Below are 144,179 nucleotides of genomic sequence, written 5' to 3'. Positions count from 1 at the left end.
CCCGAATTGGGAATCTGTGTCAAAAGTTTGTTAGAAATTATGTGATCCCTACTAGCTGGAAGTAAGGGAGATGGGGCATGAAATTATTTCTAGGAGTTGGAGACATACCCACTTTTTCTCAGTTCTGGGATCTTGGAAAGTCCGATACAAACTTGTTCCTACATAGTAACTTGCTACTTTGAATGAGAAATTGCTTGCTTAAAGCAACGTGGTATATGTTCTGAATGCCAGAATTGGGAATCTGTTTCAAAATTTTGTTAGGAATTGTGTGATCCTTACTAGCTGATGTAAGGGAGATGGGAAATGGAGTTATTTCTAGTAGTTGGAGACATATCCACTTTAGCTCAGTTAGGGGATCTTTGAAAGTCCTATAAAAACTTGTACCTACATAGTAACTTGCCACTTGGAATGAGAAAGTGTTTGCTTAATCAACGTGCTATATGTTGCGAATGCCCGAATTGGGAATCTGTGTCAAAACTTTGTTAGGAATTATGTGATCCCTACTGACTGCAAGTAAGGGAGATGGGGCATGAAGTTATTTCTAGGAGTTGGAGACATCCCCACTTTAGCTCAGTTCTGGGGATCTTTGAAAGTCCTATACAAACTTGTTCCGATGTAGTAACTTGCTACTTGGAATGACAAAGGGTTTGCTTAAAGCAACGTGCCATATGTTCTGAATGCCCGAATTTGGAATCTGTGTCAAAACTTTGTTAGGAATTATGTGATCCTGACTAGCTGGAAGTAAGGGAGATGGGGCATCAAGTTATTTCTATGAGTTGGAGACATACCCACTTTAGCTCTGTTCTGGCGATCTTTGAAAGTCCTATACAAACTTGTTCCTAGATAGCAATTTGCAACTTTGAATGAGAAAGTGCTTGATTACAGCAACGTGCTATATGTTCTGAATGCCCGAAATGGGAATCTGTGTCAAAACTTTGTTAGGAATTATGTGATCCTGACTAGCTGCAAGTAAGGTAGATGGGTCATGAAGTTATTTCTAGGAGTTGGAGACATACACACTTTAGCTCAGTTCTGGGGATCTTTGAAAGTCCTATACTAACTTGTTCCTAGATAGTAACTTGCTACTTGGAATGAGAAAGACCTTGCTTAAAGAAACGTGCTACATGTTCTGAATGCCCGAATTGGTAATCGGTGTCAAAACTTTGTTAGGAATTTGTGATCCTGACTAGCTGGAAGTAAGGGAGATGGGTCATGAAGTTATTTCTAGGAGTTGGAGACATACCCACTTTAGCTCAGTTCTGAGGATCTTTGAAATACCTATACAAACTTGTTCCTACATAGTAATTTGCTACTTGAAATGAGAAAGTGCTTGCTTAAAGCAACGTTCTATATGTACTGAATCTCCCAATTGGGAATCTGTGTCAAAACTTTGTCAGGAATTATGTGATCCTTACTAGCTAGAAGTAAGGGAGATGGGGCATGAAGTTATTTCTAGGAGTTGGAAACATACCAAGTTTAGCTCAGTTCTGGGCATCTTTGAAATCCCTATACAAACTTGTTCCTACATAGTAACTTGCTACTTGGAATGAGTAAGTGCTTGCTTAAAGCGACGTGCTATATGTTCTGAATGCCCAAACTGGTATTCTGTGTCAAAACTTTGTTAGGAATTATGTGATCCTTACTAGCTGGAAGTAAGGGAGATGGGGCATGAAGTTATTTCTAGGAGTTGGAGACATACCCACCTTAGCTCAGTTCTGGGCATCTTTGAAATACCTCTGCAAACTTGTTCCTACATAGCAACTTGCTACTTGGATTGAGAAAGTGCATGCTTAAAGCAACGTGCTATATATTCTGAACGCCCGAATTGGGAATGTGTGTCAAAACTTTGTTAGGAATTATGTGATCCTTACTAGCTGAAAGTAAGATAGATGGGGCATGAAGGTATTTCTAGGAGTTGGAGACATACCCACTTTAGCTCAGCTCTGGAGATCTTTGAAAGTCCTATACAAACTTGTTCCTACATAGTAACTTGCAGCTGTGAATGAGAATGTGCTTGCTTGCAGCAACGTGCTATATTTTCTGAATGCCCGAATTGGAAATCTGTGTCAAAACTTTGTTAGGAATTATGTGATCCTTACTAGCTGGAAGTAAGGGAGATGGGGCATGAAGTTATTTCTAGGAGTTGGAGACATACACACTTTAGCTCACTTCTGGGGATCTTTGAAAGTCCTATACAAACTTGTTCCTTGATAGTAACTTGCTACGTGGAATGAGAAAGTGCTTGCTTAAAGCAACGTGCTATATGTTCTGAATGCCCGAATTGGGAATCTGTGTCAAATCGTTGTTAGGAATTATGTGATCCTGACTAGCTGCTAGTAAGGTAGATAGGGCATGAAGTTATTTCTAGGAGTTGAAGACATACCCACTTTAGCTCTGTTCTGACGATCTTTGAAAGTCCTATACAAACTTGTTCCTAGATAGTAACTTGCAACTTTTAATGAGAAAGAGCTTGCTGACAGCACTGTGCTATATGTTCTGAATGCCCGAAATGGGAATCTGTGTCAAACTTTGCTAGGAATTATGTGATCCTGACTAGCTGGAAGTAAGGAAGATGGGGCATGAAGTTATTTCTAGGAGTTGGAGACATACCCACATTAGCTTACTTCTGGGGATCTTTGAAAGTCCTAGAGAAACTAGGAATTATGTGATCCTTACTAGATGGAAGTAAGGGAGATGGGGCATGAAGTTATTTCTAAGAGTTTTAGACATACCCACTTTTGCTCAGTTTGGGCATCTTTGAAATACCTATACAAATTTATTCCTACATTGTTACTTGTTACTTGGAATGAGAAAGTGCTTGCTTAAAACAACGTGCTAAATGTTCTGAATGTCCGAATTCGGAATCTCTGTCAAAACTTTGTTAGGAATTATGTGATCCTTATTAGGTGGAAGTAAGGGAGATGAGGCATGAAGTTATTTCTAGGAGTTGGAGACATACCCACTTTAGCTCAGTTCTGGGGATCTTTGAAAGTCCTATACAAAGTTGTTCCTAGATTGTAACTTGCTACTTGGAATGAGAAAGTGCTTGCTTAAAGCAACGTGCTATATGTTCTGAATGCCCGAATTGGGAATCTGTGTCAAACTTTGTTAGGAATTATTTGATCCTTACTAGCTGGAAGTAAGGGAGATGGGGCATGAAGTTAATTCTAGGAGTTGGAGACATACAAAGTTTAGCTTAGCTCCGGGCATCTTTGAAAAACCTATACAAACTTGTTCCTACATAGTAACTTGATAGTTTGAATGAGAAAGTGCTTGCTTAAAGCAACGTGTTATATGTTCTGAATGCCCGAATTGGGAATCTGTGTCAAAACTTTGTTAGTAATTAGGTGATCCTTACTAGCTGGAAGTAAGGGAGATGGGGCATGAAGTTACTTCTAGGAGTTGGAGACATACCAAGTTTAGCTCAGTCCTTGGTATCTTTGAAAAAGCTATACAAACTTGTTCCTACATAGTAACTTGCTACTTGGAATGAGAAAGTGCTTGCTTAAAGCAACGTGGTATATGTTCTGAATGCCCAATTGGGAATCTGTGTCAAAACTTTGTTAGGAATTATGTGATCCTTACTAGCTGGAAGTAAGGGAGAAGGGGCATGAAGTTATTTCTAGGAGTTGGAGACATACCAAATTTAGCTCAGTTCTGGGCATCTTTGAAATACCTATACAAACTTGTTCCTACATAGTAACTTGCTAGTTGGAATGAGAAAGTGATTGCTTAAAGCAATGTGCTATATGTTCTGAATGCCCGAATTGGGAATCTGTGTCAAACTTTGTTAGGAATTATGTGATCCTTACTAGCTGGAAGTAAGGGAGATGGGGCATGAAATTGCTTCTAGGAGTTGGAGACATACCAAGTTTAGCTCAGTTCTGGGCATCTTTGAAAAAGCTATACAAACTTGTTCCTACATAGCAACTTCCTACTTGGAATGAGAAAATATTTGCTTAAAGCAACGTGCTATATGTTCTGAATGCCCCAATTGGGAATCTGTGTCAAAACTTTGTTAGGAATTATGTGATCCTTACTAGCTGGAAGTGAGGGAGATGGGGCCTGATGTTATTTCTAGGAGTTGGAGACATACCAAGATTAGCTCAGTTCTGGGGATCTTTGAAATTCCTATGCAAACTTGTTCCTATATAGTATCTTGCACTTTGAATGAGAATGAGCTTGCTTACAGCAACGTGCTATATGTTCTGAATGCCCTAATTTGCAATCTGTGTCAAATATTTGTTAGGAATTATGTGATCCTTACTAGCTGGAAGTAAGGGAGATGGGGCATGAAGTGATTTCTAGGAGTTGGAGACATACCAAGATTAGCTCAGTTCTGGGCATCTTTGAAATACCTATACAAACTTGTTTCTACATATGAAATTGCAACTTTGAATGAGAAAGTGCTTGCTTACAGCAACGTACTACATGTTCTGAATGCCCGAAATGGGAATTTGTGTCAAAACATTGTTAGGAATTATGTGATCCTTACTAGCTGGAAGTAAGGGAGTTGGGGCATGAAGTTATTTCTAGGAGTTGGAGACATCCAAGTTTAGCTCAGTTTTGGGCATCTTTGAAATACCTATACAAACTTGTTCCTACATAGTAACTTGCTACTTGGAATGAGAAAGTGCTTGCTTAAGCAACGTGCTATATGATCTGAATGCCCGAATTGGGAATCTGTGTCAAAACTTTGTTAGTAATCATGCGATCCTTACTAGCTGGAAGTAAGGGAGATGGGGCATGAAGTTATTTCTAGGAGTTGGAGACATACCAACTTTAGCTCAATTATGGGCATCTTTGAAATACCTATACAAACTGGTTCCTACATAGTAACTTGCTACTTGGAATGAGAAAGTGCTTGCTTAAAGCAACGTGCTATATGTTCTGAATGCCCGAATTGGGAATCTGTGTCAAAACTTTGTTAGGAATTATGTGATCCTTACTAGCTGGAAGTAAGTGAGATGGGGCATGAAGTTATTTCTAGGAGTTGGAGACATACCAAGTTTAGCTCAGTTCTGGGCATCTTTGAAATACCTATACAAACTTGTTCCTACATAGTAACTTGCTACTTGGAATGAGATAGTGATTGCTTAAAGCAACGTGCTATATGTTCTGAATGCCCGAATTGGGATTCTGTGTCAAAGCTTTGTTAGGAAATATGTGATCCTTACTAGCTGGAAGTAAGGGATATGGGGCATGAAGTTACTTCATGGAGTTGGAGACATACCAAGTTTAGCTCAGTTCTGGGCATCGTTGATATAGCTATACAAACTTGTTTCAACATAGTAACTTGCTACTTGGAATGAGAAAATGTTTGCTTAAAGCAACTTGCTCTATGTTCTGAATGCCCGAATTGGGAATCTGTGTCCAATCTTTGTTAGGAATTATGTGATCCTTACTAGCTGGATGTGAGGGAGATGGGGCCTTTAGTTATTTCTAGGAGTTGGAGACATAGCAAGTTTAGTTCAGTTCTCGGCATCTTTGAAATACCTATACAAACTTGTTCCGATATAGTAATTTGCTACTTGGAATGAGAAAGTGCTAGCTTAAAGCAAAGTGCTATATGTTTTGAATGCCCGAATTGGGAATCTGTGTCAAAATTTTGTTAGGAAATATGTGATCCTTACTAGATGGAAGTGAGGGAGATGGGGCATGAAGTTATTTCTAGGAGTTCGAGACATTCCAAGTTTAGCTCAGTTCTGGGCATCTTTGAATTACCTATACAAACATGTTCCTACATAGTAACTTGCTACTTGGAATGAGAACGTGCTTGCTTAAAGCAACGTGCTATATGTTCTGAATGCACAAATTGGGAATCTGTTTCAAAACTTTGTTAGGAATTATGTGATCCTTACTAGCTGGAAGTGAGGGAGATGTGGCATGAAGTTTTTTCTAGGAGTTTGAGACATACCAAGTTTAGCTCAGTTCTGGGCATCTTTGAAATACCTATACAAACTTGTTCCTACATATGAACTCGCAACTTTGAATGAGAAAGTGCTTGCTTAAAGCAACGTGCTATATGTTCTGAATGCCCGAATTGGGAATCTGTGTCAAAACTTTGTTAGGAATTTTGTGATCCTTACTAGATGGAAGTAAGGGAGAGGGGGCATGAAGTTATTTCTAGGAGTTTTAGACATACCAAATTTAGCTCAGTTCTGGGCATCTTTGAAATACCTATACAAACTTATTCCTTCATAGAAACTTGCTACTCGGAATGAGAAACTGCTTGCTTAAAGCAACGTGCTCTATGATCTGAATCCCCGAATTGGGAATCTGTGTCAAAACTTTGTTAGGAATGATGTGATCCTTACTAGCTGGAAGTAAGGGATATGGGGCATGAAGTTACTTCATGGAGTTGGAGACATACCAAGATTATCTCAGTTCTGGGCATCTTTGAAATAGCTATACAAACTTGTTCCTACATAGTAACTTGGTACTTGGAATGAGAAAGTGATTGCTTAAAGCAACGTGCTATATGGTCTGAATGCTCGAATTGGGAATCTTTGTCAAATCTTTGTTAGGAAATATGTGATCCTTACTAGCTTGAAGTGAGGGAGATGGGGCCTGAAGTTATTTCTAGGAGTTGGAGACATACTAAGTTTAGCTCAGTTCTGGGCATCTTTGAAATACGTATACAAACTTGTTCCTACATAGTAACTTGCTAGTTGGAATGAGAAAATGCTTGCTTAAAGCAACGTGCTATATGTTCTGAATACCCGAATTGGGAATCTGAGTCAAATCCTTGTTGGGAATTATGTGATCCTTACTAGCTGGAAGTGAGGGAGATGGGGCCTGAAGTTATTTCTTGGAGTTGGAGAAATACCAAGTTTAGCTCGGTTCTGTGGATCTTTGAAATACCTAAACAAACTTGTTCCTACATTGTAACTTGCAACTTTGAATGAGAATGTGCTTGCTTAGAGCAACGTGCTATATGTTCTGAATGCCCGAATTGGGAATCTGTGTCAAAACTTTCTTAGGAATTATGTGATCCTTACTAGCTGTAAGTAAGGAAGATGGGGCATGAAGTTATTTCTAGGAGTTGGAGACATACCCACTTTAGCTCAATTCTTGGCATCTTTGAAAAACCTATACAAACTTGTTCCTACATAGTAACTTTCTACTTGGAATAAGAAAGTGCTTGCTTAAAGCAACGTGCTACAAGTTCTGAATGCCCGAATTGGGAATCTGTGTCAAAACTTTGTTTGGAATTATGTGATCCTTACTAGCTGGAAGTAAGGGAGATGGGGCATGAAGTTATTTCTAGGAGTTGGAGACATACCAAGTTTAGCTCAGTTATGGGCTTCTTTCAAATACCTATACAAACTTGTTCCTACATAGTAACTTGCTACTTGGAATGAGAAAGTGCTTGCTTAAAGCAACGTGCTATATGATCTGAATGCCCGAATTGGGAATCTGTGTCAAAACTTTGTTAGGAATTATGTGATCCTTACTAGCTGGAAGTAAGGGAGATGGGGCATGAAGTTACTTCTAGGAGTTGGAGACATACCAAGTTAAGCTCAGTCCTTGGTATCTTTGAAAAAGCTATACAAACTTGTTCCTACATAGTAACTTGCTACTTGGAATGAGAAAGTGCTTGCTTAAAGAAACGTGGTATATGTTCTGAATGCCCAATTGGGAATCTGTGTCAAAACTTTGTTAGGAATTATGTGATCCTTACTAGCTAAGTAAGGGAGATGGGGCATGAAGTTATTTCCAGGAGTTGGAGACATACCAAGTTTAGCTCAGTTCTGGGCATCTTTGAAATACCTATACAAACTTGTTCCTACATAGTAAGTTGCTACTTGGAATGAGAAAGTGATTGCTTAAAGCAACGTGCTCTATGTTCTGAATGCCCGAATTGGGAATCTGTGTCAAACTTTGTTAGGAATTATGTGATCCTTACTAGCTGGATGTGAGGGAGATGGGGCCTTTAGTTATTTCTAGGAGTTGGAGACATAGCAAGTTTAGTTCAGTTCTCGGCATCTTTGAAATACCTATACAAACTTGTTCCTACATAGTAATTTGCTACTTGGAATGAGAAACTGCTATCTTAAAGCAAAGTGCTATATGTTTTGAATGCCCGAATTGGGAATCTGTGTCCAAACTTTGTTAGGAAATATGTGATCCTTACTAGCTGGAAGTAAGGGAGATGGGGCCTGAAGTTATTTCTAGGAGTTGGAGACATACCGAGTTTAACTCAGTTCTGGGGATCTTTGAAAGTCCTATATGAACTTGTTCCTACATAGTAACTTGCAACTTTGAATGAGAATGTGCTTGCTTACAGCAACGTGCTATATGTTCTGAATGCCCGAATTGGGAATCTGTGTCAAAACTTTCTTAGGAATTATGTGATCCTCACTAGCTGGAAGTAAGGGAGATGGGGCATGAAGTTATTTCTAGGAGTTGGAGACATACCAAGTTTAGCTCAGTTCTGGGCATCTTGAAATACCTATACCAACTTGTTCCTTCATAGAAACTTGCTACTTGGAATGAGAAAGTGCTTGCTTAAAGCAACGTGCTCTATGATCTGAATGCCCGAATTGGGAATCTGTGTCAAAACTTTTTTAGGAATTATGTGATCCTTACTAGATGGAAGTAAGGGAGATGGGGCATGATGTTATTTCTAGGAGTTGGAGACACACCCACTTTCGCTCAGTACTGGGCATCTTTGAAATACCTATACAAACTTGTTCCTACATAGTAACTTGCTACTTGGTATGAGAAACTGCTTGCTTAAAGCAACGTGCTATAGGTTCTGAATGCCCGAATTGGGAATGTGAGTCAAATCTTTGTTGGGAATTATGTGATCCTTACTAGACGGAAGTGAGGGAGATGGGGCCTGAAGTTATTTCTTGGAGTTGGAGAAATACCAAGTTTAGCTCGGTTCTCTGGATCTTTGAAATACCTATACAAACTTGTTCCTACATTGTAACTTGCAACTTTGAATGAGAATGTGCTTGCTTACAGCAACGTGCTATATGTTCTGAATGCCCGAATTGGGAATCTGTGTCAAAACTTTCTTAGGAATTATGTGATCCTTACTAGCTGGAAGTAAGGAAGATGGGGCATAAGTTATTTCTAGGAGTTGGAGACATACCCACTTTAGCTCAATTCTTGGCATCTTTGAAACACCTATACAAACTTGTTCCTACGTAGTAACTTTCTACTTGGAATAAGAAAGTGCTTGCTTAAAGCAACGTGCTACAAGTTCTGAATGCCCGAATTGGGAATCTGTGTCAAAATTTTGTTTGGAATTATGTGATCCTTACTAGCTGGAAGTAAGGGAGATGGGGCATGAAGTTATTTCTAGGAGTTGGAGACATACCAAGTTTAGCTCAGTTATGGGCTTCATTCAAATACCTATACAAACTTGTTCCTACATAGTAACTTGCTACTTGGAATGAAAAAGTGCTTGCTTAAAGCAACGTACTCTATGTTCTGAATGCCCGAATTGGGAATCTGTGTCAAAACTTTGTTAGGAATTATGTGATCCTTACTAGCTGGAAGTAAGTGAGATGGGGCAAGAAGTTATTTCTAGGAGTTGGAGACATACGAAGTTTAGCTCAGTTCTGGGCTTCTTTGAAATACCTATACAAACTTGTTCCTACATTGTAACTTGCTACTTGGAATGAGAAAATGCTTGCTTAAAGCAACGTGCTCTATGTTCTGAATGCTCGAATTGGGAATCTGTGTCAAAACTTTGTTAGGAATTATGTGATCCTTACTTACTGGAAGTAAGGGAGATGGGTCATGAAGTTATTTCTAGGAGTTGGAGGCATAACTAGTTTAGCTCAGTTCTGGGCATCTTTGAAAGTCCTATACAAACTTGTTCCTACATAGTAACTTGCAACTTTGAATGAGAATGTGCTTGCTTAAAGCAACGTGCTATATTTTCTGAATGCCCGAATTGGGAATCTGAGTCAAAACTTTGTTAGGAATTATGTGATCCTTACTAGCTGGAAGTGGCGGAGATGGGGCACCAAGTTATTTCTAGGAGTCGGAGACATACCCACTTTAGTTCAGTTCTGGGCATCTTTGATATACCTATACAAACTTTTTCCTACATAGTAACTTGCTACTTGGAATGAGAAAGTGCTTGCTTAAAGCAACGTGCTTTATGTTCTGAATGCCCGAATTGGGAATCTGTGTCAAAACTTTGTTAGGAGATATGTGATCCTTACTACCTGGAAGTAAGGGAGATGGGGCATGAAGTTATTTCTAGAAGTTGGAGACATACCAGGTTTAGCTCAGTTCTGGGCATCTTTGAAGAAACTATACAAACTTGTTCGTACATAGTAACTTGCTACTTGGAATGAGAAAGTGCTTGCTTAAAGCAACGTGCTCTATGATCTGAATGCCCGAATTGGGAATCTGTGTCAAAACTTTGTTAGGAATTATGTGATCCTTACTAGCTGGAAGAAAGGGAGATGTGGCATGAAGTTATTTCTAGGAGTTGGAGACATACCATGTTTAGCTCTGTTCTGGGCATCTTTGAAATACCTATACAAACTTGTTCCTACATAGTAACTTGCTACTTGGAATGAGACAGTGCTTGCCTACAGCAACGTGCTATATGTTCTGAATGCCCGAATTGGGAATCTGTGTCAAAACTTTGTTAGGAATTATGTGATGCTTACTAGATGGAAGTAAGAGAGGTGGGGCATGAAGTTATTTCTAAGAGTTGGAGACATACCCACTTTCGCTCAGTTCTGGGCATCTTTGAAATACCTATACAAACTTGTTCCTACATAGTAACTTGTTACTTGGAATGAGAAAGTGCTTGCTTAAAACAACGTGCTTATTGTACTGAATGCCCGAATTGGGAATCTGTGTCAAAACTTTGTTGGAATTATGTGATTCTTACTAGCTGGAAGTAAGGGAGATGTGGCATGAAGTTATTTCTAGGAGTTGGAGACACACCAAGTTTAGCTCAGTTCTGGGCTTCTTTCAAGTACCTATACAAACTTGTTCCTACATAGTAACTTGCTACTTGAAATGAGAAAGTGCTTGTTTAAAGCAACGTGCTATATGTTCTGAATGCCCGAATTGGGAATCTGTGTCAAAATTTTGTTAGGAATCATGTGATCCTTACTAGCTGGAAGTAAGGGAGATGGGGCATGAAGTTATTTCTAGGTGTTGGAGACATACCAAGTTTTGCTCAGTTGTGGGGATCTTTGAAAGTCCTATAGAAACTTGCTCCTACATAGTAACTTGCAATTTTGAATCAGAATGTGCTTGCTTAAAGCAACGTGCTATATGTTCTGAATGCCCGAATTGGGAATCTGTCAAAACTTTGTTAGGAATTATGTGATCCTTACTAGCTGGAAGTAAGGGAGATGGGGCATGAAGTTATTTCTAGGAGTTGGAGACATACCACGTTTAGCTCAGTTCTGGGCTTCCTTGAAATACCTATACAAACTTGTTCCTACATAGTAACTTGCTACTTGGAATGAGAAAGTGATTGCTTAAAGCAACGTGCTATATGGTCTGAATGCTCGAATTGGGAATCTTTGTCAAATCTTTGTTAGGAAATATGTGATCCTTACTAGCTTGAAGTGAGGGAGATGGGGCCTGAAGTTATTTCTAGGAGTTGGAGACATACTAAGTTTAGCTCAGTTCTGGGCATCTTTGAAATACGTATACAAACTTGTTCCTACATAGTAACTTGCTAGTTGGAATGAGAAAATGCTTGCTTAAAGCAACGTGCTATATGTTCTGAATACCCGAATTGGGAATCTGAGTCAAATCCTTGTTGGGAATTATGTGATCCTTACTAGCTGGAAGTGAGGGAGATGGGGCCTGAAGTTATTTCTTGGAGTTGGAGAAATACCAAGTTTAGCTCGGTTCTGTGGATCTTTGAAATACCTAAACAAACTTGTTCCTACATTGTAACTTGCAACTTTGAATGAGAATGTGCTTGCTTAGAGCAACGTGCTATATGTTCTGAATGCCCGAATTGGGAATCTGTGTCAAAACTTTCTTAGGAATTATGTGATCCTTACTAGCTGTAAGTAAGGAAGATGGGGCATGAAGTTATTTCTAGGAGTTGGAGACATACCCACTTTAGCTCAATTCTTGGCATCTTTGAAAAACCTATACAAACTTGTTCCTACATAGTAACTTTCTACTTGGAATAAGAAAGTGCTTGCTTAAAGCAACGTGCTACAAGTTCTGAATGCCCGAATTGGGAATCTGTGTCAAAACTTTGTTTGGAATTATGTGATCCTTACTAGCTGGAAGTAAGGGAGATGGGGCATGAAGTTATTTCTAGGAGTTGGAGACATACCAAGTTTAGCTCAGTTATGGGCTTCTTTCAAATACCTATACAAACTTGTTCCTACATAGTAACTTGCTACTTGGAATGAGAAAGTGCTTGCTTAAAGCAACGTGCTATATGATCTGAATGCCCGAATTGGGAATCTGTGTCAAAACTTTGTTAGGAATTATGTGATCCTTACTAGCTGGAAGTAAGGGAGATGGGGCATGAAGTTACTTCTAGGAGTTGGAGACATACCAAGTTAAGCTCAGTCCTTGGTATCTTTGAAAAAGCTATACAAACTTGTTCCTACATAGTAACTTGCTACTTGGAATGAGAAAGTGCTTGCTTAAAGAAACGTGGTATATGTTCTGAATGCCCAATTGGGAATCTGTGTCAAAACTTTGTTAGGAATTATGTGATCCTTACTAGCTGGAAGTAAGGGAGATGGGGCATGAAGTTATTTCCAGGAGTTGGAGACATACCAAGTTTAGCTCAGTTCTGGGCATCTTTGAAATACCTATACAAACTTGTTCCTACATAGTAAGTTGCTACTTGGAATGAGAAAGTGATTGCTTAAAGCAACGTGCTCTATGTTCTGAATGCCCGAATTGGGAATCTGTGTCAAACTTTGTTAGGAATTATGTGATCCTTACTAGCTGGATGTGAGGGAGATGGGGCCTTTAGTTATTTCTAGGAGTTGGAGACATAGCAAGTTTAGTTCAGTTCTCGGCATCTTTGAAATACCTATACAAACTTGTTCCTACATAGTAATTTGCTACTTGGAATGAGAAACTGCTATCTTAAAGCAAAGTGCTATATGTTTTGAATGCCCGAATTGGGAATCTGTGTCCAAACTTTGTTAGGAAATATGTGATCCTTACTAGCTGGAAGTAAGGGAGATGGGGCCTGAAGTTATTTCTAGGAGTTGGAGACATACCGAGTTTAACTCAGTTCTGGGGATCTTTGAAAGTCCTATATGAACTTGTTCCTACATAGTAACTTGCAACTTTGAATGAGAATGTGCTTGCTTACAGCAACGTGCTATATGTTCTGAATGCCCGAATTGGGAATCTGTGTCAAAACTTTCTTAGGAATTATGTGATCCTCACTAGCTGGAAGTAAGGGAGATGGGGCATGATGTTATTTCTAGGTGTTGGAGACATACCAAGTTTAGCTCAGTACTGGGCATCTTTGAAATAGCTATACAAACTTGTTCCTACATAGTAACTTGCTACTTGGAATGAGAAAATGTTTGCTTAAAGCAAAGTGCTATATGTTCTGAATGCCCGAATTGGGAATCTGTGTCAAAACTTTGTTAGGAATTATGTGATCCTTACTAGCTGTAAGCAGACGAGATGGGGCATGAAGTGATTTCTAGGAGTTGGAGACATAACAAGTTTAGCTCAGTTCTGGGGACCTTTGAAAGTCCTAAACAAAATTGCTCCTACATAGTAACTTGCAACTTTGAATGAGAAAGTTCTTGCTTACAGCAACGTGCTATATGTTCTGAATGCCCGAATCGGGAATCTGTGTCAAAACTTTGTTAGGAATTATGTGATCCTTACTAGCTGGAAGTAAGGAAGATGGGGCATGAAGTTATTTCTAGGAGTTGGAGACATACCAAGTTTAGCTCAGTTCTGGGGATCTTTGAAATACCTATACAAACTTGTTCCTACATAGCAACTTGCAACTTGAATGACAATGTGCTTACTTACAGTAACGTGCTATATGTTCTGAATGCCCGAATTTGGGATCTGTGTCAAAACTTTGTTAGGAATTATGTGATCCTTACTAGCTGGAAGTAAGGGAAATGGGGCATGAAGTTATTTCTAGGAGTTGGAGACATACTACGTTTAGCTCAGTTCTGGGCTTCCTTGAAATACCTATACAAACTTGATCCTACATAGTAACTTGCTACTTGGAATGAGAAAGTGCTTGCTTAAAGCAATGTGGTATATGTTCTGAATGCCCGAATTGGGAATCTGTGTCAAAACTTTGTTAGGAATTATGTGATCCTTACTAGCTGGAAGTAAGGGAGATGGGGCATGAAGTTATTTCTAGGAGTTGGAGACATACCAAGTTTAGCTCAGTACTGGGCATCTTTGAAATAGCTATAAAAACTTGTTCCTACATTGTAACTTGCTACTTGGAATGAGAAAATGTTTGCTTAAAGAAAAGTGCTATATGTTCTGAATGCTCGAATTGGGAATCTGTGTCAAATATTTGTTAGGAATTATGTGATCCTTACTAGCTGGAAGTGAGGGAGATGGGGCCTGAAGTTATTTCTATGAGCTGGAGACATAGCAAGTTTAGCTCAGTTCTCGGCATCTTTGAAGTACCTATACAAACTTGTTCCTACATAGTAACTTGCTACTTGGAATGAGAAAGTGCTTGCTTAAAGCAACGTGCTATAGGTTCTGAATGCCCGAATTGGGAATCTGTGTCAAAACTTTTTTACAAATTATGTGATCTTTACTAGCTGGACGTAAGGGAGATGGGGCCTGAAGTTATTTCTAGGAGTTGGAGACGCACCAAGTGTAGCTCAGTTCTGGGCATCTTTGAAATACCTATACAAACTTGTTCCTACATAGTAACTTGCTACTTGGAATGAGAAAGTGCTTGCTTAAAGCAACGTGGCATATGTTCTGAATGCCCGAATTGGGAATCTGTGTCAAAACTTTGTTAGGAATTATGTGATCCTTACTAGCTGAAAGTAAGGTGAGGCATGAAGTTATTTCTAGGAGTTGAGACATACCAAGTTTAGCTCAATTCTGGGCATCTTTGAAATACCTATACAAACTTGTTCCTACATAGTAACTTGCTACTTGGAATGAGAAAGTGCTTGTTTAAAGCAACGTGCTATATGTTCTGAATGCCCGAATTGGGAATCTGTGTCAAAAGTTTGTTAGGAATTATGTGATCCTTACTAGCTGTAAGCAGACGAGATGGGGCATGAAGTGATTTCTAGGAGTTGGAGACATAACAAGTTTAGCTCAGTTCTGGGGACCTTTGAAAGTCCTAAACAAACTTGCTCCTACATAGTAACTTGCAACTTTGAATGAGAAAGTTCTTGCTTACAGCAACGTGCTATATGTTCTGAATGCCCGAATCGGTAATCTGTGTCAAAACTTTGTTAGGAATTATGTGATCCTTACTAGCTGGAAGTAAGGAAGATGGGGCATGAAGTTATTTCTAGGAGTTGGAGACATACAAAGTTTAGCTCAGTTCTGGGGATCTTTGAAATACCTATACAAACTTGTTCCTACATAGTAACTTGCAACTTTGAATGACAATGTGCTTACTTACAGTAACGTGCTATATGTTCTGAATGCCCGAATTTGGAATCTGTGTCAAAACTTTGTTAGGAATTATGTGATCCTTACTAGCTGGAAGTAAGGGAAATGGGGCATGAAGTTATTTCTAGGAGTTGGAGACATACTACATTTAGCTCAGTTCTGGGCTTCCTTGAAATACCTATACAAACTTGATCCTACATAGTAACTTGCTACTTGGAATGAGAAAGTGCTTGCTTAAAGCAATGTGGTATATGTTCTGAATGCCCGAATTGGGAATCTGTGTCAAAACTTTGTTAGGAATTATGTGATCCTTACTAGCTAGAAGTAAGGGAGATGGGGCATGAAGTTATTTCTAGGAGTTGGAGACATACCAAGTTTAGCTCAGAACTGGGCATCTTTGAAATAGCTATAAAAACTTGTTCCTTCATTGTAACTTGCTACTTGGAATGAGAAAATGTTTGCTAAAAGAAAAGTGCTATATGTTCTGAATGCTCGAATTGGGAATCTGTGTCAAATATTTGTTAGGAATTATGTGATCCTTATTAGCTGGAAGTGAGGGAGATGGGGCCTGAAGTTATTTCTATGAGCTGGAGACATAGCAAGTTTAGCTCAGTTCTCGGCATCTTTGAAATACCTATACAAACTTGTTCCTACATAGTAACTTGCAACTTGGAATGAGAAAGTGCTTGCTTAAAGCAACGTGCTATAGGTTCTGAATGCCCGAATTGGGAATCTGTGTCAAAACTTTTTTACAAATTATGTGATCTTTACTAGCTGGACGTAAGGGAGATGGGGCCTGAAGTTATTTCTAGGAGTTGGAGACGCACCAAGTGTAGCTCAGTTCTGGGCATCTTTGAAATACCTATACAAACTTGTTCCTACATAATAACTTGCTACTTGGAATGAGAAAGTGCATGCTTAAAGCAACGTGTTATATGTTCTGAATGCACGAATTGGGAATCTGTGTCAAAACTTTGTTTGGAATTATGTGATCCTTACTAGCTGGAAGTAAGGGAGACGAGGCATGAAGTTATTTCTAGGAGATGGAGACTTACCAAGTTTATTTCAGTTCTGGGCATCTTTAAAATAGCTATACAAACTTGTTCCTACATAGTAACTTGCTACTTGGAATGAGAAAGTGCTTGCTTAAAGCAACGTGCTATATGTTCTGAATGCCCGAATTGCGAATCTGTGTCAAAACTTTGTAAGGAATTATGTGATCCTTACTAGCTGGAAGTAAGGGGGATGGGGCATGAAGTTATTTCTAGGTGTTGGAGACATACCAAGTTTAGCTCAGTACTGGGCATCTTTGAAATAGCTATACAAACTTGTTCCTACATATTAACGTGCTACTTGGAATGAGAAAATGTTCGCTTAAAACAACGTGCTATATTTTCTGAATGCCCGAATTGGGAATCTGTGTCAAAACTTTGTTAGGAATAATGTGATCCTTACTAGCTGGAAGTGAGGGAGATGGGGCCCGATGTTATTTCTAGGAGTTGGAGACATAGCAACTTTGGCTCAGTTCTCGGCATCTTTGAAATACCTATACAAACTTGTTCCTACATAGTAACTTGCTGCTTGGAATGAGAAAGTGCTTGCTTAAAGCAACGGGCTATATGTTCTGAATGCCCGAATTGGGAATCTGTGTCAAAATTTTGTTAGGAATTATGTGATCCGTACTAGCTGGAAGTAAGGGTGATGGGGCATGAAGGTATTTCTAGGAGTTGGAGACATACCAAGTTTAGCTCAGTTCTGGGCATCTTTGAAATACCTATACAAACTTGTTCCTACATCGTAACTTGCTAATTGGAATGAGAAAGTGCTTGCTTAAAGCAACGTGCTGTATGTTCTGAATGCCCGAATTGGCAATCTGTGTCAGAACTTTGTTAGGAATTATGTGATGATACTAGCTGGAAGTAAGGGAGATGGGGCATGAAGTTATTTCAGGGAGTTGGTGACATACCATGGTTGGCTCAGTTCTCGGAATCTTTGAAATACCTATACAAACTTCTTCCTACATAGTGACTTGCTCCTTGGAATGAGAAAGTGCTTGTTTAAAGCAACGTGCTATATGTTCTGAATGCCCGAATTGGGAATCTGTGTCAAAAATTTGTTAGGAATTATGAGATCCTTACTAGCTGGAAGTAGAGGAGATGGGGCATGAAGTTATTTCTAGGAGTTGGAGACATACCAAGTTTAGCTCAGTTCTGGGGATCTTTGAAAGTCCTATACAAACTTGCTCCTACATAGTAACCTGCAACACTGATTGAGAAAGTGCTTGCTTACAGCAACGTGCTATATGTTCTGAATGCCCGAATTGGGAATTTGTGTCAAAACATTGATAGGAGTTATGTGATCCTTACTAGTTGGAAGTGAGGGAGATGGGGCATGAAGTTATGTCTAGCAGTTGGAGACATACCAAGTTTAGCTCAGTTCTGGGCATCTTTGAAATACCTATACAAACTTGTTCCTACATAGTAACTTGCTACTTGGAACGAGAAAGTGCTTGCTTAAAGCAATGTGGTATATGTTCTGAATGCCCGAATTGGGAATCTGTGTCAAAACTTTGTTAGGAATTATGTGATCCTTTCTAGCTGGAAGTAAGGGAGATGGGGCATGATGTTATCTCTAAGAGTTGGAGACATACCAAGTTTAGCTCAGTTCTGGACATCTTTGAAATACCTATACACACTTGTTCCGACATAGTAACTTGCTACTAGGAATGAGAAAGTGCTTGCTTAAAGCAACGTGGTATATGTTCTGAATGCCCAAAATGGGAATCTGTGTCAAATCTTTGTTAGGAATTATGTGATCCTTACTAGCTGGAAGTAAGGGAGATGGGGCATGATGTTATCTCTAAGAGTTGGAGACATACCAAGTTTAGCTCAGTTCTGGGCATCTTTGAAATACCTATACAAACTTGTTCCTACATAGTAACCTGCTAGTTGGAATGAGAAAGTGCTTGCTTAAAGCAACGTGCTATATGTTCTGAATGCCCGATTTGGAAATCTGTGTCAAAACTTTGTTAGGAATTATTTGATCCTTAGTAGATGGAAGTAAGCGAGATAGGGCATGAAGTTACTTCTAGGAGTGGGAGACATACCCACTTTATCTCAGTGCTGGGCATCTTTGAAATACCTATACAAACTTGTTCCTACATAGTGACTTGCTCCTTGGAATGAGAAAGTGCTTGTTTAAAGCAACGTGCTATATGTTCTGAATGCCCGAATTGGGAATCTGTGTCAAAATTTTGTTAGGAATTATGTGATCCTTACTAGCTGGAAGTAAGTGAGATGGGGCATGAAGATATTTCTAGGAGTTGGAGACATACCAAGTTTAGCTCAGTTCTGGGGATCTTTGAAAGTCCTATAGAAACTTGCTCCTACATAGTAACTTGCAATTTTGAATCAGAATGTGCTTGCTTAAAGCAACGAGCTATATGTTCTGAATGCCCGAATTTGGAATCTGTGTCAAAACTTTGTTAGGAATTATGTGATCCTTACTAGCTGGAAGTAAGGGAGACGGGGCATGAAGTTATTTCTAGGAGTTGAGACATACCAAGTTTAGCTCAGTTCTGGGCATCTTTGAAATACCTATACAAACTTGTTCCTACATAGTAACTTGCTACTTGGAATGAGAAAGTGCTTGCTTAAAGCAACGTGGCATATGATCTGAATGCCCGAATTGGGAATCTGTGTCAAAACTTTGTTAGGAATTTTGTGATCCTTACTAGCTGGAAGTAAGGGAGATGAGGCATGAAGTTATTTCTAGGAGTTGAGACATACCAAGTTTAGCTCAGTTCTGGGCATCTTTGAAATACCTATACAAACTTGTTCCTACATAGTAACTTGCTCCTTGGAATGAGAAATTGCTTGTTTAAAGCAACGTGCTATATGTTCTGAATGCCCGAATTGGGAATCTGTGTCAAAAGTTTGTTAGGAATTATGTGATCCTTACTAGCTGTAAGCAGACGAGATGGGGCATGAAGTGATTTCTAGGAGTTGGAGACATAACAAGTTTAGCTCAGTTCTGGGGGCCTTTGAAAGTCCTAAACAAACTTGCTCCTATATAGTAACTTGCAACTTTGAATGAGAAAGTTCTTGCTTACAGCAACGTGCTATATGTTCTGAATGCCCGAATCGGGAATCTGTGTCAAAACTTTGTTAGGAATTATGTGATCCTTACTAGCTGGAAGTAAGGAAGATGGGGCATGAAGTTATTTCTAGGAGTTGGAGACATACCAAGTTTAGCTCAGTTCTGGGCATCTTTGAAAAACCTATACAAACTTGTTCCTACATAGTAACTTGCAACTTTGAATGACAATGTGCTTACTTACAGTAACGTGCTATATGTTCTGAATGCCCGAATTTGGAATCTGTGTCAAAACTTTGTTAGGAATTATGTGATCCTTACTAGCTGGAAGTAAGGGAAATGGGGCATGAAGTTATTTCTAGGAGTTGGAGACATACTACGTTTAGCTCAGTTCTGGGCTTCCTTGAAATACCTATACAAACTTGATCCTACATAGTAACTTGCTACTTGGAATGAGAAAGTGCTTGCTTAAAGCAATGTGGTATATGTTCTGAATGCCCGAATTGGGAATCTGTGTCAAATCTTTGTTAGGAATTATGTGATCCTTAGTAGCTGGAAGTAAGGGAGATGGGGCATGAAGATATTTCTAGGAGTTGGAGACATACCAAGTTTAGCTCAGTACTGGGCATCTTTGAAATAGCTATAAAAACTTGTTCCTACATTGTAACTTGCTACTTGCAATGAGAAAATGTTTGCTTAAAGAAAGGAGCTATATGTTCTGAATGCTCGAATTGGGAATCTGTGTCAAATATTTGTTAGGAATTATGTGATCCTTACTAGCTGGAAGTGAGGGAGATGGGGCCTGAAGTTATTTCTATGAGCTGGAGACATAGCAAGTTTAGCTCAGTTCTCGGCATCTTTGAAATACCTATACAAACTTGTTCCTACATAGTAACTTGCTACTTGGAATGAGAAAGTGCTTGCTTAAAGCAACGTGCTATAGGTTCTGAATGCCCGAATTGGGAATCTGTGTCAAAACTTTTTTACAAATTATGTGATCTTTACTAGCTGGACGTAAGGGAGATGGGGCCTGAAGTTATTTCTAGGAGTTGGAGACGCACCAAGTGTAGCTCAGTTCTGTGCATCTTTGAAATACCTATACAAACTTGTTCCTACATAATAACTTGCTACTTGGAATGAGAAAGTGCATGCTTAAAGCAACGTGTTATATGTTCTGAATGCACGAATTGGGAATCTGTGTCAAAACTTTGTTTGGAATTATGTGATCCTTACTAGCTGGAAGTAAGGGAGACGGGGCATGAAGTTATTTCTAGGAGTTGGAGACATACCAAGTTTACTTGAGTTCTGGGCATCTTTAAAATAGCTATACAAACTTGTTCCTACATAGTAACGTGCTACTTGGAATGAGAAAATGTTTTCTTAAAGCAACGTGGTATATGTTCTGAATGCCCGAATTGAGAATCTGTGTCAAAATTTTGTTAGGAATTATGTGATCCTTACTAGCTGGAAGTAAGGGAGATGGGGCATGAAGTTATTTCTAGGTGTTGGAGACATACCAAGTTTTGCTCAGTTCTGGGGATCTTTGAAAGTCCTATAGAAACTTGCTCCTACATAGTAACTTGCAATTTTGAATCAGAATGTGCTTGCTTAAAGCAACGTGCTATATGTTCTGAATGCCCGAATTGGGAATCTGTGTCAAAACTTTGTTAGGAATTATGTGATCCTTACAAGCTGGAAGTAAGGGAGATGGGGCATGAAGTTATTTCTAGGAGTTGGAGACATACCACGTTTATCTCAGTTTTGGGCTTCCTTGAAATACCTATACAAACTTGTTCCTACATAGTAACTTGCTACTTGGAATGAGAAAGTGCTTGCTTAAAGTAACGTGCTATATGTTCTGAATGCCCGAATTGGGAATCTGTGTCAAAACTTTGTAAGGAATTATGTGATCCTTACTAGCTGGAAGTAAGGGAGATGGGGCATGATGTTATTTCTAGGTGTTTGAGACATACCAAGTTTAGCTCAGTACTGAGCATCTTTGAAATAGCTATACAAACTTGTTCCTACATAGTAACTTGCTACTTGGAATGAGAAAATGTTTGCTTAAAGCAAAGTGCTATATGTTCTGAATGCCCGAATTGGGAATCTGTGTCAAAACTTTGTTAGGAATTATGTGATCCTTACTAGCTGGAAGTAAGGGAGATGGGGCATGAAGTTATTTCTAGGAGTTGAGACATACCAAGTTTAGCTCAGTTCTGGGCATCTTTGAAATACCTATACAAACTTGTTCCTACATAGTAACTTGCTACTTGGAATGAGATAGTGCTGGCTTAAAGCAACGTGCTATATGTTCTGAATGCCCGAATTGGGAATCTGTGTCGTAACTTTGTTAGGAATTATGTGATCCTTACTAGTTGAAAGTAAGGGAGATGGGGCATGAAGTTATTTCTAAGAGTTGGAGACATACCAAGTTTAGCTCAGTTATGGGCTTCTTTGAAATACCTATACCAACATTTTCCTACATAGTAACGTGCTCCTTGGAATGAGAAAGTGCTTGCTTAAAGCAACGTGCTATAATTTCTGAATGCCCGAACTGGGAATCTGTGTCAAAACTTTGTTAGGAATTATGTGATCCTTATTAGCTGGAAGTAAGGGAAATGGGGCATGAAGGTATTTCTAGGAGTTGGAGACATTCCAAGTTTAGCTCAGTTCTGGGCATCTTTGAAATATCTATACAAACTTGTTCCTACATAGTAACTTGCTACTTGGAATGAGAAAGTGCTTGTTTAAGGCAACGTGCTATATGTTCTGAATGCCCGAATTGGGAATCTGTGTCAAAATTTTGTTAGGAATTATGTGATCCTTACTAGCTGGAAGTAAGTGAGATGGGGCATGAAGTTATTTCTAGGAGTTGGAGACATACCAAGTTTAGCTCAGTTCTGGGGATCTTTGAAAGTCCTATAGAAACTTGCTCCTACATAGTAACTTGCAATTTTGAATCAGAATGTGCTTGCTTAAAGCAACGAGCTATATGTTCTGAATGCCCGAATTTGGAATCTGTGTCAAAACTTTGTTAGGATTTATGTGATCCTTACTAGCTGGAAGTAAGGGAGACGGGGCATGAAGTTATTTCTAGGAGTTGAGACATACCAAGTTTAGCTCAGTTCTGGGCATCTTTGAAATACCTATACAAACTTGTTCCTACATAGTAACTTGCTACTTGGAATGAGAAAGTGCTTGCTTAAAGCAACGTGGCATATGATCTGAATGCCCGAATTGGGAATCTGTGTCAAAACTTTGTTAGGAATTTTGTGATCCTTACTAGCTGGAAGTAAGGGAGATGAGGCATGAAGTTATTTCTAGGAGTTGAGACATACCAAGTTTAGCTCAGTTCTGGGCATCTTTGAAATACCTATACAAACTTGTTCCTACATAGTAACTTGCTACTTGGAATGAGAAAGTGCTTGTTTAAAGCAACGTGCTATATGTTCTGAATGCCCGAATTGGGAATCTGTGTCAAAAGTTTGTTAGGAATTATGTGATCCTTACCAGCTGTAAGCAGACGAGATGGGGTATGAAGTGATTTCTAGGAGTTGGAGACATAACAAGTTTAGCTCAGTTCTGGGGACCTTTGAAAGTCCTAAACAAACTTGCTCCTACATAGTAACTTGCAACTTTGAATGAGAAAGTTCTTGCTTACAGCAACGTGCTATATGTTCTGAATGCCCGAATCGGGAATCTGTGTCAAAACTTTGTTAGGAATTATGTGATCCTTACTAGCTGGAAGTAAGGAAGATGGGGCATGAAGTTATTTCTAGGAGTTGGAGACATACCAAGTTTAGCTCAGTTCTGGGCATCTTTGAAATACCTATACAAACTTGTTCCTACATAGTAACTTGCAACTTTGAATGACAATGTGCTTACTTACAGTAACGTGCTATATGTTCTGAATGCCCGAATTTGGAATCTGTGTCAAAACTTTGTTAGGAATTATGTGATCCTTACTAGCTGGAAGTAAGGGAAATGGGGCATGAAGTTATTTCTAGGAGTTGGAGACATACTACGTTTAGCTCAGTTCTGGGCTTCCTTGAAATACCTATACAAACTTGATCCTACATAGTAACTTGCTACTTGGAATGAGAAAGTGCTTGCTTAAAGCAATGTGGTATATGTTCTGAATGCCCGAATTGGGAATCTGTGTCAAAACTTTGTTAGGAATTATGTGATCCTTACTAGCTGGAAGTAAGGGAGATGGGGCATGAAGTTATTTCTATGAGTTGGAGACATACCAAGTTTAGCTCAGTACTGGGCATCTTTGAAATAGCTATAAAAACTTGTTCCTACATTGTAACTTGCTACTTGGAATGAGAAAATGTTTGCTTAAAGAAAAGTGCTATATGTTCTGAATGCTCGAATTGGGAATCTGTGTCAAATATTTGTTAGGAATTATGTGATCCTTACTAGCTGGAAGTGAGGGAGATGGGGCCTGAAGTTATTTCTATGAGCTGGAGACATAGCAAGTTTAGCTCAGTTCTCGGCATCTTTGAAATACCTATACAAACTTGTTCCTACATAGTAACTTGCTACTTGGAATGAGAAAGTGCTTGCTTAAAGCAACGTGCTATAGGTTCTGAATGCCCGAATTGGGAATCTGTGTCAAAACTTTTTTACAAATTATGTGATCTTTACTAGCTGGACGTAAGGGAGATGGGGCCTGAAGTTATTTCTAGGAGTTGGAGACGCACCAAGTGTAGCTCAGTTCTGTGCATCTTTGAAATACCTATACAAACTTGTTCCTACATAATAACTTGCTACTTGGAATGAGAAAGTGCATGCTTAAAGCAACGTGTTATATGTTCTGAATGCACGAATTGGGAATCTGTGTCAAAACTTTGTTTGGAATTATGTGATCCTTACTAGCTGGAAGTAAGGGAGATGGGGCATGAAGTTATTTCTAGGAGTTGGACACATACCACGTTTAGCTCAGTTCTGGGCTTCCTTGAAATACCTATACAAACTTGTTCCTACATAGTAACTTGCTACTTGGAATGAGAAAGTGCTTGCTTAAAGCAACGTGCTATATGTTATGAATGCCCGAATTGCGAATCTGTGTCAAAACTTTGTAAGGAATTATGTGATCCTTACTAGCTGGAAGTAAGGGAGATGGGGCATGAAGTTATTTCTAGGTGTTGGAGACATACCAAGTTTAGCTCAGTACTGGGCCTCTTTGAAATAGCTATACAAACTTGTTCCTACATATTAACGTGCTACATGGAATGAGAAAATGTTCGCTTAAAACAACGTGCTATATTTTCTGAATGCCCGAATTGGGAATCTGTGTCAAAACTTTGTTAGGAATAATGTGATCCTTACTAGCTGGAAGTGAGGGAGATGGGGCCCGATGTTATTTCTAGGAGTTGGAGACATAGCAACTTTGGCTCAGTTCTCGGCATCTTTGAAATACCTATACAAACTTGTTCCTACATAGTAACTTGCTGCTTGGAATGAGAAAGTGCTTGCTTAAAGCAACGTGCTATATTTTCTGAATGCCCGAATTGGGAATCTGTGTCAAAACTTTGTTAGGAATTATGTGATCCGTACTAGCTGGAAGTAAGGGTGATGTGGCATGAAGGTATTTCTAGGAGTTGGAGACATAGCAAGTTTAGCTCAGTTCAGGGCATCTTTGAAGTACCTATACAAACTTGTTCCTACATAGTAACTTGCTGCTTGGAATGAGAAAGTGCTTGCTTAAAGCAACGTGCTATATGTTCTGAATGCCCGAATTGGGAACTGTGTCAAAACTTTGTTAGGAATTATGTGATCCTTACTAGCTGGAAGTGAGGGATATGGGGCCTGAAGTTATTTCAAGAGTTGGAGACACACCAAGTTTAGCTCAGTTCTGGGCATCTTTGAAATACCTATACAAACTTGTTCCTACATAGTAACTTGCTAATTAGAATGAGAAAGTGCTTGCTTAAAGCAACCTGCTATATGTTCTGAATGCCCGAATTGGGAATCTGTGTCAGAACTTTGTTAGGAATTATGTGATGATACTAGCTGGAAGTAAGAGAGATGGGGCTTGAAGTTATTTCAGGGAGTTGGTGACATACCATGGTTGGCTCAGTTCTCGGCATCTTTGAAATACCTATACAAACTTGTTCCTACATAGTGACTTGCTCCTTGGAATGAGAAAGTGCTTGTATAAAGCAACGTGCTATATGTTCTGAATGCCCGAATTTGGAATCTGTGTCAAAACTTTGTTAGGAATTATGTGATCCTTACTAGCTGGAAGTAAGGGAAATGTGGCATGAAGTTATTTCTAGGAGTTGGAGACATACTACGTTTAGCTCAGTTCTGGGCTTCCTTGAAATACCTATACAAACTTGATCCTACATAGTAACTTGCTACTTGGAATGAGAAAGTGCTTGCTTAAAGCAATGTGGTATATGTTCTGAATGCCCGAATTGGGAATCTGTGTCAAAACTTTGTTAGGAATTATGTGATCCTTACAAGCTGGAAGTAAGGGAGATGGGGCATGAAGTTATTTCTAGGAGTTGGAGACATACCAAGTTTAGCTCAGTACTGGGCATCTTTGAAATAGCTATAAAAACTTGTTCCTACATTGTAACTTGCTACTTGCAATGAGAAAATGTTTGCTTAAAGAAAGGAGCTATATGTTCTGAATGCTCGAATTGGGAATCTGTGTCAAATATTTGTTAGGAATTATGTGATCCTTACTAGCTGGAAGTGAGGGAGATGGGGCCTGAAGTTATTTCTATGAGCTGGAGACATAGCAAGTTTAGCTCAGTTCTCGGCATCTTTGAAATACCTATACAAACTTGTTCCTACATAGTAACTTGCTACTTGGAATGAGAAAGTGCTTGCTTAAAGCAACGTGCTATAGGTTCTGAATGCCCGAATTGGGAATCTGTGTCAAAACTTTTTTATAAATTATGTGATCTTTACTAGCTGGACGTAAGGGAGATGGGGCCTGAAGTTATTTCTAGGAGTTGGAGACGCACCAAGTGTAGCTCAGTTCTGTGCATCTTTGAAATACCTATACAAACTTGTTCCTACATAATAACTTGCTACTTGGAATGAGAAAGTGCATGCTTAAAGCAACGTGTTATATGTTCTGAATGCACGAATTGGGAATCTGTGTCAAAACTTTGTTTGGAATTATGTGATCCTTACTAGCTGGAAGTAAGGGAGACGGGGCATGAAGTTATTTCTAGGAGTTGGAGACATACCAAGTTTACTTCAGTTCTGGGCATCTTTAAAATAGCTATACAAACTTGTTCCTACATAGTAACGTGCTACTTGGAATGAGAAAATGTTTTCTTAAAGCAACGTGGTATATGTTCTGAATGCCCGAATTGAGAATCTGTGTCAAAATTTTGTTAGGAATTATGTGATCCTTACTAGCTGGAAGTAAGGGAGATGGGGCATGAATTTATTTCTAGGTGTTGGAGACATACCAAGTTTTGCTCAGTTCTGGGGATCTTTGAAAGTCCTATAGAAACTTGCTCCTACATAGTAACTTGCAATTTTGAATCAGAATGTGCTTGCTTAAAGCAACGTGCTATATGTTCTGAATGCCCGAATTGGGAATCTGTGTCAAAACTTTGTTAGGAATTATGTGATCCTTACTAGCTGGAAGTAAGGGAGATGGGGCATGAAGTTATTTCTAGGAGTTGGAGACATACCACGTTTAGCTCAGTTTTGGGCTTCCTTGAAATACCTATACAAACTTGTTCCTACATAGTAACTTGCTACTTGGAATGAGAAAGTGCTTGCTTAAAGTAACGTGCTATATGTTCTGAATGCCCGAATTGGGAATCTGTGTCAAAACTTTGTAAGGAATTATGTGATCCTTACTAGCTGGAAGTAAGGGAGATGGGGCATGATGTTATTTCTAGGTGTTGGAGACATACCAAGTTTAGCTCAGTACTGGGCATCTTTGAAATAGCTATACAAACTTGTTCCTACATAGTAACTTGCTACTTGGAATGAGAAAATGTTTGCTTAAAGCAAAGTGCTATATGTTCTGAATGCCCGAATTGGGAATCTGTGTCAAAACTTTGTTAGGAATTATGTGATCCTTACTAGCTGGAAGTAAGGGAGATGGGGCATGAAGTTATTTCTAGGAGTTGAGACATACCAAGTTTAGCTCAGTTCTGGGCATCTTTGAAATACCTATACAAACTTGTTCCTACATAGTAACTTGCTACTTGGAATGAGATAGTGCTGGCTTAAAGCAACGTGCTATATGTTCTGAATGCCCGAATTGGGAATCTGTGTCGTAACTTTGTTAGGAATTATGTGATCCTTACTAGTTGAAAGTAAGGGAGATGGGGCATGAAGTTATTTCTAAGAGTTGGAGACATACCAAGTTTAGCTCAGTTATGGGCTTCTTTGAAATACCTCTACCAACATTTTCCTACATAGTAACGTGCTCCTTGGAATGAGAAAGTGCTTGCTTAAAGCAACGTGCTATAATTTCTGAATGCCCGAACTGGGAATCTGTGTCAAAACTTTGTTAGGAATTATGTGATCCTTATTAGCTGGAAGTAAGGGAGATGGGGCATGAAGGTATTTCTAGGAGTTGGAGACATACCAAGTTTAGCTCAGTTCTGGGCATCTTTGAAATACCTATACAAACTTGTTCCTACATAGTAACTTGCTACTTGGAATGAGAAAGTGCTTGTTTAAGGCAACGTGCTATATGTTCTGAATGCCCGAATTGGGAATCTGTGTCAAAATTTTGTTAGGAATTATGTGATCCTTACTAGCTGGAAGTAAGTGAGATGGGGCATGAAGTTATTTCTAGGAGTTGGAGACATACCAAGTTTAGCTCAGTTCTGGGGATCTTTGAAAGTCCTATAGAAACTTGCTCCTACATAGTAACTTGCAATATTGAATCAGAATGTGCTTGCTTAAAGCAACGAGCTATATGTTCTGTATGCCCGAATTTGGAATCTGTGTCAAAACTTTGTTAGGATTTATGTGATCCTTACTAGCTGGAAGTAAGGGAGACGGGGCATGAAGTTATTTCTAGGAGTTGAGACATACCAAGTTTAGCTCAGTTCTGGGCATCTTTGAAATACCTATACAAACTTGTTCCTACATAGTAACTTGCTACTTGGAATGAGAAAGTGCTTGCTTAAAGCAACGTGGCATATGATCTGAATGCCCGAATTGGGAATCTGTGTCAAAACTTTGTTAGGAATTTTGTGATCCTTACTAGCTGGAAGTAAGGGAGATGAGGCATGAAGTTATTTCTAGGAGTTGAGACATACCAAGTTTAGCTCAGTTCTGGGCATCTTTGAAATACCTATACAAACTTGTTCCTACATAGTAACTTGCTCCTTGGAATGAGAAAGTGCTTGTTTAAAGCAACGTGCTATATGTTCTGAATGCCCGAATTGGGAATCTGTGTCAAAAGTTTGTTAGGAATTATGTGATCCTTACTAGCTGTAAGCAGACGAGATGGGGTATGAAGTGATTTCTAGGATTTGGAGACATAACAAGTTTAGCTCAGTTCTGGGGACCTTTGAAAGTCCTAAACAAACTTGCTCCTACATAGTAACTTGCAACTTTGAATGAGAAAGTTCTTGCTTACAGCAACGTGCTATATGTTCTGAATGCCCGAATCGGGAATCTGTGTCAAAACTTTGTTAGGAATTATGTGATCCTTACTAGCTGGAAGTAAGGAAGATGGGGCATGAAGTTATTTCTAGGAGTTGGAGACATACCAAGTTTAGCTCAGTTCTGGGCATCTTTGAAATACCTATACAAACTTGTTCCTACATAGTAACTTGCAACTTTGAATGACAATGTGCTTACTTACAGTAACGTGCTATATGTTCTGAATGCCCGAATTTGGAATCTGTGTCAAAACTTTGTTAGGAATTATGTGATCCTTACTAGCTGGAAGTAAGGGAAATGGGGCATGAAGTTATTTCTAGGAGTTGGAGACATACTACGTTTAGCTCAGTTCTGGGCTTCCTTGAAATACCTATACAAACTTGATCCTACATAGTAACTTGCTACTTGGAATGAGAAAGTGCTTGCTTAAAGCAATGTGGTATATGTTCTGAATGCCCGAATTGGGAATCTGTGTCAAAACTTTGTTAGGAATTATGTGATCCTTACTAGCTGGAAGTAAGGGAGATGGGGCATGAAGTTATTTCTATGAGTTGGAGACATACCAAGTTTAGCTCAGTACTGGGCATCTTTGAAATAGCTATAAAAACTTGTTCCTACATTGTAACTTGCTACTTGGAATGAGAAAATGTTTGCTTAAAGAAAAGTGCTATATGTTCTGAATGCTCGAATTGGGAATCTGTGTCAAATATTTGTTAGGAATTATGTGATCCTTACTAGCTGGAAGTGAGGGAGATGGGGCCTGAAGTTATTTCTATGAGCTGGAGACATAGCAAGTTTAGCTCAGTTCTCGGCATCTTTGAAATACCTATACAAACTTGTTCCTACATAGTAACTTGCTACTTGGAATGAGAAAGTGCTTGCTTAAAGCAACGTGCTATAGGTTCTGAATGCCCGAATTGGGAATCTGTGTCAAAACTTTTTTACAAATTATGTGATCTTTACTAGCTGGACGTAAGGGAGATGGGGCCTGAAGTTATTTCTAGGAGTTGGAGACGCACCAAGTGTAGCTCAGTTCTGTGCATCTTTGAAATACCTATACAAACTTGTTCCTACATAATAACTTGCTACTTGGAATGAGAAAGTGCATGCTTAAAGCAACGTGTTATATGTTCTGAATGCACGAATTGGGAATCTGTGTCAAAACTTTGTTTGGAATTATGTGATCCTTACTAGCTGGAAGTAAGGGAGACGGGGCATGAAGTTATTTCTAGGAGTTGGAGACATACCAAGTTTACTTCAGTTCTGGGCATCTTTAAAATAGCTATACAAACTTGTTCCTACATAGTAACTTGCTACTTGGAATGAGAAAATGTTTTCTTAAAGCAACGTGGTATATGTTCTGAATGCCCGAATTGAGAATCTGTGTCAAAATTTTGTTAGGAATTATGTGATCCTTACTAGCTGGAAGTAAGGGAGATGGGGCATGAAGTTATTTCTAGGAGTTGGACACATACCACGTTTAGCTCAGTTCTGGGCTTCCTTGAAATACCTATACAAACTTGTTCCTACATAGTAACTTGCTACTTGGAATGAGAAAGTGCTTGCTTAAAGCAACGTGCTATATGTTATGAATGCCCGAATGGCGAATCTGTGTCAAAACTTTGTAAGGAATTATGTGATCCTTACTAGCTGGAAGTAAGGGAGATGGGGCATGAAGTTATTTCTAGGTGTTGGAGTCATACCAAGTTTAGCTCAGTACTGGGCATCTTTGAAATAGCTATACAAACTTGTTCCTACATATTAACGTGCTACTTGGAATGAGAAAATGTTCGCTTAAAACAACGTGCTATATTTTCTGAATGCCCGATTTGGAAATCTGTGTAAAAACTTTGTTAGGAATTATTGGATCCTTAGTAGATGGAAGTAAGCGAGATAGGGCATGAAGTTACTTCTAGGAGTTGGAGACATACCCACTTTAGCTCAGTGCTGGGCATCTTTGAAATACCTATACAAACTTGTTCCTACATAGTGACTTGCTCCTTGGAATGAGAAAGTGCTTGTTTAAAGCAACGTGCTATATGTTCTGAATGCCCGAATTGGGAATCTGTGTCAAAATTTTGTTAGGAATTATGTGATCCTTACTAGCTGGAAGTAAGGGAGATGGGGCATGAATTTATTTCTAGGTGTTGGAGACATACCAAGTTTTGCTCAGTTCTGGGGATCTTTGAAAGTCCTATAGAAACTTGCTCCTACATAGTAACTTGCAATTTTGAATCAGAATGTGCTTGCTTAAAGCAACGTGCTATATGTTCTGAATGCCCGAATTGGGAATCTGTGTCAAAACTTTGTTAGGAATTATGTGATCCTTACTAGCTGGAAGTAAGGGAGATGGGGCATGAAGTTATTTCTAGGAGTTGGAGACATACCACGTTTAGCTCAGTTTTGGGCTTCCTTGAAATACCTATACAAACTTGTTCCTACATAGTAACTTGCTACTTGGAATGAGAAAGTGCTTGCTTAAAGTAACGTGCTATATGTTCTGAATGCCCGAATTGGGAATCTGTGTCAAAACTTTGTAAGGAATTATGTGATCCTTACTAGCTGGAAGTAAGGGAGATGGGGCATGATGTTATTTCTAGGTGTTGGAGACATACCAAGTTTAGCTCAGTACTGGGCATCTTTGAAATAGCTATACAAACTTGTTCCTACATAGTAACTTGCTACTTGGAATGAGAAAATGTTTGCTTAAAGCAAAGTGCTATATGTTCTGAATGCCCGAATTGGGAATCTGTGTCAAAACTTTGTTAGGAATTATGTGATCCTTACTAGCTGGAAGTAAGGGAGATGGGGCATGAAGTTATTTCTAGGAGTTGAGACATACCAAGTTTAGCTCAGTTCTGGGCATCTTTGAAATACCTATACAAACTTGTTCCTACATAGTAACTTGCTACTTGGAATGAGATAGTGCTGGCTTAAAGCAACGTGCTATATGTTCTGAATGCCCGAATTGGGAATCTGTGTCGTAACTTTGTTAGGAATTATGTGATCCTTACTAGTTGAAAGTAAGGGAGATGGGGCATGAAGTTATTTCTAAGAGTTGGAGACATACCAAGTTTAGCTCAGTTATGGGCTTCTTTGAAATACCTCTACCAACATTTTCCTACATAGTAACGTGCTCCTTGGAATGAGAAAGTGCTTGCTTAAAGCAACGTGCTATAATTTCTGAATGCCCGAACTGGGAATCTGTGTCAAAACTTTGTTAGGAATTATGTGATCCTTATTAGCTGGAAGTAAGGGAGATGGGGCATGAAGGTATTTCTAGGAGTTGGAGACATACCAAGTTTAGCTCAGTTCTGGGCATCTTTGAAATACCTATACAAACTTGTTCCTACATAGTAACTTGCTACTTGGAATGAGAAAGTGCTTGTTTAAGGCAACGTGCTATATGTTCTGAATGCCCGAATTGGGAATCTGTGTCAAAATTTTGTTAGGAATTATGTGATCCTTACTAGCTGGAAGTAAGTGAGATGGGGCATGAAGTTATTTCTAGGAGTTGGAGACATACCAAGTTTAGCTCAGTTCTGGGGATCTTTGAAAGTCCTATAGAAACTTGCTCCTACATAGTAACTTGCAATATTGAATCAGAATGTGCTTGCTTAAAGCAACGAGCTATATGTTCTGTATGCCCGAATTTGGAATCTGTGTCAAAACTTTGTTAGGATTTATGTGATCCTTACTAGCTGGAAGTAAGGGAGACGGGGCATGAAGTTATTTCTAGGAGTTGAGACATACCAAGTTTAGCTCAGTTCTGGGCATCTTTGAAATACCTATACAAACTTGTTCCTACATAGTAACTTGCTACTTGGAATGAGAAAGTGCTTGCTTAAAGCAACGTGGCATATGATCTGAATGCCCGAATTGGGAATCTGTGTCAAAACTTTGTTAGGAATTTTGTGATCCTTACTAGCTGGAAGTAAGGGAGATGAGGCATGAAGTTATTTCTAGGAGTTGAGACATACCAAGTTTAGCTCAGTTCTGGGCATCTTTGAAATACCTATACAAACTTGTTCCTACATAGTAACTTGCTCCTTGGAATGAGAAAGTGCTTGTTTAAAGCAACGTGCTATATGTTCTGAATGCCCGAATTGGGAATCTGTGTCAAAAGTTTGTTAGGAATTATGTGATCCTTACTAGCTGTAAGCAGACGAGATGGGGTATGAAGTGATTTCTAGGATTTGGAGACATAACAAGTTTAGCTCAGTTCTGGGGACCTTTGAAAGTCCTAAACAAACTTGCTCCTACATAGTAACTTGCAACTTTGAATGAGAAAGTTCTTGCTTACAGCAACGTGCTATATGTTCTGAATGCCCGAATCGGGAATCTGTGTCAAAACTTTGTTAGGAATTATGTGATCCTTACTAGCTGGAAGTAAGGAAGATGGGGCATGAAGTTATTTCTAGGAGTTGGAGACATACCAAGTTTAGCTCAGTTCTGGGCATCTTTGAAATACCTATACAAACTTGTTCCTACATAGTAACTTGCAACTTTGAATGACAATGTGCTTACTTACAGTAACGTGCTATATGTTCTGAATGCCCGAATTTGGAATCTGTGTCAAAACTTTGTTAGGAATTATGTGATCCTTACTAGCTGGAAGTAAGGGAAATGGGGCATGAAGTTATTTCTAGGAGTTGGAGACATACTACGTTTAGCTCAGTTCTGGGCTTCCTTGAAATACCTATACAAACTTGATCCTACATAGTAACTTGCTACTTGGAATGAGAAAGTGCTTGCTTAAAGCAATGTGGTATATGTTCTGAATGCCCGAATTGGGAATCTGTGTCAAAACTTTGTTAGGAATTATGTGATCCTTACTAGCTGGAAGTAAGGGAGATGGGGCATGAAGTTATTTCTATGAGTTGGAGACATACCAAGTTTAGCTCAGTACTGGGCATCTTTGAAATAGCTATAAAAACTTGTTCCTACATTGTAACTTGCTACTTGGAATGAGAAAATGTTTGCTTAAAGAAAAGTGCTATATGTTCTGAATGCTCGAATTGGGAATCTGTGTCAAATATTTGTTAGGAATTATGTGATCCTTACTAGCTGGAAGTGAGGGAGATGGGGCCTGAAGTTATTTCTATGAGCTGGAGACATAGCAAGTTTAGCTCAGTTCTCGGCATCTTTGAAATACCTATACAAACTTGTTCCTACATAGTAACTTGCTACTTGGAATGAGAAAGTGCTTGCTTAAAGCAACGTGCTATAGGTTCTGAATGCCCGAATTGGGAATCTGTGTCAAAACTTTTTTACAAATTATGTGATCTTTACTAGCTGGACGTAAGGGAGATGGGGCCTGAAGTTATTTCTAGGAGTTGGAGACGCACCAAGTGTAGCTCAGTTCTGTGCATCTTTGAAATACCTATACAAACTTGTTCCTACATAATAACTTGCTACTTGGAATGAGAAAGTGCATGCTTAAAGCAACGTGTTATATGTTCTGAATGCACGAATTGGGAATCTGTGTCAAAACTTTGTTTGGAATTATGTGATCCTTACTAGCTGGAAGTAAGGGAGACGGGGCATGAAGTTATTTCTAGGAGTTGGAGACATACCAAGTTTACTTCAGTTCTGGGCATCTTTAAAATAGCTATACAAACTTGTTCCTACATAGTAACTTGCTACTTGGAATGAGAAAATGTTTTCTTAAAGCAACGTGGTATATGTTCTGAATGCCCGAATTGAGAATCTGTGTCAAAATTTTGTTAGGAATTATGTGATCCTTACTAGCTGGAAGTAAGGGAGATGGGGCATGAAGTTATTTCTAGGAGTTGGACACATACCACGTTTAGCTCAGTTCTGGGCTTCCTTGAAATACCTATACAAACTTGTTCCTACATAGTAACTTGCTACTTGGAATGAGAAAGTGCTTGCTTAAAGCAACGTGCTATATGTTATGAATGCCCGAATGGCGAATCTGTGTCAAAACTTTGTAAGGAATTATGTGATCCTTACTAGCTGGAAGTAAGGGAGATGGGGCATGAAGTTATTTCTAGGTGTTGGAGTCATACCAAGTTTAGCTCAGTACTGGGCATCTTTGAAATAGCTATACAAACTTGTTCCTACATATTAACGTGCTACTTGGAATGAGAAAATGTTCGCTTAAAACAACGTGCTATATTTTCTGAATGCCCGATTTGGAAATCTGTGTAAAAACTTTGTTAGGAATTATTGGATCCTTAGTAGATGGAAGTAAGCGAGATAGGGCATGAAGTTACTTCTAGGAGTTGGAGACATACCCACTTTAGCTCAGTGCTGGGCATCTTTGAAATACCTATACAAACTTGTTCCTACATAGTGACTTGCTCCTTGGAATGAGAAAGTGCTTGTTTAAAGCAACGTGCTATATGTTCTGAATGCCCGAATTGGGAATCTGTGTCAAAAGTTTGTTAGGAATTATGTGATCTTTACTAGCTGTAAGCAGGAGAGATGGGGCATGAAGTTATTAATAGGAGTTGGAGACATAACAAGTTTAGCTCAGTTCTGGGCATCTTTGAAATACCTATACAAACTTGTTCCTACATAGTAACTTGCTACTTGGAATGAGAAAATGTTTGCTTAAAGCAACGTGCTATATGTTCTGAATGCCCGAATTGGGAATCTGTGTCAAAACTTTGTTAGGAATTATGTGATCCTTGCTAGCTGGAAGTAAGGGAGATGGGGCATGAAGTTATTTCTAGGAGTTGGAGACATACCCACTTTATCGCAGTTCTGGGAATCTTTGAAATACCTATACTAACTTGTTCCTACATAGTAACTTTCTAGTTGAAATGAGAAAGTGCTTGCTTACAGCAACGTGCTATATGTTCTGAATGCCCGAATTGGGAATCTGCGTCAAAACTTTGTTAGGAATTATGTGATCCTTACCAGCTGGAAGTAAGGGAGATGGGTCATGAAGTTATTTCTAGGAGTTGGAGACATACCAAGTTTAGCTCAGTTCTGGGCATCTTTGAAATACCTATACAAACTTGTTCCTACATAGTAACTTGCTACTTGGAATGAGAAAGTGCTTGCTTAAAGCAATGTGCTATATGATCTGAATGCCCGAATTTGGAATCTGTGTCAAAACTTTGTTAGGAATTATGTGATCCTTACTAGCTGGAAGTAAGGCAGATGGGGCATGAAGTTATTTCTAGGAGTTGGAGACATTCCAAGTTTAGCTCAGTTCTGGGCGTCTTTGAAATAGCTATACAAACTTGTTCCTACATAGTAACTTGCTACTTGGAATGAGACAGTGTTTGCATACAGCAAGGTGCTATATGTTCTGAGTGCCCGAATTGGGAATCTGTGTCAAAACTTTGTTAGGAATTATGTGATCCTTACTAGCTGGAAGTAAGGGTGATGGGGCATGAAGTTATTTCTAGGAGTTGGAGACATATCAAGTATAGCTCAGTTCTGGGCATCTTTGGAATACCTATACCCCCTTGTTCCTACATGGTAACTTGTTACTTGGAATGAGAAAATGTTTGCTTAAAGCAACGTGCTATATGTTCTGAATGCCCGAATTCGGAATCTGTGTCAAAACATTGTTAGGAATTATGTGATCCTTACTAGCTGGATTGAGGGAGATGGAGCCTGAAGTTATTTCTAGGAGTTGGAGACATACCAAGTTTAGCTCAGTTCTGGGCATCTTTGAAAGTCCTATACAAACTTGTTCCTACATAGTCACTTGCAACTTGGAATGAGAAAGTGCTTGCTTACAGCAACGTGCTATATGTTCTGAATGCCCGAATTGGGAATCTGTGTCAAAACTTTCTTAGGAATTATGTGATCCTTACTAGCTGGAAGTAAGGGAGAAGGGGCATGAAGTTATTTCTAGGAGTTGGAGACATACCAAGTTTAACTCAGTTCTCTGCATCTTTGAAATACCTATACAAACTTGTTCCTACATAGTAACTTGCATCTTTGAATGAGAATGTGCTTGCTTACAGCAACGTGCTATGTGTTCTGAATGCCCCAATTGGGAATCTGTGTTCAAAACTTTGTTAGGAATTATGTGATCCTTAGTAGCTGGAAGTAAGGGAGATGGGGCTTCAAGTTATTTCTAGAGGTTGGACACATACAAGGTTTAGCTCAGTTCTGGGCATCTTTGAAATACCTATACAAACTTGTTCCTACATAGTAACTTGCAACTGTGAATGAGAATGTGCTTTCTTACAGCAACGTGCTATATGTTCTGAATGCCCGAATTGGGAATCTGTGTCAAAACTTTGTTAGAAATTATGTGATCCTTACTAAATGGAAGTAAGGGAGATGGGGCATGAAGTTATTTCTGGGAGTTGGAGACATACAATGTTAAGCTCAGTTCTGGGCATCTTTGAAATACCTATACAAACTTGTTCCTACATAGTAACTTGCAACTTTGAATGAGAATGTGCTTGCTTACAGCAACGTGCTATATGTTCTGAATGCCCGAATTGGGAATCTGTGTCAAAACTTTGTTAGGAATTATGTGATCCTTACTAGCTGGAAGTAAGGCAGTTGGGGCATGAAGTTATTTCTAGGAGTTGGAAACATACCAAGTTTAACTCAGTTCTGGGCATATTTGAAAAACCTATACAAACTTGTTCCTTCATAGTAACTTGCAACTTTGAATGAGAAAGTGCTTGCTTACAGCAACGCACTACATGTTCTGAATGCCCGAATTGGGAATCTGTGTCAAAACTTTGTTAGGAATTATGTGATCCTTACTAGCTGGAAGTATGGGAGATGGGGCATGAAGTTATTTCTAGAGGTTGGACACATACCAAGTTTAGCTCAGTTCTGGGCATCTTTGAAATACCTATACAAACTTGTTCCTACATAGTAACTTGCAACTTTGAATGAGAATGTGCTTGATTACAGCAACGTGCTATATGTTCTGAATGCCCGAATTGGGAATCTGTGTCAAATCTTTGTTAGGAATTATGTGATCCTTACAAGCTGGAAGTAAGGGAGTTGGGGCATAAAGTTATTTCTAGGAGTTGGAGACATACAACGTTTAGCTCAGTTCTGGGCACCTTTGAAATACCTATACATACTTGTTCCTACATAGTATCTTGCAACTTTGAATGAGAATGTGCTTGCTTACAGCAACGTGCTATATGTTCTGAATGCGCGAAGTGGGAATCTGTGTCAAAACTTTGTTAGGAATTATGTGATCCTTACAAGCTGGAAGTAAGGGAGATGGGACATGAAGTTATTTCTAGGAGTTGGAGACATACCAAGTTTAGCTCAGTTCTGGGCGTCTTTGAAATACCTATACAAACTTGTTCCTACATAGTAACTTGCAACTTTGAATGAGAATGTGCTTGCTTACAGCAACGTGCTATATGTTCTGAATGCCCGAATTGGGAATCTGTGTCAAAACTTTGTTAGGAATTATGTGATCCTTACTAGCTGGAAGTAAGGGAGATGGGGCATGAAGTTATTTCTAGGAGTTGGAGACATACCAAGTTTAGCTCAGTTCTAGGCATCTTTGAAATACCTATACAAACTTGTTCCTACATAGTAACTTGCATCTTTGAATGAGAATGTGCTTGCTTACAGCAACGTGCTATATGTTCTGAATGCCCGAATTGGGAATCTGTGTTCAAAACTTTGTTAGGAATTATGTGATCCTTACTAGCTGGAAGTAAGGGAGATGGGGCATGAAGTTATTTCTTGAGGTTGGACACATACAACGTTTAGATCAGTTCTGTGCATCTTTGAAATACCTATACAAACTTGTTCCTACATAGTAACTTGCAACTGTGAATGAGAATGTGCTTTCTTACAGCAACGTGCTATATGTTCTGAATGCCCGAATTCGGAATCTGTGTCAAAACTTTGTTAGGAATTATGTGATCCTTACTAGCTGGAAGTAAGGGAGTTGGGAAATGAAGTTATTTCTAGGAGTTGGAGACATACAGCATTTAGCTCAGTTCTGGGCATCTTTGAAATACCTATACAAACTTGTTCCTACATAGTAACTTGCAACTTTGAATTGAATGTGCTTGCTTACAGCAACGTGCTACATGTTCTGAATGCCCGAATTGGGAATCTGTGTCAAAACTTTGTTAGGAATTATGTGATCCTTACTAGCTGGAAGTAAGGGAGATGGGGCATGAAGTTATTTCTAGGAGTTGGAGACATACCAAGTTTAGCTCAGTCTGAGCATCTTTGAAATACCTATACATAATTGTTCCTACATAGTAACTTGCAACTTTGAATGAGAATGTTCTTGCTTACATCAACGTGCTAAATGTTCTGAATGCCCGAAATGGGAATCGTTGTGAAAACTTTGTTAGAAATTATGTGATCCTTACTAGCTGGATGTAAGGGAGATTGGGCATGAAGTTATTTCTAGGAGTTGGAGACATACAACATTTAGCTCAGTTCTGGGCATCATTGAAATACCTATACAAACTGGTTCCTACATAGTAACTTGCAACTTTGAATGAGAATGTGCTTGCTTACAGCAACTTGCTATATGTTCTGAATGCCCGAATTGGGAATCTGTGTCAAAACTTTGTTAGGAATTATGTGATCCCTACTAGCTGGAAGTAAGGGAGTTGGGGCATGAAGTTATTTCCAGGAGTTGGAGACATAAAACGTTTAGCTCAGTTCTGGGCATCTTTGAAATACCTATACAAACTTGTTCCTACATAGTAACTTGCAACTTTGAATGAGAATGTGCTTGCTTACAGCAACGTGCTATATGTTCTGAATGCCCGATTTGGGAATCTGTGTCAATCTTTGTTAGAAATTATGTGATCCTTACTAGCTGGAAGTAAGTGAGTTGGGGCATGAAGTTCTTTCTAGAGGTTGGACGCATACCAAGTTTAGCTCAGTTCTGGGCATCTTTGAAATACCTATACAAACTTGTTCCTACATAGTAACTTGCAACTTTGAATGAGAATGTGCTTGCTTACAGCAACGTGCTATATGTTCTGAATGCCCGAATTGGGAATCTGTGTCAAAACTTTGTTAGGAATTATGTGATCCTTACTAGCTGGAAGTAAGGGAGATGGGGCATGAAGTTATTTCTAGGACTTGGAGACATACAACGTTTAGCTCAGTTCTGGGCATCTTTGAAATACCTATACAAACTTGTTCCTACATAGTAACTTGCAACTTTGAATGAGAATATGCTTGCTTACACCAACTTGCTATATGTTCTGAATGCCCGAATTGGGAATCTGTGTCAAAACTTTGTTAGGAATTATGTGATACTTACTAGCTGGAAGTAAGGGAGTGGGGCGTGAAGTTATTTCTAGAGGTTGGACACATACCAAGTTTAGCTCAGTTCTGGGCATCTTTGAAATACCTATACAAACTTGTTCCTACATAGTAACTTGCAACTTTGAATGAGAATGTGCTTGCTTACAGCAACGTGCTATATGTTCTGAATGCCCGAATTGGGAATCTGTGTCAAAATTTTGTTAGTAATTATGTGATCCTTACTAGCTGGAAGTAAGGGTGATGGGGCATGAATTTATTCCTAGGAGTTGGAGACATACAACGTTTAGCTCAGTTCTGGGCTTCTTTGAAATACCTTTACAAACTTGTTCCTACATAGTAACTTGCAACTTTGAATGAGAATGTGCTTGCTTACAGCAACGTGCTATATGTTGTGAATGCCCGAATTGGGAATCTGTGTTAAAACTTTGTTAGAAATTATGTGATCCTTACCAGCTGGAAGTAAGTGTGATGGGGCATGAAGTTATTTCTAGGAGTTGGAGACATACCAAGTTTAGCTCAGTTCTGGGCATCTTTGAAATACCTATACAAACTTGTTCCTACATAATAACTTGCAACTTTGAATGAGAATGTGCTTGCTTACAGCAACGTGCTATATGTTCTGAATGCCCGAATTGGGAATCTGTGTCAAAACTTTGTTAGAAATTATGTGATCCTTACTAGATGGAAGTAAGGGAGATGGGGCATGAAGTTATTTCTAGGAGTTGGAAACATACAACGTTTAGCTCAGTTCTGGGCATCTTTGAAATACCTATACAAACTTGTTCCTACATAGTAACTTGCAACTTTGAATAGAATGTGCTTGCTTACAGCAACGTGCTATATGTTCTGAATGCCCGAATTGGGAATCTGTGTCAAAACTTTGTTAGGAATTATGTGATCCTTACTAGATGGAAGTAAGGGAGATGGGGCATGAAGTTATTTCTAGGAGTTGGAGACATACAACGTTTAGCTCAGTTCTGGGCATCTTTGAAATACCTATACAAACTTGTTCCTACATACTAACTTGCCACTTGGAATGAGAATGTGCTTGCTTACAGCAACGTGCTATATGTTCTGAATGCCCGAATTGGTAATCTGTGTCAAAACTTTGTTAGGAATTATGTGATCCTTACTAGCTGGAAGTAAGTGAGATGGGGCATGAAGTTATTTCTAGGAGTTGGACACATACCAAGTTTAGCTCAGTTCTGTGCATCTTTGAAATACCTATACAAACTTGTTCCTACATAGTAACATGCAACTTTGAATGAGAATGTGCTTGCTTACAGCAACGTGCTATATGTTCTGAATGCCCGAATTGGGAATCTGTGCCAAAACTTTGTTAGGAATTATGTGATCCTTACTAGCTGGAAGTAAGGGAGATGGGGCATGAAGTTATTACTAGGAGTCGGAGACATACCAAGATTAGCTCAATTCTGGGCATCTTTGAAATACCTATACAAACTTGTTCCTACATAGTAACTTGCAACTTTGAATGAGAATGTGCTTGCTTACAGCAACGTGCTATATGTTCTGAATGCCCGAATTGGGAATCTGTCAAAACTTTGTTAGGAAATATGTGATCCTTACTAGCTGAAAGTAAGTGTGATTGGGCATGAAGTCATTTCTAGGAGTTGGAGACATACCAAGCTTAGCTCAGTTCTGGGCATCTTTGAAATACCTTTACAAACTTGTTCCTACATCGTAACTTGCAACTTTGAATGAGAATGTGCTTGCTTACAGCAACATGCTATATGTTCTGAATGCCCGAATTGGGAATCTGTGTCAAAACTTTGTTAGAAATTATGTGATCCTTACTAGCTGGAAGTAAGGGAGTTGGGGCATGAAGTTATTTCTAAAGCTTGGACACGTACCAAGTTTAGCTCAGTTCTGGGCATCTTTGAAATACCTATACAAACTTGTTCCTACATAGTAACTTGCAACTTTGAATGAGAATGTGCTTGCTTACATCAACATGCTATATGTTCTGAATGCCCGAATTGGGAATCTGTGTCAAAACTTTGTTAGGAATTATGTGATCCTTATTAGCTGGAAGTAAGGGAGATTGGGCATGAAGTTATTTCTAGGAGTTGGAGACATATAACGTTTAGCTCAGTTCTGGGCATCTTTGAAATACCTATACAAACTTGTTCCTACATAGTAACTTGCAACTTTGAATGAGAATGTGCTTGCTTACAACAACATGCTATATGTTCTGAATGCCCGAATTGGAAATTTGTGTCAAAACTTTGTTAGGAATTATGTGATCCTTACTAGATGGAAGTAAGGGAGATGGGGCATGAAGTTATTTCTAGGAGTTGGAGACATACAACGTTTAGCTCAGTTCTGGGCATCTTTGAAATACCTATACAAACTTGTTCCTACATAGTAACATGCAACTTTGAATTGAATGTGCTTGCTTACATCAACGTGCTACATGTTCTGAATGCCCGAATTGGGAATCTGTGTCAAAACTTTGTTAGGAATTATGTGATCCTTACTAGCTGGAAGTAAGGGAGATGGGGCATGAAGTTATTTCTAGGAGTTTGAGACATACAACGTTTAGCTCAGTTCTGGGCATCTTTGAAATACCTATACAAACTTGTTCCTACATAGTAATTCGCAACTTTGAATGAGAATGTGCTTGCTTACAGCAACTTGCTATATGTTCTGAATGCCCGAATTGGGAATCTGTGTCAAAACTTTGTTAGGAATTATGTGATCCTTACTAGCTGGAAGTAAGGGAGTTGGGGCATGAAGTTATTTCTAGAGGTTGGACAGATACCAAGTTTATCTCATTTCACGGCATCTTTGAAATACCTATACAAACTTGTTCCTACATAGTAACTTGCAACTGTGAATGAGAATGTGCGTGCTTACAGCAACGTGCTATATGTTCTGAATGCCCGAATTGGGAAATTGTGTCAAAACTTTGTTAGGAATTATGTGATCCTTACTAGCTGGAAGTAAGGGAGATGGGGCATGAAGTTATTTCTCGGAGTTGAACACATACCAAGTTTAGCTCAGTTCTGGGCATCTTTGAAATACCTATACAAACTTGTTCCTACATAGTAACTATCAACTTTGAAATAGAATGTGCTTGCTTACAGCAACGTGCTATATGTTCTGAATGCCCGAATTGGGAATCTGTGTCAAAACTTTGTTAGGAATTATGTGATCCTTACTAGCTGGAAGTAAGGGTGATGGGGCATGAAGTTATTCCTAGGAGTTGGAAACATACAACGTTTAGCTCAGTTCTGGGCTTCTTTGAAATACCTTTACAAACTTGTTCCTACATAGTAACTTGCAACTTTGAATGAGAATGTACTTGCTTACAGCAACGTGCTATATGTTCTGAATGCCCGAATTTTGAATCTGTGTTAAAACTTTGTTAGAAATTATGTGATCCTTACCAGCTGGAAGTAAGTGTTATGGGGCATGAAGTTATTTCTAGGAGTTGAAGACATACCAAGTTTAGCTCAGTTCTGGGCATCTTTGAAATACCTATACAATCTTGCTCCTACATAGTAACATGCAACTTTGAATGAGAATGTGCTTGCTTACAGCAACGTGCTACATGCTCTGAATGCCCGAATTGGGAATCTGTGTCAAAACTTTGTTAGGAATTATGTGATCCTTACTAGCTGGAAGTAAGGGAGATGGGGCATGAAGTTATTTCTAGGAGTTGGAGACATACCAAGTTTAGCTCAGTTCTGGGCATCTTTGAAATACCTATACAAACTTGTTCCTACATAATAACTTGCAACTTTGAATGAGAATGTGCTTGCTTACAGCAACGTGCTATATGTTCTGAATGCCCGAATTGGGAATCTGTGTCAAAACTTTGTTAGAAATTATGTGATCCTTACTAGATGGAAGTAAGGGAGATGGGGCATGAAGTTATTTCTAGGAGTTTGAGACATACAACGTTTAGCTCAGTTCTGGGCATCTTTGAAATACCTATACAAACTTGTTCCTACATAGTAACTTGCAACTTTGAATAGAATGTGCTTGCTTACAGCAACGTGCTATATGTTCTGAATGCCCGAATTGGGAATCTGTGTCAAAATTTTGTTAGGAATTATGTGATCCTTACTAGATGGAAGTAAGGGAGATGGGGCATGAAGTTATTTCTAGGAGTTGTAGACATACAACGTTTAGCTCAGTTCTGGGCATCTTTGAAATACCTATACAAACTTGTTCCTACTAGTAACTTGCCACTTGGAATGAGAATGTGCTTGCTTACAGCAACGTGCTATATGTTCTGAATGCCCGAATTGGGAATCTGTGTCTAAACTTTGTTAGGAATTATGTGATCCTTACTAGCTGGAAGTAAGTGAGATGGGGCATGAAGTTATTTCTAGGAGTTGGAGACATACAACGTTTAGCTCAGTTCTGTGCATCTTTGAAATACCTATACAAACTTGTTCCTACATAGTAACATGCAACTTTGAATGAGAATGTGCTTGCTTACAGCAACGTGCTATATGTTCTGAATGCCCGAATTGGGAATCTGTGTCTAAACTTTGTTAGGAATTATGTGATCCTTACTAGCTGGAAGTAAGTGAGATGAGGCATGAAGTTATTACTAGGAGTTGGAGACATACCAAGATTAGCTCAATTCTGGGCATCTTTGAAATACCTATACAAACTTGTTCCTACATAGTAACTTGCAACTTTGAATGAGAATGTGCTTGCTTACAGCAACGTGCTATATTTCTGAATGCCCGAATTGGGAATCTGTGTCAAAACTTTGTTAGGAAATATGTGATCCTTACTAGATGGAAGTAAGTGTGATTGGGCATGAAGTCATTTCTAGGAGTTGGAGACATACCAAGCTTAGCTCAGTTCTGGGCATCTTTGAAATACCTTTACAAACTTGTTCCTACAGAGTAACTTGCAACTTTGAATGAGAATGTGCTTGCTTACAGCAACGTGCTATATGTTCTGAATGCCCGAATTGGGAATCTGTGTCAAAACTTTGTTAGAAATTATGTGATCCTTACTAGCTGGAAGTAAGGGAGTTGGGGCATGAAGTTATTTCTAGAGGTTGGACACATACCAAGTTTAGCTCAGTTCTGGGCATCTTTGAAATACCTATACAAACTTGTTCCTACATAGTAACTTGCAACTTTGAATGAGAATGTGCTTGCTTACATCAACGTGCTATATGTTCTGAATGCCCGAATTGTGAATCTGTGTCAAAACTTTGTTAGGAATTATGTGATCCTTATTAGCTGGAAGTAAGGGAGATTGGGCATGAAGTTATTTCTAGGAGTTGGAGACATATAACGTTTAGCTCAGTTCTGGGCATCTTTGAAATACCTATACAAACTTGTTCCTACATAATAACTTGCAACTTTGAATGAGAATGTGCTTGCTTACAGCAACGTGCTATATGTTCTGAATGCCCGAATTGGGAATCTGTGTCAAAACTTTGTTAGGAATTATGTGATCCTTACTAGCTGGAAGTAAGTGAGATGGGGCATGAAGTTATTTCTAGGAGTTGGAGACATACAACGTTTAGCTCAGTTCTGTGCATCTTTGAAATACCTATACAAACTTGTTCCTACATAGTAACTTGCCACTTGGAATGAGAATGTGCTTGCTTACAGCAACGTGCTATATGTTCTGAATGCCCGAATTGGGAATCTGTGCCAAAACTTTGTTAGGAATTATGTGATCCTTACTAGCTGGAAGTAAGTGAGATGAGGCATGAAGTTATTACTAGGAGTTGGAGACATACGAAGATTAGCTCAATTCTGGGCATCTTTGAAATACCTATACAAACTTGTTCCTACATAGTAACTTGCAACTTTGAATGAGAATGTGCTTGCTTACAGCAACGTGCTATATTTCTGAATGCCCGAATTGGGAATCTGTGTCAAAACTTTGTTAGGAAATATGTGATTCTTACTAGCTGGAAGTAAGTGTGATTGGGCATGAAGTCATTTCTAGGAGTTGGAGACATACCAAGCTTAGCTCAGTTCTGGGCATCTTTGAAATACCTTTACAAACTTGTTCCTACAGAGTAACTTGCAACTTTGAATGAGAATGTGCTTGCTTACAGCAACGTGCTATATGTTCTGAATGCCCGAATTGGGAATCTGTGTCAAAACTTTGTTAGAAATTATGTGATCCTTACTAGCTGGAAGTAAGGGAGTTGGGGCATGAAGTTATTTCTAGAGGTTGGACACATACCAAGTTTAGCTCAGTTCTGGGCATCTTAGAAATACCTATACAAACTTGTTCCTACATAGTAACTTGCATCTTTGAATGAGAATGTGCTTGCTTACATCAACGTGCTATATGTTGTGAATGCCCGAATTGTGAATCTGTGTCAAAACTTTGTTAGGAATTATGTGATCCTTATTAGCTGGAAGTAAGGGAGATTGGGCATGAAGTTATTTCTAGGAGTTGGAGACATATAACGTTTAGCTCAGTTCTGGGCATCTTTGAAATACCTATACAAACTTGTTCCTACATAATAACTTGCAACTTTGAATGAGAATGTGCTTGCTTACAGCAACGTGCTATATGTTCTGAATGCCCGAATTGGGAATCTGTGTCAAAACTTTGTTAGGAATTATGTGATCCTTACTAGCTGGAAGTAAGTGAGATGGGGCATGAAGTTATTTCTAGGAGTTGGAGACATACAACATTTAGCTCAGTTCTGTGCATCTTTGAAATACCTATACAAACTTGTTCCTACATAGTAACTTGCAACTTTGAATGAGAATGTGCTTGCTTACAGCAACGTGCTATATCTTCTGAATGCCTGAATTGGGAATCTGTGTCAAAACTTTGTTAGGAAAAATGTGATCCTTACTAGCTGGAAATAAGGGAGTTGGGGCATTAAGTTATTTCTAGAGGTTGGACACATACCAAGTTAGCTCAGTTCTGGGCATCTTTGAAATACCTATACAAACTTGTTGCTACATAGTAACTTGCAAATTTGAATGAGAATGTGCTTGCTTACAGCAACGTGCTATATGTTCTGAATGCCCGAATTGGGAATCTGTGTCAAAACTTTGTTAGGAATTATGTGATCCTTACTAGCTGGAAGTAAGGGAGATGGGGCATGAAGTTATTTCTAGGAGTTGGAGACATACCAAGTTTAGCTCAGTTCTGGGCATCTTTGAAATACCTATCCAAACTTGTTCCTACATAGTAACTTACAACTTTGAATGAGAATGTGCTTGCTTACATCAGCGTGCTATATTTTCTGAATGACCAAATTGGGAATCAGTGTCAAAACTTTGTTAGAAATTATGTGATCCTTATTAGCTGGAAGTAAGGGAGGTGGAGCATGAAGTTATTTCTAGGAGTTGGAGACATACCACGTTTAGCTCAGTTCTGGGCATCTTTGAAATACCTTTACAAACTTGTTCCTACATGGTAACTTGCAACTTTGAATGAGAATGTGCTTGCTTACAGCAACGTGCTATATGTTCTGAATGCCCGAATTGGGAATCTGTGTCAAAACTTTGTTAGAAATTATGTGATCCTTACTAGATGGAAGTAAGGGAGATGGGGCAAGAAGTTATTTCTAGGAGTTGGAGACATACAACGTTTAGCTCACTTCTGGGCATCTTTGAAACACCTATAGAAACTTGTTCCTACATAGTAACTTGCAACATTGAATGAGAATGTCCTTGCTTACAACAACGTGCTATATGTTCTGAATGCCCGAATTAGGAATCTGTGTCAAAACTTTGTTAGAAATTATGTGATCCTTACTAGCTGGAAGTAAGGGAGTTGGGGCATGAAGTTATTTCTAGAGGTTGGACACATACCAAGTTTAGCTCAGTTCTGGGCATCTTTGAAATACCTATACAAACTTGTTCCTACATAGTAACTTGCAACTTTGAATGAGAATGTGCTTGCTTACATCAACGTGCTATATGTTCTGAATGCCCGAATTGGGAATCTGTGTCAAAACTTTGTTAGGAATTATGTGATCCTTATTAGCTGGAAGTAAGGGAGATTGGGCATGAAGTTATTTCTAGGAGTTGGAGACATATAACGTTTAGCTCAGTTCTGGGCATCTTTGAAATACCTATACAAACTTGTTCCTACATAGTAATTCGCAACTTTGAATGAGAATGTGCTTGCTTACAGCAACTTGCTATATGTTCTGAATGCCCGAATTGGGAATCTGTGTCAAAACTTTGTTAGGAATTATGTGATCCTTACTAGCTGGAAGTAAGGGAGTTGGGGCATGAAGTTATTTCTAGAGGTTGGACAGATACCAAGTTTATCTCATTTCACGGCATCTTTGAAATACCTATACAAACTTGTTCCTACATAGTAACTTGCAACTGTGAATGAGAATGTGCGTGCTTACAGCAACGTGCTATATGTTCTGAATGCCCGAATTGGGAAATTGTGTCAAAACTTTGTTAGGAATTATGTGATCCTTACTAGCTGGAAGTAAGGGAGATGGGGCATGAAGTTATTTCTCGGAGTTGAACACATACCAAGTTTAGCTCTGTTCTGGGCATCTTTGAAATACCTATACAAACTTGTTCCTACATAGTAACTATCAACTTTGAAATAGAATGTGCTTGCTTACAGCAACGTGCTATATGTTCTGAATGCCCGAATTGGGAATCTGTGTCAAAACTTTGTTAGGAATTATGTGATCCTTACTAGCTGGAAGTAAGGGTGATGGGGCATGAAGTTATTCCTAGGAGTTGGAAACATACAACGTTTAGCTCAGTTCTGGGCTTCTTTGAAATACCTTTACAAACTTGTTCCTACATAGTAACTTGCAACTTTGAATGAGAATGTACTTGCTTACAGCAACGTGCTATATGTTCTGAAAGCCCGAATTTTGAATCTGTGTTAAAACTTTGTTAGAAATTATGTGATCCTTACCAGCTGGAAGTAAGTGTGATGGGGCATGAAGTTATTTCTAGGAGTTGAAGACATACCAAGTTTAGCTCAGTTCTGGGCATCTTTGAAATACCTATACAATCTTGCTCCTACATAGTAACATGCAACTTTGAATGAGAATGTGCTTGCTTACAGCAACGTGCTACATGCTCTGAATGCCCGAATTGGGAATCTGTGTCAAAACTTTGTTAGGAATTATGTGATCCTTACTAGCTGGAAGTAAGGGAGATGGGGCATGAAGTTATTTCTAGGAGTTGGAGACATACAAGTTTAGCTCAGTTCTGGGCATCTTTGAAATACCTATACAAACTTGTTCCTACATAATAACTTGCAACTTTGAATGAGAATGTGCTTGCTTACAGCAACGTGCTATATGTTCTGAATGCCCGAATTGGGAATCTGTGTCAAAAGTTTGTTAGAAATTATGTGATCCTTACTAGATGGAAGTAAGGGAGATGGGGCATGAAGTTATTTCTAGGAGTTTGAGACATACAACGTTTAGCTCAGTTCTGGGCATCTTTGAAATACCTATACAAACTTGTTCCTACATAGTAACTTGCAACTTTGAATAGAATGTGCTTGCTTACAGCAACGTGCTATATGTTCTGAATGCACGAATTGGGAATCTGTGTCAAAATTTTGTTAGGAATTATGTGATCCTTACTAGATGGAAGTAAGGGAGATGGGGCATGAAGTTATTTCTAGGAGTTGTAGACATACAACGTTTAGCTCAGTTCTGGGCATCTTTGAAATACCTATACAAACTTGTTCCTACTAGTAACTTGCCACTTGGAATGAGAATGTGCTTGCTTACAGCAACGTGCTATATGTTCTGAATGCCCGAATTGGGAATCTGTGTCTAAACTTTGTTAGGAATTATGTGATCCTTACTAGCTGGAAGTAAGTGAGATGGGGCATGAAGTTATTTCTAGGAGTTGGAGACATACAACGTTTAGCTCAGTTCTGTGCATCTTTGAAATACCTATACAAACTTGTTCCTACATAGTAACATGCAACTTTGAATGAGAATGTGCTTGCTTACAGCAACGTGCTATATGTTCTGAATGCCCGAATTGGGAATCTGTGTCTAAACTTTGTTAGGAATTATGTGATCCTTACTAGCTGGAAGTAAGTGAGATGAGGCATGAAGTTATTACTAGGAGTTGGAGACATACAAAGATTAGCTCAATTCTGGGCATCTTTGAAATACCTATACAAACTTGTTCCTACATAGTAACTTGCAACTTTGAATGAGAATGTGCTTGCTTACAGCAACGTGCTATATTTCTGAATGCCCGAATTGGGAATCTGTGTCAAAACTTTGTTAGGAAATATGTGATCCTTACTAGCTGGAAGTAAGTGTGATTGGGCATGAAGTCATTTCTAGGAGTTGGAGACATACCAAGCTTAGCTCAGTTCTGGGCATCTTTGAAATACCTTTACAAACTTGTTCCTACAGAGTAACTTGCAACTTTGAATGAGAATGTGCTTGCTTACAGCAACGTGCTATATGTTCTGAATGCCCGAATTGGGAATCTGTGTCAAAACTTTGTTAGAAATTATGTGATCCTTACTAGCTGGAAGTAAGGGAGTTGGGGCATGAAGTTATTTCTAGAGGTTGGACACATACAAAGTTTAGCTCAGTTCTGGGCATCTTTGAAATACCTATACAAAATTGTTCCTACATAGTAACTTGCAACTTTGAATGAGAATGTGCTTGCTTACATCAACGTGCTATATGTTCTGAATGCCCGAATTGTGAATCTGTGTCAAAACTTTGTTAGGAATTATGTGATCCTTATTAGCTGGAAGTAAGGGAGATTGGGCATGAAGTTATTTCTAGGAGTTGGAGACATATAACGTTTAGCTCAGTTCTGGGCATCTTTGAAATACCTATACAAACTTGTTCCTACATAATAACTTGCAACTTTGAATGAGAATGTGCTTGCTTACAGCAACGTGCTATATGTTCTGAATGCCCGAATTGGGAATCTGTGTCAAAACTTTGTTAGGAATTATGTGATCCTTACTAGCTGGAAGTAAGTGAGATGGGGCATGAAGTTATTTCTAGGAGTTGGAGACATACAACGTTTAGCTCAGTTCTGTGCATCTTTGAAATACCTATACAAACTTGTTCCTACATAGTAACTTGCCACTTGGAATGAGAATGTGCTTGCTTACAGCAACGTGCTATATGTTCTGAATGCCCGAATTGGGAATCTGTGCCAAAACTTTGTTAGGAATTATGTGATCCTTACTAGCTGGAAGTAAGTGAGATGAGGCATGAAGTTATTACTAGGAGTTGGAGACATACGAAGATTAGCTCAATTCTGGGCATCTTTGAAATACCTATACAAACTTGTTCCTACATAGTAACTTGCAACTTTGAATGAGAATGTGCTTGCTTACAGCAACGTGCTATATTTCTGAATGCCCGAATTGGGAATCTGTGTCAAAACTTTGTTAGGAAATATGTGATTCTTACTAGCTGGAAGTAAGTGTGATTGGGCATGAAGTCATTTATAGGAGTTGGAGACATACCAAGCTTAGCTCAGTTCTGGGCATCTTTGAAATACCTTTACAAACTTGTTCCTACAGAGTAACTTGCAACTTTGAATGAGAATGTGCTTGCTTACAGCAACGTGCTATATGTTCTGAATGCCCGAATTGGGAATCTGTGTCAAAACTTTGTTAGAAATTATGTGATCCTTACTAGCTGGAAGTAAGGGAGTTGGGGCATGAAGATATTTCTAGAGGTTGGACACATACCAAGTTTAGCTCAGTTCTGGGCATCTTTGAAATACCTATACAAACTTGTTCCTACATAGTAACTTGCAACTTTGAATGAGAATGTGCTTGCTTACATCAACGTGCTATATGTTGTGAATGCCCGAATTGTGAATCTGTGTCAAAACTTTGTTAGGAATTATGTGATCCTTATTAGCTGGAAGTAAGGGAGATTGGGCATGAAGTTATTTCTAGGAGTTGGAGACATATAACGTTTAGCTCAGTTCTGGGCATCTTTGAAATACCTATACAAACTTGTTACTACATAATAACTTGCAACTTTGAATGAGAATGTGCTTGCTTACAGCAACGTGCTATATGTTCTGAATGCCCGAATTGGGAATCTGTGTCAAAACTTTGTTAGGAATTATGTGATCCTTACTAGCTGGAAGTAAGTGAGATGGGGCATGAAGTTATTTCTAGGAGTTGGAGACATACAACGTTTAGCTCAGTTCTGTGCATCTTTGAAATACCTATACAAACTTGTTCCTACATAGTAACTTGCAACTTTGAATGAGAATGTGCTTGCTTACAGCAACGTGCTATATGTTCTGAATGCCTGAATTGGGAATCTGTGTCAAAACTTTGTTAGGAAAAATGTGATCCTTACTAGCTGGAAATAAGGGAGTTGGGGCATTAAGTTTTTTCTAGAGGTTGGACACATACCAAGTTAGCTCAGTTCTGGGCATCTTTGAAATACCTATACAAACTTGTTGCTACATAGTAACTTGCAAATTTGAATGAGAATGTGCTTGCTTACAGCAACGTGCTATATGTTCTGAATGCCCGAATTGGGAATCTGTCTCAAAACTTTGTTAGGAATTATGTGATCCTTACTAGCTGGAAGTAAGGGAGATGGGGCATGAAGTTATTTCTAGGAGTTGGAGACATACCAAGTTTAGCTCAGTTCTGGGCATCTTTGAAATACCTATCCAAACTTGTTCCTACATAGTAACTTACAACTTTGAATGAGAATGTGCTTGCTTACATCAACGTGCTATATTTTCTGAATGACCAAATTGGGAATCAGTGTCAAAACTTTGTTAGAAATTATGTGATCCTTATTAGCTGGAAGTAAGGGAGGTGGAGCATGAAGTTATTTCTAGGAGTTGGAGACATACCACGTTTAGCTCAGTTCTGGGCTTCTTTGAAATACCTATACAAACTTGTTCCTACATAGTAACTTGCAACTTTGAATGAGAATGTGCTTGCTTACAGCAACGTGCTATATGTTCTGAATGCCCGAATTGGGAATCTGTGTCAAAACTTGGTTAGGAATTATGTAATCCTTACTAGCTGGTAGTAAGGGAGATGGGGCATGAAGTTATTTCTAGGAGTTGGAGACATACCAAGTTTAGCTCAGTTCTGGGCATCTTTCAAATACCTTTACAAACTTGTTCCTACATGGTAACTTGCAACTTTGAATGAGAATGTGCTTGCTTACAGCAACGTGCTATATGTTCTGAATGCCCGAATTGGGAATCTGTGTCAAAACTTTGTTAGAAATTATGTGATCCTTACTAGATGGAAGTAAGGGAGATGGGGCAAGAAGTTATTTCTAGGAGTTGGAGACATACAACGTTTAGCTCAGTTCTGGGCATCTTTGAAACACCTATAGAAACTTGTTCCTACATAGTAACTTGCAACATTGAATGAGAATGTGCTTGCTTACAGCAACGTGCTATATGTTCTGATTGCCCGAATTAGGAATCTGTGTCAAAACTTTGTTAGAAATTATGTGATCCTTACTAGCTGGAAGTAAGGGAGTTGGGGCATGAAGTTATTTCTAGAGGTTGGACACATACCAAGTTTAGCTCAGTTCTGGGCATCTTTGAAATACCTATACAAACTTGTTCCTACATAGTAACTTGCAACTTTGAATGAGAATGTGCTTGCTTACATCAACGTGCTACATGTTCTGAATGCCCGAATTGGGAATCTGTGTCAAAACTTTGTTAGGAATTATGTGATCCTTATTAGCTGGAAGTAAGGGAGATTGGGCATGAAGTTATTTCTAGGAGTTGGAGACATATAACTTTTAGCTCAGTTCTGGGCATCTTTGAAATACCTATACAAACTTGTTCCTACATAATAACTTGCAACTTTGAATGAGAATGTGCTTGCTTACAGCAACGTGCTATATGTTCTGAAAGCCCGAATTGGGAATCTGTGTCAAAACTTTGTTAGGAATTATGTGATCCTTACTAGATGGAAGTAAGGGAGATGGGGCATGAAGTTATTTCTAGGAGTTGGAGACATACAACGTTTGGCTCAGTTCTGTGCATCTTTGAAATACCTATACAAACATGTTCCTACATAGTAACTTGCAACTTTGAATGAGAATGTGCTTGCTTACAGCAACGTGCTATATGTTCTGAATGCCCGAATTGGGAATCTGTGTCAAAACTTTGTTAGGAAAAATGAGATCCTTACTAGCTGGAAATAAGGGAGTTGGGGCATTAAGTTATTTCTAGAGTTTGGACACATACCAAGTTAGCTCAGTTCTGGGCATCTTTGAAATACCTATACAAACTTGTTGCTACATAGTAACTTGCAAATTTGAATGAGAATGTGCTTGCTTACAGCAACGTGCTATATGTTCTGAATGCCCGAATTGGGAATCTGTGTCAAAACTTTGTTAGGAATTATGTGATCCTTACTAGCTGGTAGTAAGGGAGATGGGGCATGAAGTTATTTCTAGGAGTTGGAGACATACCAAGTTTAGCTCAGTTCTGGGCATCTTTGAAATACCATTACAAACTTGTTCCTACATGGTAACTTGCAACTTTGAAAGAGAATGTGCTTGCTTACAGCAACGTGCTATATGTTCTGAATGCCCGAATTGGGAATCTGTGTTAAAACTTTGTTAGAAATTATGTGATCCTTACTAGATGGAAGTAAGGGAGATGGGGCATGAAGTTATTTCTAGTTGTTGAGGACATACAACGTTTAGCTCAGTTCTGGGCATCTTTGAATCACCTATAGAAACTTGTTCCTACATAGTAACTTGCAACTTTGAATGAGAATGTGCTTGCTTACATCAACGTGCTATATGTTCTGAATGCCCGAATTGGGAATATGTGTCAAAACTTTGTTAGGAATTATGTGATCCTTATTAGCTGGAAGTAAGGGAGATTGGGCATGAAGTTATTTCTAGGAGTTGGAGACATATAACTTTTAGCTCAGTTCTGGGCATCTTTGAAATACCTATACAAACTTGTTCCTACATAATAACTTGCAACTTTGAATGAGAATGTGCTTGCTTACAGCAACGTGCTATATGTTCTGAATGCCCGAATTGGGAATCTGTGTCAAAACTTTGTTAGGAATTATGTGATCCTTACTAGATGGAAGTAAGGGAGATGGGGCATGAAGTTATTTCTAGGAGTTGGAGACATACAACGTTTGGCTCAGTTCTGTGCATCTTTGAAATACCTATACAAACTTGTTCCTACATAGTAACTTGCAACTTTGAATGAGAATGTGCTTGCTTACAGCAACGTGCTATATGTTCTGAATGCCCGAATTGGGAATCTGTGTCAAAACTTTGTTAGGAAAAATGAGATCCTTACTAGCTGGAAATAAGGGAGTTGGGGCATTAAGTTATTTCTAGAGTTTGGACACATACCAAGTTAGCTCAGTTCTGGGCATCTTTGAAATACCTATACAAACTTGTTGCTACATAGTAACTTGCAAATTTGAATGAGAATGTGCTTGCTTACAGCAACGTGCTATATGTTCTGAATGCCCGAATTGGGAATCTGTGTCAAAACTTTGTTAGGAATTATGTGATCCTTACTAGCTGGTAGTAAGGGAGATGTGGCATGAAGTTATTTCTAGGAGTTGGAGACATACCAAGTTTAGCTCAGTTCTGGGCATCTTTGAAATACCATTACAAACTTGTTCCTACATGGTAACTTGCAACTTTGAATGAGAATGTGCTTGCTTACAGCAACGTGCTATATGTTCTGAATGCCCGAATTGGGAATCTGTGTTAAAACTTTGTTAGAAATTATGTGATCCTTACTAGATGGAAGTAAGGGAGATGGGGCATGAAGTTATTTCTAGTTGTTGGAGACATACAACGTTTAGCTCAGTTCTGGGCATCTTTGAATCACCTATAGAAACTTGTTCCTACATAGTAACTTGCAACTTTGAATGAGAATGTGCTTGCTTACAGCAACGTGCTACATGTTCTGAATGCCCGAATTGGGAATCTGTGTCAAAACTTTGTTAGGAATTATGTGATCCTTACTAGCTGGAAGTAAGGGAGATGGGGCATGAAGTTATGTCTAGGAGTTGGAGACATACCAAGTTTAGCTCAGTTCTGGGCATCTTTGAAATACCTATACAAACTTGTTCCTACATAGTAACTTGCAACTTTGAATGAGAATGTGCTTGCTTACAGCAACGTGCTATATGTTCTGAATGCTCGAATTGGGAATCTATGTTAAAACATTGTTAGAAATTATGTGATCCTTACTAGGTGGAAGTAAGGGAGATGGGGCATGAAGTTATTTCTAGGAGTTGGAGACATACAATGTTTCGCTCAGTTCTGGGCATCTTTGAAATACCTATACAAACTTGTTCCTACATAGTAACTTGCAACTTTGAATGAGAATGTGCTTGCTTACAGCAACGTGCTACATGTTCTGAATGCCCGAATTGGGAATCTGTGTCAAAACTTTGTTAGGAATTATGTGATCCTTACTAGCTGGAAGTAAGGGATATGGGGCATGAGTTATTTCTAGGAGTTGGAGACATACCAAGTTTAGCTCAGTTCTGGGCATCTTTGAAATACCTATACAAACATGTTTCTACATAGTAACTTGCAACTTTGAATGAGAATGTGCTTGCTTACATCAACGTACTATATGTTCTGAATGCCCGAATTGGGAATCTGTGTCAAAACTTTGTTAGAAATTATGTGATCCTTACTAGCTGGAACTAAGGGAGATGGAGCATGAAGTTATTTCTAGGAGTTGGAGACATACCACGTTTAGCTCAGTTCTGGGCATCTTTGAAATACCTATACAAACTTGTTCCTACATAGTAACTTGCAACTTTGAATGAGAATGTGCTTGCTTACAGCAACGTGCTACATGTTCTGAATGCCCGAATTGGGAATCTGTGTCAAACATTTGTTAGGAATTATGTGATCCTTACTAGCTGGAAGTAAGGGAGATGGGGGATGAAGTTATTTCTAGGAGTTGGAGACATACCAAGTTTAGCTCAGTTCTGGGCATCTTTGAAATACCTATACAAACTTGTTCCTACATAGTAACTTGCAACTTTGAATGAGAATGTGCTTGCTTACAGCAACGTGCTATATGTTCTGAATGCCCGAATTGGGAATCTGTCTCAAAACTTTGTTAGAGATTATGTGATCCTTACTAGCTGGAAGTAAGGGAGATGGGGCATGAAGTTATTTCTAGGAGTTGGAGACATACCAGGTTTAGCTCAGTTCTGGGCATCTTTGAAATACCTTTACAAACTTGCTCCTACAGGGTAACTTGCAACTTTGAATGAGAATGTGCTTGCTTACAGCAACGTGCTATATGTTCTGAATGCCCGAATTGGGAATCTGTGTCAAAACTTTGTTAGGAATTATGTGATCCTTACTAGATGGAAGTAAGGGAGATGGGGCATGAAGTTATTTCTAGGAGTTGGAGACAACCGAGTTTAGCTCAGTTCTGGGCATCTTTGAAATACCTATACAAACTTGTTCCTACATAGTAACTTGCAACTTTGAATTGAATGTGCTTGCTTACAGCAACGTGCCACATGTTCTGAATGCCCGAATTGGGAATCTGTGTCAAAACTTTGTTAGGAATTATGTGATCCTTACTAGCTGGAAGTAAGGGAGATTGGGAATGAAGTTATTTCTAGGAGTTGGAGACATACCAAGTTTAGCTCAGTTCTGGGCATCTTTGAAATACCTATACAAACTTGTTGCTACATAGTAACTTGCAACTTTGAAAGAGAATGTGCTTGCTTACAGCAACGTGCTATATGTTCTGAATGCCCGAATTGGGAATCTGTGTCAAAACTTTGTTAGGAATTATGTGATCCTTACTAGCTGGAAGTAAGGGAGATGGGCCATGAAGTTATTTCTAGGAGTTGGAGACATACCAAGTTTAGCTGAGTTCTGGGCGTCTTTGAAATACCTTTACAAACTTGTTCCTACATAGTAACTTGCAACTTTGAATGAGAATGTGCTTGCTTACAGCAACGTGCTATATGTTCTCTATGCTCGAATTGGGAATTTGTATCAAATCTTTGTTAGAAATTATGTGATCCTTACTAGATGGAAGTAAGGGAGATGGGGCATGAAGTTATTTCTAGGAGTTGGAGACATACAACGTTTAGCTCAGTTCTGGGCATCTTTGAAATACCTATACAAACTTGTTCCTACATATTATCTTGCAACTTTGACTGAGAATGTGCTTGCTTACAGCAACGTGCTACATGTTCTGAATGCCCGAATTTGGAATCTGTGTAAAACTTTGTTAGGAATTATGTGATCCTTACTTGCTGGAAGTAAGGGAGATGGGGCATGAAGTTATTTCTAGGAGTTGGACACATAGCAAGTTTAGCTCAGTTCTGGGCATCTTTGAAATACCTATACAAACTTTTTCCTACATAGTAACTTGCAACTTTGAATGAGAATGTGCTTGCTTACAGCAACGTGCTATATGTTCTGAATGCCCGAATTGGGAATCTGTGTCAAAATTTGTTAGGAATTATGTGATCCTTACTAGCTGAAAGTAAGGGAGTTGGGGCATGAAGGTATTTCTAGGAGTTGGACACATACCAAGTTTAGCACAGTTCTGGGCATCTTTGAAATACCTATACAAACTTGTTCCTACATAGTAACTTGCATCTTTGAATGAGAATGTGCTTGCTTACAGCAACGTGCTATATGTTCTGAATGCCCGAAGTGGGAATCTGTGTCAAAATTTTGTTAAAAATTTTGTGATCCTTACTAGATGGAAGTAAGGGAGATGGGGCATGAAGTTATTTCTAGGAGTTGGACACATACCAAGTTTAGCTCAGTTCTCGGCATCTTTGAAATACCTATACAAACTTGTTCCTACATAGTAACTTGCAACTTTGAATGAGAATGTGCTTGCTTACAGCAACGTGCTATATGTTCTGAATGCCCGAATTGGGAATCTGTGTTAAAACTTTGTTAGAAATTATGTGATCCTTACTAGATGGATGTAAGTGAGATGGGGCATGAAGTTATTTCTAGGAGTTGGAGACATACAACCTTTAGCTCAGTTCTGGGCATCTTTGAAATACCTATACAAACTTGTTCCTACATAGTAACTTGCAACTTTGAATGAGAATGTGCTTCCTTACAGCAACGTGCTATATGTTCTGAATGACCGAATTGGGAATCTGTGTCAAAACTTTGTTAGGAATTATGTGATCCTTACCAGCTGGAAGTAAGGGAGATGGGCCATGAAGTTATTTCTAGGAGTTGGAGACACACAACGTTTAGCTCAGTTCTGGGCATCTTTGAAATACCTTTACAAACTTGTTCCTACATAGTAACTTGCAACTTTGAATGAGAATGTGCTTGCTTACAGCAACGTGCTACATGTTCTGAATGCCCGAATTGGGAATCTGTGTCAAAAATTTGTTAGGAATTATGTGATCCTTACTAGCTGAAAGTAAGGGAGATGGGGCATGAAGTTATTTCTAGGAGTTGGAGACATACCAAGTTTAGCTCAGTTCTGGGCATCTTTGAAATACCTATACAAACGTGTTCCTACATAGTAACTTGCAACTTTGAATGAGAATGTGCTTGCTTACAGCAACGTGCTATATGTTCTGAATGCCCGAATTGGGAATCTGTCTCAAAACTTTGTTAGAGATTATGTGATCCTTACTAGCTGGAAGTAAGGGAGATGGGGCATGAAGTTATTTCTAGGAGTTGGAGAAATACCAGGTTTAGCTCAGTTCTGGGCATCTTTGAAATACCTTTACAAACTTGCTCCTACATGGTAACTTGCAACTTTGAATGAGAATGTGCTTGCTTACAGCAACGTGCTATATGTTCTGAATGCCCGAATTGGGAATCTGTGTCAAAACTTTGTTAGGAATTATGTGATCCTTACTAGATGGAAGTAAGGGAGATGGGGCATGAAGTTATTTCTAGGAGTTGGAGACATACCGAGTTTAGCTCAGTTCTGGGCATCTTTGAAATACCTATGCAAACTTGTTCCTACATAGTAACTTGCAACTTTGAATTGAATGTGCTTGCTTATAGCAACGTGCCACATGTTCTGAATGCCCGAATTGGGAATCTGTGTTAAAACTTTGTTAGGAATTATGTGATCCTTACTAGCTGGAAGTAAGGGAGATTGGGAATGAAGTTATTTCTAGGAGTTGGAGACATACCAAGTTTAGCTCAGTTTTGGGCATCTTTGAAATACCTATACAAACTTGTTCCTACATACTAACTTGCAACTTTGAATGAGAATGTGCTTGCTTACAGCAACGTGCTATATGTTCTGAATGCCCGAATTGGGAATCTGTGTCAAAACTTTGTTAGGAATTATGTGATCCTTACTAGCTGGAAGTAAGGGAGATGGGCCATGAAGTTATTTCTAGGAGTTGGAGACATACCAAGTTTAGCTCAGTTCTGGGCGTCTTTGAAATACCTTTACAAACTTGTTCCTACATAGTAACTTGCAACTTTGAATGAGAATGTGCTTGCTTACAGCAACGTGCTATATGTTCTCTATGCTCGAATTGGGAATTTGTATCAAATCTTTGTTAGAAATTATGTGATCCTTACTAGCTGGAAGTAAGGGAGATGGGGCATGAAGTTATTTCTAGGAGTTGGAGACATACAACGTTTAGCTCAGTTCTGGGCATCTGTGAAATACCTATACAAACTTGTTCCTACATATTAACTTGCAACTTTGACTGAGAATGTGCTTGCTTACAGCAACGTGCTACATGTTCTGAATGCCCGAATTTGGAATCTGTGTCAAAACTTTGTTAGGAATTATGTGATCCTTACTTGCTGGAAGTAAGGGAGATTGGGAATGAAGTTATTTCTAGGAGTTGGACACATACCAAGTTTAGCTCAGTTCTGGGCATCTTTGAAATACCTATACAAACTTGTTCCTACATAGTAAGTTGCAACTTTGAATGAGAATGTGCTTGCTTACAGCAACGTGCTATATGTTCTGAATGCCCGAATTGGGAATCTGTGTCAAAATTTGTTAGGAATTATGTGATCCTTACTAGCTGAAAGTAAGGGAGTTGGGGCATGAAGGTATTTCTAGGAGTTGGACACATACCAAGTTTAGCACAGTTCTGGGCATCTTTGAAATACCTATACAAACTTGTTCCTACATAGTAACTTGCATCTTTGAATGAGAATGTGCTTGCTTACAGCAACGTGCTATATGTTCTGAATGCCCAAAGTGGGAATCTGTGTCAAAATTTTGTTAAAAATTATGTGATCCTTACTAGCTGGAAGTAAGGGAGATGGGGCATGAAGTTATTTCTAGGAGTTGGACACATACCAAGTTTAGCTCAGTTCTGGGCATCTTTGAAATACCTATACAAACTTGTTCCTACATAGTAACTTGCAACTTTGAATGAGAATGTGCTTGCTTACAGCAACGTGCTATATGTTCTGAATGCCCGAATTGGGAATCCGTGTTAAAACTTTGTTAGAAATTATGTGATCCTTACTAGATGGATGTAAGGGAGATGGGGCATGAAGTTATTTCTAGGAGTTGGAGACATACAACCTTTAGCTCAGTTCTGGGCATCTTTGAAATACCTATACAAACTTGTTCCTACATAGTAACTTGCAACTTTGAATGAGAATGTGCTTGCTTACAGCAACGTGCTATATGTTCTGAATGCCCGAATTGGGAATCTGTGTCAAAACTTTGTTAGGAATTATGTGATCCTTACCAGCTGGAAGTAAGGGAGATGGACCATGAAGTTATTTCTAGGAGTTGGAGACATACCAAGTTTAGCTCAGTTTTGGGCATCTTTGAAATACCTTTACAAACTTGTTCCTACATAGTAACTTGCAACTTTGAATGAGAATGTGCTTGCTTACAGCAACGTGCTATATGTTCTGAATGCCCGAATTGGGAATTTGTATCAAATCTTTGTTAGAAACTATGTGATCCTTACTAGATGGAAGTAAGGGAGATGGGGCATGAAGTTATTTCTAGGAGTTGGAGACATACAACGTTTAGCTCAGTTCTGGGCATCTTTGAAATACCTATACAAACTTGTTCCTACATAGTAACTTGCAACTTTGAATGAGAATGTGCTTGCTTACAGCAACGTGCTATATGTTCTGAATGCCCGAATTGGGAATCTGTGTCAAAATTTTGTTAGGAATTATGTGATCCTTACTAGCTGAAAGTAAGGGAGATTGGGCATGAAGTTATTTCTAGGAGTTGGAGACATACAACGTTTAGCTCAGTTCTGGGCATCTTTGAAATACCTATACAAACTTGTTCCTACATAGTAACTTGCAACTTTGAATGAGAATGTGCTTGCTTACAGCAACGTGCTATATGTTCTGAATGCCCGAATCGGGAATCTGTGTCAAAACTTTGTTAGGAATTATGTGATCCTTACGAGCTGGAAGTAAGGGAGTTGGGGCATGAAGTTATTTCTAGAGGTTGTACACATACCAAGTTTAGCTCAGTTCTGGGCATCTTTGAAATACCTATACAAACTTGTTCCTACATAGTAACTTGCAACTTTGATGGGAATGTGCTTGCTTACAGCAACGTGCTATATGTTCTGAATGCCCGAATTGGGATTTTGTATCAAATCTTTGTTAGAAATTATGTGATCCTTAATAGATGGAAGTAAGGGAGATGGCACATGAAGTTATTTCTATGAGTTGGAGACATACAACGTTTAGCTCAGTTCTGGGCATCTTTGAAAGTTCTATACAAACTTGTTCCTACATAGTAACTTGCACCTTTAATGAGAATGTGCTTGCTTACAGCAACGTGCTATATGTTCTGAATGCCCGTTTGGGAATCTGTGTCAAAACTTTGTTACGAAATATGTGATCGTTACTAGCTGGAAGTAAGGGAGATGGGGCATGACGTTATTTCTAGGAGTTGGACACATACCAAGTTTAGCTCAGTTCTGGGCATCTTTGAAATACCTATACAAACTTGTTCCTACATAGTAACTTGCAACTTTGAATGAGAATGTGCTTGCTTACAGCAACGTGCTATATGTTCTGAATGCCCGAATTGGGAATCTGTGTCAAAACTTTGTTAGGAATTATGTGATCCTTACTAGCTGGAAGTAAGGGAGATGGGGCATGAAGTTATTTCTAGGAGTTGGAGACATACCACGTTTAGCTCAGTTCTGGGCATCTTTGAAATACCTATACAAACTTGTTCCTACATAGTAACTTGCAACTTTGAATGAGAATGTGCTTGCTTACAACAACGTGCTATATGTTCTGAATGCCCGAATTGGGAATATGTGTCAAATCTTTGTTAGGAATTATGTGATCCTTACTAGCTGGAAGTAAGTGAGATGGGGCATGAAGTTATTTCTAGGAGTTGGAGACATACCACGTTTAGCTCAGTTCTGGGCATCTTTGAAATACCTATACAAACTTGTTCCTACATAGTAACTTGCAACTTTGAATGAGAATGTGCTTGCTTACAGCAACGTGCTATATGTTCTGAATGCCCGAATTGGGAATCTGTGTCAAAACTTTGTTAGGAAAAATATGATCCTTACTAGCTGGAAATAAGGGAGTTGGGCCTTAAGTTATTTCTAGAGGTTGGACACATACCAAGTTAGCTCAGTTCTGGGCATCTTTGAAATACCTATACAAACTTGTTGCTACATAGTAACTTGCAACTTGGAATGAGAATGTGCTTGCTTACAGCAACGTGCTATATGTTCTGAATGCCCGAATTGGGAATCTGTGTCTAAACTTTGGTAGGAATTATGTGATCCTTACTAGCTGGAAGTAAGTGAGATGGGGCATGAAGTTATTTCTAGGAGTTGGAGACATACAACGTTTAGCTCAGTTCTGTGCATCTTTGAAATACCTATACAAACTTGTTCCTACATAGTAACATGCAACTTTGAATGAGAATGTGCTTGCTTACAGCAACGTGCTATATGTTCTGAATGCCCGAATTGGAAATCTGTGCCAAAACTTTGTTAGGAATTATGTGATCCTTACTAGCTGGAAGTAAGGGAGATGGGGCATGAAGTTATTACTAGGAGTTGGAGACATACCAAGATTAGCTCAATTCTGGGCATCTTTGAAATACCTATACAAACTTGTTCCTACATAGTAACTTGCAACTTTGAATGAGAATGTGCTTGCTTACAGCAACGTGCTATATGTTCTGAATGCCCGAATTGGGAATCAGTGTCAAAACTTTGTTAGGAAATATGTGATCCTTACCAGCTGGAAGTAAGTGTGATTGGGCATGAAGTCATTTCTAGGAGTTGGAGACATACCAAGCTTAGCTCAGTTATGGGCATCTTTGAAATACCTTTACAAACTTGTTCCTACATAGTAACTTGCAACTGTGAATGAGAATGTGCTTGCTTACAGCAACGTGCTATATGTTCTGAATGCCCGAATTCGGAATCTGTGTCAAAACTTTGTTAGAAATTATGTGATCCTTACTAGCTGGAAGTAAGGGAGTTGGGGCATGAAGTTATTTCTAGAGGTTGGACACATACCAAGTTTAGCTCAGTTCTGGGCATCTTTGAAATACCTATACAAACTTGTTCCTACATAGTAACTTGCAACTTTGAATGAGAATGTGCTTGCTTACAGCAACGTGCTATATGTTCTGAATGCCCGAATTGGGAATCTGTGTCAAAACTTTGTTAGGAATTATGTGATCCTTACTAGCTGGAAGTAAGGGAGATGGGGCATGAAGTTATTTCTAGGACTTGGAGACATACAACGTTTAGCTCAGTTCTGGGCATCTTTGAAATACCTATACAAACTTGTTCCTACATAGTAACTTGCAACTTTGAATGAGAATATGCTTGCTTACAGCAACTTGCTATATGTTCTGAATGCCCGAATTGGGAATCTGTGTCAAAACTTTGTTAGGAATTATGTGATACTTACTAGCTGGAAGTAAGGGAGTGGGGCATGAAGTTATTTCTAGAGGTTGGACACATACCAACTTTAGCTCAGTTCTGGGCATCTTTGAAATACCTATACAAACTTGTTCCTACATAGTAACTTGCAACTTTGAATGAGAATGTGCTTGCTTACAGCAACGTGCTATATGTTCTGAATGCCCGAATTGGGAATCTGTGTCAAAACTTTGTTAGTAATTATGTGATCCTTAATAGCTGGAAGTAAGGGTGATGGGGCATGAAGTTATTCCTAGGAGTTGGAAACATACAACGTTTAGCTCAGTTCTGGGCTTCTTTGAAATACCTTTACAAACTTGTTCCTACATAGTAACTTGCAACTTTGAATGAGAATGTGCTTGCTTACAGCAACGTGCTATATGTTCTGAATGCCCGAATTGGGAATCTGTGTTAAAACTTTGTTAGAAATTATGTGATCCTTACCAGCTGGAAGTAAGTGTGATGGGTCATGAAGTTATTTCTAGGAGTTGGAGACATACCAAGTTTAGCTCAGTTCTGGGCATCTTTGAAATACCTATACAAACTTGTTCCTACATAATAACTTGCAACTTTGAATGAGAATGTGCTTGCTTACAGCAACGTGCTATATGTTCTGAATGCCCGAATTGGGAATCTGTGTCAAAACTTTGTTAGGAATTATGTGATCCTTACTAGCTGGTAGTAAGGGAGATGGGGCATGAAGTTATTTCTAGGAGTTGGAGACATACCAAGTTTAGCTCAGTTCTGGGCATCTTTGAAATACCATTACAAACTTGTTCCTACATGGTAACTTGCAACTTTGAATGAGAATGTGCTTGCTTACAGCAACGTGCTATATGTTCTGAATGCCCGAATTGGGAATCTGTGTCAAAACTTTGTTAGAAATTATGTGATCCTTACTAGCTGGAAGTAAGGGAGATGGGCCATGAAGTTATTTCTAGGAGTTGGAGACATACAACGTTTAGCTCAGTTCTGGGCATCTTTGAAACACCTATAGAAACTTGTTCCTACATAGTAACTCGCAACTTTGAATTGAATGTGTTTGCTTACAGCAACGTGCTACATGTTCTGAATGCCCGAATTGGGAATCTGTGTCAAATCTTTGTTAGGAATTATGTGATCCTTACTAGCTGGAAGTAAGGGAGATGGGGCATGAAGTTATTTCTAGGAGTTGGAGACATACAACGTTTAGCTCAGTTCTGGGCATCTTTGAAATGCCTTTACAAACTTGTTCCTACATAGTAAGTTGCAACTTTGAATGAGAATGTGCTTGCTTACAGCAACGTGCTACATGTTCTGAATGCCCGAATTGGGAATCTGTGTCAAAACTTTGTTAGGAATTATGTGATCCTTACTAGCTGGAAGTAAGGGATATGGGCCATGAGTTATTTCTGGGAGTTGGAGACATACCAAGTTTAGCTCAGTTCTGGGCATCTTTGAAATACCTATACAAACTTGTTCCTACATATTAACTTGCAACTTTGAATGAGAATGTGCTTGCTTACATCAACGTGCTATATGTTCTGAATGCCCGAATTGGGAATCTGTGTCAAAACTTTGTTAGAAATTATGTGATCCTTACTAGCTGGAAGTAAGGGAGTGGGGCATGAAGTTATTTCTAGAGGTTGGACACATACCAACTTTAGCTCAGTTCTGGGCATCTTTGAAATACCTATACAAACTTGTTCCTACATAGTAACTTGCAACTTTGAATGAGAATGTGCTTGCTTACAGCAACGTGCTATATGTTCTGAATGCCCGAATTGGGAATCTGTGTCAAAACTTTGTTAGTAATTATGTGATCCTTAATAGCTGGAAGTAAGGGTGATGGGGCATGAAGTTATTCCTAGGAGTTGGAAACATACAACGTTTAGCTCAGTTCTGGGCTTCTTTGAAATACCTTTACAAACTTGTTCCTACATAGTAACTTGCAACTTTGAATGAGAATGTGCTTGCTTACAGCAACGTGCTATATGTTCTGAATGCCCGAATTGGGAATCTGTGTTAAAACTTTGTTAGAAATTATGTGATCCTTACCAGCTGGAAGTAAGTGTGATGGGTCATGAAGTTATTTCTAGGAGTTGGAGACATACCAAGTTTAGCTCAGTTCTGGGCATCTTTGAAATACCTATACAAACTTGTTCCTACATAATAACTTGCAACTTTGAATGAGAATGTGCTTGCTTACAGCAACGTGCTATATGTTCTGAATGCCCGAATTGGGAATCTGTGTCAAAACTTTGTTAGGAATTATGTGATCCTTACTAGCTGGTAGTAAGGGAGATGGGGCATGAAGTTATTTCTAGGAGTTGGAGACATACCAAGTTTAGCTCAGTTCTGGGCATCTTTGAAATACCATTACAAACTTGTTCCTACATGGTAACTTGCAACTTTGAATGAGAATGTGCTTGCTTACAGCAACGTGCTATATGTTCTGAATGCCCGAATTGGGAATCTGTGTCAAAACTTTGTTAGAAATTATGTGATCCTTACTAGCTGGAAGTAAGGGAGATGGGCCATGAAGTTATTTCTAGGAGTTGGAGACATACAACGTTTAGCTCAGTTCTGGGCATCTTTGAAACACCTATAGAAACTTGTTCCTACATAGTAACTCGCAACTTTGAATTGAATGTGTTTGCTTACAGCAACGTGCTACATGTTCTGAATGCCCGAATTGGGAATCTGTGTCAAATCTTTGTTAGGAATTATGTGATCCTTACTAGCTGGAAGTAAGGGAGATGGGGCATGAAGTTATTTCTAGGAGTTGGAGACATACAACGTTTAGCTCAGTTCTGGGCATCTTTGAAATGCCTTTACAAACTTGTTCCTACATAGTAAGTTGCAACTTTGAATGAGAATGTGCTTGCTTACAGCAACGTGCTACATGTTCTGAATGCCCGAATTGGGAATCTGTGTCAAAACTTTGTTAGGAATTATGTGATCCTTACTAGCTGGAAGTAAGGGATATGGGCCATGAGTTATTTCTGGGAGTTGGAGACATACCAAGTTTAGCTCAGTTCTGGGCATCTTTGAAATACCTATACAAACTTGTTCCTACATATTAACTTGCAACTTTGAATGAGAATGTGCTTGCTTACATCAACGTGCTATATGTTCTGAATGCCCGAATTGGGAATCTGTGTCAAAACTTTGTTAGAAATTATGTGATCCTTACTAGATGGAACTAAGGGAGATGGAGCATGAAGTTATTTCTAGGAGTTGGAGACATACCACGTTTAGCTCAGTTCTGGGCATCTTTGAAATACCTATACAAACTTGTTCCTACATAGTAACTTGCAACTTTGAATGAGAATGTGCTTGCTTACAGCAACGTGCTATATGTTCTGAATGCCCGAATTGGGAATCTGTGTCAAAACATTGTTAGGAATTTTGTGATCCTTACTAGCTGGAAGTAAGGGAGATGGGGCATGAAGTTATTTCTAGGAGTTGGAGACATACAACGTTTAGCTCAGTTCTGGGCATCTTTGAAATACCTTTACAAACTTGTTCCTACATAGTAACTTGCAACTTTGAATGAGAATGTGCTTGCTTACAACAACGTGCTACATGTTCTGAATGCCCGAATTGGGAATCTGTGTCAAAAATTTGTTAGGAATTATGTGATCCTTACTAGCTGGAAGTAAGGGAGATGGGGCATGAAGTTATTTCTAGGAGTTGGAGACATACCAAGTTTAGCTCAGTTCTGGGCATCTTTGAAATACCTATACAAACTTGTTCCTACATAGTAACTTGCAACTTTGAATGAGAATGTGCTTGCTTACAGCAACGTGCTATATGTTCTGAATGCCCGAATTGGGAATCTGTCTCAAATCTTTGTTAGAGATTATGTGATCCTTACTAGCTGGAAGTAAGGGAGATGGGGCATGAAGTTATTTCTAGGAGTTGGAGACATACCAGGTTTAGCTCAGTTCTGGGCATCTTTGAAATACCTTTACAAACTTGCTCCTACATGGTAACTTGCAACTTTGAATGAGAATGTGCTTGCTTACAGCAACGTGCTATATGTTCTGAATGCCCGAATTGGGAATCTGTGTCAAAACTTTGTTAGGAATTATGTGATCCTTACTAGATGGAAGTAAGGGAGATGGGGCATGAAGTTATTTCTAGGAGTTGGAGACATACAACGTTTAGCTCAGTTCTGGGCATCTTTGAAATACCTATACAAACTTGTTCCTACATAGTAACTTGCAACTTTGAATTGAATGTGCTTGCTTACAGCAACGTGCCACATGTTCTGAATGCCCGAATTGGGAATCTGTGTCAAAACTTTGTTAGGAATTATGTGATCCTTACTAGCTGGAAGTAAGGGAGATTGGGAATGAAGTTATTTCTAGGAGTTGGAGACATACCAAGTTTAGCTCAGTTCTGGGCATCTTTGAAATACCTTTACAAACTTGTTCCTACATAGTAACTTGCAACTTTGAATGAAAATGTGCTTGCTTACAGCAACGTGCTATATGTTCTGAATGCCCGAATTGGGAATTTGTATCAAATCTTTGTTAGAAATTATGTGATCCTTACTAGATGGAAGTAAGGGAGATGGGGCATGAAGTTATTTCTATGAGTTGGAGACATACAACGTTTAGCTCAGTTCAGGGCATCTTTGAAAGTTCTATACAAACTTGTTCCTACATAGTAACTTGCATCTTTGAATGAGAATGTGCTTGCTTACAGCAACGTGCTATATGTTCTGAATGCCCGAATTGGGAATCTGTGTCAAAACTTTGTTAGAAATTATGTGATTCTTACTAGCTGGAACTAAGAGAGATGGAGCATGAAGTTATTTCTAGGAGTTGGAGACATACCACGTTTAGCTCAGTTCTGGGCATCTTTGAAATACCTATACAAACTTGTTCCTACATAGTAACTTGCAACTTTGAATGAGAATGTGCTTGCTTACAGCAACGTGCTATATGTTCTGAATGCCCGAATTGGGAATCTGTGTCAAAACATTGTTAGGAATTATGTGATCCTTACTAGCTGGAAGTAAGGGAGATGGGGCATGAAGTTATTTCTAGGAGTTGGAGACATACAACGTTTAGCTCAGTTCTGGGCATCTTTGAAATACCTTTACAAACTTGTTCCTACATAGTAACTTGCAACTTTGAATGAGAATGTGCTTGCTTACAGCAACGTGCTACATGTTCTGAATGCCCGAATTGGGAATCTGTGTCAAAAATTTGTTAGGAATTATGTGATCCTTACTAGCTGGAAGTAAGGGAGATGGGGCATGAAGTTATTTCTAGGAGTTGGAGACATACCAAGTTTAGCTCAGTTCTGGGCATCTTTGAAATACCTATACAAACTTGTTCCTACATAGTAACTTGCAACTTTGAATGAGAATGTGCTTGCTTACAGCAACGTGCTATATGTTCTGAATGCCCGAATTGGGAATCTGTCTCAAAACTTTGTTAGAGATTATGTGATCCTTACTAGCTGGAAGTAAGGGAGATGGGGCATGAAGTTATTTCTAGGAGTTCGAGACATACCAGGTTTAGCTCAGTTCTGGGCATCTTTGAAATACCTTTACAAACTTGCTCCTACATGGTAACTTGCAACTTTGAATGAGAATGTGCTTGCTTACAGCAACGTGCTATATGTTCTGAATGCCCGAATTGGGAATCTGTGTCAAAACTTTGTTAGGAATTATGTGATCCTTACTAGATTGAAGTAAGGGAGATGGGGCATGAAGTTATTTCTAGGAGTTGGAGACATACCGAGTTTAGCTCAGTTCTGGGCATCTTTGACATACCTATACAAACTTGTTCCTACATAGTAACTTGCAACTTTGAATTGAATGTGCTTGCTTACAGCAACGTGCCACATGTTCTGATAGCCCGAATTGGGAATCTGTGTCAAAACTTTGTTAGGAATTATGTGATCCTTACTAGCTGGAAGTAAGGGAGATTGGGAATGAAGTTATTTCTAGGAGTTGGAGACATACCAAGTTTAGCTCAGTTCTGGGCATCTTTGAAATACCTATACAAACTTGTTCCTACATAGTAACTTGCAACTTTAAATGAGAATGTGCTTGCTTACAGCAACGTGCTATATGTTCTGAATGCCCGAATTGGGAATCTGTGTCAAAACTTTGTTAGGAATTATGTGATCCTTACTAGCTGGAATAAAGGGAGATGGGCCATGAAGTTATTTCTAGGAGTTGGAGACATACCAAGTTTAGCTCAGTTCTGGGCGTCTTTGAAATACCTTTACAAACTTGTTCCTACATAGTAACTTGCATCTTTGAATGAGAATGTGCTTGCTTACAGCAACGTGCTATATGTTCTGAATGCCCGAAGTGGGAATCTGTGTCAAAATTTTGTTAAAAATTATGTGATCCTTACTAGCTGGAAGTAAGGGAGATGGGGCATGAAGTTATTTCTAGGAGTTGGACACATACCAAGTTTAGCTCAGTTCTGGGCATCTTTGAAATACCTATACAAACTTGTTCCTACATAGTAACTTGCAACTTTGAATGAGAATGTGCTTGCTTACAGCAACGTGCTATATGTTCTGAATGCCCGAAGTGGGAATCTGTGTTTAAACTTTGTTAGAAATTATCTGATCCTTACTAGATGGATGTAAGTGAGATGGGGCATGAAGTTATTTCTAGGAGTTGGAGACATACAACCTTTAGCTCAGTTCTGGGCATCTTTGAAATACCTATACAAACCTGTTCCTACATAGTAACTTGCAACTTTGAATGAGAATGTGCCTGCTTACAGCAACGTGCTATATGTTCTGAATGCCCGAATTGGGAATCTGTGTCAAAACTTTGTTAGGAATTATGTGATCCTTACCAGCTGGAAGTAAGGGAGATGGGCCATGAAGTTATTTCTAGGAGTTGGAGACATACCAAGTTTAGCTCAGTTCTGGGCATCTTTGAAATACCTTTACAATCTTGTTCCTACATAGTAACTTGCAACTTTGAATGAGAATGTGCTTGCTTACAGCAACGTGCTATATGTTCTGAATGCCCGAATTGGGAATTTGTATCAAATCTTTGTTAGAAATTATGTGATCCTTACTAGATGGAAGTAAGGGAGATGGGGCATGAAGTTATTTCTAGGAGTTGGAGACATACAACGTTTAGCTCAGTTCTGGGCATCTTTGAAATACCTATACAAACTTGTTCCTACATAGTAACTTGCAACTTTGAATGAGAATGTGCTTGCTTACAGCAACGTGCTATATGTTCTGAATGCCCGAATTGGGAATCTGTGTCAAAATTTTGTTAGGAATTATGTGATCCTTACTAGCTGGAAGTAAGGGAGATTGGGCATGAAGTTATTTCTAGGAGTTGGAGACATACAACGTTTAGCTCAGTTCTGGGCATCTTTGAAATACCTATACAAACTTGTTCCTACATAGTAACTTGTAACTTTGAATGAGAATGTGCTTGCTTACAGCAACATGCTATATGTTCTGAATGCCCGAATTGGGAATCTGTGTCAAAACTTTGTTAGGAATTATGTGATCCTTACGAGCTGGAAGTAAGGGAGTTGGGGCATGATGTTATTTCTAGAGGTTGGACACATACCAAGTTTAGCTCAGTTCTGGGCATCTTTGAATTACCTATACAAACTTGTTCCTACATAGTAACTTGCAACTTTGAATGAGAATGTGCTTGCTTACAGCAACGTGCTATATGTTCTGAATGCCCGAATTGGGATTTTGTATCAAATCTTTGTTAGAAATTATGTGATCCTTAATAGATGGAAGTAAGGGAGATGGCACATGAAGTTATTTCTATGAGTTGGAGACATACAAGGTTTAGCTCAGTTCTGGGCATCTTTGAAATACCTATACAAACTTGTTCCTACATAGTAACTTGCATCTTTGAATGAGAATGTGCTTGCTTACAGCAACGTGCTATGTGTTCTGAATGCCCGAATTGGGAATCTGTGTCAAAACTTTGTTATGAAATATGTGATCGTTACTAGCTGGAAGTAAGGGAGATGGGGCATGACGTTATTTCTAGGAGTTGGAGACATACCAAGTTTAGCTCAGTTCTGGGCATCTTTGAAATACCTATACAAACTTGTTCCTACATAGTAACTTGCAACTTTGAATGAGAATGTGCTTGCTTACAGCAACGTGCTATATGTTCTGAATGCCCGAATTGGGAATCTGTGTCAAAACTTTGTTAGGAATTATGTGATCCTTACTAGCTGGAAGTAAGGGAGATGGGGCATGAAGTTATTTCTAGGAGTTGGAGACATACCACGTTTAGCTCAGTTCTGGGCATCTTTGAAATACCTATACAAACTTGTTCCTACATAGTAACTTGCAACTTTGAATGAGAATGTGCTTGCTTACAACAACGTGCTATATGTTCTGAATGCCCGAATTGGGAATCTGTGTCAAATCTTTGTTAGGAATTATGTGATCCTTACTAGCTGGAAGTAAGGGAGATGGGGCATGAAGTTATTTCTAGGAGTTGGAGACATACCACGTTTAGCTCAGTTCTGGGCATCTTTGAAATACCTATACAAACTTGTTCCTACATAGTAACATGCAACTATGAATGAGAATGTGCTTGCTTACAGCAACGTGCTATATGTTCTGAATGCCCGAATTATGAATCTGTGCCAAAACTTTGTTAGGAATTATGTGATCCTTACTAGCTGGAAGTAAGGGAGATGGGGCATGAAGTTATTACTAGGAGTTGGAGACATACCAAGATTAGCTCAATTCTGGGCATCTTTGAAATACCTATACAAACTTGTTCCTACATAGTAACTTGCAACTTTGAATGAGAATGTGCTTGCTTACAGCAACGTGCTATATGTTCTGAATGCCCGAATTGGGAATCTGTGTCAAAACTTTGTTAGGAAATATGAGATCCTTACAAGCTGGAAGTAAGTGTGATTGGGCATGAAGTCATTTCTAGGAGTTGGAGACATACCAAGCTTAGCTCAGTTCTGGGCATCTTTGAAAAACCTTTACAAACTTGTTCCTACATAGAACTTGAAACTTTGAATGAGAATGTGCTTGCTTACAGAAACGTGCTATATGTTCTGAATGCCCGAATTGGGAATCTGTGTCAAAACTTTTTAGAAATTATGTGATCCTTACTAGCTGGAAGTATGGGAGTTGGGGCATGAAGTTATTTCTAGAGGTTGGACATATACCAAGTTTAGCTCAGTTCTGGGCATCTTTGAAATACCTATACAAACTTGTTCCTACATAGTAACTTGCAACTTTGAATGAGAATGTGCTTGCTTACATCAACGTGCTATATGTTCTGAATGCCCGAATTGGGAATCTGTGTCAAAACTTTGTTAGGAATTATGTGATCCCTACTAGCTGGAAGTAAGGGAGATTGGGCATGATGTTATTTCTAGGAGTTGGAGACATATAACGTTTAGCTCAGTTCTGGGCATCTTTGAAATACCTATACAAACTTGTTCCTACATAGTAACTTGCAACTTTGAATGAGAATGTGCTTGCTTACAGCAACGTGCTATATGTTCTGAATGCCCGTATTGGGAATCTGTGTCAAAACTTTGTTAGGAATTATGTGATCCTTACTAGCTGGAAGTAAGTGAGATGGGGCATGAAGTTATTTCTAGTAGTTGGAGACATACAACGTTTAGCTCAGTTCTGTGCATCTTTGAAATACCTATACAAACTTGTTCCTACATAGTAACTTGCAACTTTGAATGAGAATGTGCTTGCTTACAGCAACGTGCTATATGTTCTGAATGCCCGAATTGGGAATCTGTGTCAAAACTTTGTTAGGAAAAGTATGATCCTTACTAGCTGGAAATAAGGGAGTTGGGGCATGAGTTATTTCTAGGAGTTGGAGACATACCAAGTTTAGCTCAGTTCTGGGCATCTTTGAAATACCTATACAAACATGTTCCTACATAGTAACTTGCAATTTTGAATGAGAATGTGCTTGCTTACAGCAACGTGCTATATGTTCTGAATGCCCGAATTGGGAATCTATGTTAAAACTTTGTTAGAAATTATGTGATCCTTACTAGATGGAAGTAAGGGAGATGGGGCATGAAGTTATTTCTAGGAGTTGGAGACATACAATGTTTCGCTCAGTTCTGGGCATCTTTGAAATACCTATACAAACTTGTTCCTACATAGTAACTTGCAACTTTGAATGAGAATGTGCTTGCTTACAGCAACGTGCTACATGTTCTGAATGCCCGAATTGGGAATCTGTGTCAAAACTTTGTTAGGAATTATGTGATCCTTACTAGCTGGAAGTAAGGGATATGGGCCATGAGTTATTTCTGGGAGTTGGAGACATACCAAGTTTAGCTCAGATCTGGGAATCTTTGAAATACCTATACAAACTTTTTCCTACATAGTAACTTTCAACTTTGAATGAGAATGTGCTTGCTTACATCAACGTGCTATATGTTCTGAATTCCCGAATTGGGAATCTGTGTCAAAACTTTGTTAGAAATTATGTGATCCTTACTAGCTGGAACTAAGGGAGATGGAGCATGAAGTTATTTCTAGGAGTTGGAGACATACCACGTTTAGCTCAGTTCTGGGCATCTTTGAAATACCTATACAAACTTGTTCCTACATAGTAACTTGCAACATTGAATGAGAATGTGCTTGCTTACAGCAACGTGCTATATGTTCTGAATGCCCGAATTGGGAATCTGTCTCAAAACTTTGTTAGAGATTATGTGATCCTTACTAGCTGGAAGTAAGGGAGATGGGGCATGAAGTTATTTCTAGGAGTTGGAGACATACCAGGTTTAGCTCAGTTCTGGGCATCTTTGAAATACCTTTACAAACTTGCTCCTACATGGTAACTTGCAACTTTGAATGAGAATGTGCTTGCTTACAGCAACGTGCTATATGTTCTGAATGCCCGAATTGGGAATCTGTGTCAAATCTTTGTTAGGAATTACGAGATCCTTACTAGATGGAAGTAAGGGAGATGGGGCATGAAGTTATTTCTAGGAGTTGGAGACATACCACGTTTAGCTCAGTTCTGGGCATCTTTGAAATACCTATACAAACTTGTTCCTACATAGTAACTTGCAACTTTGTATTGAATGTGCTTGCTTACAGCAACGTGCCACATGTTCTGAATGCCCGAATTGGGAATCTGTGTCAAAACTTTGTTAGGAATTATGTGATCCTTACTAGCTGGAAGTAAGGGAGATTGGGAATGAAGTTATTTCTAGGAGTTGGAGACATACCAAGTTTAGCTCAGTTCTGGGCATCTTTGAAATACCTATACAAACTTGTTCCTACATAGTAACTTGCAACTTTGAATGAGAATGTGCTTGCTTACAGCAACGTGCTATATGTTCTGAATACCCGAATTGGGAATCTGTGTCAAAAATTGTTAGGAATTATGTGATCCTTACTAGCTGGAAGTAAGGGAGATGGGCCATGAAGTTATTTCTAGGAGTTGGAGACATACCAAGTTTAGCTCAGTTCTGGGCGTCTTTGAAATACCTTTACAAACTTGTTCCTACATAGTAACATGCAAGTTTGAATGAGAATGTGCTTGCTTACAGCAACGTGCTATATGTTCTGTATGCTCGAATTGGGAATTTGTATCAAATCTTTGTTAGAAATTATGTGATCCTTACTAGATGGAAGTAAGGGAGATGGGGCATGAAGTTATTTCTAGGAGTTGGAGACATACAACGTTTAGCTCAGTTCTGGGCATCTTTGAAATACCTATACAAACTTGTTCCTACATAGTAACTTGCAACTTTGAATGAGAATGTGCTTGCTTACAGCAACGTGCTACATGTTCTGAATGCCCGAATTGGGAATCTGTGTCAAAATTTGTTAGGAATTATGTGATCCTTACTAGCTGAAAGTAAGGGAGTTGGGGCATGAAGGTATTTCTAGGAGTTGGACACATACCAAGTTTAGCACAGTTCTGGGCATCTTTGAAATACCTATACAAACTTGTTCCTACATAGTAACTTGCATCTTTGAATGAGAATGTGCTTGCTTACAGCAACGTGCTATATGTTCTGAATGCCCGAAGTGGGAATCTGTGTCAAAATTTTGTTAAAAATTATGTGATCCTTACTAGCTGGAAGTAAGGGAGATGGGGCATGAAGTTATTTCTAGGAGTTGGACACATACCAAGTTTAGCTCAGTTCTGGGCATCTTTGAAATACCTATACAAACTTGTTCCTACATAGTAACTCGCAACTTTGAATGAGAATGTGCTTGCTTACAGCAACGTGCTATATGTTCTGAATGCCCGAATTGGGAATCTGTGTTAAAACTTTGTTAGAAATTATGTGATCCTTACTAGATGGATGTAAGGGAGATGGGGCATGAAGTTATTTCTAGGAGTTGGAGACATACAACCTTTAGCTCAGTTCTGGGCATCTTTGAAATACCTATACAAACCTGTTCCTACATAGTAACTTGCAACTTTGAATGAGAATGTGCTTGCTTACAGCAACGTGCTATATGTTCTGAATGCCCAAATTGGGAATCTGTGTCAAAGCTTTGTTAGGAATTATGTGATCCTTACCAGCTGGAAGTAAGGGAGATGGGCCATGAAGTTATTTCTAGGAGTTGGAGACATACCAAGTTTAGCTCAGTTCTGGGCATCTTTGAAATACCTTTACAATCTTGTTCCTACATAGTAACTTGCAACTTTGAATGAGAATGTGCTTGCTTACAGCAACGTGCTATATGTTCTGAATGCCCGAATTGGGAATTTGTATCAAATCTTTGTTAGAAATTATGTGATCCTTACTAGATGGAAGTAAGGGAGATGGGGCATGAAGTTATTTCTAGGAGTTGGAGACATACAACGTTTAGCTCAGTTCTGGGCATCTTTGAAATACCTATACAAACTTGTTCCTACATAGTAACTTGCAACTTTGAATGAGAATGTGCTTGCTTACAGCAACGTGCTATATGTTCTGAATGCCCGAATTGGGAATCTGTGTCAAAATTTTGTTAGGAATTATGTGATCCTTACTAGCTGGAAGTAAGGGAGATTGGGCATGAAGTTATTTCTAGGAGTTGGAGACATACAACGTTTAGCTCAGTTCTGGGCATCTTTGAAATACCTATACAAACTTGTTCCTACATAGTAACATGCAACTTTGAATGAGAATGTGCTTGCTTACAGCAACGTGCTATATGTTCTGAATGCCCGAATTGGGAATCTGTGTCAAAACTTTGTTAGGAATTATGTGATCCTTACGAGCTGGAAGTAAGGGAGTTGGGGCATGAAGTTATTTCTAGAGGTTGGACACATACCAAGTTTAGCTCAGTTCTGGGCATCTTTGAAATACCTATACAAAATGTTCCTACATAGTAACTTGCAACTTTGAATGAGAATGTGCTTGCTTACAGCAACGTGCTATATGTTCTGAATGCCCGAATTGGGATTTTGTATCAAATCTTTGTTAGAAATTATGTGATCCTTAATAGATGGACGTAAGGGAGATGGCACATGAAATTATTTCTATGAGTTGGAGACATACAACGTTTAGCTCAGTTCTGGGCATCTTGGAAAGTTCTATACAAACTTGTTGCTACATAGTAACTTGCATCTTTGAATGAGATTGTGCTTGCTTACAGCAACGTGCTATATGTTCTGAATCCCCGAATTGGGAATCTGTGTCAAAACTTTGTTATGAAATATGTGATCGTTACAAGCTGGGAGTAAGGGAGATGGGGCATGACGTTATTTCTAGGAGTTGGAGACATACCAAGTTTAGCTCAGTTCTGGGCATCTTTGAAATACCTATACAAACTTGTTCCTACATAGTAACTTGCAACTTTGAATGAGAATGTGCTTGCTTACAGCAACGTGCTATATGTTCTGAATGCCCGAATTGGGAATCTGTGTCAAAACTTTGTTAGGAATTATGTGATCCTTACTAGCTGGAAGTAAGGGAGATGGGGCATGAAGTTATTTCTAGGAGTTGGAGACATACCACGTTTAGCTCAGTTCTGGGCATCTTTGAAATACCTATACAAACTTGTTCCTACATAGTAACTTGCAAATTTGAATGAGAATGTGCTTGCTTACAACAACGTGCTATATGTTCTGAATGCCCGAATTGGGAATCTGTGTCAAATCTTTGTTAGGAATTATGTGATCCTTACTAGCTGGAAGTAAGGGAGATGGGGCATGAAGTTATTTCTAGGAGTTGGAGACATACCAAGTTTAGCTCAGTTCTGGGCGTCTTTGAAATACCTTTACAAACTTGTTCCTACATAGTAACTTGCATCTTTGAATGAGAATGTGCTTGCTTACAGCAACGTGCTATATGTTCTGAATGCCCGAAGTGGGAATCTGTGTCAAAATTTTGTTAAAAATTATGTGATCCTTACTAGCTGGAAGTAAGGGAGATGGGGCATGAAGTTATTTCTAGGAGTTGGACACATACCAAGTTTAGCTCAGTTCTGGGCATCTTTGAAATACCTATACAAACTTGTTCCTACATAGTAACTTGCAACTTTGAATGAGAATGTGCTTGCTTACAGCAACGTGCTATATGTTCTGAATGCCCGAAGTGGGAATCTGTGTTTAAACTTTGTTAGAAATTATCTGATCCTTACTAGATGGATGTAAGTGAGATGGGGCATGAAGTTATTTCTAGGAGTTGGAGACATACAACCTTTAGCTCAGTTCTGGGCATCTTTGAAATACCTATACAAACCTGTTCCTACATAGTAACTTGCAACTTTGAATGAGAATGTGCTTGCTTACAGCAACGTGCTATATGTTCTGAATGCCCGAATTGGGAATCTGTGTCAAAACTTTGTTAGGAATTATGTGATCCTTACCAGCTGGAAGTAAGGGAGATGGGCCATGAAGTTATTTCTAGGAGTTGGAGACATACCAAGTTTAGCTCAGTTCTGGGCATCTTTGAAATACCTTTACAATCTTGTTCCTACATAGTAACTTGCAACTTTGAATGAGAATGTGCTTGCTTACAGCAACGTGCTATATGTTCTGAATGCCCGAATTGGGAATTTGTATCAAATCTTTGTTAGAAATTATGTGATCCTTACTAGATGGAAGTAAGGGAGATGGGGCATGAAGTTATTTCTAGGAGTTGGAGACATACAACGTTTAGCTCAGTTCTGGGCATCTTTGAAATACCTATACAAACTTGTTCCTACATAGTAACTTGCAACTTTGAATGAGAATGTGCTTGCTTACAGCAACGTGCTATATGTTCTGAATGCCCGAATTGGGAATCTGTGTCAAAATTTTGTTAGGAATTATGTGATCCTTACTAGCTGGAAGTAAGGGAGATTGGGCATGAAGTTATTTCTAGGAGTTGGAGACATACAACGTTTAGCTCAGTTCTGGGCATCTTTGAAATACCTATACAAACTTGTTCCTACATAGTAACTTGTAACTTTGAATGAGAATGTGCTTGCTTACAGCAACATGCTATATGTTCTGAATGCCCGAATTGGGAATCTGTGTCAAAACTTTGTTAGGAATTATGTGATCCTTACGAGCTGGAAGTAAGGGAGTTGGGGCATGATGTTATTTCTAGAGGTTGGACACATACCAAGTTTAGCTCAGTTCTGGGCATCTTTGAATTACCTATACAAACTTGTTCCTACATAGTAACTTGCAACTTTGAATGAGAATGTGCTTGCTTACAGCAACGTGCTATATGTTCTGAATGCCCGAATTGGGATTTTGTATCAAATCTTTGTTAGAAATTATGTGATCCTTAATAGATGGAAGTAAGGGAGATGGCACATGAAGTTATTTCTATGAGTTGGAGACATACAAGGTTTAGCTCAGTTCTGGGCATCTTTGAAATACCTATACAAACTTGTTCCTACATAGTAACTTGCATCTTTGAATGAGAATGTGCTTGCTTACAGCAACGTGCTATGTGTTCTGAATGCCCGAATTGGGAATCTGTGTCAAAACTTTGTTATGAAATATGTGATCGTTACTAGCTGGAAGTAAGGGAGATGGGGCATGACGTTATTTCTAGGAGTTGGAGACATACCAAGTTTAGCTCAGTTCTGGGCATCTTTGAAATACCTATACAAACTTGTTCCTACATAGTAACTTGCAACTTTGAATGAGAATGTGCTTGCTTACAGCAACGTGCTATATGTTCTGAATGCCCGAATTGGGAATCTGTGTCAAAACTTTGTTAGGAATTATGTGATCCTTACTAGCTGGAAGTAAGGGAGATGGGGCATGAAGTTATTTCTAGGAGTTGGAGACATACCACGTTTAGCTCAGTTCTGGGCATCTTTGAAATACCTATACAAACTTGTTCCTACATAGTAACTTGCAACTTTGAATGAGAATGTGCTTGCTTACAACAACGTGCTATATGTTCTGAATGCCCGAATTGGGAATCTGTGTCAAATCTTTGTTAGGAATTATGTGATCCTTACTAGCTGGAAGTAAGGGAGATGGGGCATGAAGTTATTTCTAGGAGTTGGAGACATACCACGTTTAGCTCAGTTCTGGGCATCTTTGAAATACCTATACAAACTTGTTCCTACATAGTAACATGCAACTATGAATGAGAATGTGCTTGCTTACAGCAACGTGCTATATGTTCTGAATGCCCGAATTATGAATCTGTGCCAAAACTTTGTTAGGAATTATGTGATCCTTACTAGCTGGAAGTAAGGGAGATGGGGCATGAAGTTATTACTAGGAGTTGGAGACATACCAAGATTAGCTCAATTCTGGGCATCTTTGAAATACCTATACAAACTTGTTCCTACATAGTAACTTGCAACTTTGAATGAGAATGTGCTTGCTTACAGCAACGTGCTATATGTTCTGAATGCCCGAATTGGGAATCTGTGTCAAAACTTTGTTAGGAAATATGAGATCCTTACAAGCTGGAAGTAAGTGTGATTGGGCATGAAGTCATTTCTAGGAGTTGGAGACATACCAAGCTTAGCTCAGTTCTGGGCATCTTTGAAAAACCTTTACAAACTTGTTCCTACATAGAACTTGAAACTTTGAATGAGAATGTGCTTGCTTACAGAAACGTGCTATATGTTCTGAATGCCCGAATTGGGAATCTGTGTCAAAACTTTTTAGAAATTATGTGATCCTTACTAGCTGGAAGTATGGGAGTTGGGGCATGAAGTTATTTCTAGAGGTTGGACATATACCAAGTTTAGCTCAGTTCTGGGCATCTTTGAAATACCTATACAAACTTGTTCCTACATAGTAACTTGCAACTTTGAATGAGAATGTGCTTGCTTACATCAACGTGCTATATGTTCTGAATGCCCGAATTGGGAATCTGTGTCAAAACTTTGTTAGGAATTATGTGATCCCTACTAGCTGGAAGTAAGGGAGATTGGGCATGATGTTATTTCTAGGAGTTGGAGACATATAACGTTTAGCTCAGTTCTGGGCATCTTTGAAATACCTATACAAACTTGTTCCTACATAGTAACTTGCAACTTTGAATGAGAATGTGCTTGCTTACAGCAACGTGCTATATGTTCTGAATGCCCGTATTGGGAATCTGTGTCAAAACTTTGTTAGGAATTATGTGATCCTTACTAGCTGGAAGTAAGTGAGATGGGGCATGAAGTTATTTCTAGTAGTTGGAGACATACAACGTTTAGCTCAGTTCTGTGCATCTTTGAAATACCTATACAAACTTGTTCCTACATAGTAACTTGCAACTTTGAATGAGAATGTGCTTGCTTACAGCAACGTGCTATATGTTCTGAATGCCCGAATTGGGAATCTGTGTCAAAACTTTGTTAGGAAAAGTATGATCCTTACTAGCTGGAAATAAGGGAGTTGGGGCATGAGTTATTTCTAGGAGTTGGAGACATACCAAGTTTAGCTCAGTTCTGGGCATCTTTGAAATACCTATACAAACATGTTCCTACATAGTAACTTGCAATTTTGAATGAGAATGTGCTTGCTTACAGCAACGTGCTATATGTTCTGAATGCCCGAATTGGGAATCTATGTTAAAACTTTGTTAGAAATTATGTGATCCTTACTAGATGGAAGTAAGGGAGATGGGGCATGAAGTTATTTCTAGGAGTTGGAGACATACAATGTTTCGCTCAGTTCTGGGCATCTTTGAAATACCTATACAAACTTGTTCCTACATAGTAACTTGCAACTTTGAATGAGAATGTGCTTGCTTACAGCAACGTGCTACATGTTCTGAATGCCCGAATTGGGAATCTGTGTCAAAACTTTGTTAGGAATTATGTGATCCTTACTAGCTGGAAGTAAGGGATATGGGCCATGAGTTATTTCTGGGAGTTGGAGACATACCAAGTTTAGCTCAGATCTGGGAATCTTTGAAATACCTATACAAACTTTTTCCTACATAGTAACTTTCAACTTTGAATGAGAATGTGCTTGCTTACATCAACGTGCTATATGTTCTGAATTCCCGAATTGGGAATCTGTGTCAAAACTTTGTTAGAAATTATGTGATCCTTACTAGCTGGAACTAAGGGAGATGGAGCATGAAGTTATTTCTAGGAGTTGGAGACATACCACGTTTAGCTCAGTTCTGGGCATCTTTGAAATACCTATACAAACTTGTTCCTACATAGTAACTTGCAACATTGAATGAGAATGTGCTTGCTTACAGCAACGTGCTATATGTTCTGAATGCCCGAATTGGGAATCTGTCTCAAAACTTTGTTAGAGATTATGTGATCCTTACTAGCTGGAAGTAAGGGAGATGGGGCATGAAGTTATTTCTAGGAGTTGGAGACATACCAGGTTTAGCTCAGTTCTGGGCATCTTTGAAATACCTTTACAAACTTGCTCCTACATGGTAACTTGCAACTTTGAATGAGAATGTGCTTGCTTACAGCAACGTGCTATATGTTCTGAATGCCCGAATTGGGAATCTGTGTCAAATCTTTGTTAGGAATTACGAGATCCTTACTAGATGGAAGTAAGGGAGATGGGGCATGAAGTTATTTCTAGGAGTTGGAGACATACCACGTTTAGCTCAGTTCTGGGCATCTTTGAAATACCTATACAAACTTGTTCCTACATAGTAACTTGCAACTTTGTATTGAATGTGCTTGCTTACAGCAACGTGCCACATGTTCTGAATGCCCGAATTGGGAATCTGTGTCAAAACTTTGTTAGGAATTATGTGATCCTTACTAGCTGGAAGTAAGGGAGATTGGGAATGAAGTTATTTCTAGGAGTTGGAGACATACCAAGTTTAGCTCAGTTCTGGGCATCTTTGAAATACCTATACAAACTTGTTCCTACATAGTAACTTGCAACTTTGAATGAGAATGTGCTTGCTTACAGCAACGTGCTATATGTTCTGAATACCCGAATTGGGAATCTGTGTCAAAAATTGTTAGGAATTATGTGATCCTTACTAGCTGGAAGTAAGGGAGATGGGCCATGAAGTTATTTCTAGGAGTTGGAGACATACCAAGTTTAGCTCAGTTCTGGGCGTCTTTGAAATACCTTTACAAACTTGTTCCTACATAGTAACATGCAAGTTTGAATGAGAATGTGCTTGCTTACAGCAACGTGCTATATGTTCTGTATGCTCGAATTGGGAATTTGTATCAAATCTTTGTTAGAAATTATGTGATCCTTACTAGATGGAAGTAAGGGAGATGGGGCATGAAGTTATTTCTAGGAGTTGGAGACATACAACGTTTAGCTCAGTTCTGGGCATCTTTGAAATACCTATACAAACTTGTTCCTACATAGTAACTTGCAACTTTGAATGAGAATGTGCTTGCTTACAGCAACGTGCTACATGTTCTGAATGCCCGAATTGGGAATCTGTGTCAAAATTTGTTAGGAATTATGTGATCCTTACTAGCTGAAAGTAAGGGAGTTGGGGCATGAAGGTATTTCTAGGAGTTGGACACATACCAAGTTTAGCACAGTTCTGGGCATCTTTGAAATACCTATACAAACTTGTTCCTACATAGTAACTTGCATCTTTGAATGAGAATGTGCTTGCTTACAGCAACGTGCTATATGTTCTGAATGCCCGAAGTGGGAATCTGTGTCAAAATTTTGTTAAAAATTATGTGATCCTTACTAGCTGGAAGTAAGGGAGATGGGGCATGAAGTTATTTCTAGGAGTTGGACACATACCAAGTTTAGCTCAGTTCTGGGCATCTTTGAAATACCTATACAAACTTGTTCCTACATAGTAACTTGCAACTTTGAATGAGAATGTGCTTGCTTACAGCAACGTGCTATATGTTCTGAATGCCCGAATTGGGAATCTGTGTTAAAACTTTGTTAGAAATTATGTGATCCTTACTAGATGGATGTAAGGGAGATGGGGCATGAAGTTATTTCTAGGAGTTGGAGACATACAACCTTTAGCTCAGTTCTGGGCATCTTTGAAATACCTATACAAACCTGTTCCTACATAGTAACTTGCAACTTTGAATGAGAATGTGCTTGCTTACAGCAACGTGCTATATGTTCTGAATGCCCGAATTGGGAATCTGTGTCAAAGCTTTGTTAGGAATTATGTGATCCTTACCAGCTGGAAGTAAGGGAGATGGGCCATGAAGTTATTTCTAGGAGTTGGAGACATACCAAGTTTAGCTCAGTTCTGGGCATCTTTGAAATACCTTTACAATCTTGTTCCTACATAGTAACTTGCAACTTTGAATGAGAATGTGCTTGCTTACAGCAACGTGCTATATGTTCTGAATGCCCGAATTGGGAATTTGTATCAAATCTTTGTTAGAAATTATGTGATCCTTACTAGATGGAAGTAAGGGAGATGGGGCATGAAGTTATTTCTAGGAGTTGGAGACATACAACGTTTAGCTCAGTTCTGGGCATCTTTGAAATACCTATACAAACTTGTTCCTACATAGTAACTTGCAACTTTGAATGAGAATGTGCTTGCTTACAGCAACGTGCTATATGTTCTGAATGCCCGAATTGGGAATCTGTGTCAAAATTTTGTTAGGAATTATGTGATCCTTACTAGCTGGAAGTAAGGGAGATTGGGCATGAAGTTATTTCTAGGAGTTGGAGACATACAACGTTTAGCTCAGTTCTGGGCATCTTTGAAATACCTATACAAACTTGTTCCTACATAGTAACATGCAACTTTGAATGAGAATGTGCTTGCTTACAGCAACGTGCTATATGTTCTGAATGCCCGAATTGGGAATCTGTGTCAAAACTTTGTTAGGAATTATGTGATCCTTACGAGCTGGAAGTAAGGGAGTTGGGGCATGAAGTTATTTCTAGAGGTTGGACACATACCAAGTTTAGCTCAGTTCTGGGCATCTTTGAAATACCTATACAAAATGTTCCTACATAGTAACTTGCAACTTTGAATGAGAATGTGCTTGCTTACAGCAACGTGCTATATGTTCTGAATGCCCGAATTGGGATTTTGTATCAAATCTTTGTTAGAAATTATGTGATCCTTAATAGATGGACGTAAGGGAGATGGCACATGAAATTATTTCTATGAGTTGGAGACATACAACGTTTAGCTCAGTTCTGGGCATCTTGGAAAGTTCTATACAAACTTGTTGCTACATAGTAACTTGCATCTTTGAATGAGATTGTGCTTGCTTACAGCAACGTGCTATATGTTCTGAATCCCCGAATTGGGAATCTGTGTCAAAACTTTGTTATGAAATATGTGATCGTTACAAGCTGGGAGTAAGGGAGATGGGGCATGACGTTATTTCTAGGAGTTGGAGACATACCAAGTTTAGCTCAGTTCTGGGCATCTTTGAAATACCTATACAAACTTGTTCCTACATAGTAACTTGCAACTTTGAATGAGAATGTGCTTGCTTACAGCAACGTGCTATATGTTCTGAATGCCCGAATTGGGAATCTGTGTCAAAACTTTGTTAGGAATTATGTGATCCTTACTAGCTGGAAGTAAGGGAGATGGGGCATGAAGTTATTTCTAGGAGTTGGAGACATACCACGTTTAGCTCAGTTCTGGGCATCTTTGAAATACCTATACAAACTTGTTCCTACATAGTAACTTGCAAATTTGAATGAGAATGTGCTTGCTTACAACAACGTGCTATATGTTCTGAATGCCCGAATTGGGAATCTGTGTCAAATCTTTGTTAGGAATTATGTGATCCTTACTAGCTGGAAGTAAGGGAGATGGGGCATGAAGTTATTTCTAGGAGTTGGAGACATACCACGTTTAGCTCAGTTCTGGGCATCTTTGAAATACCTATACAAACTTGTTCCTACATAGTAACATGCAACTATGAATGAGAATGTGCTTGCTTACAGCAACGTGCTATATATTCTGAATGCCCGAATTGGGAATCTGTGCCAAAACTTTGTTAGGAATTATGTGATCCTTACTAGCTGGAAGTAAGGGAGATGGGGCATGAAGTTATTACTAGGAGTTGGAGACATACCAAGATTAGCTCAATTCTGGGCATCTTTGAAATACCTATACAAACTTGTTCCTACATAGTAACTTGCAACTTTGAATGAGAATGTGCTTGCTTGCAGCAACGTGCTATATGTTCTGAATGCCCGAATTGGGAATCTGTGTCAAAACTTTGTTAGGAATTATGTGATCCCTACTAGCTGGAAGTAAGGGAGATTGGGCATGATGTTATTTCTAGGAGTTGGAGACATATAACGTTTAGCTCAGTTCTGGGCATCTTTGAAATACCTATACAAACTTGTTCCTACATAGTAACTTGCAACTTTGAATGAGAATGTGCTTGCTTACAGCAACGTGCTATATGTTCTGAATGCCCGTATTGGGAATCTGTGTCAAAACTTTGTTAGGAATTATGTGATCCTTACTAGCTGGAAGTAAGTGAGATGGGGCATGAAGTTATTTCTTGTAGTTGGAGACATACAACGTTTAGCTCAGTTCTGTGCATCTTTGAAATACCTATACAAACTTGTTCCTACATAGTAACTTGCAACTTTGAATGAGAATGTGCTTGCTTACAGCAACGTGCTATATGTTCTGAATGCCCGAATTGGGAATCTGTGTCAAAACTTTGTTAGGAATTATGTGATCCTTACTAGCTGGAAGTAAGTGTGATGAGGCATGAAGTTATTTCTAGGAGTTGGAGACATACAACGTTTAGCTCAGTTCTGGGCATCTTTGAAATACCTTTACAAACTTGTTCCCACATAGTAACTTGCAACTTTGAATGAGAATGTGCTTGCTTACAGCAACGTGCTATATGTTCTGAATGCCCGAATTGGGAATCTGTGTTAAAACTTTGTTAGAAATTATGTGATCCTTACTAGATGGAAGTAAAGGAAATGGGGCATGAAGATATTTCTAGGAGTTGGAGACATACCAAGTTTAGTTCAGTTCTGGGAATCTTTGAACGTCCTATACAAACTTGTTCCTACATATTAGCTTGCAACTTTGAATGAGAATGTGCTTGCTTACAGCAACGTGCTACATGTTCTGAATGCCCGAATTGGGAATCTGTGTCAAAACTTTGTTAGGAATTATGTGATCCTTACTAGCTGGAAGTAAGGGAGATGGGGCATGAAGTTATTTCTAGGAGTTGGAGACATACAATGTTTAGCTCAGTTCTGGGCATCTTTGAAATACCTATACAAACTTGTTCCTACATAGTAAATTGCAACTTTGAATGAGAATATGCTTGCTTACAGCAACTTGCTATATGTTCTGAATGCCCGAATTGGGAATCTGTGTCAAAACTTTGTTAGGAATTATGTGATCCTTACTAGCTGGAAGTAAGGGAGTTGGGGCATGAAGTTATTTCTAGAGGTTGGACACATACCAAGTTTAGCTCAGTTCTGGGCATCTTTGAAATACCTATACAAACTTGTTCCTACATAGTAACTTGCAACTTTGAATGAGAATGTGCTTGCTTAGAGCAACGTGCTATATGTTCTGAATGCCCGAATTGGGAATCTGTGTCAAATCTTTGTTAGGAATTATGTGATCCTTACTAGCTGGAAGTAAGGGTGATGGGGCATGAAGTTATTTCTAGGAGATGGAGACATACAACGTTTAGCTCAGTTCTGGGCATCTTTGAAATACCTATACAAACTTGTTCCTACATAGTAACTTGCAACTTTGAATGAGAATGTGCTTTCTTACAGCAACGTGCTATATGTTCTTAATGCCCGAATTGGGAATCTATGTTAAAACTTTGTTAGATATTATGTGATGCTTACTAGATGAAAGTAAGGGAGATGGGGCATGAAGTTATTTCTAGGAGTTGGAGACATACAACGTTTCACTCAGTTCTGAGCATCTTTGAAATACCTATACAAACTTGTTCCTACATAGTAACTTGCAACTTTGAATGAGAATGTGCTTGCTTACAGCAACGTGCTACATGTTCTGAATGCCCGAATTGGGAATCTGTGTCAAAACTTTGTTAGGAATTATGTGATCCTTACTAGCTGGAAGTAAGGGAGATGGGGCATGAAGTTATTTCTAGGAGTTGGAGACATACCAAGTTTAGCTCAGTTCTGGGCATCTTTGAAATACCTATACAAACTTGTTCCTACATAGTAACTTGCAACTTTGAATGAGAATGTGCTTGCTTACAGCAACGTGCTATATGTTCTGAATGCCCGAATTGGGAATCTATGTTAAAACTTTGTTTGAAATTATGTGATCCTTACTAGATGGAAGTAAGGTAGATGGGGCATGAAGTTATTTCTAGGAGTTGGAGACATACAACGTTTCGCTCAGTTCTGGGCATCTTTGAAATACCTATACAAACTTGTTCCTACATAGTAACTTGCAACTTTGAATGAGAATGTGCTTTCTTACAGCAACGTGCTACATGTTCTGAATGCCCGAATTGGGAATCTGTGTCAAAACTTTGTTAGGAATTATGTGATCCTTACTAGCTGGAAGTAAGGGATATGGGGCATGAGTTATTTCTAGGAGTTGGAGACATACCAAGTTTAGCTCAGTTCTGGGCATCTTTGAAATACCTATACAAACTTGTTCCTACATAGTAACTTGCAACTTTGAATCAGAATGTGCTTGCTTACATCAACGTGCTATATGTTCTGAATGCCCGAATTGGGAATCTGTGTCAAAACTTTGTTAGAAATTATGTGATCCTTACTAGCTGGAACTAAGGGAGATGGAGCATGAAGTTATTTCTAGGAGTTGGAGACATACCACGTTTAGCTCAGTTCTGGGCATCTTTGAAATACCTATACAAACTTGTTCCTACATAGTAACTTGCAACTTTGAATGAGAATGTGCTTGCTTACAGCAACGTGCTATATGTTCTGAATGCCCGAATTGGGAATCTGTGTCAAAACTTTGTTAGGAATTATGTGATCCTTACTAGCTGGAAGTAAGGGAGATGGGGCATGAAGTTATTTCTAGGAGTTGGAGACATACCAAGTATAGCTCAGTTCTGGGCATCTTTGAAATACCTTTACAAACTTGTTCCTACACGGTAACTTGCAACTTTGAATGAGAATGTGCTTGCTTACAGCAACGTGCTATATGTTCTGAATGCCCGAATTTGGAATCTGTGTCAAAACTTTGTTAGAAATTATGTGATCCTTACTAGATGGAAGTAAGGGAGATTGGGCATGAAGTTATTTCTAGGAGTTGGAGACATACAACGTTTAGCTCAGTTCTGGGCATCTTTGAAACACCTATAGAAACTTGTTCCTACATAGTAACTTGCAACTTTGAATTGAATGTGCTTGCTTACAGCAACGTGCTACATGTTCTGAATGCCCGAATTGGGAATCTGTGTCAAAACTTTGTTCGAAATTATGTGATCCTTACTAGCTGGAAGTAAGGGAGATGGGGCATGAAGTTATTTCTAGGAGTTGGAGACATACAACGTTTAGCTCAGTTCTGGGCATCTTTGAAATACCTTTACAAACTTGTTCCTACATAGTAACTTGCAACTTTGAATGAGAATGTGCTTGCTTACAGCAACGTGCTACATGTTCTGAATGCCCGAATTGGGAATCTGTTTCAAAAATTTGTTAGGAATTATGTGATCCTTACTAGCTGGAAGTAAGGGAGATGGGGCATGAAGTTATTTCTAGGAGTTGGAGACATACCAAGTTTAGCTCAGTTCTGGGCATCTTTGAAATACCTATACAAACTTGTTCCTACATAGTAACTTGCAACTTTGAATGAGAATGTGCTTGCTTACAGCAACGTGCTATATGTTCTGAATGCCCGAATTGGGAATCTGTCTCAAAACTTTGTTAGAGATTATGTGATCCTTACTAGCTGGAAGTAAGGGAGATTGGGCATGAAGTTATTTCTAGGAGTTGGAGACATACCAAGTTTAGCTCAGTTCTGGGCATCTTTGAAATACCTTTACAAACTTGCTCCTACATGGTAACTTGCAACTTTGAATGAGAATGTGCTTGCTTACAGCAACGTGCTATATGTTCTGAATGCCCGAATTGGGAATCTGTGTCAAAACTTTGTTAGGAATTATGTGATCCTTACTAGCTGGAAGTAAGGGAGATGGGGCATGAAGTTATTTCTAGGAGTTGGAGACATACCGAGTTTAGCTCAGTTCTGGGCATCTTTGAAATACCTATACAAACTTGTTCCTACATAGTAACTTGCAACTTTGAATTGAATGTGCTTGCTTACAGCAACGTGCCACATGTTCTGAATGCCCGAATTGGGAATCTGTGTCAATACTTTGTTAGGAATTATGTGATCCTTACTAGCTGGAAGTAAGGGAGATTGGGAATGAAGTTATTTCTAGGAGTTGGAGACATACCAAGTTTAGCTCAGTTCTGGGCATCTTTGAAATACCTATACAAACTTGTTCCTACATAGTAACTTGCAACTTTGAATGAGAATGTGCTTGCTTACAGCAACGTGCTATATGTTCTGAATGCCCGAATTGGGAATCTGTGTCAAAACTTTGTTAGGAATTATGTGATCCTTACTAGCTGGAAGTAAGGGAGATGGGCCATGAAGTTATTTCTAGGAGTTGGAGACATACCAAGTTTAGCTCAGTTCTGGGCGTCTTTGAAATACCTTTACAAACTTGTTCCTACATAGTAACTTGCAACTTTGAATGAGAATGTGCTTGCTTACAGCAACGTGCTATATGTTCTGAATGCCCGAATTGGGAATTTGTATCAAATCTTTGTTAGAAATTATGTGATCCTTACTAGATGGAAGTAAGTGAGATGGGGCATGAAGTTATTTCTAGGAGTTGGACACATACAACGTTTAGCTCAGTTCTGGGCATCTTTGAAATACCTATACAAACTTGTTCCTACATATTAACTTGCAACTTTGAATGAGAATGTGCTTGCTGACAGCAACGTGCTACATGTTCTGAATGCCCGAATTGGGAATCTGTGTCAAAACTTTGTTAGGAATTATGTGATCCTTACTATCTGGAAGTAAGGGAGATGGGGCATGAAGTTATTTCTAGCAGTTGCACACATACCAAGTTTAGCTCAGTTCTGGGCATCTTTGAAATACCTATACAAACTTGTTCCTACATATTAACTTGCAACTTTGAATGAGAATGTGCTTGCTTACAGCAACGTGCTACATGTTCTGAATTCCCGAATTGGGAATCTGTGTCAAAACTTTGTTAGGAATTATGTGATCCTTACTAGATGGAAGTAAGGGAGATGGGTCATGAAGTTATTTCTAGGAGTTGGACACATACCAAGTTTAGCACAGTTCTGGGCATCTTTGAAATACCTATACAAACTTGTTCCTACATAGTAACTTGCAACTTTGAATGAGAATGTGCTTGCTTACAGCAACGTGCTATATGTTCTGAATGCCCGAATTGGGAATCTGTGTTAAAACTTTCTTAGAAATTATGTGATCCTTACTAGATGGATGTAAGGTAGATGGGGCATGAAGTTATTTCTAGGAGTTGGAGACATACAACGTTTAGCTCAGTTCTGGGCATCTTTGAAATACCTATACAAACTTGTTCCTACATAGTAACTTGCAACTTTGAATGAGAATGTGCTTGCTTACAGCAACGTGCTATATGTTCTGAATGCCCGAATTGGGAATCTGTGTCAAAACTTTGTTAGGAATTATGTGATCCTTACTAGCTGGAAGTAAGGGAGATGGGCCATGAAGTTATTTCTAGGAGTTGGAGACATACCAAGTTTAGCTCAGTTCTGGGCGTCTTTGAAATACCTTTACAAACTTGTTCCTACATAGTAACTTGCAACTTTGAATGAGAATGTGCTTGCTTACAGCAACGTGCTATATGTTCTGAATGCCCGAATTGGGAATTTGTATCAAATCTTTGTTAGAAATTATGTGATCCTTACTAGATGGAAGTAAGGGAGATGGGGCATGAAGTTATTTCTAGGAGTTGGACACATACAACGTTTAGCTCAGTTCTGGGCATCTTTGAAATACCTATACAAACTTGTTCCTACATATTAACTTGCAACTTTGAATGAGAATGTGCTTGCTGACAGCAACGTGCTACATGTTCTGAATGCCCGAATTGGGAATCTGTGTCAAAACTTTGTTAGGAATTATGTGATCCTTACTAGCTGGAAGTAAGGGAGATGGGGCATGAAGTTATTTCTAGCAGTTGCACACATACCAAGTTTAGCTCAGTTCTGGGCATCTTTGAAATACCTATACAAACTTGTTCCTACATATTAACTTGCAACTTTGAATGAGAATGTGCTTGCTTACAGCAACGTGCTACATGTTCTGAATTCCCGAATTGGGAATCTGTGTCAAAACTTTGTTAGGAATTATGTGATCCTTACTAGATGGAAGTAAGGGAGATGGGTCATGAAGTTATTTCTAGGAGTTGGACACATACCAAGTTTAGCACAGTTCTGGGCATCTTTGAAATACCTATACAAACTTGTTCCTACATAGTAACTTGCAACTTTGAATGAGAATGTGCTTGCTTACAGCAACGTGCTATATGTTCTGAATGCCCGAATTGGGAATCTATGTTAAAACTTTGTTTGAAATTATGTGATCCTTACTAGATGGAAGTAAGGTAGATGGGGCATGAAGTTATTTCTAGGAGTTGGAGACATACAACGTTTCGCTCAGTTCTGGGCATCTTTGAAATACCTATACAAACTTGTTCCTACATAGTAACTTGCAACTTTGAATGAGAATGTGCTTTCTTACAGCAACGTGCTACATGTTCTGAATGCCCGAATTGGGAATCTGTGTCAAAACTTTGTTAGGAATTATGTGATCCTTACTAGCTGGAAGTAAGGGATATGGGGCATGAGTTATTTCTAGGAGTTGGAGACATACCAAGTTTAGCTCAGTTCTGGGCATCTTTGAAATACCTATACAAACTTGTTCCTACATAGTAACTTGCAACTTTGAATCAGAATGTGCTTGCTTACATCAACGTGCTATATGTTCTGAATGCCCGAATTGGGAATCTGTGTCAAAACTTTGTTAGAAATTATGTGATCCTTACTAGCTGGAACTAAGGGAGATGGAGCATGAAGTTATTTCTAGGAGTTGGAGACATACCACGTTTAGCTCAGTTCTGGGCATCTTTGAAATACCTATACAAACTTGTTCCTACATAGTAACTTGCAACTTTGAATGAGAATGTGCTTGCTTACAGCAACGTGCTATATGTTCTGAATGCCCGAATTGGGAATCTGTGTCAAAACTTTGTTAGGAATTATGTGATCCTTACTAGCTGGAAGTAAGGGAGATGGGGCATGAAGTTATTTCTAGGAGTTGGAGACATACCAAGTATAGCTCAGTTCTGGGCATCTTTGAAATACCTTTACAAACTTGTTCCTACACGGTAACTTGCAACTTTGAATGAGAATGTGCTTGCTTACAGCAACGTGCTATATGTTCTGAATGCCCGAATTTGGAATCTGTGTCAAAACTTTGTTAGAAATTATGTGATCCTTACTAGATGGAAGTAAGGGAGATTGGGCATGAAGTTATTTCTAGGAGTTGGAGACATACAACGTTTAGCTCAGTTCTGGGCATCTTTGAAACACCTATAGAAACTTGTTCCTACATAGTAACTTGCAACTTTGAATTGAATGTGCTTGCTTACAGCAACGTGCTACATGTTCTGAATGCCCGAATTGGGAATCTGTGTCAAAACTTTGTTCGAAATTATGTGATCCTTACTAGCTGGAAGTAAGGGAGATGGGGCATGAAGTTATTTCTAGGAGTTGGAGACATACAACGTTTAGCTCAGTTCTGGGCATCTTTGAAATACCTTTACAAACTTGTTCCTACATAGTAACTTGCAACTTTGAATGAGAATGTGCTTGCTTACAGCAACGTGCTACATGTTCTGAATGCCCGAATTGGGAATCTGTTTCAAAAATTTGTTAGGAATTATGTGATCCTTACTAGCTGGAAGTAAGGGAGATGGGGCATGAAGTTATTTCTAGGAGTTGGAGACATACCAAGTTTAGCTCAGTTCTGGGCATCTTTGAAATACCTATACAAACTTGTTCCTACATAGTAACTTGCAACTTTGAATGAGAATGTGCTTGCTTACAGCAACGTGCTATATGTTCTGAATGCCCGAATTGGGAATCTGTCTCAAAACTTTGTTAGAGATTATGTGATCCTTACTAGCTGGAAGTAAGGGAGATTGGGCATGAAGTTATTTCTAGGAGTTGGAGACATACCAAGTTTAGCTCAGTTCTGGGCATCTTTGAAATACCTTTACAAACTTGCTCCTACATGGTAACTTGCAACTTTGAATGAGAATGTGCTTGCTTACAGCAACGTGCTATATGTTCTGAATGCCCGAATTGGGAATCTGTGTCAAAACTTTGTTAGGAATTATGTGATCCTTACTAGCTGGAAGTAAGGGAGATGGGGCATGAAGTTATTTCTAGGAGTTGGAGACATACCGAGTTTAGCTCAGTTCTGGGCATCTTTGAAATACCTATACAAACTTGTTCCTACATAGTAACTTGCAACTTTGAATTGAATGTGCTTGCTTACAGCAACGTGCCACATGTTCTGAATGCCCGAATTGGGAATCTGTGTCAATACTTTGTTAGGAATTATGTGATCCTTACTAGCTGGAAGTAAGGGAGATTGGGAATGAAGTTATTTCTAGGAGTTGGAGACATACCAAGTTTAGCTCAGTTCTGGGCATCTTTGAAATACCTATACAAACTTGTTCCTACATAGTAACTTGCAACTTTGAATGAGAATGTGCTTGCTTACAGCAACGTGCTATATGTTCTGAATGCCCGAATTGGGAATCTGTGTCAAAACTTTGTTAGGAATTATGTGATCCTTACTAGCTGGAAGTAAGGGAGATGGGCCATGAAGTTATTTCTAGGAGTTGGAGACATACCAAGTTTAGCTCAGTTCTGGGCGTCTTTGAAATACCTTTACAAACTTGTTCCTACATAGTAACTTGCAACTTTGAATGAGAATGTGCTTGCTTACAGCAACGTGCTATATGTTCTGAATGCCCGAATTGGGAATTTGTATCAAATCTTTGTTAGAAATTATGTGATCCTTACTAGATGGAAGTAAGTGAGATGGGGCATGAAGTTATTTCTAGGAGTTGGACACATACAACGTTTAGCTCAGTTCTGGGCATCTTTGAAATACCTATACAAACTTGTTCCTACATATTAACTTGCAACTTTGAATGAGAATGTGCTTGCTGACAGCAACGTGCTACATGTTCTGAATGCCCGAATTGGGAATCTGTGTCAAAACTTTGTTAGGAATTATGTGATCCTTACTAGCTGGAAGTAAGGGAGATGGGGCATGAAGTTATTTCTAGCAGTTGCACACATACCAAGTTTAGCTCAGTTCTGGGCATCTTTGAAATACCTATACAAACTTGTTCCTACATATTAACTTGCAACTTTGAATGAGAATGTGCTTGCTTACAGCAACGTGCTACATGTTCTGAATTCCCGAATTGGGAATCTGTGTCAAAACTTTGTTAGGAATTATGTGATCCTTACTAGATGGAAGTAAGGGAGATGGGTCATGAAGTTATTTCTAGGAGTTGGACACATACCAAGTTTAGCACAGTTCTGGGCATCTTTGAAATACCTATACAAACTTGTTCCTACATAGTAACTTGCAACTTTGAATGAGAATGTGCTTGCTTACAGCAACGTGCTATATGTTCTGAATGCCCGAATTGGGAATCTGTGTTAAAACTTTCTTAGAAATTATGTGATCCTTACTAGATGGATGTAAGGTAGATGGGGCATGAAGTTATTTCTAGGAGTTGGAGACATACAACGTTTAGCTCAGTTCTGGGCATCTTTGAAATACCTATACAAACTTGTTCCTACATAGTAACTTGCAACTTTGAATGAGAATGTGCTTGCTTACAGCAACGTGCTATATGTTCTGAATGCCCGAATTGGGAATCTGTGTCAAAACTTTGTTAGGAATTATGTGATCCTTACTAGCTGGAAGTAAGGGAGATGGGCCATGAAGTTATTTCTAGGAGTTGGAGACATACCAAGTTTAGCTCAGTTCTGGGCGTCTTTGAAATACCTTTACAAACTTGTTCCTACATAGTAACTTGCAACTTTGAATGAGAATGTGCTTGCTTACAGCAACGTGCTATATGTTCTGAATGCCCGAATTGGGAATTTGTATCAAATCTTTGTTAGAAATTATGTGATCCTTACTAGATGGAAGTAAGGGAGATGGGGCATGAAGTTATTTCTAGGAGTTGGACACATACAACGTTTAGCTCAGTTCTGGGCATCTTTGAAATACCTATACAAACTTGTTCCTACATATTAACTTGCAACTTTGAATGAGAATGTGCTTGCTGACAGCAACGTGCTACATGTTCTGAATGCCCGAATTGGGAATCTGTGTCAAAACTTTGTTAGGAATTATGTGATCCTTACTAGCTGGAAGTAAGGGAGATGGGGCATGAAGTTATTTCTAGCAGTTGCACACATACCAAGTTTAGCTCAGTTCTGGGCATCTTTGAAATACCTATACAAACTTGTTCCTACATATTAACTTGCAACTTTGAATGAGAATGTGCTTGCTTACAGCAACGTGCTACATGTTCTGAATTCCCGAATTGGGAATCTGTGTCAAAACTTTGTTAGGAATTATGTGATCCTTACTAGATGGAAGTAAGGGAGATGGGTCATGAAGTTATTTCTAGGAGTTGGACACATACCAAGTTTAGCACAGTTCTGGGCATCTTTGAAATACCTATACAAACTTGTTCCTACATAGTAACTTGCAACTTTGAATGAGAATGTGCTTGCTTACAGCAACGTGCTATATGTTCTGAATGCCCGAATTGGGAATCTGTGTTAAAACTTTCTTAGAAATTATGTGATCCTTACTAGATGGATGTAAGGGAGATGGGGCATGAAGTTATTTCTAGGAGTTGGAGACATACAACGTTTAGCTCAGTTCTGGGCATCTTTGAAAGTCCTATACAAACTTGTTCCTACATAGTAACTTGCATCTTTGAATGAGAATGTGCTTGCTTACAGCAACGTGCTATATGTTCTGAATGCCCGAATTGGGAATCTGTGTCAAAACTTTGTTAGGAAATATGTGATCCTTACTAGCTGGAAATAAGGGAGATGGGGCATCAAGTTATTTCTAGGAGTTGGAGACATACTAAGTTTAGCTCAGTTCTGGGCATCTTTGAAAGTCCTATACAAACATGTACCTACATAGTAACTTGCAACTTTGAATGAGAATGTGCTTGCTTACAGCAACGTGCTATATGTTCTGAATGCCCGAATTGGGAATCTGTGTCAAAACTTTGTTAGGAATAATGTGATCCTTACTAGCTGGAAGTAAGGGAGTTGGGGCATGAAGTTATTTCTAGGAGTTGGACACATACCAAGTTTAGCTCAGTTCTGGGCATCTTTGAAAGTCCTATACAAACTTGTTCCTACATGGTAACTTGCAACTTTGAATGAGAATGTGCTTGCTTACAGCAACGTGCTATATGTTCTGAATGCCCGAAATGGGAATTTGTGTCAAATCTTTGTTAGAAATTATGTGATCCTTATAGATGGAAGTTAGGGAGATGGGGCATGAAGTTATTTCTAGGAGTTGGAGACATACAACGTTTAGCTCAGTTCTGGGCATCTTTGAAATACCTATACAAACTTGTTCCTACATATTAACTTGCAACTTTGAATGAGAATGTGCTTGCTGACAGCAACGTGCTACATGTTCTGAATGCCCGAATTGGGAATCTGTGTCAAAACTTTGTTAGGAATTATGTGATCCTTACTAGCTGGAAGTAAGGGAGATGGGGCATGAAGTTATTTCTAGCAGTTGCACACATACCAAGTTTAGCTCAGTTCTGGGCATCTTTGAAATACCTATACAAACTTGTTCCTACATAGTAACTTGCAACTTTGTATTGAATGTGCTTGCTTACAGCAACGTGCCACATGTTCTGAATGCCCGAATTGGGAATCTGTGTCAAAACTTTGTTAGGAATTATGTGATCCTTACTAGCTGGAAGTAAGGGAGATTGGGAATGAAGTTATTTCTAGGAGTTGGAGACATACCAAGTTTAGCTCAGTTCTGGGCATCTTTGAAATACCTATACAAACTTGTTCCTACATAGTAACTTGCAACTTTGAATGAGAATGTGCTTGCTTACAGCAACGTGCTATATGTTCTGAATACCCGAATTGGGAATCTGTGTCAAAAATTGTTAGGAATTATGTGATCCTTACTAGCTGGAAGTAAGGGAGATGGGCCATGAAGTTATTTCTAGGAGTTGGAGACATACCAAGTTTAGCTCAGTTCTGGGCGTCTTTGAAATACCTTTACAAACTTGTTCCTACATAGTAACATGCAAGTTTGAATGAGAATGTGCTTGCTTACAGCAACGTGCTATATGTTCTGTATGCTCGAATTGGGAATTTGTATCAAATCTTTGTTAGAAATTATGTGATCCTTACTAGATGGAAGTAAGGGAGATGGGGCATGAAGTTATTTCTAGGAGTTGGAGACATACAACGTTTAGCTCAGTTCTGGGCATCTTTGAAATACCTATACAAACTTGTTCCTACATAGTAACTTGCAACTTTGAATGAGAATGTGCTTGCTTACAGCAACGTGCTACATGTTCTGAATGCCCGAATTGGGAATCTGTGTCAAAATTTGTTAGGAATTATGTGATCCTTACTAGCTGAAAGTAAGGGAGTTGGGGCATGAAGGTATTTCTAGGAGTTGGACACATACCAAGTTTAGCACAGTTCTGGGCATCTTTGAAATACCTATACAAACTTGTTCCTACATAGTAACTTGCATCTTTGAATGAGAATGTGCTTGCTTACAGCAACGTGCTATATGTTCTGAATGCCCGAAGTGGGAATCTGTGTCAAAATTTTGTTAAAAATTATGTGATCCTTACTAGCTGGAAGTAAGGGAGATGGGGCATGAAGTTATTTCTAGGAGTTGGACACATACCAAGTTTAGCTCAGTTCTGGGCATCTTTGAAATACCTATACAAACTTGTTCCTACATAGTAACTTGCAACTTTGAATGAGAATGTGCTTGCTTACAGCAACGTGCTATATGTTCTGAATGCCCGAATTGGGAATCTGTGTTAAAACTTTGTTAGAAATTATGTGATCCTTACTAGATGGATGTAAGGGAGATGGGGCATGAAGTTATTTCTAGGAGTTGGAGACATACAACCTTTAGCTCAGTTCTGGGCATCTTTGAAATACCTATACAAACCTGTTCCTACATAGTAACTTGCAACTTTGAATGAGAATGTGCTTGCTTACAGCAACGTGCTATATGTTCTGAATGCCCGAATTGGGAATCTGTGTCAAAGCTTTGTTAGGAATTATGTGATCCTTACCAGCTGGAAGTAAGGGAGATGGGCCATGAAGTTATTTCTAGGAGTTGGAGACATACCAAGTTTAGCTCAGTTCTGGGCATCTTTGAAATACCTTTACAATCTTGTTCCTACATAGTAACTTGCAACTTTGAATGAGAATGTGCTTGCTTACAGCAACGTGCTATATGTTCTGAATGCCCGAATTGGGAATTTGTATCAAATCTTTGTTAGAAATTATGTGATCCTTACTAGATGGAAGTAAGGGAGATGGGGCATGAAGTTATTTCTAGGAGTTGGAGACATACAACGTTTAGCTCAGTTCTGGGCATCTTTGAAATACCTATACAAACTTGTTCCTACATAGTAACTTGCAACTTTGAATGAGAATGTGCTTGCTTACAGCAACGTGCTATATGTTCTGAATGCCCGAATTGGGAATCTGTGTCAAAATTTTGTTAGGAATTATGTGATCCTTACTAGCTGGAAGTAAGGGAGATTGGGCATGAAGTTATTTCTAGGAGTTGGAGACATACAACGTTTAGCTCAGTTCTGGGCATCTTTGAAATACCTATACAAACTTGTTCCTACATAGTAACATGCAACTTTGAATGAGAATGTGCTTGCTTACAGCAACGTGCTATATGTTCTGAATGCCCGAATTGGGAATCTGTGTCAAAACTTTGTTAGGAATTATGTGATCCTTACGAGCTGGAAGTAAGGGAGTTGGGGCATGAAGTTATTTCTAGAGGTTGGACACATACCAAGTTTAGCTCAGTTCTGGGCATCTTTGAAATACCTATACAAAATGTTCCTACATAGTAACTTGCAACTTTGAATGAGAATGTGCTTGCTTACAGCAACGTGCTATATGTTCTGAATGCCCGAATTGGGATTTTGTATCAAATCTTTGTTAGAAATTATGTGATCCTTAATAGATGGACGTAAGGGAGATGGCACATGAAATTATTTCTATGAGTTGGAGACATACAACGTTTAGCTCAGTTCTGGGCATCTTGGAAAGTTCTATACAAACTTGTTCCTACATAGTAACTTGCATCTTTGAATGAGATTGTGCTTGCTTACAGCAACGTGCTATATGTTCTGAATGCCCGAATTGGGAATCTGTGTCAAAACTTTGTTATGAAATATGTGATCGTTACAAGCTGGAAGTAAGGGAGATGGGGCATGACGTTATTTCTAGGAGTTGGAGACATACCAAGTTTAGCTCAGTTCTGGGCATCTTTGAAATACCTATACAAACTTGTTCCTACATAGTAACTTGCAACTTTGAATGAGAATGTGCTTGCTTACAGCAACGTGCTATATGTTCTGAATGCCCGAATTGGGAATCTGTGTCAAAACTTTGTTAGGAATTATGTGATCCTTACTAGCTGGAAGTAAGGGAGATGGGGCATGAAGTTATTTCTAGGAGTTGGAGACATACCACGTTTAGCTCAGTTCTGGGCATCTTTGAAATACCTATACAAACTTGTTCCTACATAGTAACTTGCAAATTTGAATGAGAATGTGCTTGCTTACAACAACGTGCTATATGTTCTGAATGCCCGAATTGGGAATCTGTGTCAAATCTTTGTTAGGAATTATGTGATCCTTACTAGCTGGAAGTAAGGGAGATGGGGCATGAAGTTATTTCTAGGAGTTGGAGACATACCACGTTTAGCTCAGTTCTGGGCATCTTTGAAATACCTATACAAACTTGTTCCTACATAGTAACATGCAACTATGAATGAGAATGTGCTTGCTTACAGCAACGTGCTATATATTCTGAATGCCCGAATTGGGAATCTGTGCCAAAACTTTGTTAGGAATTATGTGATCCTTACTAGCTGGAAGTAAGGGAGATGGGGCATGAAGTTATTACTAGGAGTTGGAGACATACCAAGATTAGCTCAATTCTGGGCATCTTTGAAATACGTATACAAACTTGTTCCTACATAGTAACTTGCAACTTTGAATGAGAATGTGCTTGCTTGCAGCAACGTGCTATATGTTCTGAATGCCCGAATTGGGAATCTGTGTCAAAACTTTGTTAGGAATTATGTGATCCCTACTAGCTGGAAGTAAGGGAGATTGGGCATGATGTTATTTCTAGGAGTTGGAGACATATAACGTTTAGCTCAGTTCTGGGCATCTTTGAAATACCTATACAAACTTGTTCCTACATAGTAACTTGCAACTTTGAATGAGAATGTGCTTGCTTACAGCAACGTGCTATATGTTCTGAATGCCCGTATTGGGAATCTGTGTCAAAACTTTGTTAGGAATTATGTGATCCTTACTAGCTGGAAGTAAGTGAGATGGGGCATGAAGTTATTTCTTGTAGTTGGAGACATACAACGTTTAGCTCAGTTCTGTGCATCTTTGAAATACCTATACAAACTTGTTCCTACATAGTAACTTGCAACTTTGAATGAGAATGTGCTTGCTTACAGCAACGTGCTATATGTTCTGAATGCCCGAATTGGGAATCTGTGTCAAAACTTTGTTAGGAATTATGTGATCCTTACTAGCTGGAAGTAAGTGTGATGAGGCATGAAGTTATTTCTAGGAGTTGGAGACATACAACGTTTAGCTCAGTTCTGGGCATCTTTGAAATACCTTTACAAACTTGTTCCCACATAGTAACTTGCAACTTTGAATGAGAATGTGCTTGCTTACAGCAACGTGCTATATGTTCTGAATGCCCGAATTGGGAATCTGTGTTAAAACTTTGTTAGAAATTATGTGATCCTTACTAGATGGAAGTAAAGGAAATGGGGCATGAAGATATTTCTAGGAGTTGGAGACATACCAAGTTTAGTTCAGTTCTGGGAATCTTTGAACGTCCTATACAAACTTGTTCCTACATATTAGCTTGCAACTTTGAATGAGAATGTGCTTGCTTACAGCAACGTGCTACATGTTCTGAATGCCCGAATTGGGAATCTGTGTCAAAACTTTGTTAGGAATTATGTGATCCTTACTAGCTGGAAGTAAGGGAGATGGGGCATGAAGTTATTTCTAGGAGTTGGAGACATACAATGTTTAGCTCAGTTCTGGGCATCTTTGAAATACCTATACAAACTTGTTCCTACATAGTAAATTGCAACTTTGAATGAGAATATGCTTGCTTACAGCAACTTGCTATATGTTCTGAATGCCCGAATTGGGAATCTGTGTCAAAACTTTGTTAGGAATTATGTGATCCTTACTAGCTGGAAGTAAGGGAGTTGGGGCATGAAGTTATTTCTAGAGGTTGGACACATACCAAGTTTAGCTCAGTTCTGGGCATCTTTGAAATACCTATACAAACTTGTTCCTACATAGTAACTTGCAACTTTGAATGAGAATGTGCTTGCTTAGAGCAACGTGCTATATGTTCTGAATGCCCGAATTGGGAATCTGTGTCAAATCTTTGTTAGGAATTATGTGATCCTTACTAGCTGGAAGTAAGGGTGATGGGGCATGAAGTTATTTCTAGGAGATGGAGACATACAACGTTTAGCTCAGTTCTGGGCATCTTTGAAATACCTATACAAACTTGTTCCTACATAGTAACTTGCAACTTTGAATGAGAATGTGCTTTCTTACAGCAACGTGTTATATGTTCTTAATGCCCGAATTGGGAATCTATGTTAAAACTTTGTTAGATATTATGTGATGCTTACTAGATGAAAGTAAGGGAGATGGGGCATGAAGTTATTTCTAGGAGTTGGAGACATACAACGTTTCACTCAGTTCTGAGCATCTTTGAAATACCTATACAAACTTGTTCCTACATAGTAACTTGCAACTTTGAATGAGAATGTGCTTGCTTACAGCAACGTGCTACATGTTCTGAATGCCCGAATTGGGAATCTGTGTCAAAACTTTGTTAGGAATTATGTGATCCTTACTAGCTGGAAGTAAGGGAGATGGGGCATGAAGTTATTTCTAGGAGTTGGAGACATACCAAGTTTAGCTCAGTTCTGGGCATCTTTGAAATACCTATACAAACTTGTTCCTACATAGTAACTTGCAACTTTGAATGAGAATGTGCTTGCTTACAGCAACGTGCTATATGTTCTGAATGCCCGAATTGGGAATCTATGTTAAAACTTTGTTTGAAATTATGTGATCCTTACTAGATGGAAGTAAGGTAGATGGGGCATGAAGTTATTTCTAGGAGTTGGAGACATACAACGTTTCGCTCAGTTCTGGGCATCTTTGAAATACCTATACAAACTTGTTCCTACATAGTAACTTGCAACTTTGAATGAGAATGTGCTTTCTTACAGCAACGTGCTACATGTTCTGAATGCCCGAATTGGGAATCTGTGTCAAAACTTTGTTAGGAATTATGTGATCCTTACTAGCTGGAAGTAAGGGATATGGGGCATGAGTTATTTCTAGGAGTTGGAGACATACCAAGTTTAGCTCAGTTCTGGGCATCTTTGAAATACCTATACAAACTTGTTCCTACATAGTAACTTGCAACTTTGAATGAGAATGTGCTTGCTTACATCAACGTGCTATATGTTCTGAATGCCCGAATTGGGAATCTGTGTCAAAACTTTGTTAGAAATTATGTGATCCTTACTAGCTGGAACTAAGGGAGATGGAGCATGAAGTTATTTCTAGGAGTTGGAGACATACCACGTTTAGCTCAGTTCTGGGCATCTTTGAAATACCTATACAAACTTGTTCCTACATAGTAACTTGCAACTTTGAATGAGAATGTGCTTGCTTACAGCAACGTGCTATATGTTCTGAATGCCCGAATTGGGAATCTGTGTCAAAACTTTGTTAGGAATTATGTGATCCTTACTAGCTGGAAGTAAGGGAGATGGGGCATGAAGTTATTTCTAGGAGTTGGAGACATACCAAGTATAGCTCAGTTCTGGGCATCTTTGAAATACCTTTACAAACTTGTTCCTACACGGTAACTTGCAACTTTGAATGAGAATGTGCTTGCTTACAGCAACGTGCTATATGTTCTGAATGCCCGAATTTGGAATCTGTGTCAAAACTTTGTTAGAAATTATGTGATCCTTACTAGATGGAAGTAAGGGAGATTGGGCATGAAGTTATTTCTAGGAGTTGGAGACATACAACGTTTAGCTCAGTTCTGGGCATCTTTGAAACACCTATAGAAACTTGTTCCTACATAGTAACTTGCAACTTTGAATTGAATGTGCTTGCTTACAGCAACGTGCTACATGTTCTGAATGCCCGAATTGGGAATCTGTGTCAAAACTTTGTTCGAAATTATGTGATCCTTACTAGCTGGAAGTAAGGGAGATGGGGCATGAAGTTATTTCTAGGAGTTGGAGACATACAACGTTTAGCTCAGTTCTGGGCATCTTTGAAATACCTTTACAAACTTGTTCCTACATAGTAACTTGCAACTTTGAATGAGAATGTGCTTGCTTACAGCAACGTGCTACATGTTCTGAATGCCCGAATTGGGAATCTGTTTCAAAAATTTGTTAGGAATTATGTGATCCTTACTAGCTGGAAGTAAGGGAGATGGGGCATGAAGTTATTTCTAGGAGTTGGAGACATACCAAGTTTAGCTCAGTTCTGGGCATCTTTGAAATACCTATACAAACTTGTTCCTACATAGTAACTTGCAACTTTGAATGAGAATGTGCTTGCTTACAGCAACGTGCTATATGTTCTGAATGCCCGAATTGGGAATCTGTCTCAAAACTTTGTTAGAGATTATGTGATCCTTACTAGCTGGAAGTAAGGGAGATTGGGCATGAAGTTATTTCTAGGAGTTGGAGACATACCAAGTTTAGCTCAGTTCTGGGCATCTTTGAAATACCTTTACAAACTTGCTCCTACATGGTAACTTGCAACTTTGAATGAGAATGTGCTTGCTTACAGCAACGTGCTATATGTTCTGAATGCCCGAATTGGGAATCTGTGTCAAAACTTTGTTAGGAATTATGTGATCCTTACTAGCTGGAAGTAAGGGAGATGGGGCATGAAGTTATTTCTAGGAGTTGGAGACATACCGAGTTTAGCTCAGTTCTGGGCATCTTTGAAATACCTATACAAACTTGTTCCTACATAGTAACTTGCAACTTTGAATTGAATGTGCTTGCTTACAGCAACGTGCCACATGTTCTGAATGCCCGAATTGGGAATCTGTGTCAATACTTTGTTAGGAATTATGTGATCCTTACTAGCTGGAAGTAAGGGAGATTGGGAATGAAGTTATTTCTAGGAGTTGGAGACATACCAAGTTTAGCTCAGTTCTGGGCATCTTTGAAATACCTATACAAACTTGTTCCTACATAGTAACTTGCAACTTTGAATGAGAATGTGCTTGCTTACAGCAACGTGCTATATGTTCTGAATGCCCGAATTGGGAATCTGTGTCAAAACTTTGTTAGGAATTATGTGATCCTTACTAGCTGGAAGTAAGGGAGATGGGCCATGAAGTTATTTCTAGGAGTTGGAGACATACCAAGTTTAGCTCAGTTCTGGGCGTCTTTGAAATACCTTTACAAACTTGTTCCTACATAGTAACTTGCAACTTTGAATGAGAATGTGCTTGCTTACAGCAACGTGCTATATGTTCTGAATGCCCGAATTGGGAATTTGTATCAAATCTTTGTTAGAAATTATGTGATCCTTACTAGATGGAAGTAAGGGAGATGGGGCATGAAGTTATTTCTAGGAGTTGGACACATACAACGTTTAGCTCAGTTCTGGGCATCTTTGAAATACCTATACAAACTTGTTCCTACATATTAACTTGCAACTTTGAATGAGAATGTGCTTGCTGACAGCAACGTGCTACATGTTCTGAATGCCCGAATTGGGAATCTGTGTCAAAACTTTGTTAGTAATTATGTGATCCTTACTAGCTGGAAGTAAGGGAGATGGGGCATGAAGTTATTTCTAGCAGTTGCACACATACCAAGTTTAGCTCAGTTCTGGGCATCTTTGAAATACCTATACAAACTTGTTCCTACATATTAACTTGCAACTTTGAATGAGAATGTGCTTGCTTACAGCAACGTGCTACATGTTCTGAATTCCCGAATTGGGAATCTGTGTCAAAACTTTGTTAGGAATTATGTGATCCTTACTAGATGGAAGTAAGGGAGATGGGTCATGAAGTTATTTCTAGGAGTTGGACACATACCAAGTTTAGCACAGTTCTGGGCATCTTTGAAATACCTATACAAACTTGTTCCTACATAGTAACTTGCAACTTTGAATGAGAATGTGCTTGCTTACAGCAACGTGCTATATGTTCTGAATGCCCGAATTGGGAATCTGTGTTAAAACTTTCTTAGAAATTATGTGATCCTTACTAGATGGATGTAAGGGAGATGGGGCATGAAGTTATTTCTAGGAGTTGGAGACATACAACGTTTAGCTCAGTTCTGGGCATCTTTGAAATACCTATACAAACTTGTTCCTACATAGTAACTTGCAACTTTGAATGAGAATGTGCTTGCTTACAGCAACGTGCTATATGTTCTGAATGCCCGAATTGGGAATCTGTGTCAAAACTTTGTTAGGAATTATGTGATCCTTACTAGCTGGAAGTAAGGGAGATGGGCCATGAAGTTATTTCTAGGAGTTGGAGACATACCAAGTTTAGCTCAGTTCTGGGCGTCTTTGAAATACCTTTACAAACTTGTTCCTACATAGTAACTTGCAACTTTGAATGAGAATGTGCTTGCTTACAGCAACGTGCTATATGTTCTGAATGCCCGAATTGGGAATTTGTATCAAATCTTTGTTAGAAATTATGTGATCCTTACTAGATGGAAGTAAGGGAGATGGGGCATGAAGTTATTTCTAGGAGTTGGACACATACAACGTTTAGCTCAGTTCTGGGCATCTTTGAAATACCTATACAAACTTGTTCCTACATATTAACTTGCAACTTTGAATGAGAATGTGCTTGCTGACAGCAACGTGCTACATGTTCTGAATGCCCGAATTGGGAATCTGTGTCAAAACTTTGTTAGGAATTATGTGATCCTTACTAGCTGGAAGTAAGGGAGATGGGGCATGAAGTTATTTCTAGCAGTTGCACACATACCAAGTTTAGCTCAGTTCTGGGCATCTTTGAAATACCTATACAAACTTGTTCCTACATAGTAACTTGCAACTTTGAATGAGAATGTGCTTGCTTACAGCAACGTGCTACATGTTCTGAATTCCCGAATTGGGAATCTGTGTCAAAACTTTGTTAGGAATTATGTGATCCTTACTAGATGGAAGTAAGGGAGATGGGTCATGAAGTTATTTCTAGGAGTTGGACACATACCAAGTTTAGCACAGTTCTGGGCATCTTTGAAATACCTATACAAACTTGTTCCTACATAGTAACTTGCAACTTTGAATGAGAATGTGCTTGCTTACAGCAACGTGCTACATGTTCTGAATGCCCGAATTGGGAATCTGTGTCAAAACTTTGTTAGGAATTATGTGATCCTTACTAGCTGGAAGTAAGGGAGATGGGGCATGAAGTTATTTCTAGGAGTTGGAGACATACAATGTTTAGCTCAGTTCTGGGCATCTTTGAAATACCTATACAAACTTGTTCCTACATAGTAAATTGCAACTTTGAATGAGAATATGCTTGCTTACAGCAACTTGCTATATGTTCTGAATGCCCGAATTGGGAATCTGTGTCAAAACTTTGTTAGGAATTATGTGATCCTTACTAGCTGGAAGTAAGGGAGTTGGGGCATGAAGTTATTTCTAGAGGTTGGACACATACCAAGTTTAGCTCAGTTCTGGGCATCTTTGAAATACCTATACAAACTTGTTCCTACATAGTAACTTGCAACTTTGAATGAGAATGTGCTTGCTTAGAGCAACGTGCTATATGTTCTGAATGCCCGAATTGGGAATCTGTGTCAAATCTTTGTTAGGAATTATGTGATCCTTACTAGCTGGAAGTAAGGGTGATGGGGCATGAAGTTATTTCTAGGAGATGGAGACATACAACGTTTAGCTCAGTTCTGGGCATCTTTGAAATACCTATACAAACTTGTTCCTACATAGTAACTTGCAACTTTGAATGAGAATGTGCTTTCTTACAGCAACGTGTTATATGTTCTTAATGCCCGAATTGGGAATCTATGTTAAAACTTTGTTAGATATTATGTGATGCTTACTAGATGAAAGTAAGGGAGATGGGGCATGAAGTTATTTCTAGGAGTTGGAGACATACAACGTTTCACTCAGTTCTGAGCATCTTTGAAATACCTATACAAACTTGTTCCTACATAGTAACTTGCAACTTTGAATGAGAATGTGCTTGCTTACAGCAACGTGCTACATGTTCTGAATGCCCGAATTGGGAATCTGTGTCAAAACTTTGTTAGGAATTATGTGATCCTTACTAGCTGGAAGTAAGGGAGATGGGGCATGAAGTTATTTCTAGGAGTTGGAGACATACCAAGTTTAGCTCAGTTCTGGGCATCTTTGAAATACCTATACAAACTTGTTCCTACATAGTAACTTGCAACTTTGAATGAGAATGTGCTTGCTTACAGCAACGTGCTATATGTTCTGAATGCCCGAATTGGGAATCTATGTTAAAACTTTGTTTGAAATTATGTGATCCTTACTAGATGGAAGTAAGGTAGATGGGGCATGAAGTTATTTCTAGGAGTTGGAGACATACAACGTTTCGCTCAGTTCTGGGCATCTTTGAAATACCTATACAAACTTGTTCCTACATAGTAACTTGCAACTTTGAATGAGAATGTGCTTTCTTACAGCAACGTGCTACATGTTCTGAATGCCCGAATTGGGAATCTGTGTCAAAACTTTGTTAGGAATTATGTGATCCTTACTAGCTGGAAGTAAGGGATATGGGGCATGAGTTATTTCTAGGAGTTGGAGACATACCAAGTTTAGCTCAGTTCTGGGCATCTTTGAAATACCTATACAAACTTGTTCCTACATAGTAACTTGCAACTTTGAATGAGAATGTGCTTGCTTACATCAACGTGCTATATGTTCTGAATGCCCGAATTGGGAATCTGTGTCAAAACTTTGTTAGAAATTATGTGATCCTTACTAGCTGGAACTAAGGGAGATGGAGCATGAAGTTATTTCTAGGAGTTGGAGACATACCACGTTTAGCTCAGTTCTGGGCATCTTTGAAATACCTATACAAACTTGTTCCTACATAGTAACTTGCAACTTTGAATGAGAATGTGCTTGCTTACAGCAACGTGCTATATGTTCTGAATGCCCGAATTGGGAATCTGTGTCAAAACTTTGTTAGGAATTATGTGATCCTTACTAGCTGGAAGTAAGGGAGATGGGGCATGAAGTTATTTCTAGGAGTTGGAGACATACCAAGTATAGCTCAGTTCTGGGCATCTTTGAAATACCTTTACAAACTTGTTCCTACACGGTAACTTGCAACTTTGAATGAGAATGTGCTTGCTTACAGCAACGTGCTATATGTTCTGAATGCCCGAATTTGGAATCTGTGTCAAAACTTTGTTAGAAATTATGTGATCCTTACTAGATGGAAGTAAGGGAGATTGGGCATGAAGTTATTTCTAGGAGTTGGAGACATACAACGTTTAGCTCAGTTCTGGGCATCTTTGAAACACCTATAGAAACTTGTTCCTACATAGTAACTTGCAACTTTGAATTGAATGTGCTTGCTTACAGCAACGTGCTACATGTTCTGAATGCCCGAATTGGGAATCTGTGTCAAAACTTTGTTCGAAATTATGTGATCCTTACTAGCTGGAAGTAAGGGAGATGGGGCATGAAGTTATTTCTAGGAGTTGGAGACATACAACGTTTAGCTCAGTTCTGGGCATCTTTGAAATACCTTTACAAACTTGTTCCTACATAGTAACTTGCAACTTTGAATGAGAATGTGCTTGCTTACAGCAACGTGCTACATGTTCTGAATGCCCGAATTGGGAATCTGTTTCAAAAATTTGTTAGGAATTATGTGATCCTTACTAGCTGGAAGTAAGGGAGATGGGGCATGAAGTTATTTCTAGGAGTTGGAGACATACCAAGTTTAGCTCAGTTCTGGGCATCTTTGAAATACCTATACAAACTTGTTCCTACATAGTAACTTGCAACTTTGAATGAGAATGTGCTTGCTTACAGCAACGTGCTATATGTTCTGAATGCCCGAATTGGGAATCTGTCTCAAAACTTTGTTAGAGATTATGTGATCCTTACTAGCTGGAAGTAAGGGAGATTGGGCATGAAGTTATTTCTAGGAGTTGGAGACATACCAAGTTTAGCTCAGTTCTGGGCATCTTTGAAATACCTTTACAAACTTGCTCCTACATGGTAACTTGCAACTTTGAATGAGAATGTGCTTGCTTACAGCAACGTGCTATATGTTCTGAATGCCCGAATTGGGAATCTGTGTCAAAACTTTGTTAGGAATTATGTGATCCTTACTAGCTGGAAGTAAGGGAGATGGGGCATGAAGTTATTTCTAGGAGTTGGAGACATACCGAGTTTAGCTCAGTTCTGGGCATCTTTGAAATACCTATACAAACTTGTTCCTACATAGTAACTTGCAACTTTGAATTGAATGTGCTTGCTTACAGCAACGTGCCACATGTTCTGAATGCCCGAATTGGGAATCTGTGTCAATACTTTGTTAGGAATTATGTGATCCTTACTAGCTGGAAGTAAGGGAGATTGGGAATGAAGTTATTTCTAGGAGTTGGAGACATACCAAGTTTAGCTCAGTTCTGGGCATCTTTGAAATACCTATACAAACTTGTTCCTACATAGTAACTTGCAACTTTGAATGAGAATGTGCTTGCTTACAGCAACGTGCTATATGTTCTGAATGCCCGAATTGGGAATCTGTGTCAAAACTTTGTTAGGAATTATGTGATCCTTACTAGCTGGAAGTAAGGGAGATGGGCCATGAAGTTATTTCTAGGAGTTGGAGACATACCAAGTTTAGCTCAGTTCTGGGCGTCTTTGAAATACCTTTACAAACTTGTTCCTACATAGTAACTTGCAACTTTGAATGAGAATGTGCTTGCTTACAGCAACGTGCTATATGTTCTGAATGCCCGAATTGGGAATTTGTATCAAATCTTTGTTAGAAATTATGTGATCCTTACTAGATGGAAGTAAGGGAGATGGGGCATGAAGTTATTTCTAGGAGTTGGACACATACAACGTTTAGCTCAGTTCTGGGCATCTTTGAAATACCTATACAAACTTGTTCCTACATATTAACTTGCAACTTTGAATGAGAATGTGCTTGCTGACAGCAACGTGCTACATGTTCTGAATGCCCGAATTGGGAATCTGTGTCAAAACTTTGTTAGTAATTATGTGATCCTTACTAGCTGGAAGTAAGGGAGATGGGGCATGAAGTTATTTCTAGCAGTTGCACACATACCAAGTTTAGCTCAGTTCTGGGCATCTTTGAAATACCTATACAAACTTGTTCCTACATATTAACTTGCAACTTTGAATGAGAATGTGCTTGCTTACAGCAACGTGCTACATGTTCTGAATTCCCGAATTGGGAATCTGTGTCAAAACTTTGTTAGGAATTATGTGATCCTTACTAGATGGAAGTAAGGGAGATGGGTCATGAAGTTATTTCTAGGAGTTGGACACATACCAAGTTTAGCACAGTTCTGGGCATCTTTGAAATACCTATACAAACTTGTTCCTACATAGTAACTTGCAACTTTGAATGAGAATGTGCTTGCTTACAGCAACGTGCTATATGTTCTGAATGCCCGAATTGGGAATCTGTGTTAAAACTTTCTTAGAAATTATGTGATCCTTACTAGATGGATGTAAGGGAGATGGGGCATGAAGTTATTTCTAGGAGTTGGAGACATACAACGTTTAGCTCAGTTCTGGGCATCTTTGAAATACCTATACAAACTTGTTCCTACATAGTAACTTGCAACTTTGAATGAGAATGTGCTTGCTTACAGCAACGTGCTATATGTTCTGAATGCCCGAATTGGGAATCTGTGTCAAAACTTTGTTAGGAATTATGTGATCCTTACTAGCTGGAAGTAAGGGAGATGGGCCATGAAGTTATTTCTAGGAGTTGGAGACATACCAAGTTTAGCTCAGTTCTGGGCGTCTTTGAAATACCTTTACAAACTTGTTCCTACATAGTAACTTGCAACTTTGAATGAGAATGTGCTTGCTTACAGCAACGTGCTATATGTTCTGAATGCCCGAATTGGGAATTTGTATCAAATCTTTGTTAGAAATTATGTGATCCTTACTAGATGGAAGTAAGGGAGATGGGGCATGAAGTTATTTCTAGGAGTTGGACACATACAACGTTTAGCTCAGTTCTGGGCATCTTTGAAATACCTATACAAACTTGTTCCTACATATTAACTTGCAACTTTGAATGAGAATGTGCTTGCTGACAGCAACGTGCTACATGTTCTGAATGCCCGAATTGGGAATCTGTGTCAAAACTTTGTTAGGAATTATGTGATCCTTACTAGCTGGAAGTAAGGGAGATGGGGCATGAAGTTATTTCTAGCAGTTGCACACATACCAAGTTTAGCTCAGTTCTGGGCATCTTTGAAATACCTATACAAACTTGTTCCTACATAGTAACTTGCAACTTTGAATGAGAATGTGCTTGCTTACAGCAACGTGCTACATGTTCTGAATTCCCGAATTGGGAATCTGTGTCAAAACTTTGTTAGGAATTATGTGATCCTTACTAGATGGAAGTAAGGGAGATGGGTCATGAAGTTATTTCTAGGAGTTGGACACATACCAAGTTTAGCACAGTTCTGGGCATCTTTGAAATACCTATACAAACTTGTTCCTACATAGTAACTTGCAACTTTGAATGAGAATGTGCTTGCTTACAGCAACGTGCTATATGTTCTGAATGCCCGAATTGGGAATCTGTGTTAAAACTTTCTTAGAAATTATGTGATCCTTACTAGATGGATGTAAGGGAGATGGGGCATGAAGTTATTTCTAGGAGTTGGAGACATACAACGTTTAGCTCAGTTCTGGGCATCTTTGAAAGTCCTATACAAACTTGTTCCTACATAGTAACTTGCATCTTTGAATGAGAATGTGCTTGCTTACAGCAACGTGCTATATGTTCTGAATGCCCGAATTGGGAATCTGTGTCAAAACTTTGTTAGGAAATATGTGATCCTTACTAGCTGGAAATAAGGGAGATGGGGCATGAAGTTATTTCTAGGAGTTGGAGACATACTAAGTTTAGCTCAGTTCTGGGCATCTTTGAAAGTCCTATACAAACATGTACCTACATAGTAACTTGCAACTTTGAATGAGAATGTGCTTGCTTACAGCAACGTGCTATATGTTCTGAATGCCCGAATTGGGAATCTGTGTCAAAACTTTGTTAGGAATAATGTGATCCTTACTAGCTGGAAGTAAGGGAGTTGGGGCATGAAGTTATTTCTAGGAGTTGGACACATACCAAGTTTAGCTCAGTTCTGGGCATCTTTGAAAGTCCTATACAAACTTGTTCCTACATGGTAACTTGCAACTTTGAATGAGAATGTGCTTGCTTTCAGCAACGTGCTATATGTTCTGAATGCCCGAAATGGGAATTTGTGTCAAATCTTTGTTAGAAATTATGTGATCCTTATAGATGGAAGTTAGGGAGATGGGGCATGAAGTTATTTCTAGGAGTTGGAGACATACAACGTTTAGCTCAGTTCTGGGCATCTTTGAAATACCTATACAAACTTGTTCCTACATATTAACTTGCAACTTTGAATGAGAATGTGCTTGCTGACAGCAACGTGCTACATGTTCTGAATGCCCGAATTGGGAATCTGTGTCAAAACTTTGTTAGGAATTATGTGATCCTTACTAGCTGGAAGTAAGGGAGATGGGGCATGAAGTTATTTCTAGCAGTTGCACACATACCAAGTTTAGCTCAGTTCTGGGCATCTTTGAAATACCTATACAAACTTGTTCCTACATATTAACTTGCAACTTTGAATGAGAATGTGCTTGCTTACAGCCACGTGCTACATGTTCTGAATTCCCGAATTGGGAATCTGTGTCATAACTTTGTTAGGAATTATGTGATCCTTACTAGATGGAAGTAAGGGAGATGGGTCATGAAGTTATTTCTAGGAGTTGGACACATACCAAGTTTAGCACAGTTCTGGGCATCTTTGAAATACCTATACAAACTTGTTCCTACATAGTAACTTGCAACTTTGAATGAGAATGTGCTTGCTTACAGCAACGTGCTATATGTTCTGAATGCCCGAATTGGGAATCTGTGTTAAAACTTTCTTAGAAATTATGTGATCCTTACTAGATGGATGTAAGGGAGATGGGGCATGAAGTTATTTCTAGGAGTTGGAGACATACAACGTTTAGCTCAGTTCTGGGCATCTTTGAAAGTCCTATACAAACTTGTTCCTACATAGTAACTTGCATCTTTGAATGAGAATGTGCTTGCTTACAGCAACGTGCTATATGTTCTGAATGCCCGAATTGGGAATCTGTGTCAAAACTTTGTTAGGAAATATGTGATCCTTACTAGATGGAAGTAAGGGAGATGGGGCATGAAGTTATTTCTAGGAGTTGGAGACATACCAAGTTTAGCTCAGTTCTGGGCATCTTTGAAAGTCCTATACAAACAGGTACCTACATAGTAACTTGCAACTTTGAATGAGAATGTGCTTGCTTACAGCAACGTGCTATATGTTCTGAATGCCCGAATTGGGAATCTGTGTCAAATCTTTGTTAGGAATAATGTGATCCTTACTAGCTGGAAGTAAGGGAGTTGGGGCATGAAGTTATTTCTAGGAGTTGGACACATACCAAGTTTAGCTCAGTTCTGGGCATCTTTGAAAGTCCTATACAAACTTGTTCCTACATGGTAACTTGCAACTTTGAATGAGAATGTGCTTGCTTACAGCAACGTGCTATATGTTCTGAATGCCCGAATTGGGAATTTGTGTCAAATCTTTGTTAGAAATTATGTGATCCTTATAGATGGAAGTAAGGGAGATGGGGCATGAAGTTATTTCTAGGAGTTGGAGACATACAACGTTTAGCTCAGTTCTGGGCATCTTTGAAATACCTATACAAACTTGTTCCTACATATTAACTTGCAACTTTGAATGAGAATGTGCTTGCTGACAGCAACGTGCTACATGTTCTGAATGCCCGAATTGGGAATCTGTGTCAAAACTTTGTTAGGAATTATGTGATCCTTACTATTCGGTAGTAAGGGAGTTGGGGCATGAAGTTATTTCTAGGAGTTGGAGACATACAACGTTTAGCTCAGTTCTGGGCATCTTTGAAATACCTATACAAACTTGTTCCTACATAGTAATTTGCAACTTTGAATGAGAATGTGCTTGCTTACAGCAACGTGCGATATGTTCTGAATGCACGAATTGGGAATCTGTGTCAAAACTTTGTTAGAAATTATGTGATCCTTACTAGATGGAAGTAAGGGAGATGGGGCATGAAGTTATTTCTAGGAGTTGGAGACATACCAAGTTTAGCTCAGTTCTGGGCATCTTTGAAATACCTATACAAACTTGTTCCTACAGAGTAACTTGCAACTTTGAATGAGAATGTGCTTGCTTACAGCAACGTACTATATGTTTTGAATGCCCGAATTGGGAATCTGTGTCAAAACTTTGTTAGGAATTATGTGATCCTTACTAGCTGGAAGTAAGGGAGATGGGGCATGAAGATATTTCTAGGAGTTGGAGACATACAAAGTTTATCACCGTTCGGGATATCTTTGAAATACCTATACAAACTTGTTCCTTCATAGTAAATTGCAACTTTGAATGAGAATGTGCTTGCTTACAGCAACGTGCTACATGTTCTGAATGCCCGAATTGGGAATCTGTGTCAAAACTTTGTTAGGAATTATGTGATCCTTACTAACTGGAAGTAAGGGAGATGGGGCATGAAGTTATTTCTAGGAGTTGGAGACATACCTAGTTTAGCTCAGTTCTGGGCATCTTTGAAATACCTATACAAACTTGTTCCTACATAGTAACTTGCAACTTTGAATGAGAATGTGCTTGCTTCCAGTAACGTGCTATATGTTCTGAATGCCCGAATTGGGAATCTGTGTCAAAACTTTGTTAGGAATTATGTGATCCTTACTAGCTGGAAGTAAGGGAGATGGGGCATGAAGTAATTTCTAGGAGTTGGAGCCATACCAAGTTTAGCTCAGTTCTGGGCATCTTTGAAATACCTATACAAACTTGTTCCTACATAGTAACTTGCAACTTTGAATGAGAATGTTCTTGCTTACAGCAACGTGCTATATGTTCTGACTGCCCGAATTGGTAATCTGTGTCAAAACTTTGTTAGAAATCATGTGATCCTTACTAGATGGAAGAAAGGGAGATGGGGCATGAAGTTATTTCTAGGAGTTGGAGACATACCAAGTTTAGCTCAGTTCTGGGCATCTTTGAAATACATATAGAAACTTGTTCCTACATAGTAACTTGCAACTTTGAATGAGAATGTGCTTGCTTACAGCAACGTGCTATATGTTCCGAATGCCCGAATTGGGAATCTGTGTCAAAACTTTGTTAGGAATTATGTGATCCTTACTAGCTGGAAGTAAGGTAGTTGGGGAATGAAGTTATTTCTAGAGGTTGGACACATACCAAGTTTAGCTCAGTTCTGGGCATCTTTGAAAGTCCTATTCAAACTTTTTCCTACATAGTAACTTGCAACTTTGAATGAGAATGTGCTTGCTTACAGCAACGTGCTATATGTTCTGAATGCCCGAATTGGGAATCTGTGTCAAAACTTTGTTAGGAATTATGTGATCCTTACTAGCTGAAAGTAAGGGAGTTGGGGCATGAAGTTATTTCTAGGAGTTGGACACATACCAAGTTTAGCTCAGTTCTGGGCATCTTTGAAATACCTATACAAACTTGTTCCTACATAGTACCTTGCAACTTTGAATGAGAATGTGCTTGCTTACAGCAACGTGCTATATGTTCTGAATGCCCGAATTGGGAATCTGTGGCAAAACTTTGTTAGGAATTATGTGATCCTTACTAGCTGGAAGTAAGGGAGTTGGGGCATGAAGTTATTTCTAGAGGTTTGACACATACCAAGTTTAGTTCAGTTCTGGGCATCTTTGAAAGTCCGATACAAACTTGTTCCTACATAGTAACTTGCAACTTTGAATGAGAATGTGCTTGCTTACAGCAACGTGCTATATGTTCTGAATGCCCGAATTGGGAATCTATGTCATATCTTTGTTAGGAATTATGTGATCCTTACTAGCGGGAAGTAAGGGAGATGGGGCATGAAGTTATTTCTAGGAGTTGGAGACATACAACGTTTAGCTCAGTTCTGGGCATCTTTGAAATACCTATACAAACTTGTTCCTTCATAGAAACTTGCAACTTTGAATGAGAAAGTACTTGCTTACAGCAACGCGCTACATGTTCTGAATGCCCGAATTGGGAATCTGTGTCAAAACTTTGTTAGGAATTTGTGATTCTTACTAGCTGGAAATAAGGGAGTTGGGGCATGAAGTTATTTCTAGGAGTTGGAGACATACCAAGTTTAGCTCAGTTCTGGGCATCTTTGAAATACCATTACAAACTTGTTCCCACATAGTAACTTGCAACTTTGAATGAGAATGTGCTTGCTTACAGCAACGTGCTATATGTTCTGAATGCCCGAATTGGGAATCTGTGTCAAAACTTTGTTAGGAATCATGTGATCCTTACTAGCTGGAAGTAAGGGAGATTGGGCATGAAGTTATTTCTAGGAGTTGGAGACATACCACGTTTAGCTAAGTTCTGGGCATCTTTGAAATACCTATACAAACTTGTTCCTACATAGTAACTTGCAACTTTGAATGAGAATGTGCTTGCTTACAGCAACGTGCTATATGTTCTGAATGCCCGAATTTGGAATCTGTGTCAAATCTTTGTTAGGAATTATGTGATCCTTACTAGATGGAAGTAAGGGAGATGGGGCATGAAGTTATTTCTAGGAGTTGGAGACATACCAAGTTTAGCTCAGTTCTGGGCATCTTTGAAATACCTTTACAAACTTGTTCCCACATAGTAACTTGCAACTTTGAATGAGAATGTGCTTGCTTACAGCAACGTGCTATATGTTCTGAATGCCCGAATTGGGAATCTGTGTCAAAACTTTGTTAGGAATTATGTGATCCTTACTAGCTGGAAGTAAGGGAGATGGGGCATGAAGTTATTTCTAGGAGTTGGACACATACCAAGTTTAGCTCAGTTCTGGGTATCTTTGAAATACCTATTCAAACTTGTTTCTACATAGTAACTTGCAACTTTGAATGAGAATGTGCTTGCTTCCAGCAACGTGCTATATGTTCTGAATGCCCGAATTGGGAATCTGTGTCAAAACTTTGTTAGGAATTATGTGATCCTTACTAGCTGGAAGTAAGGGAGTTGGGGCATGAAGTTATTTCTAGGAGTTGGAGACATACCAAGTTTAGCTCAGTTCTGGGCATCTTTGAAATACCTATACAAACTTGTTCCTACATAGTAACTTGCAACTTTGAATGAGAATGTGCTTGCTTACAGCAACGTTCTATATGTTCTGACTGCCCGAATTGGTAATCTGTGTCAAAACTTTGTTAGAAATTATGTGATCCTTACTAGATGGAAGTAAGGGAGATGGGGCATGAAGTTATTTCTAGGAGTTGGAGACATACCAAGTTTAGCTCAGTTCTGGGCATCTTTGAAATACCTATACAAACTTGTTCCTACATAGTAACTTGCATCTTTGAATGAGAATGTGCTTGCTTACAGCAACGTGCTATATGTTCTGAATGTCCGAATTGGGAATCTGTGTCAAAACTTTGTTAGGAATTATGTGATCCTTACTAGCTGGAAGTAAGGGAGATGGGGCATGAAGTTATTTCTAGGAGTTGGACACATACCAAGTTTAGCTCAGTTCTGGGCATCTTTGAAAGTCCTATTCAAACTTGTTCCTACATTGTAACTTGCAACTTTGAATGAGAATGTGCTTGCTTACAGCAACGTGCTATATGTTCTGAATGCCCCAATTGGGAATCTGTGTCAAAACTTTGTTAGGAATTATGTGGTCCTTAGTAGCTGGAAGTAAGGGAGATGGGGCATGAAGTTATTTCTAGGAGTTGGAGACATACCACGTTTAGCTCAGTTCTGGGCATCTTTGAAATACCTATACAAACTTGTTCCTACATAGTAACTTGCAACTTTGAATGAGAATGTGCTTGCTTACAGCAACGTGCTATATGTTCTGAATGCCCGAATTGGGAATCTGTGTCAAATCTTTGTTAGGAATTATGTGATCCTTAATAGCTGGAAGTAAGGGAGATGGGGCATGAAGTTATTTCTAGGAGTTGGAGACATACCACGTTTAGCTGAGTTCTGGGCATCTTTGAAATACCTTTACAAACTTGTTCCTACATAGTAACTTGCAACTTTGAATGAGAATGTGCTTGCTTGCAGCAACGTGCTATATGTTCTGAATGCCCGAATTGGGAATCTGTGTCAAAACTTTGTTAGGAAATATGTGATCCTTACTAGCTGGAAGTAAGGTAGATGGGGCATGAAGTTATTTCTAGGAGTTGGAGACATACCAAGTTTAGCTCAGTTCTGGGCATCTTTGAAAGTCCTATTCAAACTTGTTTCTACATAGTAACTTGCAACTTTGAATGAGAATGTGCTTGCTTACAGCAACGTGCTATATGTTCTGAATGCCCGAATTGGGAATCTGTGTCAAAACTTTGTTAGGAATTATGTGATCCTTAGTAGCTGGAAGTAAGGGACTTGTGGCATGAAGTTATTTCTAGGAGTTGGAGACATACCAAGTTTAGCTCAGTTCTGGGCATCTTTGAAATACCTATAGAAACTTGTTCCTACATAGTAACTTGCAACTTTGAATGAGAATGTGCTTGCTTCCAGCAACGTGCTATATGTTCTGAATGCCCGAATTGGGAATCTGTGTCAAAACTTTGTTAGGAATTATGTGATCCTTACTAGCTGGAAGTAAGGGAGATGGGGCATGAAGTAATTTCTAGGAGTTGGAGACATACCAAGTTTAGCTCAGTTCTGGGCATCTTTGAAATACCTATACAAACTTGTTCCTACATAGTAACTTGCAACTTTGAATGAGAATGTGCTTGCTTACAGCAACGTGCTATATGTTCTGAATGCCCGAATTGGCAATCTGTGTCAAAACTTTGTTAGGAATTATGTGATCCTTACTAGCTGGAAGTAAGGGAGTTGGGGCATGAAGTTATTTCTAGAGGTTGGACACATACCAAGTTTAGTTCAGTTCTGGGCATCTTTGAAAGTCCTATACAAACTTGTTCCTACATAGTAACTTGCAACTTTGAATGAGAATGTGCTTGCTTACAGCAACGTGCTATATGTTCTGAATGCCCGAATTGGGAATCTGTGTCATATCTTTGTTAGGAATTATGAGATCCTTACTAGATGGAAGTAAGGGAGATGGGGCATGAAGTTATTTCTAGGAGTTGGAGACATACCAAGTTTAGCTCAGTTCTGGGCATCTTTGAAATACCTTTACAAACTTGTTCCCACATAGTAACTTGCAACTTTGAATGAGAATGTGCTTGCTTACAGCAACGTGCTATATGTTCTGAATGCCCGAATTGGAAATCTGTGTCAAAACTTTCTTAGGAATTATGTGATCCTTACTAGCTGGAAGTAAGGGAGATGGGGCATGAAGTTGTTTCTAGGAGTTAGAGACATACCAGGTTTAGCTCAGTTCTGGGCATCTTTGAAATACCTATACAAATTTGTTCCTACATAGTAACTTGCAACTTTGAATGAGAATGTGCTTGCTTACAGCAACGTGCTATATGTTTTGAATGCCAGAATTGGGAATCTGTGTCAAATCTTTGTTAGGAATTATGTGATCCTTACTTGCTGGAAGTAAGGGAGATGGGGCATGAAGGTATTTCTAGGAGTTGGAGACGTACCACGTTTAGCTCAGTTCTGGGCATCTTTGAAATACCTATACAAACTTGTTCCTACATAGTAATTTGCAACTTTGAAGGAGAATGTGCTTGCTTACAGCTACGTGCTATATGTTCTGAATGCCCGAATTGGGAATCTGTGTCAAAATTTTGTTAGGAATTATGTGATCCTTACTAGCTGGAAGTAAGGGAGTTGGGGCATGAAGTTATTTCTAGGAGTTGGAGACATACCATGTTTAGCTCAGTTCTGGGCATCTTTGAAATACCTATACAAACTTGTTCCTACATAGTAACATACAACTTTGAATGAGAATGTGCTTGCTTACAGCAACGTGGTATATATTCTGAATGACCGAATTGGGAATCTGTGTCAAAACTTTGTTAGAAATTATGTGATCCTAACTAGATGGAAGTAAGGGAGATGGGGCATGAAGTTATTTCTAGGAGTTGGAGACATACAACGTTTAGCTCAGTTCTGGGCATCTTTCAAATACCTATACAAACTTGTTCCTACATAGTAACTTGCAACTTTGAATGAGAATGTGCTTGCTTACAGCAACGTGCTATATGTTCTGAATGCCCGAATTGGGAATCTGTGTCATATCTTTTTTAGGAATTATGTGATCCTTACTAGCTGGAAGTAAGGGAGATGGGGCATGAAGTTATTTCTAGGAGTTGGAGACATACCAAGTTTAGCTCAGTTCTGGGCATCTTTGAAATACCTTTACAAACTTGTTCCCACATAGTAACTTGAAACTTTGAATGAGAATGTGCTTGCTTACAGCAAAGTGCTATATGTTCTGAATGCCCGAATTGGGAATCTGTGTCAAAACTTTGTTAGGAATTATGTGATCCTTACTAGCTGGAAGTAAGGGAGATGGGGCATGAAGTTATTTCTAGGATTTGGACACATACAAAGTTTAGCACCGTTCGAGGTATCTTTGAAATACCTATACAAACTTGTTCCTACATAATAACTTGCAACTTTGAATGAGAATGTGCTTGCTTACAGCAACGTGCTATATGTTCTTAATGCCCGAATTGGGAATGTGTATCAAAAGTTTGTTAGGAATTATGTGATCCTTACTAGCTGGAAGTAAGGGAGATGGGGCATGACGTTATTTCTAGGAGTTGGAGACATACCAAGTTTAGCTCAGTTCTGGGCATCTTTGAAATACCTATACAAACTTGTTCCTACATAGTAACTTGCAACTTTGAATGAGAATGTGCTTGCTTACAGCAACGTGCTATATGTTCTGAATGCCCGAATTGGGAATCTGTGTCAAATCTTTGTTAGGAATTATGTGATCCTTACTAGCTGGAAGTAAGGGAGATGGGGTATGAAGTTATTTCTAGGAGTTGGACACATACAAAGTTTAGCACCGTTCGGGGTATCTTTGAAATACCTATACAAACTTGTTCCTACATAGTAACTTGCAACTTTGAATGAGAATGTGCTTGCTTACAGCAACGTGCTATATGTTCTGAATGCCCGAATTGGGAATCTGTGTCAAATCTTTGTTAGAAATCATGTGATCCTTACTAGATGGAAGAAAGGGAGATGGGGCATGAAGTTATTTCTAGGAGTTGGAGACATACCAAGTTTAGCTCAGTTCTGGGCATCTTTGAAATACATATAGAAACTTGTTCCTACATAGTAACTTGCAACTTTGAATGAGAATGTGCTTGCTTACAGCAACGTGCTATATGTTCCGAATGCCCGAATTGGGAATCTGTGTCAAAACTTTGTTAGGAATTATGTGATCCTTACTAGCTGGAAGTAAGGGAGTTGGGGCATGAAGTTATTTCTAGAGGTTGGACACATACCAAGTTTAGCTCAGTTCTGGGCATCTTTGAAAGTCCTATTCAAACTTGTTCCTACATAGTAACTTGCAACTTTGAATGAGAATGTGCTTGCTTACAGCAACGTGCTATATGTTCTGAATGCCCGAATTGGGAATCTGTGTCAAAACTTTGTTAGGAATTATGTGATCCTTACTAGCTGAAAGTAAGGGAGTTGGGGCATGAAGTTATTTCTAGGAGTTGGAGACATACCAAGTTTAGCTCAGTTCTGGGCATCTTTGAAATACATATAGAAACTTGTTCCTACATAGTAACTTGCAACTTTGAATGAGAATGTGCTTGCTTACAGCAACGTGCTATATGTTCCGAATGCCCGAATTGGGAATCTGTGTCAAAACTTTGTTAGGAATTATGTGATCCTTACTAGCTGAAAGTAAGGGAGTTGGGGCATGAAGTTATTTCTAGGAGTTGGACACATACCAAGTTTAGCTCAGTTCTGGGCATCTTTGAAATACCTATACAAACTTGTTCCTACATAGTACCTTGCAACTTTGAATGAGAATGTGCTTGCTTACAGAAACGTGCTATATGTTCTGAATGCCCGAATTGGGAATCTGTGTCAAAACTTTGTTAGGAATTATGTGGTCCTTACTAGCTGGAAGTAAGGGAGTTGGGGCATGAAGTTATTTCTAGAGGTTTGACACATACCAAGTTTAGTTCAGTTCTGGGCATCTTTGAAAGTCCGATACAAACTTGTTCCTACATAGTAACTTGCAACTTTGAATGAGAATGTGCTTGCTTACAGCAACGTGCTATATGTTCTGAATGCCCGAATTTGGAATCTGTGTCAAATCTTTGTTAGGAATTATGTGATCCTTACTAGATTTAAGTAAGGGAGATGGGGCATGAAGTTATTTCTAGGAGTTGGAGACATACCAAGTTTAGCTCAGTTCTGGGCATCTTTGAAATACCTTTACAAACTTGTTCCCACATAGTAACTTGCAACTTTGAATGAGAATGTGCTTGCTTACAGCAACGTGCTATATGTTCTGAATGCCCGAATTGGGAATCTGTGTCAAAACTTTGTTAGGAATTATGTGATCCTTACTAGCTGGAAGTAAGGGGGATGGGGCATGAAGTTATTTCTAGGAGTTGGACACATACCAAGTTTAGCTCAGTTCTGGGCATCTTTGAAATACCTATACAAACTTGTTCCTACATAGTAACTTGCAACTTTGAATGAGAATGTGCTTGCTTCCAGCAACGTGCTATATGTTCTGAATGCCCGAATTGGGAATCTGTGTCAAAACTTTGTTAGGAATTATGTGATCCTTACTAGCTGGAAGTAAGGGAGTTGGGGCATGAAGTTATTTCTAGGAGTTGGAGACATACCAAGTTTAGCTCAGTTCTGGGCATCTTTGAAATACCTATACAAACTTGTTCCTACATAGTAACTTGCAACTTTGAATGAGAATGTGCTTGCTTACAGCAACGTTCTATATGTTCTGACTGCCCGAATTGGTAATCTGTGTCAAAACTTTGTTAGAAATTATGTGATCCTTACTAGATGGAAGTAAGGGAGATGGGGCATGAAGTTATTTCTAGGAGTTGGAGACATACCAAGTTTAGCTCAGTTCTGGGCATCTTTGAAATACCTATACAAACTTGTTCCTACATAGTAACTTGCATCTTTGAATGAGAATGTGCTTGCTTACAGCAACGTGCTATATGTTCTGAATGTCCGAATTGGGAATCTGTGTCAAAACTTTGTTAGGAATTATGTGATCCTTACTAGCTGGAAGTAAGGGAGATGGGGCATGAAGTTATTTCTAGGAGTTGGAGACATACCACGTTTAGCTCAGTTCTGGGCATCTTTGAAATACCTATACAAACTTGTTCCTACATAGTAACTTGCAACTTTGAATGAGAATGTGCTTGCTTACAGCAACGTGCTATATGTTCTGAATGCCCGAATTGGGAATCTGTGTCAAATCTTTGTTAGGAATTATGTGATCCTTAATAGCTGGAAGTAAGGGAGATGGGGCATGAAGTTATTTCTAGGAGTTGGAGACATACCACGTTTAGCTCAGTTCTGGGCATCTTTGAAATACCTTTACAAACTTGTTCCTACATAGTAACTTGCAACTTTGAATGAGAATGTGCTTGCTTGCAGCAACGTGCTATATGTTCTGAATGCCCGAATTGGGAATCTGTGTCAAAACTTTGTTAGGAAATATGTGATCCTTACTAGCTGGAAGTAAGGTAGATGGGGCATGAAGTTATTTCTAGGAGTTGGAGACATACCAAGTTTAGCTCAGTTCTGGGCATCTTTGAAAGTCCTATTCAAACTTGTTTCTACATAGTAACTTGCAACTTTGAATGAGAATGTGCTTGCTTCCAGCAACGTGCTATATGTTCTGAATGCCCGAATTGGGAATCTGTGTCAAAACTTTGTTAGGAATTATGTGATTCTTACTAGCTGGAAGTAAGGGAGATGGGGCATGAAGTAATTTCTAGGAGTTGGAGACATACCAAGTTTAGCTCAGTTCTGGGCATCTTTGAAATACCTATACAAACTTGTTCCTACATAGTAACTTGCAACTTTGAATGAGAATGTGCTTGCTTACAGCAACGTGCTATATGTTCTGAATGCCCGAATTGGCAATCTGTGTCAAAACTTTGTTAGGAATTATGTGATCCTTACTAGCTGGAAGTAAGGGAGTTGGGGCATGAAGTTATTTCTAGAGGTTGGACACATACCAAGTTTAGTTCAGTTCTGGGCATCTTTGAAAGTCCTATACAAACTTGTTCCTACATAGTAACTTGCAACTTTGAATGAGAATGTGCTTGCTTACAGCAACGTGCTATATGTTCTGAATGCCCGAATTGAGAATCTGTGTCATATCTTTGTTAGGAATTATGAGATCCTTACTAGATGGAAGTAAGGGAGATGGGGCATGAAGTTATTTCTAGGAGTTGGAGACATACCAAGTTTAGCTCAGTTCTGGGCATCTTTGAAATACCTTTACAAACTTGTTCCCACATAGTAACTTGCAACTTTGAATGAGAATGTGCTTGCTTACAGCAACGTGCTATATGTTCTGAATGCCCGAATTGGAAATCTGTGTCAAAACTTTCTTAGGAATTATGTGATCCTTACTAGATGGAAGTAAGGGAGATGGGGCATGAAGTTGTTTCTAGGAGTTAGAGACATACCAGGTTTAGCTCAGTTCTGGGCATCTTTGAAATACCTATACAAATTTGTTCCTACATAGTAACTTGCAACTTTGAATGAGAATGTGCTTGCTTACAGCAACGTGCTATATGTTTTGAATGCCCGAATTGGGAATCTGTGTCAAATCTTTGTTAGGAATTATGTGATCCTTACTTGCTGGAAGTAAGGGAGATGGGGCATGAAGTTATTTCTAGGAGTTGGAGACATACCACGTTTAGCTCAGTTCTGGGCATCTTTGAAATACCTATACAAACTTGTTCCTACATAGTAATTTGCAACTTTGAATGAGAATGTGCTTGCTTACAGCTACGTGCTATATGTTCTGAATGCCCAAATTGGGAATCTGTGTCAAAACTTTGTTAGGAATTATGTGATCCTTACTAGCTGGAAGTAAGGGAGTTGGGGCATGAAGTTATTTCTAGGAGTTGGAGACATACCATGTTTAGCTCAGTTCTGGGCATCTTTAAAATACCTATACAAACTTGTTCCTACATAGTTACATACAACTTTGAATGAGAATGTGCTTGCTTACAGCAACGTGGTATATATTCTGAATGACCGAATTGGGAATCTGTGTCAAAACTTTGTTAGAAATTATGTGATCCTAACTAGATGGAAGTAAGGGAGATGGGGCATGAAGTTATTTCTAGGAGTTGGAGACATACAACGTTTAGCTCAGTTCTGGGCATCTTTCAAATACCTATACAAACTTGTTCCCACATAGTAACTTGCAACTTTGAATGAGAATGTGCTTGCTTACAGCAAAGTGCTATATGTTCTGAATGCCCGAATTGGGAATCTGTGTCAAAACTTTGTTAGGAATTATGTGATCCTTACTAGCTGGAAGTAAGGGAGATGGGGCATGAAGTTATTTCTAGGAGTTGGACACATACAAAGTTTAGCACCGTTCGGGGTATCTTTGAAATACCTATACAAACTTGTTCCTACATAATAACTTGCAAATTTGAATGAGAATGTGCTTGCTTACAGCAACGTGCTATATGTTCTTAATGCCCGAATTGGGAATGTGTATCAAAAGTTTGTTAGGAATTATGTGATCCTTACTAGCTGGAAGTAAGGGAGATGGGGCATGACGTTATTTCTAGGAGTTGGAGACATACCAAGTTTAGCTCAGTTCTGGGCATCTTTGAAATACCTATACAAACTTGTTCCTACATAGTAACTTGCAACTTTGAATGAGAATGTGCTTGCTTACAGCAACGTGCTATATGTTCTGAATGCCCGAATTGGGAATCTGTGTCAAATCTTTGTTAGGAATTATGTGATCCTTACTAGCTGGAAGTAAGGGAGATGGGGTATGAAGTTATTTCTAGGAGTTGGACACATACAAAGTTTAGCACCGTTCGGGGTATCTTTGAAATACCTATTCAAACTTGTTCCTACATAGTAACTTGCAACTTTGAATGAGAATGTGCTTGCTTACAGCAACGTGCTATATGTTCTGAATGCCCGAATTGGGAATGTGTGTCAAAAGTTTGTTAGGAATTATGTGATCCTTACTAGCTGGAAGTAAGGGAGATGGGGCATGACGTTATTTCTAGGAGTTGGAGACATACCAAGTTTAGCTCAGTTCTGGGCATCTTTGAAATACCTATACAAACTTGTTCCTACATAGTAACTTGCAACTTTGAATGAGAATGTGCTTGCTTACAGCAACGTGCTATATGTTCTGAATGCCCGAACTGGGAATCTGTGTCAAAACTTTGTTAGGAATTATGTGATCCTTACTAGCTGGAAGTAAGTGTGATGGGGCATGAAGTTATTTCTAGGAGTTGGAGACATACAACGTTTAGCTGAGTTCTGGGCATCTTTGAAATACCTTTACAAACTTGTTCCTACATAGTAACTTGCAACTTTGAATGAGAATGTGCTTGCTTACAGCAACGTGCTATATGTTCTGAATGCCCGAATTGGGAATCTGTGTTAAAACGTTGTTAGAAATTATGTGATCCTTACTAGATGGAAGTAAGGGAGATGGGGCATGAAGTTATTTCTAGGAGTTGGAGACATACAACGTTTAGCTCAGTTCTGGGCATCTTTGAAATACCTGTACAAACTTGTTCCTTCATAGTAACTTGCAACTTTGAATGAGAAAGTGCTTGCTTACAGCAACGCGCTACATGTTCTGAATGCCCGAATTGGGAATCTGTGTCAAAACTTTGTTAGGAATTATGCGATCCTTACTAGCTGGAAGTAAGGGAGTTGGGGCATGAAGTTATTTCTAGAGGTTGGACACATACCAAGTTTAGCTCAGTTCTGGGCATCTTTGAAATACCTATACAAACATGTTCCTACATAGTAACTTGCAACTTTGAATGAGAATGTGCTTGCTTACAGCAACGTGCTATATGTTCTGAATGCCCGAATTGGGAATCTGTGTCAAATCTTTGTTAGGAATTATGTGATCCTTACTAGCGGGAAGTAAGGGAGATGGGGCATGAAGTTATTTCTAGGAGTTGGACACATACAAAGTTTAGCACCGTTCGGGGTATCTTTGAAATACCTATACAAACTTGTTCCTACATAGTAACTTGCAACTTTGAATGAGAATGTGCTTGCTTACAGCAACGTGCTATATGATCTGAATGCCCGAATTGGGAATGTGTGTCAAAAGTTTGTTAGGAATCATGTGATCCTTACTTGCTGGAAGTAAGGGAGATGGGGCATGACGTTATTTCTAGGAGTTGGAGACATACCAAGTTTAGCTCAGTTCTGGGCATCTTTGAAATACCTATACAAACTTGTTCCTACATAGTAACTTGCAACTTTGAATGAGAATGTGCTTGCTTACAGCAACGTGCTATATGTTCTGAATGCCCCAATTGGGAATCTGTGTCAAAACTTTGTTAGGAATTATGTGATCCTTACTAGCTGGAAGTAAGGGAGTTGGGGCATGAAGTTATTTCTAGAGGTTGGACACATACCAAGTTTAGCTCAGTTCTGGGCATCTTTGAAATACCTATACAAACTTGTTCCTACATAGTAACTTGCAACTTTGAATGAGAATGTGCTTGCTTACAGCAACGTGCTATATGTTCTGAATGCCCGAATTGGGAATCTGTGTCAAATCTTTGTTAGGAATTATGTGATCCTTACTAGCTGGAAGTAAGGGAGATGGGGCATGAAGTTATTTCTAGAAGTTGGAGACATACCAAGTTTAGCTCAGTTCTGGGCATCTTTGAAATACCTTTACAAACTTGTTCCCACATAGTAACTTGCAACTTTGAATGAGAATGTGCTTGCTTACAGCAACGTGCTATATGTTCTGAATGCCCGAATTGGGAATCTGTGTCAAAACTTTGTTAGGAATTATGTGATCCTTACTAGATGGAAGTAAGGGAGATGGGGCATGAAGTTATTTCTAGGTGTTGGAGACATACAACGTTTAGCTCAGTTCTGGGCATCTTTGAAATACCTATACAAACTTGTTCCTACATAGTAACTTGCACCTTTGAATGAGAATGTGCTTGCTTATCATCAACGTGCTATATGTTCTGAATGCCCGAATTGGGAATCTGTGTCAAAACTTGGTTAGGAATTATGTGATCCTTACTAGCTGGAAGTAAGGGAGATTGGGCATGAAGTTACTTCTAGGAGTTGGAGACATACAACGTTTAGCTCAGTTCTGGGCATCTTTGAAATACCTATACAAACTTTTTCCTACACAGTAACTTGCAACTTTGAATGAGAATGTGCTTGCTTACAGCAACGTGCTATATGTTCTGAATGCCCGAATTGGGAATCTGTGTCAAAACTTGGTTAGGAATTATGTGATCCTTACTAGCTGGAAGTAAGGGAGATGGGGCATGAAGTTATTTCTAGGAGTTGGAGACATACAACGATTAGCTCAGTTCTGGGCATCTTTGAAATACCTATACAAACTAGTTCCTACATAGTAACTTGCAACTTTGAATGAGAATGTGCTTGCTTACAGCAACGTGCTATATCATCTGAATGCCCGAATTGGGAATGTGTGTCAAAAGTTTGTTAGTAATCATGTGATCCTTACTTGCTGGAAGTAAGGGAGATGGGGCATGACGTTATTTCTAGGAGTTGGAGACATACCAAGTTTAGCTCAGTTCTGGGCATCTGTGAAATACCTATACAAACTTGTTCCTACATAGTAACTTGCAACTTTGAATGAGAATGTGCTTGCTTACAGCAACGTGCTATATGTTCTGAATGCCCGAATTGGGAATCTGTGTCAAAACTTTGTTAGGAATTATGTGATCCTTACTAGCTGGAAGTAAGGGAGTTGGGGCATGAAGTTATTTCTAGAGGTTGGACACATACCAAGTTTAGCTCAGTTCTGGGCATCTTTGAAATACCTATACAAACTTGTTCCTACATAGTAACTTGCAACTTTGAATGAGAATGTGCTTGCTTACAGCAACGTGCTATATGTTCTGAATGCCCGAATTGGGAATCTGTGTCAAATCTTTGTTAAATTATGTGATCATTACTAGCTGGAAGTAAGGGAGATGGAGCATGAAGTTATTTGTAGAAGTTGGAGACATACCAAGTTTAGCTCAGTTCTGGGCATCTTTGAAATACCTTTACAAACTTGTTCCCACATAGTAACTTGCAACTTTGAATGAGAATGTGCTTGCTTACAGCAACGTGCTATATGTTCTGAATGCCCGAATTGGGAATCTGTGTCAAAACTTTGTTAGGAATTATGTGATCCTTACTAGATGGAAGTAAGGGAGATGGGGCATGAAGTTATTTCTAGGTGTTGGAGACATACAACGTTTAGCTCAGTTCTGGGCATCTTTGAAATACCTATACAAACTTGTTCCTACATAGTAACTTGCACCTTTGAATGAGAATGTGCTTGCTTATCATCAACGTGCTATATGTTCTGAATGCCCGAATTGGGAATCTGTGTCAAAACTTTGTTAGGAATTATGTGATCCTTACTAGCTGGAAGTAAGGGAGATTGGGCATGAAGTTACTTCTAGGAGTTGGAGAAATACAACGTTTAGCTCAGTTCTGGGCATCTTTGAAATACCTATACAAACTTTTTCCTACACAGTAACTTGCAACTTTGAATGAGAATGTGCTTGCTTACAGCAACGTGCTATATGTTCTGAATGCCCGAATTGGGAATCTGTGTCAAAACCTTGTTTGGAATTATGTGATCCTTACTAGCTGGAAGTAAGGGAGATGGGGCATGAAGTTATTTCTAGGAATTGGAGACATACAACGATTAGCTCAGTTCTGAGCATCTTTGAAATACCTATACAAACTTCTTCCTACATAGTAACTTGCAACTTTGAATGAGAATGTGCTTGCTTACAGCAACGTGCTATATGTTCTGAATGCCCGAATTGGGAATCTGTGTCAAAACTTTGGTAGGAATTATGTGATCTTTACTAGCTGGAAGTAAGGGAGATGGGGCATGAAGTTATTTCTAGGAGTTGGAGACATACCAAGTTTAGCTCAGTTCTGGGCATCTTTGAATGTCCTATACAAACTTGTTCCTACATAGTAACTTGCAACTTTGAATGAGAATGTGCTTGCTTACAGCAACGTGCTATATGTTCTGAATGCCCCAATTGGGAATCTGTGTCAAAACTTTGTTAGGAATTTGTGATTCTTACTAGCTGGAAATAAGGGAGTTGGGGCATGAATTTATTTCTAGAGGTTGGACACATACCAAGTTTAGCTCAGTTCTGGGCATCTTTAAAATACCTATACAAACTTGTTCCTACATAGTAACTTGCAACTTTGAATGAAAATGTGCTTGCTTACAGCAACGTGCTATGTGTTCTGAATGCCCGAATTGGGAATCTGTGTCAAATCTTTTTTAGAAATTATGTGATCCTTACTAGATTGAAGTAAGGGAGATGGGGCATGAAGTTATTTCAAGGAGTTGGAGACATACAACGTTTAGCTCAGTTCTGGGCATCTTTGAAATACCTATACAAACTTGTTCCTACATAGTAACTTGCAACTTTGAATGAGAATGTGCTTGCTTACAGCAACGTGCTATATGCTCTGAATGCCCGAATTGGGAATCTGTGTCAAAATTTGTTAGGAATTATGTGATCCTTACTAGCTGGAAGTAAGGGAAGTGGGGTATGAAGTTATTTCTAGAGGTTGGACACATACCAAGTTTAGCTCAGTTCTGGGCATCTTTGAAATAACTATACAAACTTGTTCCTACATAGTAACTTGCAACATTGTATGAGAATGTGCTTGCTTACAGCAACGTGCTATATGTTCTGAATGCCCGAATTGGGAATCTGTGTCAAAACTTTGTTAGGAATTATGTGATCCTTACTAGATGGAAGTAAGGGAGATGGGGCATGAAGTTATTTCTAGGAGTTGGAGACATACAACGTTTAGCTTAGTTCTGGGCATCTTTGAAATACCTATACAAACTTGTTCCTACATAGTAACTTGCACCTTTGAATGAGAATGTGCTTGCTTATCATCAACGTGCTATATGTTCTGAATGCCCGAATTGGGAATCTGTGTCAAAACTTTGTTAGGAATTATGTGATCCTTACTAGCTGGAAGCAAGGGAGATTGGGCATGAAGTTACTTCTAGGAGTTGGAGACATACAACGTTTAGCTCAGTTCTGGGCATCTTTGAAATACCTATACAAACTTTTTCCTACACAGTAACTTGCAACTTTGAATGAGAATATGCTTGCTTACAGCAACGTGCTATATGTTCTGAATGCCCGAATTGGAAATCTGTGTCAAAACTTTGTTAGGAATTATGTGATCCTTGTTAGCTGGAAGTAAGGGAGATGGGGCATGAAGTTATTTCTAGAAGTTGGAGACATACCAAGTTTAGCTCAGTTCTGGGCATCTTTGAAATACCTTTACAAAGGTGTTCCCACATAGTAACTTGCAACTTTGAATGAGAATGTGCTTGCTTACAGCAACGTGCTATATGTTCTGAATGCCCGAATTGGGAATCTGTGTCAAAACTTTGTTAGGAATTATGGGATCCTTACTAGATGGAAGTAAGGGAGATGGGGCATGAAGTTATTTCTAGGTGTTGGAGACATACAACGTTTAGCTCAGTTCTGGGCATGTTTGAAATACCTATACAAACTTGTTCCTACATAGTAACTTGCACCTTTGAATGAGAATGTGCTTGCTTATCATCAACGTGCTATATGTTCTGAATGCCCGAATTGGGAATCTGTGTCAAAACTTTGTTAGGAATTATGTGATCCTTACTAGCTGGAAGTAAGGGAGATTGGGCATGAAGTTACTTCTAGGAGTTGGAGACATACAACGTTTAGCTCAGTTCTGGGCATCTTTGAAATACCTATACAAACTTTTTCCTACACAGTAACTTGCAACTTTGAATGAGAATGTGCTTGCTTACAGCAACGTGCTATATGTTCTGAATGCCCGAATTGGGAATCTGTGTCAAAACTTTGTTAGGAATTATGTGATCCTTACTAGCTGGAAGTAAGGGAGATGGGGCATGAAGTTATTTCTAGGAATTGGAGACATACAACGATTAGCTCAGTTCTGAGCATCTTTGAAATACCTATACAAACTTCTTCCTACATAGTAACTTGCAACTTTGAATGAGAATGTGCTTGCTTACAGCAACGTGCTATATGTTCTGAATGCCCGAATTGGGAATCTGTGTCAAAACTTTGGTAGGAATTATGTGATCTTTACTAGCTGGAAGTAAGGGAGATGGGGCATGAAGTTATTTCTAGGAGTTGGAGACATACCAAGTTTAGCTCAGTTCTGGGCATCTTTGAATGTCCTATACAAACTTGTTCCTACATAGTAACTTGCAACTTTGAATGAGAATGTGCTTGCTTACAGCAACGTGCGATATGTTCTGAATGCCCCAATTGGGAATCTGTGTCAAAACTTTGTTAGGAATTTGTGATTCTTACTAGCTGGAAATAAGGGAGTTGGGGCATGAATTTATTTCTAGAGGTTGGACACATACCAAGTTTAGCTCAGTTCTGGGCATCTTTAAAATACCTATACAAACTTGTTCCTACATAGTAACTTGCAACTTTGAATGAAAATGTGCTTGCTTACAGCAACGTGCTATGTGTTCTGAATGCCCGAATTGGGAATCTGTGTCAAATCTTTTTTAGAAATTATGTGATCCTTACTAGATTGAAGTAAGGGAGATGGGGCATGAAGTTATTTCAAGGAGTTGGAGACATACAACGTTTAGCTCAGTTCTGGGCATCTTTGAAATACCTATACAAACTTGTTCCTACATAGTAACTTGCAACTTTGAATGAGAATGTGCTTGCTTACAGCAACGTGCTATATGCTCTGAATGCCCGAATTGGGAATCTGTGTCAAAATTTGTTAGGAATTATGTGATCCTTACTAGCTGGAAGTAAGGGAAGTGGGGTATGAAGTTATTTCTAGAGGTTGGACACATACCAAGTTTAGCTCAGTTCTGGGCATCTTTGAAATACCTATACAAACTTGTTCCTACATAGTAACTTGCAACTTTGTATGAGAATGTGCTTGCTTACAGCAACGTGCTACATGTTCTGAATGCCCGAATTGGGAATCTGTGTCAAAGCTTTGTTAGGAATTATGTGATCCTTACTAGCTGGAAGTAAGGGAGATGGGGCATTAAGTTATTTCTAGGAGTTGGACACATACCAAGTTTAGCTCAGTTCTGGGCATCTTTGAAATAACTATACAAACTTGTTCCTACATAGTAACTTGCAACATTGTATGAGAATGTGCTTGCTTACAGCAACGTGCTATATGTTCTGAATGCCCGAATTGGGAATCTGTGTCAAAACTTTGTTAGGAATTATGTGATCCTTACTAGATGGAAGTAAGGGAGATGGGGCATGAAGTTATTTCTAGGAGTTGGAGACATACAACGTTTAGCTCAGTTCTGGGCATCTTTGAAATACCTATACAAACTTGTTCCTACATAGTAACTTGCACCTTTGAATGAGAATGTGCTTGCTTATCATCAACGTGCTATATGTTCTGAATGCCCGAATTGGGAATATGTGTCAAAACTTTGTTAGGAATTATGTGATCCTTACTAGCTGGAAGCAAGGGAGATTGGGCATGAAGTTACTTCTAGGAGTTGGAGACATACAAAGTTTAGCTCAGTTCTGGGCATCTTTGAAATACCTATACAAACTTTTTCCTACACAGTAACTTGCAACTTTGAATGAGAATGTGCTTGCTTACAGCAACGTGCTATATGTTCTGAATGCCCGAATTGGAAATCTGTGTCAAACTTTGTTAGGAATTATGTGATCCTTGTTAGCTGGAAGTAAGGGAGATGGGGCATGAAGTTATTTCTAGGTGTTGGAGACATACAACGTTTAGCTCAGTTCTGGGCATCTTTGAAATACCTATACAAACTTGTTCCTACATAGTAACTTGCACCTTTGAATGAGAATGTGCTTGCTTATCATCAACGTGCTATATGTTCTGAATGCCCGAATTGGGAATCTGTGTCAAAACTTTGTTAGGAATTATGTGATCCTTACTAGCTGGAAGTAAGGGAGATTGGGCATGAAGTTACTTCTAGGAGTTGGAGACATACAAGGTTTAGCTCAGTTCTGGGCATCTTTGAAATACCTATACAAACTTTTTCCTACACAGTAACTTGCAACTTTGAATGAGAATGTGCTTGCTTAGAGCAACGTGCTATATGTTCTGAATGCCCGAATTGGGAATCTGTGTCAAAACTTTGTTAGGAATTATGTGATCCTTACTAGCTGGAAGTAAGGGAGATGGGGCATGAAGTTATTTCTAGGAATTGGAGACATACAACGATTAGCTCAGTTCTGAGCATCTTTGAAATACCTATACAAACTTCTTCCTACATAGTAACTTGCAACTTTGAATGAGAATGTGCTTGCTTACAGCAACGTGCTATATGTTCTGAATGCCCGAATTGGGAATCTGTGTCAAAACTTTGGTAGGAATTATGTGATCTTTACTAGCTGGAAGTAAGGGAGATGGGGCATGAAGTTATTTCTAGGAGTTGGAGACATACCAAGTTTAGCTCAGTTCTGGGCATCTTTGAATGTCCTATACAAACTTGTTCCTACATAGTAACTTGCAACTTTGAATGAGAATGTGCTTGCTTACAGCAACGTGCGATATGTTCTGAATGCCCCAATTGGGAATCTGTGTCAAAACTTTGTTAGGAATTTGTGATTCTTACTAGCTGGAAATAAGGGAGTTGGGGCATGAATTTATTTCTAGAGGTTGGACACATACCAAGTTTAGCTCAGTTCTGGGCATCTTTAAAATACCTATACAAACTTGTTCCTACATAGTAACTTGCAACTTTGAATGACAATGTGCTTGCTTACAGCAACGTGCTATGTGTTCTGAATGCCCGAATTGGGAATCTGTGTCAAATCTTTTTTAGATATTATGTGATCCTTACTAGATTGAAGTAAGGGAGATGGGGCATGAAGTTATTTCAAGGAGTTGGAGACATACAACGTTTAGCTCAGTTCTGGGCATCTTTGAAATACCTATACAAACTTGTTCCTACATAGTAACTTGCAACTTTGAATGAGAATGTGCTTGCTTACAGCAACGTGCTATATGCTCTGAATGCCCGAATTGGGAATCTGTGTCAAAATTTGTTAGGAATTATGTGATCCTTACTAGCTGGAAGTAAGGGAAGTGGGGTATGAAGTTATTTCTAGAGGTTGGACACATACCAAGTTTAGCTCAGTTCTGGGCATCTTTGAAATACCTATACAAACTTGTTCCTACATAGTAACTTGCAACTTTGAATGAGAATGTGCTTGCTTACAGCAACGTGCTACATGTTCTGAATGCCCGAATTGGGAATCTGTGTCAAAACCTTGTTAGAAATTATGTGATCCTTACTAGCTGGAAGTAAGGGAGATGGGGCATGAAGTTATTTCTACGAGTTGGAGACATACCAAGTTTAGCTCAGTTCTGGGCATCTTTGAAATAACTATACAAACTTGTTCCTACATAGTAACTTGCAACATTGTATGAGAATGTGCTTGCTTACAGCAACGTGCTATATGTTCTGAATGCCCGAATTGGGAATCTGTGTCAAAACTTTGTTAGGAATTATGTGATCCTTACTAGATGGAAGTAAGGGAGATGGGGCATGAAGTTATTTCTAGGAGTTGGAGACATACAACGTTTAGCTCAGTTCTGGGCATCTTTGAAATACCTATACAAACTTGTTCCTACATAGTAACTTGCACCTTTGAATGAGAATGTGCTTGCTTATCATCAACGTGCTATATGTTCTGAATGCCCGAATTGGGAATCTGTGTCAAAACTTTGTTAGGAATTATGTGATCCTTACTAGCTGGAAGCAAGGGAGATTGGGCATGATGTTACTTCTAGGAGTTGGAGACATACAACGTTTAGCTCAGTTCTGGGCATCTTTGAAATACCTATACAAACTTTTTCCTACACAGTAACTTGCAACTTTGAATGAGAATGTGCTTGCTTACAGCAACGTGCTATATGTTCTGAATGCCCGAATTGGGAATCTGTGTCAAAACTTTGTTAGGAATTATGTGATCCTTACTAGCTGGAAATAAGGGAGTTGGGGCATGAAGTTATTTCTAGAGGTTGGACACATACCAAGTTTAGCTCAGTTCTGTGCATCTTTGAAATACCTATACAAACTTGTTCCTACATAGTAACGTGCAACTTTGAATGAGAATGTGCTTGCTTACAGCAACGTGCTATATGTTCTGAATGCCCGAATTGGGAATCTGTGTCAAAACTTTGTTACAAATTATGTGATCCTTACTAGCTGGAAGTAAGGGAGTTTGGGCATGAAGTTATTTCTAGGAGTTGGAGACATACAACGTTTAGCTCAGTTCTGGGCATCTTTGAAATACCTATACAAACTTGTTCCTACATAGTAACTTGCAACTTTGAATGAGAATGTGCTTGCTTACAGCAACGTGCCATATGTTCTGAATGCCCGAATTGGGAATCTGTGTCAAAACTTTGTTAGAAATTATGTGATCCTTACGAGCTGGAAGTAAGTGAGATGGGGCATGAAGTTATTTCTAGAGGTTGGACACATACCAAGTTTAGCTCAGTTATGGGCATCTTTAAAATAACTATACAAACTTGTTCCTACATAGTAACTTGCAACTTTGAATGAGAATGTGCTTGCTTACAGCAAAGTGCTATGTGTTCTGAATGCCCGAATTGGGAATCTGTGTCAAAACTTTTTTAAAAATTATGTGATCCTTACTAGATGGAAGTAAGGGAGATGGGGCATGAAGTTATTTCTATGAGTTGGAGACATACAACGTTTAGCTCAGTTCTGGGCATCTTTGAAATACCTATACAAACTTGTTCCTACATAGTAACTTGCAACTTTGAATGAGAATGTGCTTGCTTACAGCAACGTGCTATATGTTCTGAATGCCCGAATTGGGAATCTGTGTCAAATCTTTGTTAGGAATTATGTGATCCTTACTAGATGGAAGTAAGGGAGATGGGGCATGAAGTTATTTCTTTGAGTTGGAGACATACAACGTTTAGCTCAGTTCTGGGCATCTTTGAAATACCTATACAAACTTGTTCCTACATAGTAACTTGCAACTTTGAATGAGAATGTGCTTGCTTACAGCAACGTGCTATATGTTCTGAATGCCCGAATTGGGAATCTGTGTCAAATCTTTGTTAGGAATTATGTGATCCTTACTAGCTGGAAGTAAGGGAGATGGGGTATGAAGTTATTTCTAGGAGTTGGACACATACAAAGTTTAGCACCGTTCGGGGTATCTTTGAAATACCTATTCAAACTTGTTCCTACATAGTAACTTGCAACTTTGAATGAGAATGTGCTTGCTTACAGCAACGTGCTATATGTTCTGAATGCCCGAATTGGGAATGTGTGTCAAAAGTTTGTTAGGAATTATGTGATCCTTACTAGCTGGAAGTAAGGGAGATGGGGCATGACGTTATTTCTAGGAGTTGGAGACATACCAAGTTTAGCTCAGTTCTGGGCATCTTTGAAATACCTATACAAACTTGTTCCTACATAGTAACTTGCAACTTTGAATGAGAATGTGCTTGCTTACAGCAACGTGCTATATGTTCTGAATGCCCGAACTGGGAATCTGTGTCAAAACTTTGTTAGGAATTATGTGATCCTTACTAGCTGGAAGTAAGTGTGATGGGGCATGAAGTTATTTCTAGGAGTTGGAGACATACAACGTTTAGCTGAGTTCTGGGCATCTTTGAAAAACCTTTACAAACTTGTTCCTACATAGTAACTTGCAACTTTGAATGAGAATGTGCTTGCTTACAGCAACGTGCTATATGTTCTGAATGCCCGAATTGGGAATCTGTGTTAAAACGTTGTTAGAAATTATGTGATCCTTACTAGATGGAAGTAAGGGAGATGGGGCATGAAGTTATTTCTAGGAGTTGGAGACATACAACGTTTAGCTCAGTTCTGGGCATCTTTGAAATACCTGTACAAACTTGTTCCTTCATAGTAACTTGCAACTTTGAATGAGAAAGTGCTTGCTTACAGCAACGCGCTACATGTTCTGAATGCCCGAATTGGGAATCTGTGTCAAAACTTTGTTAGGAATTATGCGATCCTTACTAGCTGGAAGTAAGGGAGTTGGGGCATGAAGTTATTTCTAGAGGTTGGACACATACCAAGTTTAGCTCAGTTCTGGGCATCTTTGAAATACCTATACAAACATGTTCCTACATAGTAACTTGCAACTTTGAATGAGAATGTGCTTGCTTACAGCAACGTGCTATATGTTCTGAATGCCCGAATTGGGAATCTGTGTCAAATCTTTGTTAGGAATTATGTGATCCTTACTAGCGGGAAGTAAGGGAGATGGGGCATGAAGTTATTTCTAGGAGTTGGACACATACAAAGTTTAGCACCGTTCGGGGTATCTTTGAAATACCTATACAAACTTGTTCCTACATAGTAACTTGCAACTTTGAATGAGAATGTGCTTGCTTACAGCAACGTGCTATATGATCTGAATGCCCGAATTGGGAATGTGTGTCAAAAGTTTGTTAGGAATCATGTGATCCTTACTTGCTGGAAGTAAGGGAGATGGGGCATGACGTTATTTCTAGGAGTTGGAGACATACCAAGTTTAGCTCAGTTCTGGGCATCTTTGAAATACCTATACAAACTTGTTCCTACATAGTAACTTGCAACTTTGAATGAGAATGTGCTTGCTTACAGCAACGTGCTATATGTTCTGAATGCCCCAATTGGGAATCTGTGTCAAAACTTTGTTAGGAATTATGTGATCCTTACTAGCTGGAAGTAAGGGAGTTGGGGCATGAAGTTATTTCTAGAGGTTGGACACATACCAAGTTTAGCTCAGTTCTGGGCATCTTTGAAATACCTATACAAACTTGTTCCTACATAGTAACTTGCAACTTTGAATGAGAATGTGCTTGCTTACAGCAACGTGCTATATGTTCTGAATGCCCGAATTGGGAATCTGTGTCAAATCTTTGTTAGGAATTATGTGATCCTTACTAGCTGGAAGTAAGGGAGATGGGGCATGAAGTTATTTCTAGAAGTTGGAGACATACCAAGTTTAGCTCAGTTCTGGGCATCTTTGAAATACCTTTACAAACTTGTTCCCACATAGTAACTTGCAACTTTGAATGAGAATGTGCTTGCTTACAGCAACGTGCTATATGTTCTGAATGCCCGAATTGGGAATCTGTGTCAAAACTTTGTTAGGAATTATGTGATCCTTACTAGATGGAAGTAAGGGAGATGGGGCATGAAGTTATTTCTAGGTGTTGGAGACATACAACGTTTAGCTCAGTTCTGGGCATCTTTGAAATACCTATACAAACTTGTTCCTACATAGTAACTTGCACCTTTGAATGAGAATGTGCTTGCTTATCATCAACGTGCTATATGTTCTGAATGCCCGAATTGGGAATCTGTGTCAAAACTTGGTTAGGAATTATGTGATCCTTACTAGCTGGAAGTAAGGGAGATTGGGCATGAAGTTACTTCTAGGAGTTGGAGACATACAACGTTTAGCTCAGTTCTGGGCATCTTTGAAATACCTATACAAACTTTTTCCTACACAGTAACTTGCAACTTTGAATGAGAATGTGCTTGCTTACAGCAACGTGCTATATGTTCTGAATGCCCGAATTGGGAATCTGTGTCAAAACTTGGTTAGGAATTATGTGATCCTTACTAGCTGGAAGTAAGGGAGATGGGGCATGAAGTTATTTCTAGGAGTTGGAGACATACAACGATTAGCTCAGTTCTGGGCATCTTTGAAATACCTATACAAACTTGTTCCTACATAGTAACTTGCAACTTTGAATGAGAATGTGCTTGCTTACAGCAACGTGCTATATCATCTGAATGCCCGAATTGGGAATGTGTGTCAAAAGTTTGTTAGTAATCATGTGATCCTTACTTGCTGGAAGTAAGGGAGATGGGGCATGACGTTATTTCTAGGAGTTGGAGACATACCAAGTTTAGCTCAGTTCTGGGCATCTGTGAAATACCTATACAAACTTGTTCCTACATAGTAACTTGCAACTTTGAATGAGAATGTGCTTGCTTACAGCAACGTGCTATATGTTCTGAATGCCCGAATTGGGAATCTGTGTCAAAACTTTGTTAGGAATTATGTGATCCTTACTAGCTGGAAGTAAGGGAGTTGGGGCATGAAGTTATTTCTAGAGGTTGGACACATACCAAGTTTAGCTCAGTTCTGGGCATCTTTGAAATACCTATACAAACTTGTTCCTACATAGTAACTTGCAACTTTGAATGAGAATGTGCTTGCTTACAGCAACGTGCTATATGTTCTGAATGCCCGAATTGGGAATCTGTGTCAAATCTTTGTTAGGAATTATGTGATCCTTACTAGCTGGAAGTAAGGGAGATGGAGCATGAAGTTATTTGTAGAAGTTGGAGACATACCAAGTTTAGCTCAGTTCTGGGCATCTTTGAAATACCTTTACAAACTTGTTCCCACATAGTAACTTGCAACTTTGAATGAGAATGTGCTTGCTTACAGCAACGTGCTATATGTTCTGAATGCCCGAATTGGGAATCTGTGTCAAAACTTTGTTAGGAATTATGTGATCCTTACTAGATGGAAGTAAGGGAGATGGGGCATGAAG

This window comes from Diceros bicornis, chromosome 25 (genome assembly GCF_020826845.1).
Source record: "Diceros bicornis minor isolate mBicDic1 chromosome 25, mDicBic1.mat.cur, whole genome shotgun sequence".
In the NCBI taxonomy this organism is placed as follows: Eukaryota; Metazoa; Chordata; class Mammalia; order Perissodactyla; family Rhinocerotidae; genus Diceros; species Diceros bicornis.
Note: the sequence above shows the minus strand (reverse complement) of the source record.